The sequence below is a fragment of the Anomaloglossus baeobatrachus genome, chromosome 5 (genome assembly GCF_048569485.1).
Source record: "Anomaloglossus baeobatrachus isolate aAnoBae1 chromosome 5, aAnoBae1.hap1, whole genome shotgun sequence".
Taxonomy (NCBI): domain Eukaryota; kingdom Metazoa; phylum Chordata; class Amphibia; order Anura; family Aromobatidae; genus Anomaloglossus; species Anomaloglossus baeobatrachus.
In genome coordinates, this window is record NC_134357.1 from 324,057,377 (window position 1) to 324,189,097 (window position 131,721).

The 131,721-nt window shown below is 44.9% G+C and overlaps 2 protein-coding genes across 2 annotated transcripts in view; both read right to left on the reverse strand.

The window, feature by feature from the left end:
* LOC142311396 (protein 4.2-like) overlaps positions 1-16,224 on the reverse strand; it is a 45,322-nt gene extending 29,098 nt beyond the window's left edge. Inside the window, exons 1-8 of the mRNA XM_075349779.1 lie at positions 16,085-16,224; positions 15,440-15,622; positions 15,113-15,346; positions 12,120-12,238; positions 11,277-11,405; positions 11,038-11,200; positions 4,829-4,967; positions 2,286-2,389 (exon numbers count right to left, since the gene is read on the reverse strand). Coding sequence (XP_075205894.1) covers positions 2,286-2,389; positions 4,829-4,967; positions 11,038-11,200; positions 11,277-11,405; positions 12,120-12,238; positions 15,113-15,346; positions 15,440-15,622; positions 16,085-16,094 — 1,081 coding nt within the window. The 5' untranslated portion in view covers positions 16,095-16,224. The remainder of the gene's footprint in view (positions 1-2,285; positions 2,390-4,828; positions 4,968-11,037; positions 11,201-11,276; positions 11,406-12,119; positions 12,239-15,112; positions 15,347-15,439; positions 15,623-16,084) is intronic.
* A 41,635-nt stretch (positions 16,225-57,859) lies between these two features.
* LOC142311397 (protein-glutamine gamma-glutamyltransferase 5-like) lies at positions 57,860-116,847 on the reverse strand. The gene is made up of 13 exons (XM_075349780.1): positions 116,704-116,847; positions 103,757-103,936; positions 103,336-103,578; positions 102,914-103,032; positions 97,456-97,584; positions 91,446-91,623; positions 85,175-85,313; positions 83,275-83,378; positions 82,960-83,199; positions 78,317-78,694; positions 68,288-68,448; positions 66,226-66,359; positions 57,860-59,105 (listed from the first exon to the last, which is right to left on the reverse strand). Exons 1-13 carry the CDS (start codon positions 116,711-116,713, stop codon positions 58,958-58,960), a joined length of 2,163 nt encoding a protein of 720 aa, XP_075205895.1. The 5' UTR covers positions 116,714-116,847; the 3' UTR covers positions 57,860-58,957.
* Between the last annotated feature and the right edge of the window lie 14,874 nt (positions 116,848-131,721).

Genomic DNA, 131,721 nt, shown 5'->3' on the forward strand with positions numbered 1-131,721 from the left:
TCACTGGTTTGATTATTTTAGGGTGCCATTATATATACCCTTCTTTTCTCTTCTTACATGCTATAATGATTTTTTGGGTGTAAGGCACATATCCCATATTATTGATGGTGTCGATCCATCTTTTTCATTCTAGGCTATTCTAAATATTGTTGAACAACATTTAAACACGCTTGAACATTCTTTTTGTTATGCAATGGAGTCTTGCATTGTGAGCGGTTGGGTGCCTTACTTATTGTTTTCTTTTAAACAATTATATCTGCTGATTCCAGGTCTTTCTGTAGTTCTCCACAGGTGGTCCTTGGGTCTTTGACAACTCTTCTGAAAAATTCTTTTCACTCCTCTGTTTGAAAGCCTGTGGGTAGCATCTGGTCGTGGCTTGTTTATAGTGAAATTCTGTTTTTTCCACTTTAGAAATATGGCCCCAACAGTCCTCACTGGAACCTTTAGTAGTTTAGAATTTCTTCTGTAACTAATGCCATCAGTATGTCTTAAAGCTGCAAAGGTCTTGAGACAACTCACTGCTTTTACCTATCCTGAGATGTTTCTTGTGTGGCAAATTGAGAATGAAACTCCTTTTTACACGCCATCAGTTGAACCAACTGATATTTTTCACTAACTGACTTTCTAATTATTGATAGTTTTCAGCTGGTGTCATGTCTTTCCATGGATTTTTTCACCTCTCTTTCTTAATGCGTTCAATAGTTTTTCCCTGTGTCATTTATCATTATTACGCATCACTAAATTCATGGTTTAATTTCTTTGTCGGTGTGGATTGGATGGGTTGTTACCAACATCCGTTGAGAAATTTATGTCAATAGCACCTTGACAAATATATTTACTTACTTATTTAAATTTGTGATGTGTACACTACTTATTGCACCCTCTCTACCTCTCTATATACTGTATATACATATATATATATATATATATTAAAAAAAGATATATATATATGTATATAAATATAATGCGTGTGTGTATAAACAGTATAAATATATATATATATATATATATATATATATATATATATTGCTTTATTGCAGGGGAACAAATATCATCCAAAAATTAAGTATTACTTAAAGTAAAGATGGGCTGCAGTGTGTACATCGCCCAGACCAAAAAGTAATACTATACTAGGATACAGCTAAACCCCCACTAAGTGGAGGCATCACAGGTGCAGGAGGAGCAAATCACACATACACTTCCATGGAGTTGTAGGTTTCCATTTTATGGCCATAAATACTAACTAAAACCTCATATTTTTTTGTACAGGATACAGCCAGCCCCCTTTCTGTTAGGCCTTGCATATTAGAGTTCCTGTCCCTGTATCATGCATAGATGGAGTACGGCTTGGCAGCCCGCCTGATCTAATAGTATGGGCGTCGCCTAATAGGCTGTGGGTTTGTGACTGCGCATCCAATGGTGTGAACAGTGCTCTATGCAAGCCATCAGTGTGCAGTTTTACCATCCAGCAATCGCCCTCTCCATTTTTTGGAAGTGTGTGTGTGATTTGCTCCTCCTGCACCTGTGACACCTCCACTTAGTGGGGGTTTAGCTGTATCCTGCTAAAGTATTAGTTTTTGGCCTGGGCGATGTACACACTGCAGCCCATCTTTGCTGTAAGTAATTGTGGGAACATGGACAATTTGTCCAACAAACTGGAGCCAATATGATGTCTCATGAGAATTAACCCACAGTATTAGTGAGGTCGGACTGTCCTTACAACTTAACAATACTACACTAAAAGGAAGGTGTTAATTTTGTCAACACTCATATTATGCTGTAATGATGCTTAAGCTCAATACCGTACAATATAATCAAAATTCTGAAAAACATTAGATATAACAGAATTTCTGCAGGTGAAATGCTTGTATGGTTACCTATCCATCAAGAATCACATGTCAGCACAAGGCAGTTTCATACTAATGTTAGATTATTTTGAGTTTCCATTAACAGAATGGGGTACCTGGCAGTGCTGTCCTATGAAAACGAAATGTGATGGGTCTATTATAAGTCAATGGGATTCAGATCCTTTACTCAGTGGTGTTGTTTTATCTGTCATGGCTCCTTGGATAAGGCCATGACTGATAGAAATGTAATCTGTATTTCTAAACAAGCAGTCGGCTTTGGCCATTACCAAGTAGAGCACTCGCACTTTATACCAAAACCTAGCTCCTACAAATACCATGCAAATTTTTGGATTTTTTTTTTTAAAAAGATCTGCGTGGAGGTAATACGTATACATTTAGGAATTCATTACATTAAGTTAAGGCTAATTATATTGTTACCACTATATTTCAGCTGTGCAGTTGCATCAAGAACTTGCCATCCACTGTATTCTTTATGGAGATCTCTTCTTTCCATCCAACATTCATTCCAAACATGGAAATGCCTAGAAGATTACACGACATTACATAGTCACCTAATACAAGTAATCTCACCATCTACCATACTTTAAAAAGGGATTTCACTCATTTGCAAAAAGAGCACAAGTTTATAGGATGTTTCTCTACAAACTTTAATAGCAAAGTCCAAACTCCAAGGTTTCTACTATCTAGGCACTAGTGAAAAGTAAGAGCCATAGGGGTACTTTGCACGCTGCGACATCGCTAGCCAATGATAGCGATGCCGATCGCGATAGTCCCTGCCCCTGTCGCAGATGCGATATCTTGTGATAGCTGCCGTAGCGAACATTATCGCTACGGCAGCTTCACACGCACTTACCTGAACTGCGACGTCGCTCTGGCTGGCGAGCCGCCTCCTTCCTAAGGGGCGGGTTGTGCGGCATCACAGCGATGTCACATGGCAGGCGGCCAATAGAAGTGGAGGGACGGAGATGAGCGGAACGTAAACATCCCGCCCACCTCCTTCCTTCCGCATAGCCGCTGGAGGCAGGTAAGGAGATGTTCCTCGCTCCTGTAGCTTCATACACAGCGATGTGTGCTGCCGCAGGAACGAGGAACGACATCATACCTGTCACTGCAGCGAAATTATGGAAATGACCGACACTACATAGATCACCGATTTACGACGCTTTTGCAATCGTTTATCGGTGCATCTAGGCTTTACACGTTGCGACGTCGTTACTGGCGCTGGATGTGCGTCACTTTCGATTAGACCCCGACGATATCGCAGTAGCAATGTCGCAACATGCAAAGCCCCCCTTAGTCTCTGGTGCAATCAGGAGTTTGTTCTATAGCTTTTTAGATTGTATGTACCTAGGATGCTGGATTTTACAGATCCTGATATTAGTTGAGATTGGATTTTTATACATTTCTTCTGTTATCTGTCAATCATATTCAAAAAAGCCGATACTGGATTTTTCAATTTTTTAAAATTTCTGTTGACAATCATTACTATGGTTGTGATTTAGGCTAACTGTGTTTTTATTTCATCATAAAATATAATTGTTTTTAGGAAATCCAATTTATACAAATTTAATTCCTGCATCATCCACTTCCATATTAACAGATGACAGAAAAGTTAAGGGGAACCTGTCAGGTGCAATATGCACCCAGAACCACAAGCAGTTCTGGGTGCATATTGCTAATCCATGACTAACTGTCCCAGTATCTAGTATCATACATAAAGCGAGCTTTAGAAAAAGTATTTGAAAGGATCCCATATGATATGCTAATAAGCGCGGGGACTAGTTACAAGGGAGTTACTGCCCTTGGCTAGTCAGCCCCCTTAGCCTGTTAGTATGCCCCTGTGGGCAAACTAACATGCTAATGAATGCGCAGGCTCACCTCTCTACTGCCATCGCGTCCGAGTCCTGGATTTCGGCTCAGTGTGCATGATGCCGGACTTTCGGTCATGCGCAATATGAAGCTGGGTGTACGAGTCCTGGCTTCAAACCCATGTAGTGCGCATGACCGAAAGTTCAGGGTCATGCACACTGAGTCGAAATCGAGGAATCGGACACAATGGCAGCAAAGAGGTGAGCACGACCATCCTCTGATGCTGCACATTGATTGCATGTTAGAACGCCCACAGGGGTGTGCTTACATGCTAAGGGGGCCGACTAGCCAGGGGAAATAACGCCCGCATGACTAGTCCCTGGTCTCATTAGCATATGATAAAAGATCTTTAGAAATACTTTTTATAAAGATCCATTTATCTCTGTTACTAGATAAAGGGACAGTTAAGGCCCCGTTACACGCAACGACATTGCTAACGAGATGTCGTTGCGGTCACGAAATTCGTGATGCACATCCAGCTTCGTTAGCGACATCGATGTGTGTGACACGTACGAGCGACCGCTAACGATGCAAAATACTCACCAAATCGTTGATTGTTGACACGTCATCCATTTTCCAAATATCATTGCTGGTGCTGGACGCAGGTTGTTCGTCGTTCCTGAGGTAGCACACATCGCTACATGTGACACCCCAGGAACAATGAACAACACCGTACCTGCGTCCTCCGGCAACGAGGTGGGCGTGACTTTCATGCGGCTGCTCTCCGCCCCTCCGCTTCTAATGGACGCCTGCTGTGTGACGTCACTATGACGCCGCATGAACCACCCCCTTAGAAAAGAGGCAGTTTGCCGCCCACAGCGACGTCGCTAGGAAGGTAAGTATGTGTGACGGGTACTAGCGATTTTGTCCGCCACAGGCAGCGATTTGCCCGTGATGCACAAACGACGGGGGTGGGTGCTTTCACGAGCAACATCGCTAGCGATGTCGCTGTGTGTAAAGCCCCCATTAGGCAGGGATTAGTAATATCCACCCAGAACTGCTCGTGGTTCTGGGTGCATATTTCACCTGACAGGTTCCCTTTACCTTTTGCATCAAAGAAGGAGTATGTAAATCCTACTTAAAATCATTACCAGATGCTATCATTCCTGGATCTGTGAGTTCGGGCTCCGTTTGTATCATAATATATATCTTTCTGCAGAGTACAGTCAGTATCATAGGCTGAATTGTAGTTTGTAACAAGTCGAGTTGGAATTCCCAGACAGCGTAACACTGGAAAAAATCAGAATAATATGTTACTTAACATATCTTAATAAGCTAAATAACTAATGCATATTGCTTGTGACATTGTAACATGGTTTTGATAAGTATTGACTTAATTCATAAGATAGGTCAATTTATGATCAATAGGGTTATCATACCCCGGGACCACTATGAGCAGTGGAGCAAAGAGGCAGTGCCGCTTCCTATGGTGGTGTGGCCAAATTTTTACGTGTCTGATATGCAGGCCTCCATACATGTAGGGTAAGTATTGTACTGCAACTCACCTGATTAGTAGAGATGAGCGGACCTGTGGAAGTTCAGCTCGGTGGGTGCAGCCAGACTTTTGGAAAAGTTCGGTTTGGGACCCAGACTTGACCTGAACCTCAATGGAAGTCCCTAATTGGGCAATTTGGGTTTCTGCCCACATACAGGCAGTCAACAAAGCACCCAGGGCGGGTGGGTGGGGTTTTCCCATTTTTTTTTTGGTGCACACTACATCGGATTAGGCCGTTGTTACCTCCAGTGAGAGCCGATCAAACACTGCAAGTGGCTTGCACTGGGCTGAGCACTGAGCATACCTGAGCACAGTGATGCTCACACAAGTGGTTTGGACACGTAAAGCACCCAATCTACAAACTCAACCTCTGTTTTTTTGTTTCTTTCTTTTGTAAAGTCTGTGTTCGGTACAAACACCAAACCTAGGGTTCGCTCATCTCTATTTAGTAGTAGCTGTATCAAGTGAAACTGGCCATAATGTACCGCCCCACTCTCAGAAGCCGATCTGCTCAGATCCGGACATTCTGTGGGTGGCTCGAGGGTCTCCGGACCCGGGAGTCTCGCGGTCACTCCGATCAAAAAGGGGGTTATAGTGGTGGATGTAGGACGTATATGTACGGGCTGAGCCGTATTAAGTTCGTGATCCCACCCACGGTATGTGGTGAGGTTGGACACCACCGCTGCAGTTCTGGGGCACCCGGGGGAGATGTTATGCAGCAAGTTGTTAACCCCTCCGTGGGCAGGGATGGTAGCCCCGGGACCCGTTGGGGTTTTGGTGCAGGGAGATGGGCGACTGCAGGGTGCTGGTGTACTCACTATTGAAGGAAACACACGAGTCTCTTGATGGTGGTCGGTGCCCGCAGCCGGCTGCGTTCTGGTCCCCCACCCGGCTGGTGGTCTCTGTCTTTCTCCTGCACCTTTGTAAGATGGTGGATTGCCTGTGCTTGCAACTTCAGGAGTCCGCTCCCGGCTGGATGTGGCCTAAGGAGCCCTTGCCCGCAGACGCTGGCCTGTGGGATGTCTGAGCCCTGGCGCTGGCCTTCTATCCCCCTCGGTGGGCTGTTGTCTTTAATAGGGACTTTGGGTGGGACAGGAACTCTAGTCCTGGCCTCAATTGGTAAATTAACCGGTTGCAGTCGCTTCTGGTCCCGGCTTCAGGGTCCGAGTACCCCCCTGTGTGCTCCGGTTTCCGAGTCGGTTCACCGGGTCGGTACCGGCGGGCCACTACCCTGTCCCGGTCCACCTCGGTTCCACCGAGCCGTCTTCCCGGCTCCTGCAGACGGAGACCGCCATCTGCCTCCTAGCCACTGGCACCAGGGCTCCTACCCTGGCGCCGTTCAATTTGGGGTATTCGCCTCTGCTGGAGCTGCACCCAGCTCCAGCCCACACTCCTCTCCAACTTGAACTCCGAACTGAACTGAACTGTACTGAACGTTTACTTTCCCCGTCCTGGGCTGTCAAGACTCCTTGGTTGGCGACTTCCAACCGCCTGGTTCCGCCCCCTGGTGTGTCCATCTAGCCCTGAGGGGGTGACTAGAGTTTTAAAGGTTGGCTGATGTCACCTGTGAGGGAAAGGTGTAGTGCAGGGGCCTATCTGTGACTACCTGGCCCAGCCAGGGCGTCATAATATTACCTCTCCTTCTACTGCAACTCAGCCTATATGTAGCTATATTAAATGGTTGTCCAGTGAAAACAAGTTATCTCCTAGCCACTGAATAGGCGATATTTTATTGATCGATGGAGGACAGACTGCTGAGACCCACACCAATCATGAGAATGAGGAGTTTTCATCCTGGTTATAAAATGGAGTGGCAGGTTGGAACGACCGATTGCCACTTTATTCATTCTTTATGCTGCTTGGAAAAGCTGAGAGGAGCGCTCAACAGCCCCGTGGGGAATGAATGGAGTGGTGGTCTAGTATGTACTACTATCCATTCTATAACAAACTTACACATTTTCTGTTCTACTTATTTTCAAACCCCCACAATCAATAAGTTATTATGTGGATTCCTGATAAGTGGCTGTCTGGAGAGAATAGGTTTTATTGTGACTTCATTCAAATAGTAGTATGGGCAGAGAAAAATAACTGATGCGTTTCAAGCCTGGATTATTGCACTGGATAGGGAATACCTCATTGAATAGTGAGTGTCTGACTGCTGGGACCCGAACTGATTGGGAGAACAGGAAACTTTTATCCCCGTTATAGAATATAGCAGTGTGTGTGTGCTTGACTGTTGCTCCATTCACTCCCTATGGTGCTGTTGAGTGCTGCGCTCGTTTTTGTCTGACAACCCCATATAGAATGAATGCAGCAACATTCGGGCATTCGATCTGCCGATCCACTTTGTAATGGGATAAAAGTTGCTTATCCTGCTGATCAGTGCGAGTCCCAGTTGTCGGACCACCACTGTTAAAGTGCTACAGTAAAGCGGCTATAGTGCCCCTTATTGTTCTGCAGATCAGGCGCAGTCATGGGGGTGGCACCCAATCTGATCATAGATTGAAAGCCTATTCTAGACTTAAGGACCGCTTTACACGCTGCGACATCGCTAGCATTTGCCAATAGAAGCGGAGGGGCGTAGATGAGTGGGACGTAACATCCCGACCACCTTCTTCCTTCCTCATTGCCGGCGGACGCAGGTAAGGAGATGTTTGTCATTCCTGCGGTGTCACACATAGCGATGTGTGCTGCTGCAGGAACGACGAACGACATCGTACCTGCAGCTGCAACTATGGCGCCCTGGACAAGCCAGGGGCCACAGAGAACAACACCTACACACCCCACACTCCCGGTCAGGCACACCAAAGTCAGACACAAACCCTTGTTGCCTTCCTCCAGGGGCTGATGTTCACACCAGGGGGTGGGCCAGGCGGTTGGCCCCGCCCACCGAGGAGTTCACAGTCCTGGAGGCGGGAAAAGTAAGGCAGATTAGTGTTGGAAGTGAAAGTGGAAGGAGGGAAGTGGCAGTAGAGAAGCCTGAAGTTGGTCCGGGTGTGTGGCCCGGACCGATCAGCAAGGTTGGCAGACGGTGGTGACCGTCTGCAGGAGTGGCCTATTGGAGCTAACTGTAAGGACCGTAGATGCCGGACCGGTACGCAAAGAGAAGCCAGCACCATCCGGCAGGGGCTTACGGACCCCGGCAAGGCTAGGAGTCACCGTGAATTTGCCAAATCTGTTAGCGAAGGGAACCTCCTGGGTTTCCCAGCAGCCAAGTCCCGACAGAAGGCAACCGTCCAACCAAGAGAGGGAAACACAGTCACCGCCAAGGCTAAAGTTCCCAGGGCCAGAGCCTGCGGGCAAAAGGGGCTCCTTCAGCACCCATCCAAGCTGGGGTGCGGGTTACCGGTGGGAACCCTTTGGAACCGTTACACTACATAGGTGCAGGGAAAGGCAGTCACCATCAACCTGCCGGGAGAAACAACACCGCAGCCGTCTGTGGGACCCGTCCATCCAGCCGTGTGTTTTACCGAGAACTGTGTCCTCATCATTGGCTGAGTGAGTACCACCGTGCCGTGCGGCACAGTACTGCCCCCGCGACCCTGCACCTCACCAGGCCCCGTAACCCGCCTGCCATCCATCCCTACCCCATCACCGGGCCCCGGGACAACCAACCCCCTACCCACGGAGGGGAGAACTAACATCAAAGCTGCTCCCTGTCATCGCTCCTGGGATCCCCGTCCAGAGCAGCGGTGGTGTCACCAACTTCACCACAACCGTGGGTGGCGTCACGGACAATAACCAAATCCCCACAATCCAATCCCCACCCTTTTCACTCACGGGCGAGGAGCGCCGCTCGAGTCCCCGGGATCCGGCCCACCGCTCGAGCCACCACCGAGCAGCAGCAGCCGCAGCAGCAGCGGCTGGACCCGAGCAGTGGGAGAGTGCAGCGTTCCCTCCTCCGCCCGCGACACAACGATAATTAGGAATGCACTCCCATGTCACCGATTAGCGATTTTGATCGTTTTTGCAACGATTCAAAATCGCTCATAGGTGTCACACGCAACGACATCAATAACGCGGCCGGATGTGTGTCACAAATTCCGTGACCCAAACGGGCTTGGGGACTTAGGGCGTGTAAAGCGGCCCTAAGGATACATAATAGTGAATGCTTTTTGTTTCTAAATGTTATCCTATATTAATGTTAGAAAAAACCCACATTGGTAAAGGGACCTAACATAATGTACCACTCCAGCTTCTGATTTATTGCACTGCTGGAGTGATTCTTTATATCTAAGTCGCATACCCCTACTCTTAAGGGGGCTTTACACGCAACGACATTGCTAACGAGATGTTGTCAGGGTCACGGAATTCGTGACACGCATCCAGCCTCGTTAGCGACGTTGTTGCGTGTGACACGTATGAGCGACCGCTAATGATGCAAAATACTCACCAAATCGTTGATTGTTGACACGTCGTCCATTTCGCAAATATCGTTACTGTTGCAGGACACAGGTTGTTCGTCGTTCCTGAGGCAGAACACATCGCTACGTGTGACACCCCGGGAACGACGAACAACAACGTACCTGCGTCCTCCGTCAATGAGGTCAGCGTGACTTTCATGCGGCTGCTCTCCGCCCCTCCGCTTCTTTTGGACGCCTGCTATGTGACATCGCTGTGACGTCGCACGAACCGCCCCCCTTATAAAAGAGGCAGTTTGCCGACCACAGCGATGTCGCTAGGAAGGTAAGTATGTGTGACGGGTACTAGCGATTTTGTACGCCACGGGCAGCGATTTGCTCATGACGCACAAACGACGGGGGCGGGCACTTTCACGAGCGACATCGCTAGCGATGTCACTGCGTGTAAAGCAGCCTTTATACTCACCCTCCAGTGTCTTCATCTGTTATCAGCATCGCACCCAGCAGTCTTCAGGCCTTTATGACCTGCCGGCTGCTCCAGTGTATAAGGCATCGCGGCGGAGGTCGCAACTCAATACAAGTCTATGAGAGCATTGTTCAGGCCTTGTTCTGGCTCTCATAGACATGTAGTGAGAGCTTGTGATGTCATTTCTAACTTCCAACTAGTCAGAAGTTATGATCACAAGATAGCGTCATGGGAGTGGCACCGAAAAAAAATGTGAAAACACCGGAAGGTATGAGATTGGGGGCAGGGACCTTAGATTTAAAGTACCACTCCAGTGCTGGAAAAAAACAAACAAACAGCTAGAGTAGTTATTTGAAGAGGACCTTTCATATGTTTGAGCATGTTTGAATGGACACATCATAGAATAATGGCTGCAGAGCTGAGTAGTATATAAAATATATAGAATTTTCTTCTCTTTATTCTAGAGATAGTAACTTGTAAAGTTTAGCTTATATCTTCTGTTAAGTTCAATTAGGCACTACCAGAAATTTGTCTCTGAAGGCGTGTACTTCTTTCCCTGCATAGGGTTGACCAATCATAGGCAGGAAACAACACACAGAAAAAAATAACAGCCCTCCTCTTCTCATTGATCTCTGCATCAGCTGACATCTGTATCATTACAAACACTTCAAGATCTCATCTCACAGCAGTTGGGTAGGGGGGAGGGTAAGAGCTGACAGCAATGGGAGATGAGATCTGGAATTGATTTGTAATGATATAGCAGTAAGCATTACAAGCTAATATCACCGCAATGAAAAGGGGAAATAAAAAAAAAATATGTTTTTCTCAGGTCTACAGTTGTTATTCCATGATATGTCCAGTTTATCATGGACAAACTGAAGAAAGGTCGTCTTCAAAAATAGCTTTGAGACTTTTCATTATCTTAAATGTTCATTGCTAGTTATGGTGAAATGGTTTGTGAAGGTTTTTAAACCTTACCTGTGCAGAATACAGCTGCAAAAACCCAGTGATGTCCACAAGCGGGCAGAGTTTCGCCTCGAAACCAAAGACGTAGAATGGGGACACTGCTCACCAGTGCATAAGATGATCTTCTGTTCTCACACATGAACTCTACTCTGTCTTTCTCATCCCACCTGCCAATCTGTACACAATATAGGGCATGTATAAATTTAGGTACGCTGGGTAAAAGGGAAAAATGTGAACATGTTTATTCCTACCATATCGCCAATCTCTCGGGTGATATAAATGGGATTATTTCTCTTCAGGTAGTGATTTTCTGGGTCCTGTTGATAACGTGGGCTCATACTAAGAAACTTCAGGCACATTTCGGGAATACCTTCCTCAAACTGTGGAATATAGTAATCATGTCCATTTAAGCATCCATAAAATATTACATTTCCAAAAGTTTTAGCTCTAATAACTTAAAACACACATGGCTTACAGAGGGATATAATTATATGCAAGGGGTAATTGCAGATAACAGTCTCCAGGCAAAACCGAAAATTCTGTTTAAGATGAAAATTAGACATCATTACTTTCCTCTGATGTCAGAACCAACTTCAAAGGTTTTTTTTTGTTCTCCACAGTTTTAAAGGAAAGATCATTCATAACTTGTACAAGTAAATTAATGGCCACAGCATTAGTGAGGTCTATGCTACTTTTTATGCACCCATAAGGGCAAATTGACGGCATCCCACTCATAAACGTAAACTGGGATTATTGCTAGTTAAAATTTACATTAGTACTTGATAATAAAGATTAATTTGGGAAATAGTTCGGGAATTGAGGTCAAATTCAATCCAAAAATTAGTTGATATTTTTTGTTTTTATATTATTAGTATGACGATGTGAATTTTTTTTTCACTGTTATATTTGGACTCCCTTGACTGATGATGCCATCGTTTGACTGACCACTTTTTTCGAAGAGAGACATTTTTGGATACTATTTTCATACAGCTTGTCTATTGGCCTACATCAATTTATTTTACTTATAAGGATGCCCCAGAATAATGATTAGGCAACGTGCAGAACTTAGTGTGTAAACTAAGTGGGGAACTTACTTGCCCAAAGTGCCAGGGATGGGGTTGAGCAGAACTCTCTGTGCCCAGGTAGATTATACCATCCTCACTGAGAACAAACTCTTGTCTTTCAGCTTCATTATAGAGGTATACCTGATCATCTGTATAAAAGAAGCCAAACAAGACTATGAAAAACTATAAAAGATCTAAATCAATCAATTGATCATAAATCAAAATTATGTGGATTCTAAAACAATTGTCTTTTCAAAAGGGTCTACTGAAAATAAGATGATCACAGGTTGATCTTCTGATGGAACCCCAGAGTTCAGCTATAATAGGCGGAGGAGCAACAAATGTGCAGTTCCCTTAGGCCTCTGTCTCACGTTTGTGCCTCCTGTACGTGTTTGGCAGTTTTTTCACGTACCGGAGACACGAACACACGTTGACCAATGTTTTCCTAATGTATTGGACACACGTAAGTATTTTTGAACGGAACGTGTGTCCGTTCCGTACTTACGTGTGTCCGTGTGTTTCTCACGCTGGCATGTCCGTTTTGCTCCGTCATCACGGGTGTCACACGGCCCGCACCCGTACCACAGGGATGTAGTGTGGATGCGGTCCCGTGTGACACGCGCTGGAGAAAACTCACGTGTCAGAGAAAAAAATAATAAATCTTTACTCACCTTCTCCAACCCTGCAGTCTCTGCCGCTGCTGTCACTTGCTGCCGACCGCCGCTCATTATGCTAATTTAATATTCACTTCACTGCGGCCAGAAGCAGCAGCAGCGGGGAGTCTGCAGGACCGGAGACCGAAGATCAGCACCACGGACAGCAGCAAGGACCACATGAGTATGCAAATTACCGGTTCTCCGTGTGTTATCGCGGATAGCACACGGAGAACACACGTGGCCCGCACGTACCGGAAACACATACTTACCTCACGCAACACGCAAGGAAAATATGTGTCTCGCGGCACGTGCGTGATTTTCACGTGTGTGAAAAGGCCTTACACTGCAACCGGCGGGGTAACAAAGCATTATATTGTATCTATTCATATAATATACCACAAAAGTGAGTACAGCTCTCACATTTTTGTAAATATTTTATTATACACAACACAGAGAGATAAAAAAGTGTTACCCAGGGTAATACAAGGATTTTCACCTTAACAAATTAAGACTACAGAAAGAATGATAAAAGATCACAGGAGTATAATAAAACAATTGAATTTTATTGTTTAATAAATATGTTAATTAAAACAATTCTATATTAAAAGTAAAGGGAACAAATTTAGATTAGGGCATAATAGTAGTAATTAAATCATACATGTAAGTAAAAGTGCCATAACATTTTAATATCACAAAAATAGTATAGGGTATACAACCAAGATACAATAATATATAAAGTTAGATTATAATAACCTGTCTCATACTATATAATGTTAAACTTCCACCAAATGAAGGCCCACAGATCCCAACATACGTTTCTCACAGGGCTTTTTTTAAAGGAGTCAATATAAATATTTAATTATATCTTTTCATGGGACAACACTGAAGATGTGACACTTTCATACAATGTAATGTAGTCAGTGCGCAGCTGGTATAATAACGTAAATTTGGTGTGCCTTGTAAATAACTCAACACACAGCCAGTAATAACTACACCGCTGGTCACAAAAGTGGGTACAAATTGTGCCCAATTAGTCATTTTTCCTCCCCAGTGTCATGTGACTTATTAGTGTTACAAGGTCTCAGGTGTGAATGGGGAACAGATGTGTTACATTTGCTGTTATCACTCAGAGAGTCTCTCATACTGGTCACTGGAATGTCAACATGTCAACTCATGGCAAAGAATCTGAAAAATAGAACTGTTGCTCTACATAAAGATAGGGAACCATAAATGTAAAGATGTACTGTGATATACTGAAGCAGAGCATGATCCCCACCCTTTGGAAACTGGGCCACAAGGCAGTATTCAACCATGAAAACCACCCTAAACACACATCCAAGTTGACTACTGCTTTGCTAAAGAAACTGAGGGTAAAGAAGCTAGACAGGTCAAGCATATCTCCAGACCTAAACCCTATTGAGCATCTGTGCGACATCCTCAAATGGAAGGTTGAGGAATGCAAGGTGTCTATTAACCATTAGCTCCATTATGTTCTCTTGTAGGAGAGGAAGAGGATTCCAGTGACTCCTGTCAAGCTCTAGTGAACTCCATGCCCAATAGTTAAGATAGTGCTTGAAAATAATGGTGACCACACAAAATATTGACAATTTGGGGAAGGAAAATGGCTATTTGGGCACAATTTGGCCATTCTCAGTTAGGAGGGTACGCACTTTTGTTGCCAGCGGTTTAGGCATTAATGGTTGTGTGTTAAAGGGAGTCTGTCACCAGGTTTTTGCCACATAATCTCAGAGCAGCATAACATAGGGGCAGAGACCCTAATTACAGCGATGTGTCACTTACTGGGTTGCTTAGTGTAGTTTTGATAAAATCCCTGTTTAATCAGCAGTAGATTATCATTAGAGGACTACTTGGCATGCTGCAAGTAGTCCAGCATATTCATGAACTCTGTATAACTGCCAGATCTGCAGCAGAGAAAACATTGATTTTAGAAAAATGACAGCAAACAGCTCACTAAGTTACACATTGCTGGAAACAAGGTCTCTGTCTCTACATAATGCTGCTTTCAGATGGGCTAGCAAAAACTTAGTAACAGATTCCCTTTAAGTTATTTAGTAGGCATACCAAATTTACACTGTTATACAAGCTGTACACTGACAACTTTACATTGTATCAAAGTTACATATCTTCAGTGTTGTCCCATGAAAATATGTAATAAAATATTTATAAAAATGTGAAGGGTGTATTTACTTTTGTGATATACTGTATGTGGGTTACCCAACAGATATGCTTTATGAAAACGTGGTGGGACCTCATGCTTTGTAAGCATTCTCTAGGTTGTTCTCAGGAAGGGAGCATTGTATCATTGACCTTTATATTTAAATCCTCTATCTAAGACAGCAACATTACCTTCACACCAAGGATTAAAGAGCATCATGAATTCTCCGAGATCTTCAACTATCCCATTGTTGAGTTTGATAAAAATTGAGTAATATCCAATGATGGCATCAGCCGGTGAAGTGATTGATACTTTCCATTTGCCCTGGACACAGTCAACAACTCTAGCACTCCATGTTCTTCTGTCACCAAGACTGGTAATTTTAAAATAGTTCTTAGTCCCATTAAGTTTAGAAGGGTTTGGACCTATAAATATAAGCATGCAGAGGAGTATTAGAATTATAGCTTGGTCAAAGGATTACATAGAACATAAGTGACTTTGGATTCCCTGCCATATACCTGTTGTCGTAATGAGAGTAAATTTGCCCAGATCCTCCTGGTTTAGGGTTTGGTCTTGAAAATGCAAACTGATGGTGAATGTCTGCCCTCTTCTGAGGAAAAGGCATGTCTCCTTACTTAGGGCAATGGTTCGATGATCACTATTGTTTTTGAAGACTTGAAGGTCACATCTTACAGGGGGATCTAATAAAAATAATACAATATCACAAATACTTAATACTGTTGGTCAGAAATGAAGATCAGTTATGTGTAGACAGGAGTCAAGTGGGTATAATAAAGATATATTGTATACAGTATGTTTGATAAAGTCCCAGGCCATCTCTAAGGATCTCTTAGAATCTCACTACCTCTACCTGAAGGACTACATATGTGATGTGGACTCAGAATGTTCCTCTCTAAGATTTATGCTCAACATATAGTGATATTCTGATTGTTCATCAGTCTTATTACACCAATAACATCATTTGAAAACACTCCCAAAAAGCATAGGATCATTAAAAAGTATGACAAATACAGTACAGAGCCATATAAACCCAACTAGTTGATTTTGATAGCTTTCAAAAGTATGTTTTTTGTTATATCCTACTCATTAGTATATAGACAGGTCATTATCTCTTCCCTCATTAGTAGCTGCTGCCCACTTACCGTCCTTCATTTTTCCTTTGGAGCCCACGTCCCAGTAGCACCCACAGCTCAGTAGATGGTTGCTGGCGCTCTGTTAGTTCCTACTAATTGGAGTTAATTCTTATCTGCTGTTCACACCTTCTTGCCTTGTGTAGTAAAAGCTGTAAAGATGTCGGGTGGAGTTGTGCTCATAGCTGCGTCACAAGGGAATCTCTTGAAAACATGACACGTTAAAAAGCGGGAATGACATATATATTTCATCTTCCATGCATTGATATTTTGACCAGTTCTTACTAACGTGTGATAGACTTACACCGTTGCATAGAGATAAAACGTGTTGAAAGATTGAGTATGGATAATATAAAATAATCTGCATACGTTGTAAGCACTATCATTAACTATTTTATATATATATATATATATATATATATAGTATTTTCAACATTTGGTCCTTAATAAAGTAGCACTTCAATGCAATATCAACACCAACTTTGAACATGTCTCCATGTTCAAAAAAGAAGTGACAATGTAGATAAATTAAAAACAATATTTTTATTATAATATAGATTAAAATCATACAAAATATACAATAAAAACAGCAAGAAAAAGTGCAAATTGATACAAACAGTACTAAGGGTCATGGACTAGATATCATAATTCATTACACCATGAAACCTCCGTATATAACCATTACAAAGAGGTTTCTTTAATTGTAAATTTGTTTACCACCCATACTAGATGTATGTAGCTAAATATTAGTCAGAAAAAAGTGTCTCAGAAAAAATTTTGCTCACAGCTGATGCATTTAAAGTGCCTGTGCCTGTATCAAGGAGCTCCTTGATAAAGCAACAGGGCGAAACACGTGTCGGAGTGAGGGGCCGTGGACTATCTAACATACCACCTATACACTTGGGTAAATATATTGTCTTTAATGCTGCCATTTTTTGTGTCTATATTATTCATGGATGGGAGCAGCACATGCTGTAGGCTAGCCACTTAAATTACTGGTAGAATTGTTATACGAACATTCTGGTATTTATCTGCCTATTTATTCTATGTACTGTGGTGGCCGCCCCCCCTTTTTCCTCCCCCTAATACATGGCACACAGGCACTTTAAATGCATCAGCTGTGAGCAAAATTTTTTCTGAGACACTTTTTTCTGACTAATATTTAGCTACATACATCTAGTATGGGTGGTAAACAAATTTACAATTAAAGAAACCTCTTTGTAATGGTTATATACGGAGGTTTCATGGTGTAATGAATTATGATATCTAGTCCATGACCCTTAGTACTGTTTGTATCAATTTGCACTTTTTCTTGCTGTTTTTATTGTATATTTTGTATGATTTTAATCTATATTATAATAAAAATATTGTTTTTAATTTATCTACATTGTCACTTCTTCTTTTTTGAACATGGAGACATGTTCAAAGTTGGTGTTGATATATATATATATATATATACAGTGCTTTTTTAATTTATTTTTTTTAATATATACAGTGCTGGCCAAAAGTATTGGCACCCCTGCAATTCTGTCAGATAATACTCAGTTTCTTCTTGAAAATGATTGCAATCACAAATTCTTTGGTATTATTATCTTCATTAATTTGTCTTCAATGTAAAAAAAGAAAAAAATTGTCATAAAGCCAAATTGGATATAATTCCACACCAGACATATAAAAGGGGGTGGACAAAAGTATTGGCACTGTTTGCAAAATCATGTTATGCTTCTCTAATTTGTGTAACTAACAGCACCTGTAACTTACCTGTGGCACCTAACAGGTGTTGGCAATAACTAAATCACACTTGCAGCCAGTTGACATGGATTAAAGTTGACTCAACCTCTGTCCTGTGTCCTTGTGTGTACCACATTGAGCATGGAGAAAAGAAAGAAGACCAAAGAACTGTCTGAGGACTTGAGACTCCAAATTGTGAGGAAGCATGAGCAATCTCAAGGCTACAAGTCCATCTCCAAAGACCTGAAAGTTCCTGTGTCTACGGTGTCATCAAGAAGTTTAAAGCCCATGGCACTGTGGCTAACCTCCCTAGATGTGGAAGGAAAAGAAAAATTGACGAGAGATTTCAACGCAAGATTGTGCATCCGCACCTCGACAAACATCTAAACAAGTTCAAGCTGCCCTGCAGTCCGAGGGTACAACAGTGTCAACCCGTACTATCCGTCGGCGTCTGAATGAAAAGGGACTGTATGGTAGGATACCCACTTCTTACCCCGAGACATAAAAAAGCCAGGCTGGAGTTTGCCAAAACTTACCTGAGAAAGCCTAAAATGTTTTGGAAGAATGTTCTCTGGTCAGATGAGTCAAAAGTAGAGCTTTTTGGGAAAAGCCAACAACATAGAGTTTACAGGAAAATAAAGAGGCATTCAAAGAAAAGAACACGGTCCCTACAGTCAAACATGGCAGAGGTTCCCTGATGTTTTGGGGTTGCTTTGCTGCCTCTGGCACTGGACTGCTTGACCATGTGCATGGCATTATGAAGTCTGAAGACTACCAACAAATTTTGCAGCATAATGTAGGGCCCAGTGTGACAAAGCTAGATCTCCCTCAGAGGTCATGGGTCTTCCAGCAGGACAATGACCCAAAACACACTTCAAAAAGCACTAGAAAATGGTTTGAAAGAAAGCACTGCAGACTACTAAAGTGGCCAGCAATGGGTCCAGACCTGAATCCCATAGAACACCTATGGAGAGATCTCAAAATGGCAGTTTGGAGAAGGCACCCTTCAAAACTCAGGGACCTGGAGCAGTTTGCCAAAGAAGAATGGTCTAAAATTCCAGCAGAGCATTGTAAGAAACTCATTGATGGTTACCGGAAGTGGTTGTTCGCAGTTATTTTGGCTAAAGGTTGTGCAACCAAGTATTAGGCAAAGGGTGCCAATACTTTTGTCTGGCCCATTTTTGGAGTTTTGTGTGAAATGATCAATGATTTGATTTTTGTTTCATTCTCTTCTGTGTTTTTTCATTGCAAGCAAAATAAATGAAGATAATAATACCAAAGAATTTGTGATTGCAATCATTTTCAAGAAGAAACTGAGTATTATCTGACAGAATTGCAGGGGTGCCAATACTTTTGGCCAGCACTGTATATATTAAAAAAAATAAAATAAAAAAATAAATATATATATTGTGACAATGTGGGCCCCAAGTGTATGTGGGCCACACATCAGGTAGCGGGATTAAAGCACGCCAGAGTAATTGGTCTCTTTAACAGACCATCTGGTTTATTAACAGGTCCATAAACCATATCAGGTCACATAACATAAAGATGCCGTTCGTTGGCTTTCTCCTCAAAGACCAACACATAATATAAAGTCCACACACTTTTGGACTGCCACCCATGTGTCACTGACCCTTGGCAGTATCCAGACCCCAGGTCCAATCCCAGTTACCTTCCTCTTAAGGTGGCTAGTGTCCTTTCCAGGTTCCCCCTGGCTCCAGTCACATGGCTTTACACATGGACCTAAAAGCCCCTTCCTTCAGAAGAAGGTCTCCGGAGGAGTGCAAAACACCCTGCTTCTGCTCTCTCCATCTCCAGCACACACACTGGACATCTAGAGCCAGTCTCTCCCTAGACTGCCCTCGACACTCTCCACCCAGGTTCAGAGACAGGATTGCTTTAACCCCTGGAGCCACACCCACAGGTGGTAAGGAGTGTGTAATCAGCATCACACACCCTTCCATGGCTCTGCATGAATGCAATCCTGTGGAACCACAGGTCCCAGCCAGTTTCACATTGCAGAGCACCCACGCTTCTGCAAAACATACCGGCCTTTTGTAATACAGCCGGTTGATACCTCACATACCCTCCCCCTCTGTTCAAACCCGTAGGGGAGAACACTTGCCAATGACCTGGGGCCGCGAGACAGGGCATCCCCGCTGCCATGCCCCACCAGTTGAGAGGGCCGTCCAAGAGCAGTAGTCCCTGAGGCATCGCCCGACACTGTCACCAAACCCTGTCTGGTCAACCTAGGGTTAAAGGACGTCCCATTTCCAGACCGTTCTCTCCCTGACCCCCTCCCAGGGTCACCGTAGTAGAGAGACATGTCCCCAGTCAAACCTACAGTCTTGTCCGAACCTAGGCTTTCTCGAGTACCCCCAAGGCTACTGTCAAGAACTCTAAGCTCATAGCGGCCACTATCTACAGTACATCGTATGTTACCACTCTGTCGGCGATTCCTTTTATCGCGCGTCTGAACTACTGGACCGACACGCCATCTTCCACTTCTTTCCCCTGAACAACGGGTGGAAGACGGCTGCTGTCCCCCACACAGTTGGCGAAGCTGCTCCTTAATTTTCAGGTTTTCTTGCCACAACCGCTCCATGTCCCGTACATGGTGTACCCGATATTCAATAAGGCTTCGAATGTTTCCAAGACTCTCTACAGTCCCGACACAAACAAACGGAACCATACCAGCTTCCCTGGGTATCTTGCTCTCATTAGCAGCAGGGATTCTTAATCTCACCAATCCTGATTTATTCACCATGTCTTGCATGACTCGTCCGGTTTTTCCAATGACTCTCCCCACCAGAGCCCGGGGTACTTGGACAATATCTTCCGCCAGACTCTGCGCTTTCCTTTTATACTCTAGCTGTCTAGTGGCTTCTTCCTTTTGCAGTTGGACCTGCCACTTCATACGAACACATCTGAAGTGCATGTCCTTTAGAATAGCCACCCGCTGCCCAGTAATTTCACTGGTGGACAATATCACTAACTGTTCAGCCCCTGGGGTACAGTAGACCTCACACGCTTCCACAGCTCTCTTAAATTCGTCATGCATGCACTCGGTGGCACACGCTTCTCTTAAGTCCTTAGGTATATCCACCATGCACTTGACTACAGAAGTCTCATTCATCCCTGCCACATGCTTGTCAAGTTTAGCTTCCAGAGTCAGCTCTCTTTTGGCCTCCTCTGCTTCAACATGTTTGGTCAGGATTGACACTCGCTGCTCCATCTGCTCCAAGGCTCCCTGGGACTTGGACTGGTACTCTGCCAAGCGACTTCGGAGCTCAGCCACTTCTTTCTCCAGCTCCCTTACTCGACTCTCAGTAGCCTGCCTAAGAAGTATCTCTTGTTGCAGATGGTCTTTGCTCATCCTCTTGAATGAGTCTTCACTTGCGGACCTCTCTGGTCTACGACACACTATTTCTGAGGCTTCTTCCATCTCAGCTTCAGAACGTTTGGGTTTCAGGCTCTTAGCTGAGCCAATCTTCTTGTCTGCGACCTGGGTCTTACCCACTGAGTCAGTCAGGCTCTCAGCTTCTGATGAGACCTCATGTCCAGACTTCACCTCTTCCTCAGAGGCTCTTTCCGCTTTTACAGCACCTGCTGTGTCTTGGGACTTCACTGCATTCCCTCCAACTTCCACTTGGGTCTCTGCAGTGTCACCCTCTGCCTTCTCTTGGGCATTTACAGCATCGCCTTCTACCAGGGTGTTATGCCCTTCAGCACGGTACTCTGTTCTTCTTAGAACCTTGGCACCATTTTCCACATTCATCACTTCACCACTGGGTAGCTTACCAGTCTGCTCACCATGACCTTTGTGGATTTGTACTCCACCAACACTGCCCTGGATTCCTTCTCCTATATTGTTCTGTAGGATGTCATCTCGTACAGCGCTATCATCCAACAGACCTCCAGCTTCATGCATGGAAATTATAGGAGACACCGCCATTACGTCTTTGGTCGGTTCCTCCCCTGCAATTTCACCCTGCTGGTTTCTGTCGTGACAATGTGTCAGTTCAGTCTTTGATTCCTCTTTCTTTTGCAGGATATCACTGTCTGACTCTTCCGTAGCAGGTGTTACTAGCACCATGTTTTCATTAACCAGGCATATCACTTTCTCTGCACCCTCCAACGGCCTACACTGTGCCCCCTCTCGGCGCTTATTACGTCTTCGGCGTCGGGAGGAAGTTTTGCCCTTCTCGCCCATCTGTACCACACTGTACTCGTTTGTCACCTTACTAGAGTCAGTGTCTTTACTGGAGTCATCATCACTCCCCCTGGCATCCTGGACTATCATGTCCCCACTTAACCAGATATCTGCCTCCCTTTCTGGAGCTACCCCGTTTTTAACGGTCACACTATCGGTTATTCCCTTAGTCCTTATGACACTAAGTTGGGTCCGTCCATCATTTTCTTTGGTCACCCCTAACTTAGGACAGTCAATTTTAGGAGGTGCTATCTCCTCCTTACCACACATAACTGCACAACAAGGACCCCTTTTCACCTCCCAATGTGGTGGGGTTTCCTTTGGGCTGTTCCGGCTCTTACACAAGCAACCGTATACGTCCCCCTGCTTCCACAAGTGCACAAATAATTTAGAGTCCCAACCTATAATAATTGGGTGCAGTAAATCTGAGACTACAGCAACATCATGAGAACCACTGTCCCAGGCTGTCTTAATGACCACTCTGGAGACCGGGTATTCTGTCTCACTACTGTGGGTGCAGCCGACGTGGATCTTCCTTCCAGGAATCAAGTGGACATCAGAGGTGGCCCTCACCAGGGTCACCAAGCTCCTTGAGTCTACGACTCCTATTACAGATTCCCCATCCACTTCCACGGAACACAGACGTGGCTTCTCGTCGGATGGGTGGTCTATATTGCAAACAGGACACTTGTGGCATGAACACTGTTGTCCCTGGCTACAGTCCATCTGCGCCACTTCACCCTTGGATTTGGGATGCTCCGCACCCTTTTGGGGGACCACCGCTTTCTGGGACTCCATCCCCTTATGGGCAACCACCCCTTTATGGGCAACCACCCCCTTATGGGCAACCACCCCTTTATGGGACTCCACCCCCTTATGGGCAACTATTCCCTTCTGGGACTCCGCCCCCTTTTGCGGTTTCCATGCAATGTCCTTAGCCCCCAGTTCACACCGTTTGCCCTTGTCTCCCGGGGCACCCAGTGTCCATACTGGCCCCCGAAGGGTACGCTCAAACTGGTCCATGGCTGCGACATCGCTACACACTGACAGCTCCTGCTGTCCCTGGACCAGGTACAGCTCCTCCACAACGTCCGCAGGGACCATTCCCTCTTTTTGGCTTTTAGCCCCCACTGCTGTCACTGGACCTCCAGGCACATGCTGTTGGTGCTGCTGGCTCTGCAGCAGCTGGTTCAGGAGCTCCTCCATGCTGCAATGAAAAGAGGAACAGGAGGGGCGCTCCAATGGGTAATACCCGGTGGTCAAAGACAGGGGGGGGGTTAGAGAACCACTAACCTTTCCGGGTTGTACTGCCCGTACAACCAGGATCTCCAGCCTGTGGTGTATCACTGCTCACCAAGCAGGGCCTTGCAATTCCGGCTGGCCTGGAACCTCCAGTCGCTGGACTCTCGCCACTGCAGCACGGGTCCCCAACGACCTGCTGATTCACCACCAGGTGCTTGAGAGCGCTGTCCCTGTTCGTGGACCCGCCGATCCACCGCCAGCTGCTTGAGTGCGCAGACAATTTTCGTGGACCCGCCGATCCACCGCAAACCGCTTCAAAAAATTTTTCGTGGACCCGCCGATCCACCGCAAGCAGTCCGTATCCACAGGAATATGTCCTAGGCCGTTGCCCTTAGCAACCAGGCTGCATTGCCCTTAGCAACCAGGCTGCGTTGCCCCTAGCAACCAGGCCATATGCCCGCATTCTCCACCATAATGTGGTAATGTGGGCCCCAAGTGTATGTGGGCCACACATCAGGTAGCGGGATTAAAGCACGCCAGAGTAATTGGTCTCTTTAACAGACCATCTGGTTTATTAACAGGTCCATAAACCATATCAGGTCACATAACATAAAGATGCCGTTCGTTGGCTTTCTCCTCAAAGACCAACACATAATATAAAGTCCACACACTTTTGGACTGCCACCCATGTGTCACTGACCCTTGTCAGTATCCAGACCCCAGGTCCAATCCCAGTTACCTTCCTCTTAAGGTGGCTAGTGTCCTTTCCAGGTTCCCCCTGGCTCCAGCCACATGGCTTTACACATGGACCTAAAAGCCCCTTCCTTCAAAAGAAGGTCTCCGGAGGAGTGCAAAACACCCTGCTTCTGCTCTCTCCATCTCCAGCACACACACTGGAAGTCTAGAGCCAGTCTCTCCCTAGACTGCCCTCGACACTCTCCACCCAGGTTCAGAGACAGGATTGCTTTAACCCCTGGAGCCACACCCACAGGTGGTAAGGAGTGTGTAATCAGCATCACACACCCTTCCATGGCTCTGCATGAATGCAATCCTGTGGAACCACAGGTCCCAGCCAGTTTCACATTGCAGAGCACCCACGCTTCTGCAAAACATACCGGCCTTTTGTAATACAGCCGGTTGATACCTCACAATATATATATATATATATATATATATATATATATATATATATATATACACACACGTTTACTGGGATATATAGATGTGTATGTGGGAAATATATGCAGTAATTTGAAGACAGCGGCCCATAAACCAGAGTATTGGGGTAAACCACTGACCAACTTGAAAGTAACATGTTGCACTGTATAAGATTAGCCACTGGTAAGGTACCACATCAATTAATTAAGGTAGTCAGCCGGGGTACAAGAACTAAAAATTAACTTTTAATAAATTCCTTAAAAGAAGCCGGAGATCCCAACCTCAATAAAATGTTATCTTAAAATAGCCAGAACAACACACAGTTCCCCTCAGCATGTAGAGGGGGTTCAAATGGCCAGAAGATCACTTCTTAATGATAACAATAATCTGGTATGCTGACTGATGCAAATCTGCAGAATAGGACAGCTACCAACAGGATTTGGACCACCTCAGTACCACAGGGTCCCAAAAATCACTGTTCTTATATGTAGAAAAGATGGAATGGTCTCACCCAGATACGATCCATCCACCTTTACTTTAAAGGATCCTCATAATATCCAGGGCGTCCCAATGGTCCTTACATGGACTGAGCATATGGTCCCCTTATTAAGGAATGAGGTCCTGGTGCACTGTTCTCCCAACGCGTTTCCTACATTAGTATTCATCAGGGGAGTTTACATCAGGCACCAGTCCTAAGTTCACAAGGACTGGGCAGGACATGCGGAAAACAAATAAACAACAAAATCAGGTACTTATTGCAAAGGATCTCATTACCCAGCAAACCGCTAGGAAAATTGCTGAAAAGGACTCACCAAGCGGCAGCAGCGGGCCTTTCAAAACACTGTGCACCGCTATGCTGCGCCCGCCATATTCAAATCCTTGAACAGCTGCCCGCGTGTGACGTTGCATCCATGCCGCCCCTCTCTTCCTGGACGCACAGTGGAACGCACACTTGAAGCGCACACGTCACAGAACGTGACATTGCTAATGCATGCGCAGATACTCACTAACACAAAAGGTAATGAGAGATGCAAATCGTCACGCCTCCTCACACAGTGCAGGAGGGCTTTAACTCATCACCAGCCCATCGCAGCGCTTAATACAGTACATAATCTGCACATAGAGCTGCAAATCGGCTCCAATGACTTAGAGCCGAGAACGTAAGAAGGCAGAATAACCTGCCACTTACATAATATACCAGATATACGGCGAATTACCAAGGCCCAGAGACTCACTGGGATTCATAATTGACAAAAGAGGGGGGAGAGAAAGGGGAAAAAAGGAGACGAAAGTCCAAAAACATTCGGTAGCACTGGGAGGACCATTCCTAAGGGAGAGGGGTTTTTTTGAGGAGAAGGAGAGCACTGGAGAAACAAGGCCCTAACACAGGGGCCTGACACTGGGGGTAGAAAAGCTTTGCGATAGTGGAAGAGGAGCCCTATTAATACCACCACCACTACGTCTGACTAGATAAATACTGACCCCTACTTAACAGCAGAGGTTGGCACCCTGGACAGACGGTGTGTGGCGCCCCCGCTCATACGACGGCTGGCCCTTCTAACTACTGCTAACCTCAACTTACAAAAAGGGTGCAAAAGAAAGGGTTTCATTTAGACCTTGGGGACTGACAGTTTTCAACCTAAAAATCCATTCAGCCTCACGCTGAAGGATCCTCTTGTTCCAGTCCCCACCTCGTCTAAGTGGAGGGATCACGTCAATGCCCCGAAAGGAAATACAATCCGACTCACCACAGTGTGTGGTATTAACGTGCCGTGCCAGCGGGGTGTCATTTTTTAGCCTAAAGTCCCTTAGGTGCTCACCAATCCTTCTCCTTAATTCCCTTTTGGTCTTCCCTATGTACTCAAGGCCACACCGACATGTCGCTTTATAAATGATACCCTTGGTACGACAATTGATGAACCAACGGATGTCATATTCTTTCCCTGTCACATTACTTAGGAATTTTCTACCAGTTTTTAATGCCTTACAGTCGACACAACCACTACAGCGGAAGCATCCTTTGATGTTACTCTTAAGCCACCCGTTGTCGATCTTTCTGTTATCCACGAAGTGACTGTGTACAAGCCGATCTTGTAAAGATCAAGCTTTCCTAAAAGTGATGCTAGGTCTCGCTGAAATAAAATTTCCTATATCTCCATCCATATGGAGAATTGGCAAGTACTTCTCCAGTATCCTCCTCACTGCCCCAGCTCCATTATTAAAAGTGGTGATGAACCGAATTGTCTCACTTGCCTCATCAGTCTCCTTAGGTGGGGGGTACAATAAAGTAGACCTCTCGACCTGGTCCGTCAACCTGTGAGCCTCACTGATAATCCTACGTGGATAGCCTCTCTCATGAAAACGATTTTCCAGATCATTGGACTGTGCGGTACATTTCTCTTCACTTGAGCAGTTCCTTCTAATCCAAGAAAATTGACCCTGCGGGATGCCCTTTTTCAAAGCTAGGGGGTGTCCACTCTCCCATCTCAGCAGTGAATTTGTTGCTGTTGGTTTCCGATAGGTACTAGTGGCCAAACAACCCTCTGCAGTTTTTTCCACCAGGACATCCAAAAAGGGCAGACTAGAAGGATTAACCTCAAAAGTAAAGTGTACACCAAGATCATTTTTGTTGAGCCCCGCTACACAGACAGATAGTTCAGATTCCGAGCCTCTCCACAGTAAGAACACGTCGTCAATGTATCTGCACCACATTAAGATCTTATCAATGGGCAGAACAGACTCATCCCCAAAAATCACAGTCTCCTCCCACCAGCCCAAAAGCAAATTAGCATACGATGGCGCACAAGGGCTGCCCGTCGCGGTGCCCCTGAGCTGGTGGTAGAGCTCTTCTCCAAATAGGAAGATTTTACGTGTAAGACAGAACTCAAGAATCTTCATTAAGAATGAATTATGCTCACCATATTGTCTACCTCTACCATTGAGAAAGTGCTGCACAGCCCTCAGACCAACTTCATGCCTAATAGAGGAATACAGAGACTCCACGTCGATGCTCGCAAGTATGACATCATCCTCAACCGAAACGCCCTCAAGTTTCTTAAGAAGATCGGTGGTGTCTCTTAAGTAGGAATTCAACGAGACCACAAACGGTCTGAGGAGTTTATCAACATAAATCCCCAGGTTCTGAGTCAAACTCCCAACACCTGACACAATCGGTCTCTCTTTTAACGGTTTTGTGCCTTTATGTACCATCGGTAAACAATAGAAGGTGGGAGTGACCTGGGGAGAAGAAAATCAAACTCCTTCTTGTCAATCAGGCCATTGGCCTTAGCAGTCAATAGAATACCTTTAAGTTCCTGGATAAAAGACTCCATGGGGTTATGTACAAGTTTGCCATAACTTCCTCCATCGTTTAGAATATCAAGACACATTTTTTTGTAATCCTCAATGTCCATAACGACCACATTCCCGCCTTTATCTGATTTTTTTATAATCAGATCAACAATGCTATTGTTTTAATGGATTCTCTTTAGATAGTTCTTACTAGTCATGTTAGTAAGACTCAGCAATCCGCTATAATCTGCTGCATAAAAAATCTGCTGCTCCCCTAAAAAAAAAAAAAAGGGACCCACATATTGTCACATGGAGTTTTACTAAAAACTCAATGATTGTCATGATGGCATTAGAAGCTATTCACACTGCAGATTAATTCTGATGCTATCCTCTATGGTTTCTCTGGTGTTTCTGAGATAAACAGGCAGGCTGACTAGCTGTGTACTCATTCATGGTCAGGCTAGCTAGATTTAATCTCTGCTAGCTTGCTGGTTACCTCTAGAATCACATGTTGTTGGAAACCTATTACATTTGCTCCCCACCTAGTTAAGATAGAGTCTGTCTTCTCTTGCCGACTATAGTTTATTGCTGAGTTGGTCTGTGTGCTGTCCTGTGTGTGTCCCAGTCCTGCTGGTGATTATATTGCGTGGAGCTTGGAGTTGTTGTGGCGTTCTCCCATCTTCTTGTTTCCTCCCTGCTCTTATTCTCCTCCTTTCCTCCTATTGTCTTACACCTCTGTGTGAGCGTGCTGTGAGATAGAGTTTTGGTTTGCCCTGTTTGTCTATCTCTGTTGGTTTTATTACACTCCTGTCCTGGCCCTCACCTGGGGTAGGGGGGTATAAGACCAGGGCTGGTCAGGAGCAGGGACAGGAAGGTGACTCAGACATCCTTACTTTCAGAGATAACTGAGATAAGGGATAGCTAGGGTCCCCCTAGCCTGAGGGACAGTCTAGGAGCCCCTATCCTCAGCTTTCTCCATTACTGCCATGACACATTTAATGTAAAATTTCTTAGTAAGGCACTGTGAATGGATTTCCTAAACCAAACAACCCTCATATGAAAAGACATGGTTCTATACTGCTTTTCAAGTAACATGTTATCAAAGAGGTTTAGTCTCTTAAAGGAATTGTTCACTGTCTGGACAACCGCTCTAAAATTAATACTCCCCCAGATAAAGTAAAAAAAAGAAGATATCCACCTCTTTCACTCCATCACTGGCATTTTTCCATCAATGTTGGTGCTGGAACTATGGGCGCTTGAGTGACATTGTTATGGCATGCAAATGTGGCGCCCCTGACCTGGTCAGGCACCACTGAGTACTGCACCCATGCTGGGGACAGTACAATACAGGTAATCCAGAAGGCTGACCGAGGTGTGACTACACAGGCGCATAGTGATCAGGTCTCACACATGTACCTATGAGAGGACCCCTGGGGATCCCAGGAGGGGGAAAAGCCTTCACCTTCACTGGAATAGTGGAGGGGGCCAAAAGCCTCCATCTCCTCTCAAGGGGTGTGGTAGAGAGCCTGGTTGCTAGGTGGCGTAGGCAGGCACAAGGGGAAAAGAGAAGGAGGAGTAAACAGTCTGAAGCAGAGTGTGGAGGAGTGAGGAGCATGGAAGTGGAGCTCAGACAGGAGCAGCAGTGCAGGTCCCACGAGTGAGCCAGTTTAGTGTGCAGCTCAGGAAGAGCAGGAGCAGACCCTGGAGCTGTTGCAGTCTAACAGCGTCCGCGCAGTGACTACCGACGGGGGAGAACGGTCACCTGATAGTGCTGCCCGAACTCCACACACAGCTAGAGAGAGAGCAGTGTAGTGGAAAGTACGGAGACTGTCAGGGAGTACCAGGCCCAAACGGGCGGCAGATCCCGGTGCGGGGATAGATCCACCTTTCCTTGCTAAACCTGCCGGTGTGGGGCCCTCAAAGCCCACGCCACAACACCCCAAAAGCCGCAGCCACGTAGCCACAGTTAGGGCCCATAGTTCACAGGAGGCAAGCAGCTGGAGTGATCTGGTCCAGGCGACAAGCAAACGGCAAACAAACGAGGGGAGCAGTTACTTCCCTGGGTGACCCCCATAGGGACTAAAAGTCGGGGTTACCACAAACCACAGAAGGGCTAAGGAAGGCGAGTCGGTAGCCACCCTCATCAGTCAGCCTGAAGGACACCTGGTTCCAGCCTGGTTCATCCCAGCTACGCCCGGGTACTCACTCTGCCACCTTCTGTGAGTAAAACCCCTGAAAGACATTCTGCTTGTGTGGAGTTATTTTGCGCCTTGTGGTTCTACACACCTACACAGGGCCCTGGGGCTTGCCTCACTCTCAGGAGGCTATTACAACTGACTGCACCCACCATCAGCCCCAGGCATCCCTTAACCTGCAGTGGCGGTCCCCACTGACCGCAATACTGAGAGTGGCGTCACGACAAATAGAAGATTCCCTACCTGTAACAAGATCCAGCTGAGTGGAGTCCCTGAAGGTAATGCACCGACACAACACCTGTGGGGCTTCACATCTGGCGTCACGAACAGGATAAGGACTAGACCTGTTCAGACAGGTGACCATGTGCCTGGGCGGTCCGCTTGAAAAATTGGAAGCGCCGCCATATTGCCACCATGAAAAGCGCGCTGAAAAACAACAGCAGCCCGCGCTGGGAGAAGTTACCGCCCATGAAGAGGTGTGGCTACCCAGAGATCCCCTGCAGAGTTCTGACCTCGCTTGTGGAGAGAGCGGAAGCGTCCAGAGACGGCGGAACGGAAAAGAAGCCAGCAGCTTGTTGTTAGAGAAAATGGCGTCTGAATGCAGAGACCCAGAGCCAGGCTCCGCTGCCTGGTGGTGTCGGGAGCTCGCCGAGTTCTGCGATCAACTGGAGGCCAGGGTCGGAAGGCTGATCAGAGAGGGACGTGCGGAGTTCCTGGGAATGACCGCGGCGGTTCAGGCCTATGAAGAGAGAGCCGCGCGCCGAGTGCCAGACCGGGCGGTGACGACTCAGACCCCGATGCTGCCACCGATGGGTGAGTCCAGTGATGCCCCTGCCAGCGCGAGTGCCCCGACCCCTGCTGTCACGTCCGCGGTGCCTGAAGAGGCGTCCGGCGCGGTGACGCTGAAGCAGGCCGCAGCCACGCCAGGTGCAGCCCGCCAAGCTCAGGCCGCCGCAGCGATGCCCTGCTCGGCCCACCAAGACCCGGTCCCTGCAGCAACGCCCAGTCCGGCCCGCAGAGAACCGGCTGCCACCGCGACCCTCATCCATGCCGCGGGTGTGATGCTGACCCAGGCCGCCGCCATGCTAGGCCCGGCCCGCCGAGACCCCACCGCAGCAACGCTCGTCCGCGCCGCAAGTGAGGTGCTGAACCAGGCCGCAGCCACGCCAGGTGCGGCCCGCCAAGCTCCGATCGCTGCAGCGACGCCCAGCCCAGTCTGCACCGATCCCATCGCGACAGCGACGCCGATCCAGGCCGCCGCCATGTCAGGCGCGGCCCGCCAAGATAAGATTGCATCACCATTTCCCCCGGCCTGCAAGGCCAGAGCAGCCACCGCTCCCCAGCCCAAGGAGGTCCCTGCAAGGAAATCCCTGATAGGTGAAGACTCCGCATACTGGCAGCTGAAGGCTGACCTGGAGGCCAAGTTCCCACAGGAGATGGTGGACCGGTATCTACTCCCTCCGCACACCCCCAAGAGGATTCCGGCAACCCCTGCAGCAACTACGCCAAAGAGTCCCCCGCCTGGGCCTGCTGAAGAAAGTCCATCCCCAGCACTGCCACCAAAGGAGTGCTCAGAAGAACTAAGGGGGAGGGGAGGCCAGGAAGCTGAGGAGCTGACTCAGGAGCCACCAGCAGTGGATCCATGCCCAGAGCCAGAGATGTTGCCATATTCCCGCTGGGACGAGGAAGACCTGACACCGTCTGCGGAAGAAGATCTACCCAAAAGCCTCACCTGGGAGCTTGTAAGCTGTACCTCGCAGAATCCAGTCCGCAAGATACGGCGCCGTAGCAGAACCCAGTCTTTCCCTGCACCGCCATCCCCAGAGCAGAGAGAAGTCACGGCCCGAGACTTAGAAGAAAAACGGTTCCTGAGAAGAGCCAAAGCACAGGTCAGAGGACCCCTTTGTAGAGGAATTGTGGAAGACTTTAGCCTGAAGTCAGGATACGGATTCATCGTTGCACCTGGTATAAAGGAAGGTATCTTCGTCAATAGAAGAGACGTCAGAGCCCACTTGCCCAGAGGACATCCTGGAAGAAACTTAAAGATGGGAGACTCCGTACAATTTACCATGCATCAAGGAGAAAGAGGGTGGTATGCGTTAGATGTAGCACCATGTCCTAAAGAAGAAGAAAGGAAAGACAGCGATAAAGAAAGAAAAGACAAAGGACCTACTGACGAGACTACCACAGACGAAGAAAGAGGTCAAGGAAGCAACAGGTGCCGCAGCCCTACAGGCCCAAGCCCTGGTGAAGAGGAGTCTGCATAAGTTCATGTAAAGTAAAGCAAGTTACCAGTTTGAAAAGTTTGTTTTGCAACGTTTTACAAGTTTAAGAATGTGCCCACATAAACTGATGTGAGAAATAAACCTTAAGGCTATGAACTGGCTATAGCCACAAACTCTCGCAGTGTAAATAGTTACACCAGAGGGCACCACCACCACCAGAGTCAGCCTGTTTAGGGGCTTAGCTCGTCTGCAACCAGGGAGCACGTCCGTATATAGGGCCTTGGCTCACCTGCAACCAGAGAGCATGCCTGTTTATGGGGCCTGGCTCTCCACCACAAAGAGGGTACCTGGTCAGCACCAACTGTGGAGGCCGCCTCTACATCCTGCCAGAAGAGGCTGAAGGTGCGGATCCACCAGGCCAGGTATGCCCTGAAAACCACCAGCCCATGGAAGCCGCCTCTACATCCTGCCAGAAGTGGCTGAAGGCGCGGCCAACGTGAGAGGGTTTTGGGTGGGTTAACGGACTTGTGGGTGGAGGGTGGTGATGTATGGTACCTGGTGGTTTTAAATGTTTTACATGTTTTAATGTTTTATGCATTTTAAAATGTTGTCTTGCAGCCCGAGGACGTGCTGGTGATAACTAAGGGGGAATGTGGCGCCCCTGACCTGGTCAGGCACCACTGAGTACTGCACCCATGCTGGGGACAGTACAATACAGGTAATCCAGAAGGCTGACCGAGGTGTGACTACACAGGCGCATAGTGATCAGGTCTCACACATGTACCTATGAGAGGACCCCTGGGGATCCCAGGAGGGGGAAAAGCCTTCACCTTCACTGGAATAGTGGAGGGGGCCAAAAGCCTCCATCTCCTCTCAAGGGGTGTGGTAGAGAGCCTGGTTGCTAGGTGGCGTAGGCAGGCACAAGGGGAAAAGAGAAGGAGGAGTAAACAGTCTGAAGCAGAGTGTGGAGGAGTGAGGAGCATGGAAGTGGAGCTCAGACAGGAGCAGCAGTGCAGGTCCCACGAGTGAGCCAGTTTAGTGTGCAGCTCAGGAAGAGCAGGAGCAGACCCTGGAGCTGTTGCAGTCTAACAGCGTCCGCGCAGTGACTACCGACGGGGGAGAACGGTCACCTGGTAGTGCTGCCCGAACTCCACACACAGCTAGAGAGAGAGCAGTGTAGTGGAAAGTACGGAGACTGTCAGGGAGTACCAGGCCCAAACGGGCGGCAGATCCCGGTGCGGGGATAGATCCACCTTTCCTTGCTAAACCTGCCGGTGTGGGGCCCTCAAAGCCCACGCCACAACACCCCAAAAGCCGCAGCCACGTAGCCACAGTTAGGGCCCATAGTTCACAGGAGGCAAGCAGCTGGAGTGATCTGGTCCAGGCGACAAGCAAACGGCAAACAAACGAGGGGAGCAGTTACTTCCCTGGGTGACCCCCATAGGGACTAAAAGTCGGGGTTACCACAAACCACAGAAGGGCTAAGGAAGGCGAGTCGGTAGCCACCCTCATCAGTCAGCCTGAAGGACACCTGGTTCCAGCCTGGTTCATCCCAGCTACGCCCGGGTACTCACTCTGCCACCTTCTGTGAGTAAAACCCCTGAAAGACATTCTGCTTGTGTGGAGTTATTCTGCGCCTTGTGGTTCTACACACCTACACAGGGCCCTGGGGCTTGCCTCACTCTCAGGAGGCTATTACAACTGACTGCACCCACCATCAGCCCCAGGCATCCCTTAACCTGCAGTGGCGGTCCCCACTGACCGCAATACTGAGAGTGGCGTCACGACAAATAGAAGATTCCCTACCTGTAACAAGATCCAGCTGAGTGGAGTCCCTGAAGGTAATGCACCGACACAACACCTGTGGGGCTTCACACAAACCCTGCAGCCAACCAATGTCTCCCATTGGGCTGTGGCACTCTCACTCCGCTCTGATGGACCTTGGAAAAACTGAAGTAGTGAGAGTGTAGCAGCCCAACAGTAGCCACTGACTAGCTGCAGGCTCGCATGGCATAATAATATCACGCGAGCCCCGGGAGATGATCTCGTGGCAATATCGCTGGAACAATGTGAATGATATAAGGACGTGAGTATCTGTTATTTTTATTTTTTCAAGGAGATGTACTTTATCTAAAAAGGAATTGCTCAGGTATGTAGACACCTGCAGTGTTAAAAGACTGACAATAGGTACATAGTTGCTGATCAACAGTCATTTAAGGGGCTTTTCTGGTGACAACCTACAGATAGCTGATGACTTGTTTTAACCAAATAAAACCCTTAAAGGATTTGTACCTCAAACAAAGTTAATTTTAATCCGTGAATCTTAAGGTACTGTCACACATAACGAGATCGCTAGCGAGATCGCAGATGAGTCACGGTTTCTGTGACGCAGTAGCGATCCCGTTAGTGATCTCGTTATGTGTGACACTTACCAGAGATCAGGCCCCTGCTGTGAGATCTCTAGTCATTGCAGAATGGTCCAGGCCATTTTCTTCAAAGGCGATGTCCTGCTGGGCAGAACGCATCGCTGTGTTTGACACTGTGTGACAGGGTCCCAGTGACTGCTGAGATCGTTATACAGGTGGCTACTGCGACCTGTATCATTCCTGCATCGCTGGTAAGATCTGACTGTGTGACATCTCACCTGCGACCTCCCAGCGACTTACCTGCGATCCCTATCAGGTCGCATCGTTTTCGGGATCGCTGGTAAGTCGTTGTGTGTGACTGGGCCTTTAGAATAATGATATGTTCTACAATTGGATGTGTTTAAATACAATGTTCCTGTGCCGAGATAATCTTATATATTGTTATGGGTTGCATAATGGCTGTGTGACCGTACAGGACATGGTCTGATCATACCACAGCTCCTGGGTTGGGGGAAGTAAAAAATTACACAGACATTCCAAATGATTGTTTCTTTGAGGTGAAATATTTTTTAAAAACAGACAGGGAAATGTTTTACCTTACAAAAAGAATCAGCTGTGAACCAGTGCTGTACTATCTGTATACCTTATTACATCCTCCCCTGGCCAGGAGCTGTGGAATGATCAGACCATGTCCCTGTACGGTCAGACACATCCATTACACAGTACACAGCAGGGATACATATATAAGATTATCTCAGCACAGGAACAGTTTTTTTAACTACATCCAATTCTGAAGCTTACTATTCCAAGATCTATTGATTAAAATTAACTTTTTTCGTAGGAAAACACCTTGTGCATAATCATATGTACATAGTACAATTAGTAATAAATCGTTTTGTGCACATAGGTTCCTATTATACTGTACATGTCCTGTGAAGGATTATGCACTGTCAAGAAAAATAATCTTTTGGGCAAGCGAAAGATAATTTCACCTGATCTTTTTGATCAGCATTTAGTTATTGGAATATATAGATTTAGGACAACCCCAAATGTTCATACCTTCAGTTTGAGACCTAAAGATTCAATGAGAATTGTTCTTACTATATTTACAAAATATTGTCCTATATCTGAACTAGACCATGGAAGAATCGTGATAATAGCCCCGGACTGAGCCTACATGTGCACATAATAGATAAGAGACCGAACAGCTACTTTATGTTAATACTGTCATGGTAACTCCTGCAGGGCGGTTTTAGTATTTTCTAAACTTCTAAGGTGCACTTCATTCATAGCACATGAAGACAAGGCAGTGTGGACTGGATAATGAGGCATGTACCCATGAAGCTATGGCAAGACGAATTTTACATGGATCATTCTCTGTAATCAAATAATTTGTCTGCATCTCAAGAAAAAATAAATACAAATTTTTGTAGGAAAAATGAGGCAAACTTGTTCCACCACTGGCGATTCCTCCAAACTCCCTTGTAAACATGAATATGCACTGAAATGTGCATGTGTTTTCAAAGAGAAATTTTTAAAGGAAACTTGTCACTAGGTTTTCATAATTTAAAATAAAGCCACCACCTTTAACTGCTCTAGTGCCACAGTCCATCGGCCTGTACATGAGCCCCCACCTCTACCTCATATGCCCAAAAATACCTTTTATACTGTTAGCATATGGCATGGTTTGGCCCAATGAGACTCTCATGACTTTAGTGTGGAGTTTCGGTGACCCCCCTTTTCCACCTCTTTAAATAACCCCCCTTTACCCTAAACAACTATGAAGTAACCACAGACACAAAGTTGGATGAAATGGCCACAGCAGCCTTTATTTAACATATAACAAAGGAGAAGCTCTGCGTCACTTATTATTTATAGATAGGTGCTCTAAGGTAAAAACATACGAAGGAAAAAATAACCCCGGCACACTACCACTCCCAAAAAAAGCAATGATGCAAAATAAGTATGCAAATGTCTTTTTATTGATCAGGTTCGTTCAATATTCATTACGTGCATGTATTTGGTCCATAAAACAGTTGACGTTTCGGCCAGAGGCCTTCGTCAGCATGGACTATTTATCTAATAGTGGTAAAAATAACATAAATCAATATCATACATATATTACATATATTACAAGACAATGTACAATAAAATCCAACATCAGTATTTCCAGTTTGACGAGGGTATTAATACAAGGTAGAGATACCATGTATCCAGTTTACAAGAGTATATTCAAAACGGTATCATTTGCAAAAAGGGGGTCATGCAAGTTAGAGTTTTTAGAATTTTTAGAATTTTTTTAGAATTGTTTTTAAAGAAAAAAAGAGGAAAAGATTATTATTGGCAAAGTTACTAGGAGTGAGAACGTGTGAGCGAGTAGATGGAAAAACCGACCATGCAAAGAGTCAAGAGAAGAATAAGGAAATGATGGAAGCAAAGATGACAAGAAATAAAGAGAAAGAGACAAGAGGAAAAGGAATAAAGGTTGAAAACGTAGAAAGAGAAAATGAAGAGCAGGTGGGGAGTAGGAGGAAAAGAAGAGCAGGAGCGTAAAAAGGTAATGTGGGATCAACGTACAGGACACTCACCACGTAATAAAGGGTAGAAGTGTAAACATATGGCTAATAAGCCGCAATAAGATACAGCGGAGAGTCTCTCAAATGATTTGCTCTATAATGGAAAAAATGTATTAGTAGAGCCTGTCATGTATCATTATGATGCGTACATTGGTGAATACACATAGAAAAAGGAAGGACTGAACATGTGGAAAGCTAGATACCTGCAGCTTAATAGGTACCTCAGGGAATCGGGTGTACACTGCTGTAGGAGCAATGTTGCGGGTACAAAGGTTACATACAGTAGTGAAAAGCGGAGGGAGGGGGGTCCCGAGACCTCACTGAAAAGAGACATATATATGTTAGTGGTTATCCTAAATATATGAGGAAAGTATATTCATAACATCATAGAAATATTAAAAGGGAGTACCTATGTGTATGAGATCTTCAATGAGACAATATACATTAGATCATACTATATATGGCATAACCACTTGACTGTGCTGTTGATAGATCCAGAGTCCACATATGGAGAAAGAAAAGGTAATATATGTCCAACCATTAGTTATAAAAATGTGAGAACTGCATTGTAGAGCAATGTATGGTATAAGAATCACACAATACTGCGGCCAATGTCTATTACCTTTTTAGGAGGGCTGAAAAGTCTGTAGACTGTGTCAGCTGTTAGACCCACCAGTATATGCAGGAGGGTTGTGAATAGTTCTACAACAGAGGTTTGAAAATATAAGGTAGGACAAGTGAAAGGAAAAGCAAACAAAAGTTCAGCAAACAGGCACATTACCTATCTTAACAGGTCCAGGAGAGGAGTGAAGCCGGTGTAACCGGTAGGAGAATATAATCTTTCCTTAACAATGAAAGAGAGGAGACACAGAATGATTAGAAAGCTGAGGTTGTAAAAGGTTGCAGAAAAGGGACAGACATGCTGGTCGGTTATCATAACTCACCTAACTACCGCTGGACGTGTGTTCAATGTGAAAGGTCCTGCACAGTGAGCTGCGTTCAGCGTGGAGCGTTTAAAAAGGAAGTGTGGGCGGGTACCTGAGTATCGCTTCCTGTGAGTGGAACGCAGGAAGTCGGGTGTGTGGAACGCACACTGTGCATGCGCACTGTACGTTCCTGGCCCGACCTGCTGGCAGAGCGTCATAGTGGCTAGAATCATGTGATTGTGAGAGACCAGCGTTAGGGATGGTACACAAAAGCTCCGTTTGCGTGAGTGGCAGTGACTAGGAGTCAGGGTGATCTATCCAAGGTGCCATGTGGATTACAGGGAGCGGTGCAATTATCCAGGAAGATATTGATAGTGCTCACTATCCATTATAACTAGCGTTTCTGCAAGGAAGAGAGAGACATATCAGTATGTAAATAAAGTACATGGGTAGATAATACATGTTTGCATTCATGGCTTCAGAGATATATATCACCAAACTGTTATAGTACAAAAAAACAATTGTTTAGTACACAATCCTGTGAAGTTCAATAATACCTAGGAATAAGAGGATACATGTATATACATATATATACAAATATATATATATATATATATTTATACACATACATATGCAGACATATATATAAAGGAGTAGTACCATCGTTCCACAGTATATAGGCCAACATCAGACATCAGAGTATAATGGGGGCCATTAGGCAGCTGTCTCATACTTGCGGTTCATACCGTGAGGTTCGAGTGTACCGAGAATGTGTATCCACATAGCCTCCCTATCACGCAGGCGTTTGACCCTATTACCTCCCCTACGTATAGTGTCAACATGATCGATGACTTGGAATTTAAGTTGGGAGATTTGGTGTCCTGCTGTTAGGAAATGATGAGGTATGGGCAACAAAGAGTTACCACATCTAATATCAGATTTGTGCCGACTTATGCGGTCTCGGATATGCTGGGTAGTCTCTCCAACATATCCGAGACCGCACGGACACTTGATGTAATAGACCACATAAGTGCTATCACATGTGTGAAAGCCTTTGATATGAAATATTTTTCCGGTTCTGGCATGTGTGAAAGTATTGCCTTTTGTGACATTGGCACATTGTGCACAACTCAGACACGGGAAGGTGCCCCTTTGTTGTGTGTCTAGAAACACTTGTCGTAAGACTGTCTTGGTAGAACCGATGTCAGCACGTACAAGGTGATTTCTCATATTGGGAGATCTCTTGTGGCAGAAGAGGGATAAATCATGAAAGGCCCCAATCTTAGGGTATGCTGATTTTAGGAGGGGCCAGTGTTGACAAACGATTTTCCTGAGTAGAGGTTGGAAAGGGTGATAGGTGGTAATGCAAGCTACCTGATCTTGTGAATCCTTCTTACGATTGGATGTGGAACATGTAGCATCAGCTACTCCCCGTGGGTACCCCCTCTGCATAAACTTTTGGCTCATCTCATTATGTCGGATGACTTTGGTTTCCGGTTTACTCACTAGTCTGTCAACCCGTGTGTGCTGTGAGATTGGTAGGGCTTTCTTGACATGCCTGGGGTGATTGCTGGTATAGAAAAGGAGACTATTCCGGTCGGTGGGCTTAGTGTAAATGTCGGTAGCCAAGAGCCCATCATCTTCCACGATGACCATGCAATCCAGATAATTAATCTGGTGCTTATCATAGTGAATGGAGAAAGTGAGCCCAGGTACGAACCCATTGAGGTCAGCAAAAAAACCAAGAAGAGTGCTCAGCTCCCCATCCCAAATCATGAAGATATCATCAATATATCTCCGCCATACCAAGGCATGTTTGATGATAAATGAGTTGGGATGGATGAAGCGATCCTCAAAAGAGGCCATAAAGATATTTGCGTAAGTGGGCGCCATGTTACTACCCATTGCGGTCCCCTTGCGCTGCATATAGAATTGGTCCTGGAACATAAAATAATTTTTCTTTAGTACAAGATCAAGGAGGTCAAGGCAAAATTGCTTGTTGTTATCAGGTAGGGTTGTAAATTCATCAAGAAACCAGTGTACCGCGTTAATGCCATCATCATGTGTGATACTGGTATATAACCTGGTGACATCTAATGTTACAAGGTACGCATTAGTGGGGATGTGATGTAGATCCTTGATAATGTCCAAGAAATGTGAGGTGTCTTTTACGTATGACGTGATGGACGGTACAAATGGTGATAGTATTTTCTCTATGGTCTTGGCCAGAGGGGAAAGTATGGAATCCATGGACGCCACAATGGGCCTACCGGGTGGATGAGTTAAATTCTTATGAACTTTCGGTAATGTGTAAAACACAGGTATCGTAGGGTGAGAGTTCAGTAGAAAGCTAGCCAACTTCGGATCAATGGTACCTAATCGTAGGTAATGTGTAGAGATGTCTTGAATTAGAAAGGAAATCTGTGATGTGGGGTCCCTAGCTATAGGCTCATACGTGCTACTATCGGACAATTGGCCTAAAATTTCATTGACATAATAGTCACGATCTAGAATAACCATTGCCCCACCCTTAAGTCACCACTATGTATCCTGGCATTCAACTCATCAACATCCTTAGAGACCAATGAAATGAAGGTCTCAACGGGATGGTAATGTCTAGGTGGCATGTACGTACTGGTGATAGTCAGACCGAGGTCTTTTGGACTAAAACAGACATTACCCCCCATTGGAGGCCCAGATCCCATACCGCTAGCATTGAAATGTACCTTCAATCTCAGCGTCCTGAAAAAATGATTTAACTCTTGTTCCACCTGAAAGGTATCATACCTCGAGGTGGGACTGAATGATAACCCTTTCTGCAAAACTAAGTGTTCCGCAGGCGATAAGTTATAGGACGAGATGTTGAAGACGAGGTTGGTATTACCTGAGATCGAGTCCATATCCGACCGTCCTGATTGTTGGGTTGTCGGTCTCTTCCCCCGCCTGGTCTTCTTGTGGGTGGTCTGCGTTCTAAAAAACCGGCCTGCTGGCGGGAAGCTCCATATTCTCCATCCGAGTCGCTTGTGGACGTATAACCTCCAAATCTGTAGGGGCGCTGAAATCTGAAACTTTCCCCAGATCGCCATCTATATACTGTGCCTTTGGCGTAATCTTCTTGATCTCGAAGAAATTTATGTCGTTTTTTTGTTTCCAGGTTAGTGCGAAAATTTGCGATGAGTTCGTTGGTTTTCGTCTTCAGTTGGTCCAGTTCTGAGGCCGATAGAGATTGTTTCAGTTGTTCCTCGGTAGATGCGATGTTCTCAGAGACCTGTTGAATCTCCTTCTGTAGATATTCGATCGTCAATGTGATAACGTCCATTGAGCATTTATTCAGAATTTCTTCAAATTTGTCACAAAAAAGTGGATTGTTAGAGAAAAGAGTTGGTCTGAGGGATACTCTTAAGCCTCTGGGTATCCTCTTGGTACGGTGATATTCGGCTAAAGTCACCAAATGGAGATCAAGTGCTGCTCGTCTTTGTAATTCCTTCTCATAGTCTCTACCTCGTAGTTCTGCCGAAGGTATCACAAGGAATTGGTTAGAAGTAGTTACCTTGGAGACTATAGTAGAGGTTTCCTCGTCATTGTAGGAGAAAGTGGAAAAATTTGACTGTGACATTAGTCAGAATGGATGTTGGACTGGGAGATCAGGAGCTAGAGCCAAAATAGCAACAACAAAGGAGAAGCTCTGCGTCACTGATTATTTATAGATAGGTGCTCTAAGGTAAAAACATACGAAGGAAAAAATAACCCCGGCACACTACCACTCCCAAAAAAAGCAATGATGCAAAATAAGTATGCAAATGTCTTTTTATTGATCAGGCTCGTTCAATATTCATTACGTGCATGTATTTGGTCCATAAAACAGTTGACGTTTCGGCCGGAGGCCTTTGTCAGCATGGACTATTTATCTAATAGTGGTAAAAATAACATAAATCAATATCATACAGTTAGGTCCAGAAATATTTGGACAGTGACACAATTTTCGCGAGTTGGGCTTTGCATGCCACCACATTGGATTTGAAATGAAACCTCTACAACAGAATTCAAGTGCAGATTGCAACGTTTAATTTGAAGGTTTGAACAAAAATATCTGATAGAAATTGTAGGAATTGTACACATTTCTTTACAAACACTCCACATTTTAGGAGGTCAAAAGTAATTGGACAAATAAACCAAACCCAAAAAAAAATTTTTAGTTTCAATATTTTGTTGCGAATCCTTTGGAGGCAATCACTGCCTTAAGTCTGGAACCCATAGACATCACCAAACGCTGGGTTTCCTCCTTCTTAATACTTTGCCAGGCCTTTACAGCCGCAGCCTTCAGGTCTTGCTTGTTTGTGGGTCTTTCCGTCTTAAGTCTGGATTTGAGCAAGTGAAATGCATGGTCAATTGGGTTAAGATCTGGTGATTGACTTGGCCATTGCAGAATGTTCCACTTTTTTGCACTCATGAACTCCTGGGTAGCTTTGGCTGTATGCTTGGGGTCATTGTCCATCTGTACTATGAAGCGCCGTCCGATCAACTTTGCGGGATTTGGCTGAATCTGGGCTGAAAGTATATCCCGGTACACTTCAGAATTCATCCGGCTACTCTTGTCTGCTGTTATGTCATCAATAAACACAAGTGACCCAGTGCCATTGAAAGCCATGCATGCCCATGCCATCACGTTGCCTCCACCATGTTTTACAGAGGATGTGGTGTGCCTTGGATCATGTGCCGTTCCCTTTCTTCTCCAAACTTTTTTCTTCCCATCATTCTGGTACAGGTTGATCTTGGTTTCATCTGTCCATAGAATACTTTTCCAGAACTGAGCTGGCTTCATGAGGTGTTTTTCAGCAAATGTAACTCTGGCCTGTCTATTTTTGGAATTGATGAATGGTTTGCATCTAGATGTGAACCCTTTGTATTTACTTTCATGGAGTCTTCTCTTTACTGTTGACTTAGAGACAGATACACCTACTTCACTGAGAGTGTTCTGGACTTCAGTTGATGTTGTGAACGGGTTCTTCTTCACCAAAGAAAGTATGCGGCGATCATCCACCACTGTTGTCATCCGTGGACGTCCAGGCCTTTTTGAGTTCCCAAGCTCACCAGTCAATTCCTTTTTTCTCATAATGTACCCGACTGTTGATTTTGCTACTCCAAGCATGTCTGCTATCTCTCTGATGGATTTTTTCTTTTTTTCAGCCTCAGAATGTTCTGCTTCACCTCAATTGAGAGTTCCTTAGACCGCATGTTGTCTGGTCACAGCAACAGCTTCCAAATGCAAAACCACACACCTGTAATCAACCCCAGACCTTTTAACTACTTCATTGATTACAGGTTAACGAGGGAGACGCCTTCAGAGTTAATTGCAGCCCTTAGAGTCCCTTGTCCAATTACTTTTGGTCCCTTGAAAAAGAGGAGGCTATGCATTACAGAGCTATGATTCCTAAACCCTTTCTCCGATTTGGATGTGAAAACTCTCATATTGCAGCTGGGAATGTGCACTTTCAGCCCATATTATATATATAATTGTATTTCTGAACATGTTTTTGTAAACAGCTAAAATAACAAAACTTGTGTCACTGTCCAAATATTTCTGGACCTAACTGTACATATATTACAAGACAATGTACAATAAAATCCAACATCAGTATTTCCAGTTTGACGAGGGTATTAATACAAGGTAGAGATACAATGTATCCAGTTTACAAGAGTATATTCAAAACGGTATCATTTGCAAAAAGGGGGTCATGCAAGGTAGAGTTTTTAGAATTTTTAGAATTTTTTTAGAATTGTTTTTAAAGAAAAAAAGAGGAAAAGATTATTATTGGCAAAGTTACTAGGAGTGAGAACGTGTGAGCGAGTAGATGGAAAAACCGACCATGCAAAGAGTCAAGAGAAGAATAAGGAAATGATGGAAGCAGAGATGACAAGAAATAAAGAGAAAGAGACAAGAGGAAAAGGAATAAAGGTTGAAAACGTAAAAAGAGAAAATGAAGAGCAGGTGGGGAGTAGGAGGAAAACAAGAGCAGGAGCAAGAGCTTTTTTTTGGGAGTGGTAGTGTGCCGGGGTTATTTTTTCCTTTTATTTAACATATATACCTAGAATAAACATTAATAGGGGTGGCGTCCTCGAAGCCCATAAATCTGGTGATTGATATGTAACCCTATCAACATTACCTTCTCCCTAAACCACACTTAAGGGTACTTTACACACTGCGACATCGCTAGCGATCTCGTTAGCGATGTGAAATTCTAGATCGCAAGTGCAATCTTTTGAGATCGTACATCCGTAAAAGGACCTATGTGCAATCTCTAAAGATCGCACTTGCGATCTAGAATTTCACATCGCTAACGAGATCGCTAGCGATGTCGCAGTGTGTAAAGTACCCTTTACTCCCAGCTGCAACCACCAACTCGGGAGCACCAATTGAACAAGGGGAGGGGGAAGGGTTAAAATATCAACCACGGGACCTGACAATCAATTGCCGGTGTTCCCCAAAAATCACCAGACCACCAACCCAAACCATGAAATTAGAGGAATCCACATCTCCCTTGACTGCCAATATAATTTACACCAACTTCGAGGACCCACTCCAACTGCGAACTGCCACTATGATCCTGCTAACCCTCAACAAGGGAGGCCAGGTAGGACAATCCCCAGGGAACTGCAGGCCAAAGAGGTCCTCCCCCTCCAAACTACCCTAACTACCCTATATATAGCACAACGGTCCCCCTGGTACCACCCCTCCACGTCTGGTCAGCTCCCCCCAACCAAAGTCCGGGGGTGGGGTTCCGGCCGTATACTTTACCTTTCTCGTCGCCTTCCCAGTCCTTGCAGCTGCCGTCCTCCTGGCTTGATTGATGTGGATGGCCCTAAATACCGTGTTTCCCCGAAAGTAGGACCCCCCGAAAGTAAGGCAGGGTGGGGGTTTCGGGGGGGTCCGCCAATGTAGGGCACCCCCCGATTGTAAGGCAGGGTAGCGGGGGGCCCGGGGAATGTAAGGCCGCCTATGGGTGGTGGTCGCGGCGTAATGTAAGGCCGCATATGGGTGGGGTCACTGGGGACAGTACAGGAACTTGCCGCTGTTCCCTCGCTCCATCCAGGCCTTCTCCAGTCTCGTGCCACCCGTGGTCCGCCTCCGGTGAATGGCCCCCGCAAGGCTCCCTGCTGGCCATCAGCTCGAGCTGTGATTGGCCAGTCAGCCGGCTCGCAGCTGATTGGCCCTCAGCTCGAGCTGCGATTGGCCAGTCAGCTGGCTCGCAGCTGATTGGCCCTCAGCTCGAGCTGCGATTGGCCAGTCAGCCAGCTCGCAGCTGATTGGCCCTCAGCTCGAGCTGCGATTGGCCAGTCAGCCGGCTCGCAGCTGATTGGCCGAAATCAGCCGCGACGTCACCGCCTGCAGGCTCGCTCCGATTGGTCCAGCGTCCCTTGCATCTGAATCGTCAGCCCGGCACCGCAGAGGAGATCGAAACAGAAGGAAAGTAATGGTAAGTTCCGAAACTCTGTGTGTGTGTGTGTGTGTGTGTGTGTGTGTACGGTATGTGTACGGTATGTGTATGGTATGTGTATGGGTGCCGTATGGGGCTGTATGTGTCAGTGTGTGTGTGTGTGTACGGTACCGGTACGATATGTGTGTGGGTGCCGTGTGGGGCTGTGTCAGTGTGTGTGGTGGCAGAGTGGGGGGCAGAACCACTGTATGGGGAGGCTGCAGGGGGGAGGATGGGGTGGATGCCAGACTCTCAAACAATGGGGAGGCTGCAGGGGGGAGGATGGGGTGGATGCCAGACTCTCAAACAATGGGGAGGCTGCAGGGGGGAGGATGGGGTGGATGCCAGACTCTCAAACAATGGGGAGGCTGCAGGGGGGAGGATGGGGTGGATGCCAGACTCTCAAACAATGGGGAGGCTGCAGGGGGGAGGATGGGGTGGATGCCAGACTCTCAAACAATGGGGAGGCTGCAGGGGGGAGGATGGGGTGGATGCCAGACTCTCAAACAATGGGGAGGCTGCAGGGGGGAGGATGGGGTGGATGCCAGACTCTCAAACAATGGGGAGGCTGCAGGGGGGAGGATGGGGTGGATGCCAGACTCTCAAACAATGGGGAGGCTGCAGGGGGGAGGATGGGGTGGATGCCAGACTCTCAAACAATGGGGAGGCTGCAGGGGGGAGGATGGGGTGGATGCCAGACTCTCAAACAATGGGGAGGCTGCAGGGGGGAGGATTGTCATTTTTTTTCCAATGTAAGGCCTCCCCCGAAAGTAAGGCAGGGTGGGACTTTTGGGGGTAAAATTAATGTAAGACAGGGCCTTACTTTCGGGGAAACACGGTATATCACCTGTCTTGATTGATGTGGATGGTGCCACCTACATCACCCACAGATTGCTGTGGATTTTGTACCTGCGCAGTTGAAGCGCATGCTTGCACAGGCAATTTACACTCAACTCTATTAATGTCAGAGCAATGTCCTATAATGAGCCATTGCCTAGTAACCCGGATGTTAAGTTGGTGCCAGCACCTGCACAAATACAGGACTTTGTTCTTAGTAGGGTGGGGTAACCCCATATCTAAAGGTTAATAGCATATTTTTCACATGACAGATTCGCTGTAAGTGCAGAATCAAAGTTTCATGATCCAGGACCGGTATTCTCCGCTCCAGAGTTTACTTCACCTGCCTTTCTTTTACAGTGTTACTTTGTCTTTCCTTCACTACTCTGCTGCCACCTAGTGAGGAATACGCTGTACTACGTTCTACCAACCCTTTGTACAGCATGAAATACAGCTTCTCTATGTTAAAATATGTACTAAACAAATCTGCTTCAAGTCTGCATCAAAAACTCATCCCATACAGTGGAAAAACTGAGGACAAATAGGCAGCAAAAATGGAATAATCAGAGTAGAATATTATTGCATAATCTAGTTCTAACACCTGCAGAAAACATGAGAATAAATATCTGCAGAAAAAAATGCAGCATTTACTCTATATGTAAACATGCCTAATTAGCTGGATCAGACGTTAACCAAGAAAGACTAACTTAAAATATAACTTTTAATATATATGCGGATAAAAGTGAGCAGAAGCTCACAGGTTAGAAACATAGGTGGCTCGTATCCACCCAAAATACATAAAAATAGGGCTATTAACAAGGGCCCAAAGCAGTATGCCTCAGTCAGGTAACCCAGTGAAACAGATTCCACGAAATGGTATAATAGTCCTATCTGAAGCAAAGACACACAGGAATACTACAATCAAAACCCCATCCAGGGGAGGATATATATCTGTGTGTCTCAGAGAAAACCTCCTAAACCATTATAAACCGTACATTTCATGAATCCCACACCACGTGGGAACGGTCTTACCAGGTCCGGAGATTACACGGGCATTAAAGAAAGGTTATTGGTTCATGCAGGGGGCTGTTTAAACAGCGTATCCAGATCCCTCAGAGACCTAAACCAAATCAGGCATGTAGTCGCAGTGCCCACTCCCAACGTTTCAAAGAGCAGATCATCAGGGGAGTTCCAATGGGAAACAAGACGCTGTCAAACGGTATCTTCACCAGATGACAATCAAAAGATGCCCAGATCACGCATCATGGCGTACAAACAGGACCCAAATTCAAAAAAGCGCGGCATTTATGAATTTGGGTCCTGTTTGTACGCCATGATGCGTGACCTGGGCATCTTTTGATTGATGGATACGCTGTTTAAACAGCCCCCTACATGAACCAATAACCTTTCTTTAATGCCCGTGTAATCTCCGGACCTGGTAAGACCGTTCCCACGTGGTGTGGGATTCATGAAATGTACGGTAGTATTCCTGTGTGTCTTTGCTTCAGATAGGACTATTATACCATTTCGTGGAATCTGTTTCACTGGGTTACCTGACTGAGGCATACTGCTTTGGGCCCTTGTTAATAGCCCTATTTTTATGTATTTTGGGTGGATACGAGCCACCTATGTTTCTAACCTGTGAGCTTCTGCTCACTTTTATCCGCATATATATTAAAAGTTATATTTTAAGTTAGTCTTTCTTGGTTAACGTCTGATCCAGCTAATTAGGTCAATTACTGTGGATCCACTTATTCTGGTATACTGCTACTTACCCTATATGTAAACATGGCCTAAATGTGCGATTTTCATAGCGTCAATATCTTCTACAAGACTTTGGGACCGATTCATTAAGACTGGCCATTAAAAGTAAAAGAAACAGTGCAAGGTGCTGCCAGACAGCTCTGATAAGGATTATCTCTCAAAGAACAAAAGGATCAGCTGTAAAATGTATCCTGTATGACTAGTGGCGTAACTAGAATCCGATGGGCCTCAGTGCAAGATTTGGACCTGTGTCCTCGTCCCCCGCATATTGGTCAAATGTATGGGCCCTTGTAGCATTTTAAATCCTATGAAGACATATGTGTTGCCCCCTCTCTCTATTTAATAAGTAGTAATGTCCCCCATCCTGATCCAATGACCCCCATCTGGGGCCCAATCCAGGTATACATTATATGTCCTCCATCTTGGGCCCCAGCCTGGTATATATGTCCCCTATTCTGGTATATAAAGTTCCCGATACTAGGCGCATACTGGTATTTATGTTCCCCAGCCTGGGCCTCATCCTGGTATATATGTCCCCATCCTGGTATGCGTCTCCCTCCCAACCTTGTATATATGTCTGCCTCTCTGGGCACCTTCCTGGTATATATGTCCCTTATTCTGATATATATCCCCCATCCTAGTATTTTTGTCCCCCATCCTGGGCCCCATCCTGGCATGATGGTGGACATACTGTATATATATGTCCCCCTTATTGCTATACATACAGTGCCTACAAGTAGTATTCAACCCCCTGCAGATTTAGCAGGTTTACACATTCGGAATTAACTTGGCATTGTGACATTTGGACTGTAGATCAGCCTGGAAGTGTGAAATGCACTGCAGCAAAAAAGAATGTTATTTCTTTTTTATTTTTTTTTTTTAAATTGTGAAAAGTTTATTCAGAGTGTCATTTATTATTCAACCCCTCAATCCACCAGAATTCTGTTTGGTTCCCCTAAAGTATTAAGAAGTATTTCAGGCACAAAGAACAATGAGCTTCACATGTTTGGATTAATTATCTCTTTTTCCAGCCTTTTCTGACTAATTAAGACCCTCCCCAAACTTGTGAACAGCACTCATACTTGGTCAACATGGGAAAGACAAAGGAGCATTCCAAGGCCATCAGAGACAAGATCGTGGAGGGTCACAAGGCTGGCAAGGGGTACAAAACCCTTTCCAAGGAGTTGGACCTACCTGTCTCCACTGTTGGGAGCATCATCCGGAAGTGGAAGGCTTATGGAACTACTGTTAGCCTTCCACGGCCTGGACAGCCTTTGAAAGTTTCCACCCGTGCCGAGGCCAGGCTTGTCCGAAGAGTCAAGGCTAACCCAAGGACAACAAGGAAGGAGCTCCGGGAAGATCTCATGGCAGTGGGGACATTGGTTTCAGTCAATACCATAAGTAACGTACTCCACCGCAATGGTCTCCGTTCCAGACGAGCCCGTAAGGTACCTTTACTTTCAAAGCGTCATGTCAAGGCTCGTCTACAGTTTGCTCATGATCACTTGGAGGACTCTGAGACAGACTGGTTCAAGGTTCTCTGGTCTGATGAGACCAAGATCGAGATCTTTGGTGCCAACCACTCACGTGACGTTTGGAGACTGGATGGCACTGCATACGACCCCAAGAATACCATCCCTTCAGTCAAGCATGGTGGTGGCAGCATCATGCTGTGGGGCTGTTTCTCAGCCAAGGGGCCTGGCCATCTGGTCCGCATCCATGGGAAGATGGATAGCACGGCCTACCTGGAGATTTTGGCCAAGAACCTCCGCTCCTCCATCAAGGATCTTAAGATGGGTCGTCATTTCATCTTCCAACAAGACAACGACTCAAAGCACACAGCCAAGAAAACCAAGGCCTGGTTCAAGAGGGAAAAAATCAAGGTGTTGCAGTGGCTTAGTCAGTCTCCTGACCTTAACCCAATTGAAAACTTGTGGAAGGAGCTCAAGATTAAAGTCCACATGAGACACCCAAAGAACCTAGATAACTTGGAGAAGATCTGCATGGAGGAGTGGGCCAAGATAACTCCAGAGACCTGTGCCGGCCTGATCAGGTCTTAAAAAAAAAGACGATTATTAGCTGTAATTGCAAACAAGGGTTATTCCACAAAATATTAAACCTAGGGGTTGAATAATAATTGACCCACACTTTTATGTTGAAAATGTATTAAAATTTAACTGAGCAACATAACTTGTTGGTTTGTAAGATTTATGCATCTGTTAATAAATCCTGCTCTTGTTTGAAGTTTGCAGGCTCTAACTTATTTGCATCTTATCAAGCCTGCTAAATCTGCAGGGGGTTGAATACTACTTGTAGGCACTGTATCTTCATTCTGGTGTATATGTGTAACCCAGTGATAGGGACCACTTCTGTGGGTATCACGGTGGCGTGACCCCGTCTGTGATCCCAGGCTCTACAGTAAGAAGGGGATTAGGTAAGGGAGATTGTCCGTGACGCCACCCGTGGTGTGCGGTGAGGTAATGGAGCACCACCGCTGCCGGTTAATGGATCCCGGGGATGGTGGTGGGCAGCAAGGTGGTGATTTCCCTCCACGGGTAGGGTGTTGGTGTCCCGGGACCCTGGTGAGGTGGTGCAGGGAGGAGATGGAGACCGTCTGAGAGCTGTGCGCCCGGTTGGACCTGGGGATGTTGTTACTCACAGTTCGCGTGCAAGAAAATTCACACAGAGTCAGGAATTAACCAGAAATTGCCGGTTTCCGCAGCTGTCGGTACGGAGGGTGTTTAAGTCCCACACACGGTGCAGCAGACCCCTGTTCTTTCCCTGCAGCCAGGTGCCTCTTTCTCCACTCTTTCTCTTTCTTTCCTCCTCAGCCGGGAACGAGGATATCACTCCCCTGCAGTGATCCGGGATCTCTTTCGATACCGGCGGGCCACTACCCTGCCCCAGTCACCTCAAGTCCCTTCCTCACTAACAGCCTGTCCCGGCTCTTTTGGAGCACGCTTCTGTAGCAGCCCGGGAGCTACAACTCCGGACTCCTCTCCTCTCCCTCTCCCCACACACTCTGCTCCAGCCCCTCCCCTGCTGCTCTGTTTTGCTCTTACACTGGGGGGGGGGGGTCTGTCCTGCTGCACTGGTGTGGGATCAGGTTACCAAGGAGGAGAATGGCCTGCACTTTGCTGGATGTCTGCAGGCTCTGTGACACCCTGGTTTTGCCAGGGCGTCACATATATATCCTCCATCCTGGTATATATCTCCTCCATCCTGGTATATATGTCCCTCATCTTTAGCCCATCCTTTTATATATGTCCCACATCCTGAGCTCATCCTGGTATATATGTCTCCCATCCTGGACCCTAACCTGGTACAGAATATCACAAAAGCTAGTCCCCCCTCACATTTTTGTAAATATTTTATTATATCTTTTCATAGGACAACACTGAAAATATGACAATTTGATACAATGTAAATTAGTCAGTGTACAGCTTGTATAACAGTGAACATTTGGTGTGCCCTCAAAATAACTCAACACACAGTCATTAGTGTCTAAATTACTGGCAACAAAAGTGAGCACACTCCTAAGTGAAAATGGCCAAATTGTGCCAAATTGTCAATATTTTTTCTGGCCACCATTATTTTCAAGCACTGCCCTAACTCTCTTGGGCATAGATTTCACTAGAGCTTCACAGATTGCAACTGGAATCATCTTCTAATCCTCCATGACAACATCACAGAGCTGGTGGATGTTAGAGACCTTGCGCTCATCTACCTTACCTTTTCCATTTGAGGATGCTCCACAGATGCTTAATAGGGTTTAGAGCTTGACACATGGTTGGCCAGTCCAGCACCTTTACCCTCAGTTTCTTTAGCAATGCAGTGGTTGTCTTGGAGGTGTATTTGAGTGAGTATCATTTTGGAATGCAAAGCAAGGGAATAATGTTCTTCTTCAGTATGCGAAGGTACATGTTGGCATTTATTGTTCCCTGAATGAACTGTAGTGCTCCATCATTATGTTTGACTGTACAGTCCCTGACAAAAGTTCTGTCGCTTATCCATGTTATGTAAATAAAAACTTATAACCAGACTTTAAATTCATCCATTGGTTTTATAAATTACTCTTTTGAACGCTGAAACCCTCCCAAATTTGGTTTAGGTTATGAAAATAAAGTTGCTGCAAAGCTGAAACATTGATCATTTAATGAACACAGAAAGGTCAGATTTTGGCAAGACAAAAGTTTTGTCACCCACAGAAAGTAATGTGAAATTCAAACAAATAATTAACTTCTAATACAAAGATATGTTGCATAACATTGGTGAATGAAGTTGTGGTGCTATTAGAGCCATATTTAATATTTTGTGTGACTTCCATGAGCTTGAAGGACTGCATCCATGCGGTTCAACAATGATTCATACAATTTATTGATGAAGTCATCAGGAATAGCAAAAAATGCAGTCTTACATGCCTCCCAGAGGTCATCTAGATTCTTTGGTTTTGTGTTCCAAGCTTCCTCTTTTATCCTACCCCAAACATGCTCAATCATGTTCATGTCTGGTGTCTGGGCTGGCCAGTCCTTGAGCACCTTGATCTTCTTTGCCAGGACAAAGTTTGTTATAGAGATGGATGTATGAGATGGAGCACCATCCTGCTGCAGAATTTGACGCCTTTTAAGATTGGGAATGTAAGAGGTAGCTAATATTTCTTGATATTTTAGGCTATTGAAATTGCCTTCCACCTTGCAAATGTTTCGCACACCCCCATACTGAATGTAACCCTGACCATGATCTTTCCACCACCAAACTTAACTGTCTTCTGGGTGTATTTTGGATCCATACGGGCTCCAGTAGGTCTCCTGCAGTATTTGCGGCGGCTGTGGTGTAATTCAACTGAAGATTCATCAGAGAAATCCACCTTCTGCCACTTTTTCAGCGTCCATCTGGTTACCAGGCTGTGGGACTTGGCAAATGCCACACAGTTTTTTAATTGCCTTTTCTTTAGTGCTGGCTTCTGGGCACTGATTCGACCATGGAGCCTATTTCGAGACAGAATCCTACAAACTGTTCTAGTTGACACAGGGTTTTGGAGTGACCAGGCCTTTTGGAGTGGAAGAGGGGCTTGCTTTGGATTTTCCAACCAACAAATCTTCCTCCTGGGCAGTTGTCTTGTGGGGTCTGCCGGACCTGGGCTTGTCAAAAACATCTCCAGTCTTTGTACTTGATCCTGAGGCACATTAAAAGTGCCAGCCACCTCTGCAGTGGATTGGTCTTCAGTCTCTTGATAATCAAGGCTTTGGTTGCAGGGTGGATTTTTGGCATGCTGTCAGAGATCAAGTTGCAGTTCAAGTGAAGGTCTGGGGTGCTGTGTTTCTTTTTATACACACCCAGTAATTAAGTGATCATTTAGTGAGCACAGGTGAGGATGTCAACTAGGATTGGGTGCATTATATGACAAGGCGACAAAACTTTTGTCTTGCCAAAATCTGACCTTTCTGTGTTCATTAAATGATCAATATTTCAGCTTTGCAGCAACTTTATTTTCATAACCTAAACCAAATTTGGGAGGATTTCAGCTTTCAAAAGAGTAATTTATAAAACCAATGGATAAATTTAAAGTCAGGTTATAAGCTTTTATTTACATTAAATGGATAAGCGACAGAACTTTTGTCAGGGACTGTAGGCAAGACAGCCTTGTCTTTGTACTCCTCACTGGGTTGCCGCCACACACGCTTGACACCATCTGAACCAAATATGTTTGTTTTAGTGTTGCGGACGGGGGCCGGGCTGCTGCAGGGGCTGCTCGGATCTGGGTTCGTTACAGTGGCTCGAGTGATGGCTGGACCCGGGCTCGCACGGCCGTCCATCCTCACAACCGTAGGAAGGGAGTATTTACAGGGGATGGTTTTGTCTGTGACGCCACTTGTGGGTTGCGGTGAGCACCGCCGCTGCCTGGTGATGGGGCGCCCGGGGCTGATGGAGCTGGGCAGCAGGATGGAATCCCCTCCACGGGAAGGGGAGGTGTAGTCCCGGGGCTGCTGGAGGTGATCTGCCGGGTTGGACCGGGGGGGGTAAATGGTGTACTCACAGTTCAAAGAATCACACACAAGTCCAGTGGTAAACCAAATTGCCAGTGACCGGTCGCCTCCGGCGGGTGAATTCGGGTCCCACGCCCGGGTTTAGCAAACAGGGCTCCCTTCCTCCTGCACTCAGTGTTTGTGACTTCACTGGGAAAACTCCGCTTGGAACGGGGAAGTCCACTCCCGGTGCTGTGTATGTTGGGAGCTGTGGCCTGAGAAATCTGACCCTTGGGATTTCTGTGGGTTCTGACGGACTCTCTATTCCCCACATTGGGCTTCCGTTTCACTCTCTGGGCTTCTGTGGAACAAGGCCTGAAACCTTGTCCCCGGCTGGTCAATTAACAAGGGGGCTTGCAAATGTCCTCGTCCTAGGGTCCAGGTACCCCGTCTGTGCACGGCCTCCAGAGCGGATTCCCGCTGTCGGTGGGCTACAACCCTGCCTTGGTCCACTTTAGGTCTCCTGCAACCGGATCTCTGTCGCCTGTGGTCCTGCTTGCCGTCTGCCACCTAGTCCGGTAGTCTAGGGTGGCCCAACCCCTGACTCACTGCACTTTCACACTCCTCCTCTATCAACTGTCAGCACTGTTCTGTTGTGTTCCCTCCCCTGACACCTAAAGACCCCTAGGTGGGCGCTCCCATCCGCCTGGTACCGCCCACTAGTGTGTCCCTATTGTCATGAGGGGGTGACTAGGCTTTACTGGCTGTGTGGTGTACCTGGGTGTGGGTTTTGTATTGGTATGCCAAGGAGGATGGAGTATTGTACTTAAGAGATTTGTACAACCTCTGTGACCACCTGGTTTTACCAGGGCGTCACATTAGCCTTATCAGACCACAGGATATGGTTCCAGCAATCCATGTCCTTGGTCTGCTTGTTTTCAGTAAACTGTAGGCTTTTTGTGCATCATCTTTAGATGAGGCATCCTTCTGGGATGACAGCTATGCAGACCAATTTGAGGCAGTGTGCGGCGTATGGTCTGAGGACTGACAGGCAGATCCCCTCCCCCTTGAACCTCTGCAGCAATTCTTACAGCACTCTTACGTCTGTCGGCAATCTTTTTATAGCCTAAAGGGTACTTTACACGCTGCGATATCGGTACCGATATCGCTAGCGAGCGTACCTGCCCCTGTTGGTTGTGCGTCACGGGCAAATTGCTGTTCGTGGCGCACAACATCGCTAACACCCGTCATATGGACTTACCTTCCCTGCGACGTGGCTCTGGCCGGCTATCCGCCTCCTTTCTAAGGGGGCGGTTCGTGCGGTGTCACAGCGACGTCACACGGCAGCCGTCCAATAGCAGAGGAGGGGCGGAGATGAGCGGTCGGAACATGCTGCCCACCTCCTTCCTTCCTCATTGCTGGTGGACGCAAGTAAGGAGATGTTCATCGTTCCTGCGGTGTCACACACAGCGATGTGTGCTGCAGCAGGAACAACGAACAACATCGTACCTGCAGCAGCAACGATATTTGGGAAAGGAGCGACGTGTCAACGAGCAACAATTTTCACGTTTTTGCGCTCGTTGATCGTCGCTCCTTGGAGTCACACGCTGCGATGTCGCTAACGGCGCCGGATGTGCGTCACTAATGATGTGACCCCGACGATATATCGTTAGCGATGTTGCAGCGTGTACAGCACCCTTAAGTTATCTTTATGTAGAGCAACAATTCTTTTTCTCAGATCCTCAGTTTTCTTTGCGATGTGGTACCAAGTTGAACTTCCAGTGACCAGTATGAGAAAGTGTGTGTGAGCGATGATACAAAATTTAACACACCTGCTCCTCATTCACAACCGAGACCTAGTAACACTAAGTCACATGATAGCGGGGGAAGAAAATGCTTAATTGGGAACAATTTGGCCATTTTCACTTAGGGATGTACTCAGTTTTGTTGCCATCGATTTAGACATTAATGGCTGTGTAAATAATCCCCTAGTGACTCCCCTCAAGAAACCACTGAGATGTCAATATGTCTTAAAACCTCATTTTATTAAACATTTAAAATCAATGGCAAAATATGTTCGACAAAAATAGGGCAGTGAAAGTCACAAGTGCAAATCCCTCCTAACAGAGAAGGGGTGAGTGCAGGCATACCAAAACATCATTACAGGTCAATAAATGACATGCAGATACTCACTTTTTTATGCTGTCATACAGACTGTTCTAGTCAAGTAAATTGGAAGAAAGAGTATTTAAATATTTTTTACAGGCTATAAATTGCCAGCACGACGATATCAAGCACAAATGGTCAGCATCTGCACCACTAGGAATCAAATTTTATCATAGGTGAATGAAAGGGCACAACCCATAAATCTATAACAAAGTGTTTGGAGTCAGGTTGAGCCCGAGGGAAAGGTTCTGACCCTATATTAATCCATAGTATGATGTTTTGGTATGCCTGCACTCACCCCTTCTCTGTTAGGAGGGATTTGCACTTGAGACTTTCACTGCCCTATTTTTGTCGAACATATTTTGCCATTGATTTTAAATGTTTAATAAAATGAGGTTTTAAGACATATTGACATCTCAGTGGTTTCTTGAGGGGAGTCACTAGGGGATTATCTATATATGATGTCGTCTGGTAAATGATATGATGTGGTACTTGTGGTATGATTAATGGCTGTGTGTTGAGATATTTAGGGGGCACACCAAATTTACACTGTTATACAAGTTGTACACTGACTACTTTACATTGTATCAAAGTGTTATATCTTCAGTGTTGTCTCATGAAAAGATTTCATAAAATATTTATAAAAATGTGAGGGGGTACTCAGTTTTGTGATATACTGGATATATGTTCCCCATCCCTGACCCTATCCTGATACATATGTCCCCCATCCTGGTTATTGGAATACAGTACTGTATGTCTACTATCCCAAACCACTTCCTGGGCAAAAATATGTCACCCATCCTGGAATATACTGTATGTCCCCCTTCCTGGGCGCCATCCTGGTATATACTGTATGTCCCCCATTCTGTATTTCATCCTTTCATCCTGGTATATATATATGTTCCTCATCCTGGTTTATATGTCCCGTATATACAGTATGTCCTCCATCCTTGTATATATGTCCTTCATCTTGAGCCCATCCTGGTATTTTTCCTTCATCCTGCTATATATGTCCCCCATCCTGGTAGATATGTCCTCCATATTGGTATATATGTCCTCCCCCGAGGGTTCCATCCTGGTATATATCTTTTCCATCCTAAGCCGATCTTTGTATATATGTCGCCCATCATTGGTTCCTTACTGTTATATATGCCCTTCATCCTAGGTGCTTTCCTGGTATATATGTTTTCCGCTGCTCTCTAATGCATTTAAAAAACAAACAAAATAATAAAATATTGTACCTACCTTAGTCAACTCCCACAATGCGCAGTGTTTTCTCTAGCTGGAGCTGGGGCAAGCAGCTCACATTGGCAAGATTGTCATTGCGACGCATGAAGTCACTGCCATTCAACGCCCATGTTTGGCACACTAATATCAACTGCTGGCCTCTGATTGTACGGCGACGTGTATTGCGGTGCCTTGACCCAACGAGTCTCTGTGCTGCAAAACCACTTCAGCTGAATGCATGAACGTTATGCTCCTGTGTCAGAACCATTTTCAAAACCCGACATTATTTTTTGCGAGCGAGCCCAATACACATTTAATTGTTGACCTATACTGCCGATTTTGACCAACTTATTACAATTTTTATGGGGGTATTAAAAATGTGTAAATGTATTAAGTTTGAAAAAAAGGTACAAACACATCTGAAGCTTGTATAATATTTTTTTACTGTTATGATTTTAGATTTTGTTTTTCTTTGTGTAGAAATTGATTTAAGAATATCCTAAAAGATGCAAAAAAATGTTTGTCCCTGATTCATCAGGATGCCGGGCTTGATGAAGGGGCAGGGTGGATTACGCGCCTCTTCATGCATCAGACAAGGCATGAAGTAGTGTGCACCAAAGTGTGCGTCTCACCACAAATCTTACTCCCTGATTATTATTATTATTTATTGCAGCAAGATTTGATGGAGCAAGATTTATTGTGTAGCGAACACCAACGCTTATCACGCCCTTGTCCTGTCCCAGCTCTGCTCACTTTGCTGTACCTGGATGAAAATGACGTGAGAATGACAAAAGTCGCAAAATTGACTGAGAACGGTAGGTGCACTGATACATTGCAGGGATGGCTGTCAGTCAATGTACCAGGCCATGCTTACAGCTGCAGCTCATTTAGTGCTGACAGAAGCTGCACCTGCCGTTTCTCTGTGACTGAAAGCCAGAGACTGTGGGGAGGAATAAAATTAAATTCCATTAGCAGGGCTTTCAGTGCGGTGGCTGCGCAGCTTTAAATTGCTATAAACCTGCATATTAAATCCCATATATGTACGCTAATACTGTTTGGGGACATGACAGGCTCTTTTTAAGATGTGCAGTCATTACATATTTCAGTTACACAATGTTACCCCACTTATTTTTATTTATCTAATTTAAATTTCATTATTACAATTATTATAGTCATGCAGTAAAAACATGACCACTAAGCCCTAAACAAGTCTATTCTATATTAAGATAGAAAAATCCAAACATTTGTTCTAGAATGATCCGATCCAAATGGATTCAGATAAAAAAGTAGCAGATGACATTTCATTCATTCATTCATTCATTCATTCATTAGTGCTTCACTAGGGAATTGGTGCAAATTTTGTCTCATTTGTCTATTAAACGTCCACATCAGAGCTTCGAGGGACGATCAATATGGCCTCTCCACCAGTCTTCATCGCCACTTTCACTATCCACGTTGATTGGTCAAACCTCCATGTCAATAATATCAGCAAAGTCCAATCCTCCCGCCAGCTTACGAGGAGGGATATCAGTTGTTAACTACAATGGTCCTATAGCCTTTGATAACCTGGAACTTGTTGCTGCTAAAGTTCACTTGAAGCTGTTTCAGGCCGACTTTGTATGGAGCCAGGTCAAACTCCAGGATCGATCTTTCACTCGCCTTCATGGCGCCCACACTAAAGAGGTAGGAAAGTAAAGCCTTGTTATTATCAAGCGCTTACAATTTGGAAAGTAATATAGCTTACAAATACGGAATAACATGGACATCAACTCCAATCATTTCAGATTTCTTATGTTCATTTAGCTTCAACATGGTGTTTTCTACAAACCCCGAAATCATAATTGTACAGATCAATGTTGTATGAATATATAATCTGGTGATCACAAGCAGTTATGATCCAATAAAGTAATTTCTTGGCTGTCTAAGGGGTACTTTGCATGTTGCGATATCGCTAGCATCTGCTAGCGTGCCGAGCGCGATAGCACCCGCCCCCGTCGCACATGCGATATCTTGTGATAGCTGCAGTAGTGAACATCATCGCTACGGCAGCTTCACATGCACTTACCTGCCCTGCGACGTTGCTCTGGCCGGCGACCTGCCTCCTTCCTAAGGGGGCGGGTCGTGCGGCATCACAGCGACGTCACACGGCAGGCGGCCAATAGAAGCGGAGGAGCGGAGATGAGCGGGACGTAAACATCCCGCCCACCTCCTTCCTTCCGCATAGCCGGTGGAGGCAGGTAAGGAGATGTGCCTTGCTCCTGCGGTGTCACACACAGCGATATGTGCTGTCGCAGGAACGAGGAACAACATCTTATCTCCTATTGGTGCGACATTATGAAAATGACCAACGCTACACAGAACACCGATTTTCGACGCTTTTGTGATCGTTTATCGGCGCATCCAGGCTTTACACGTTGCGACGTCATTACTGGCGCCGAATGTGCGTCACTTTCGATTTGACCCCGACGATATCGCAGTAGCGATGTCGCAACATGCAAAGTACCCCTAACTCTGTAGATGACGTTGGATATTTTCACAAATGCCATGTTTATGTCATACAGTAGCACATGCAATTCCTACATGTGCAATTATACAGACACTATGTGTGTTGACATGCAGGCTTTCAGCACATGATATTGCTATGTGTATGGGAAGACACTCCACATTAAAAAGAATTTAGAATTTAGCTTGGTATCCCTGGATCATAGGATTCTTTGCATAGAATTGTCACAAATGGCCTGGTTATCAGCATAAAGTATTACAACTCCTGTGAACGGTCCAGAGTCAGACAAAGCATGACGCTAGGAAAAATGAAAAGTGGATGCTCAAACACATATCAATCACGCCGAAACATTTAGGCTGGAATCACACTTGCGAGTGTAAAATCGGACCGAGTCTCATGCCAGAAAGTAGCATGAGCTCTGTTCGAGTGTTGATCAGTGTGCAATGCAACAGCAATGCGATTCTGTGATTTTTCTCATTATTGAAGTCCATGTGCAATCCGTGTGTGATCCGTATGGGATCCGTTTTTATTCTCAGCAGCTATGTCATCTGCCATTCCGCTCTGCTACATGGCCGCTGACAGCAGACACAGACAGAGCCATGTAGCAGAGCTGAATGGCCGCTGACAGAAGACACAGACAGAGCCGCGGGATCAGAATGAACTCGGATGAACTTCACTCGACTTCATTGTCATCCCGCGGCTCTGTCTGTGTGTCATGGCCTGATTTTCGGTCTCACCGGTGACCGCAAATCCCCTGAGTGACAGTGATCTGCGCGATCAGCTGTGCCATCACTGAGGTTACCCGCGGCCACAGCAGAAGTCCTCCCGCTGAGATCTGTGGTCGCGTGTAACCTGAGTGACGTCATCGCTGATAGCGCGACTCACTTCGGTCGCTGCGAGGAGCTCACAGAGAGCGGTCATGATCTGTGACCGCTCTCTGTCAGCTTCTGATGTAGCAGAGCTGAAAGCGTCGTGGGACCTGTGTGGATTACGTTGGACCTGGAGGGGTATTTGGGGGTTTAATAAAGTGGTGAAAGAGGGTGTTTTTTTGTCATTTATTTAAAATAAAGGATTTTTTGGTGTATGTCTTTAATTTCTTTATCTTACAGGTTAATCATGGAAGGTATCTCGGGGAGACGCCTGCCATGATTAACCTAGGACTTTGTGGCAGCTATGGGCTACTGCCATTAACTCCTTATTACCTCGATTGCCACCACACCAGGGCAATTCGGGATGAGCCGGGTACAGTCCCGGGATTGTCTCATCTAATGGATGCGGCAATTCCGGGCGGCTGCTGGCTGATATTGTTAGGGTGGGGGGCTCCCCATAACGTGGCGCTCCCCATTCTGACAATACCAGCCTCCTGCCGTATGGCTTTACCCTGGCTAATATGAAATTTGGGGGGAACCGCATGCCGTATTTTTTATATTATTTAATTAATTTAATGCACGATATAGACCCGCCCACTGGCAGCTGTGATTGGTTGCAGTGCGACAGCTGTCACTCAACGTGGGGGCGTGTCTGACTGCAACCAATCATAGGCGCCAGTGGGCGGGGAAAGCAGTGAATACGTGATGGAATAATGAGCGGCCGGCTTTTTCAAAAGAGGAGAAGCCACCAGAGCAGTGTGAACGTTGTGCAGCGCAGCGCTGGTGATCGTGGATCGGTGAGTATGAGAGGGGGGGAGGAGGGATAGACTGACAGAGAGAGAGACCGATAGAGAGAGACCGACAGACAGAGAGAGAGACAGACAGAGAGAGAGAGACAGACTGACAGAGATAGAGATTGACCGACATCGACAGACCTCACTCATTTCCAGTGTTTTCTGCAACATGCGATAAATATATTTAGAAAAACGGATGTCACTAGGATGGTCTATGTGCCATCTGTGTGACATCCGTTTTTTTTCACGCACCCATAGACTTTCATTGGAGTGACTCGCACGTGAAACTCACCAAATCGCAGCATGCTGCGATTTTTTTCTCAGTCCGATTTGGACTGAGAAAAAAATAGCAGATGGGAGCTGCCTCATTGATTAGCATTGGTCCGAGTGCAATGCGAGATTTTCTCGCATTGCACTCGTGCGATTTAATCGCAAGTGTGATGTGAAGCCCCGGGGACGCTGTGTCGGTGCATTACCTTCAGGGACTCCACTGGCTCAGTCTGGATCTTGTCACCGGTAGGAGATCTTCTATTTGTCGTGACGCCACTCTCAGTATTGCGGTCAGTGGGGACCGCCACTGCAGGTTGAGGGACGCCTGGGGCTGATGGTGAGTGCAGTTAGTTGGAATAGCCTCCTGAGAGTGAGGCAAGCCCCAGGGCCCTGTGTAGGTGCGTAGTACCACAAGGCGCAGAATAACTCCACACACGCAGAATGTCTTTCAGGGGTTTTACTCACTTCAGATGGCAGGGTGAGTAACCCGGGCGTAGCTGGGATGAACCAGGCTGGAACCAGGTATCCTTCAGGCTGACTTCTGATGGTGACTACCAACTCGCCTTCCTTAGCCCTTGGTGGTTTGGGGTAACCCCGACTTTTAGTCCCTATGGGGGTCACCCAGGGAAGTTGCTGAAGCCTCTCTCCCCTTCGATTGCCGTTTGCTTGTTGCCTGGGCCAGATCACTCCAGCTGCTTGCCTCCTGTGAACTATGGGCCCTAACTGTGGCTACGTGGCTGCGGCTTTTCGGTGTTGTGGTGTGGGCTTTGAGGGCCCCACACCGGCAGGTTTAGCAGGGAAAGGTGGATCTATCCCCGCTCCGGGATCTGCCGCCCGTTTGGGCCTGGTTCTCCCTAGCAGTCTCCTTACTTCCCACTCTGTGCTCTCTCTCTAGCTGGAGATGGGTTTCGGGTAGCACTCCTAGGTGACCGTTCTCCCCCGTCGGTAGCCACTGCGCGGACGCTGTCAGACTGCAACAGCCCCAGGGGTAGGGGTCTGCTCCTCTCTGAGCTCCCTGGACTCTGCACTGAACCGGCTCACTCCTGGGACCTTCACTGCTGCTCCTGTCTGAGCTCCACTTCCATGCTCCTCACTCCTCCTGTTCTTGCCTACGCCACCTAGCAACCAGGCTCTCTTACCACACCCCTTGAGAGGAGATGGAGGCTTTTGGCCCCCTCCACTATTCCAGTGGAGGTGAAGGCTTTTCCCCCTCCTGGGATCCCCAGGGGTCCTCTCATGGGTACATGTGTGAGACCTGATCACTATGCGCCTGTGTAGTCACACCTCGGTCAGCCTTCTGGATTACCTGTATTGTACTGTCCCCAGCATGGGTGCAGTACTCAGTGGTGCCTGACCAGGTCAGGGGCGCCACAGTGACTCCAGCCTTTGGATACATTTTGATATCAGATCATTAAATGAGTGTTGATTAACTAAACTGATATGGACAAAATGATCATTCTGCTCCCAAACAGTATCATTTTATCAGCAGCTCATCACCTATTTTACACTCATAGAATGCTCTACACACACACACACACACACACACACACACACGCTGTGTGCTAAATATACACGTTCTATAATACACACACACACACACGGTATGTTACATATATACATTCCATGCTACACACACAATGTTACATACACGCATGGTATGTTACATATCTATCTATCTATCTATATATTATATATACAGTGCCTACAAGTAGTATTCAACCCCCTGCAGATTTAGCAGGTTTGATAAGATGCAAATAAGTTAGAGCCTGCAAACTTCAAACAAGAGCAGGATTTATTAACAGATGCATAAATCTTACAAACCAACAAGTTATGTTGCTCAGTTAAATTTTAATAAATTTTCAACATAAAAGTGTGGGTCAATTATTATTCAACCCCTAGGTTTAATATTTTGTGGAATAACCCTGGTTTGCAATTACAGCTAATAATCGTCTTTTATAAGACCTGATCAGGCCAGCACAGGTCTCTGGAGTTATCTTGGCCCACTCCTCCATGCAGATCTTCTCCAAGTTATCTAGGTTCTTGGGGTGTCTCATGTGGACTTTAATCTTGAGCTCCTTCCACAAGTTTTCAATTGGGTTAAGGTCAGGACACTGACTAGGCCACTGCAACACCTTGATTTTTTCCCTCTTGAACCAGGCCTTGGTTTTCTTGGCTGTGTGCTTTGGTCGTTGTCTTGTTGGAAGATGAAATGACGACCCATCTTAAGATCCTTGATGGAGGAGCGGAGGCTCTTGGCCAAAATCTCCAGGTAGGCCGTGCTATCCATCTTCCCATGGATGCGGACCAGATGGCCAGGCCCCTTGGCTGAGAAACAGCCCCACAGCATGATGCTGCCACCACCATGCTTGACTGTAGGGATGGTATTCTTGGGGTCGTATGCAGTGCCATCCAGTCTCCAAACGTCACGTGAGTGGTTGGCACCAAAGATCTCGATCTTGGTCTCATCAGACCAGAGAACCTTGAACCAGTCTGTCTCAGAGTCCTCCAAGTGATCATGAGCAAACTGTAGACGAGCCTTGACATGACGCTTTGAAAGTAAAGGTACCTTACGGGCTTGTCTGGAACGGAGACCATTGCGGTGGAGTACGTTACTTATGGTATTGACTGAAACCAATGTCCCCACTGCCATGAGCTCCTTCCTTGTTGTCCTTGGGTTAGCCTTGACTCTTTGGACAAGCCTGGCCTCGGCACGGGTGGAAACTTTCAAAGGCTGTCCAGGCCGTGGAAGGCTAACAGTAGTTCCATAAGCCTTCCACTTCCGGATGATGCTCCCAACAGTGGAGACAGGTAGGGCCAACTCCTTGGAAAGGGTTTTGTACCCCTTGCCAGCCTTGTGACCCTCCACGATCTTGTCTCTGATGGCCTTGGAATGCTCCTTTGTCTTTCCCATGTTGACCAAGTATGAGTGCTGTTCACAAGTTTGGGGAGGGTCTTAATTAGTCAGAAAAGGCTGGAAAAAGAGATAATTAATCCAAACATGTGAAGCTCATTGTTCTTTGTGCCTGAAATACTTCTTAATACTTTAGGGAAACCAAACAGAATTCTTGTGGTTTGAGGGGTTGAATAATAAATGATCCTCTGAATAAACTTTTCACAATTTAAAAAAAAAAAAATAAAAAAAGAAATAACATTCTTTTTTTCTGCAGTGCATTTCACACTTCCAGGCTGATCTACAGTCCAAATGTCACAATGCCAAGTTAATTCCGAATGTGTAAACCTGCTAAATCTGCAGGGGGTTGAATACTACTTGTAGGCACTGTATATATATATATATATATATATATATATATATATATATATATATATATATATAAAGCATGAAAATAAGATCCAGCATAGACGTCATGACTTCAGGTAGCTGTTTAAAATTCTTCAGGTTTATTTGTAAATTCTTTAAAGTACAGAGGTCCAATAGACTCAGGTACAACAAATTCTTGCAGGAAACTAAACGCAGATGGGACTACGTGTTTCGGCAGTGTTGTCCGCCTTCCTCACAGTCAAAAACCTATATATAGATATACATACACACACGCACACACACACACACACGGTGTTATATACACACACATTCCATGATACACACACACGGTATGTTACATGTACACATTCCATGCCATACACACACACTGTGGTACACACATTCAATGCTACACAAACTGTATGTTACACACATACTGTATATATACACACACACAGACACACTCCATGCTCCACACATACACTGTATATTAAATCCACTCGTTCTCCATGTTTCACACATTTTCTCCAGACTACCAGGATTGGATTTAGACAAAGTGGGGACTTGGTTTAAAGTTGAGTCCTAAATGCTAAGTGCACCATTACACACCAACATTTAGGTTGCATTTACATGAGTTCAGACTGTTAAATGAGCATGTTCGACACTATTGAAGTCATTCTACGCTTGTTTCCCAGCCTCTTTACATAGGTTGATGAAGAATGGGATCAACCTGTCCCCATACTGTATCATGTTATCAGCAGGACGTCTCCTATTTACACTGGGCGCAGTGCAACTGAGAACAATGATTTGTGTTCCCCCATAAACAATCCAATCACCCAATGAATGAGCAGCATATTGCGGTAAGTAAGAGGTATATCATGAATCTGTCTGAAACATCTACATAAGCAAAGTTGTTAAGGAAAAATAAGACTTAAAAAAAAAAACAACAACTCACAAAGTGACACAAGGCGTATAGAGAATAAAGCACAAATACTGAAACTACTGAATAAGAGCTAATTACTCCAAAAAAGTGGAGAAACAGCAATGATGAATCGGGCTCTAAGTATTCAGTTTTCTTTCTTTAGTCTTTGTTCACTCACAGTATTTTTATCTGCTTCTGTAGAAGTCCGCTACCCTCAATAACCAGCAGGCAGTCGCGTACATCTTCGGTAAGAGGATTGGAGAACATGAGTTGCACTTTGCATGGTTGGTTTACTTTTGCAGATCCCATAGGCTACAAAACATAAGAGAAGGAAGGTTAGAGTAATACCTGGCAGCATCCTGCACGGAACACCAAACACAATGCTATCTAATATATAAAATACGCAGAAAAAATTAGCAATATTTGGCTTTTGGGTGAAATTTATGTAGAATCTAAAGAGTTCACGCTACAGTGATATTTTATCATGAAAGTTGGGCATTTATGTAGATGCATGTAATGGAGATTTTCTCATCTCAACCAATTTATTGAAACAAAAACCAACAACAGAAGTGGGTATACCTCCCCTACAATGACAATGTCTCAATAACTTGTCAATTACAGCTTGACAATGACATCTCTTGCTGTTCACAAGTGGAGTTATTGTCTGCTGAGGCATGGCATCCTGATCTTCTTAAAGGGCAGCCCTCAGATCATTGAGGTTCTGGGGTACAGAGTTATGAGCCTCTACACGGCGACTCAGCTAATTCCATAGATTATCTGTGGGATTCAGGTCTGGAGAAAGTGCAGGCCACTCTATTTGAGGTACCCCAGTTTCCAACAGTCGTTCCCTAATAATGCAAACTCAATGAGCTGGAGCATTGTAGTCCATAGGCTCGTCTGGTGACAACAGTGGCTGATGCATAGCGTTCTCCTTGATGTCTCTAACATCGTTGGTGGCCATTAATTTTGCGCAGCTTGAATTTACTTTCAGTAGTGAACAGCACTGAAGCCTACTAGTCCCTTGTCCAGCAAGACGATGATGTCTGTACCTGGTGGTGTGGTCAGGAACCATATCAGGTCTGTTAGCATGCACACCACGCTGATGTAAATGGTGTAGAATAGTTTGACATGACACTTGGGTGCCTCAAACCTCCCTTAAATGTGCCTGTAGTTGTGTGGCATTCATCATCCAGTTCCGAAGAGTATTGTGTGTTATGAAGTGGTCATCAGTGTGGGATGTGGCTAAAGGATCACCACGTCTATGCCTTTGTCTGACTCTTCCAGTCTCTCTGTATCTCTGCTTCAACCTGCTGATGAGACTCTGTGGCACTCTAAAGCTCAGTGGCTACTTCTGTCTGAGAACATCCTTCATGAAGCCTCGCAATGGCAAGCTACTGTCCATCAATTGTTAAGTGTCGTCTTGGTCTCATGATGTCAAAATATGAAGAGGACTGTTTAAATACCAATTCTAATTGAACCTCGATATTTATTGGGCGATTCATGGATAAAACACTTGTTGTGGATTTTGCCATTAAGGTCCTTGTTAGAGAACAGCAAGTTGTGCAAAGAGCACAGAAACATTGAACAGTTGGACATGTGCATTCCAAAGGTTAGAGAAGGTCACATTAAGTTCACCTGAAAAGGATAGACAGCATTTTAGGATCTTCCTGAAATATCACCCGAAAGCCAAATATCCCTAACAAATAAAAAATAGATTTTTTTCAGAATATCTGTACGTTTTATTGTATGCAATTTTTTAAATCAGGTGTACACATGGGTCTGATAAATCAAACTTGTAAATTCTGTACTAGAAATAAAAACTGACTTGTAATTCTGCCAAAGACGTGCTGCTGATTTGAAGAAAAAAAAAAAAAGAAAATACTCACTTCTCCTCGTTCACCACTGCTCCAGTCTCTGCAGCAAGCGTTCTGATGTGCTGCACATCTCAGTGTAACAGACGCCAAATAGTGACATCCCAGCTCAGAAGTGCGGGACAATGATGGAGGAAGGAGCGCGAGAGGACAGTTCCCTCTTTCATCATTGTTTTCAACTACATCACCCCCCCAACTCATGTGCCCCATAAAGGTTGCATGGTTTGCCACCATTGGTAGTACACCGCTGCTATAAGGCTATGTACGGCCCAGATGGTTCTTTCCATATAGGCAATACTATACATATTGTTGTGTACACCTGACACAGGATAACGCACTACAAATTACATCTCAATGTAGATTTCTTACTTTGATTATGATCTGGGGCATTGCTAGGTTGATGTCTTTTGCTACTAGAACTTTCTCCCAGGTTATATTCTGTTCTCCTACAGCAGCCACTCTTATCAAGTTGCCATCTTCAAGGTGCTTTCCATACTGTGAATAAGGAATTTGCAACAGGAGCCATTTCTCTGTGAATGGGATAGACCGAGTCATTAATAGTAGTTCAGACATATTGCAAATCATTATTAATTGTTTTGTGGAATGTGTCTGGTTTTGTGCATATCATTTCACCCTGCTTGTAGAGGGTGGGAATGGCAGGATGGAGCACCAATTGTTATAGGCGTTGTCTAATACCTACAATGCCCCTTATAAATATTTGAAGCAAAACCGGTGAAAGAACAGGCTCTGCTTCACAAAAGAAAGTAATATTAAAAATTGTATTTATTCAGCACAACACATTTTGGGGGCATACCGTCCCTTTCCTTAGGTGCAACATGAATACATACATGCCTTATCCACTTTATAAAGCTCTCACTTAAAATTACAGACATGTGATATATATTATAGGATCAACAACAATCAGCTTATACTTCCATACAAAGCATCATATTCTATACCATGATCAGATTACAAAAAACATAATACCTGCAATAAAAACAGCAGCATCAATTACATTTGGATCAGTTAAAAAATATCGCAAAACACTGATAATTATCAGGCCATATTGCAAAAGCCCCATGCAATATCTAAGAACGTCAGGTATTCTCTATAGTGAAATTAAGGCTCTCAGGAGCAAGGTAAGCTAGCTAAAAATCCAAAAAGATTCCCTATTGATCAACCTTTGTAGCTGATTGGGGATATTTTCAGGAATTTGTTCTATAATATGTACACATCAATTGGATGGATTTTTGGAATGTTGTATAGCAAAATGCTTAGGCTTAAGCCACACGGCATGAAAATCGGAGAGACTGGAATGCGATAAAACATCGCATTCCACTCGGACCAACATTAGCCTGTGTGTCAGCGCACATGAGCGATTATTTTCTCGGCCCCAATCGGACCGAGAAAACAATCGCAGCATGCTACGACTGTAATGCGAGACTCTTTCTCTCGCACCCATTCAAGTCTATGGGGTGAGAGAAAGATCGCACTGCACTCGCAGTACACCGGTATACCGCGAGTGGAGGGCGAGAATCGCAATAGCCGGCTACGGAGGAGAGAGGGAGATAAATCCCTCCCTCTCCTCCTCCGTGCTGGCCCGCCCCTCCTCAGTGCTGGCCCACCCCTCCTCAGAGCCGGCCCGCCCCTCCTCAGAGCTGGCCCGCCCCTCCTTAGAGCCGGCCCGCCTCTCCTCAGCGCTGGCCCGCCCCTCCTTAGAGCCGGCCCACCCCCCCCCGCAGCTGAGGTCCGATCGCATGATCGGACCTCAGTCGTAATAACACTCGCATTACACTCTGCTCCTGCTGTGCTGCCAGTGTGAGCCGAGTGTCATGTGAGGATCTCATTAGTCCCCGTGTGGCCCCAGCCTTAGATAAACTATGCTTCATCACACCATTACGTATATTTTGCCTATGTTTGTTAATTCGATTGTGTAATGGTTGTATAGTGTGGCTTACAATCACATCCTAAAAGATATAAGACATATAACAGAATACAATTAAGAGGATGATCAATAGGGAAAATCTCTTTAGTAATATTTGATCAAAAATCTCTGCAACCAAGAGGGATCATCCAACAGCATAGACACTTACGTCCTCCACAGCGAGATAACTCTTTAGATTCCAAAAAGACTGGGGGACAATATCCAAATTACCCATTGCTTATACTCATAGTCGTCTTCATTTTTCTATTACGCTTAGCAATTCTACTGGGTGCTATACATTTTTTTTAATTTCTATACCATCTGAAAATAATATTTGGACTTTTTAGTAGACAATTAGATAAAATTGGATCATTCTGTAGGATGAATCACTATTTAATAATAATCAAATACTATTATGTGATTTATTGAATGTGGTTATGAAACTCATTTTATTTCCCCCCCTCCAACCATCGGGACTTCTCATTTCTTTGTCCCTGAACCTCTTATTTAGAGTCTGATTCCCTATTAAACACTTCATCTTTTGTGCAGTTTTTACATATTCTCCAATATTGTCCATTGGGAATATTCCTTAACCATTGTGGGAGATGTGCACTACTATATTCAAGGTAACTATTTACGTCAACTTTTTTTTTTTTTAAAAAAAGTCGCCGTAACAATATGGCCTTCAGTAGTTTTCATAATTCTTACATCCAAAAACTCCACTTTGCTTTCCAACCAAGTGAATGTAAAAGATAGACATCAAGAGTTCTTGCTCAATTCATTAATAAACATTTGGGATTACTCCATTGTGCTATCCTAACAAAAAAATAAATCATCGATAAATCAACAGTAGAAAAAGATGTGACCCATCAACAGGAAAGTCTGGCCAATAAACAGGGACTCGAAATGCCCTATGAACACATGACATCTCCATTCAGTGAAACAGCCGATGGGGACAGAAGATGCGGGCTGCAAAGATGAAGTGTGGTGGCAGCCACTGAAGATGTGGATGGCAGGCAGAGAAGTGTGGTGGTGGCCACTGAAGATGAGCACAGAAGATGCAGCAACACCAGCGCTGTTCCTGATGATGATTTGTTTGACTGTGGTGACAGAATCTGTGGTCCAGCGCTGCTGTCACTCATTCTGCTTCTATCACTGTCCTTGTCCCATTTCAAGGAAACAGGTGGCAAGGACAGATGCAGGCAATGTGGTGACAGGGAAAGAATATCTGTGAGGCGGCACAAATGTATGGTCACTTCTCCATCAGCCCCCCAAAATAGAACGTTGTTGGGACAATATTAACAGGAGCTGCGTTAAGGGACTGTATACAGAGAATGGTACGGAAATTTAAGATAAATCAATTGCATGACCCATTTAAATGAGGCTTTTTTTGCATTTATTTATAGCTGTTGTTTTGCATTCAGAGTCAGGTTGCGGAAAAAAAGGAGGGAAATAGCAAATATTAAACAATAAAGGGGTTCTCCACTACTTTGATTTTGATATTATATTTTTGGATAGGTCTTCAATATCAGATTGGTGGAAATTGAGGGGGCAGGTTTGTCAGCACACTGATGTAAACGTGTGATTGAGAAGAACATCACATATCTATCACACTGCACTCTGTCACTCACTACAGAAAAGCTCCATAAATTGGCTGCAGTGCCAGAGAGTGGTCATTAAATAGTGTGATGGTTCAGTGGTGTGTCAATCCATAACACTTTTTACATCCTTGTATTGCTAAACCTGCTAGAAGCTGATGACGGTTTGGGGTGTCTGATATTGAACTTGACCTTATGAGATATTAATTACCTGTTCTATAGCTATCCTAGTGATTGGTCATAAATATTAGTGTACTGAAAAACCCCTTTAAAAGGTAGGGTGTTGTGTTTTTTAATTTCTGTAATAATAGTGATTTTGGAATCAATTATTTTTAATACAAAATTAAATTCATTGTTTATTTAGTTTTTATTTAATTCTATTTTTACTGAAACACTGGGGGGGCTGTCATCTTGGAGTAACGACAGTTACTCACCTCAAATATGGCAGCTCTCTGTGCATTGGGTCTCATGGTCGGACTCCGACCCTATTCTCAAACACTGAGAGCTCCCTGCTGTGAGCTGGACATGCCCCCTGGGCTGTCCAGATCACAGTAGAGGGAGGAGATCGCCACCATCTCTGTGGAGCTCACAGCATATGTTGTGTGCTGCATTTTCCACCTGTAAACCGCTCAGGGTGGGGTGAGTACCGGTGCCGTGATTTTACCCTAACTGATTCTGGGATGCTGCTCCCCCCGCCAACCCCCCCACTCTGCTGCTTACCACCCCACTCTGCCGCCCACCCCCCCCCTCCCCTGCGTGTGCTCACCTCGGACCTCCGCTCCTAGCAGCTCCTCACTGCTCTGTGCTGTGATCACTGATGGGAGGAATGGACACCAGGCTGACAGGACAGGCTGCCGGGAGCGCAGGTTTGAGGTGAGTGCATGTGGCTGGGAGCGGTGATCACGGCGTGACATCTGTAGTACAGTGTTGGTCTCAGACTGCAGATCACCCCCCCTTGCAGCATGTCACCTTGGAGCTCCGATCCTGGCTGGCAGCTACTCTTACCAGCCTGGTGTCTTGGCAGTTCCTCCTCTCAGCGCTTAGAGCACAGTATATGGGGGCAGAGTATAGGGGGAACGGTATACAGTAGGGCAGAGTATATGGGGCATAGAATACATTGAGGCACGGTATATGGAGTTATAGGAATATCGGGGCACAGTAAATGAGGGTCACAGGAATATCTGGGCACAGTATATGGGGTCACAGGAATATCAAGGCACAGTATATGTGGTCACAGAAATATTGGGGCACAGTATATGGGGTCACAGGAATATCGGGGCACAGTATATGGGGATACAGGAATATCTGAGCACAGTATATGGCGTCACAGGAATATCGGGCACAGTATATAAGGTCACAGGAACATCGGGGCACAGTATATGGAGGTCACAGGAATATCAGGGCAGAGTATATGGGGCATATTATGCAGTGGGGCACAGTATGCAGTGGAGCACTATGCCAGCTGTCCTTGGTGACACTTTAGACATATCAGGATCACTTTGTAGGCTCCAACAAAATGGCTCCGCACTGTGATCCTAAACTTCATCTTCCCTTATCCTTTTGGAAACTCCCAGAACGAGAGAGGGGGAGGTGACATCAAACATGAGAGCAGATTCCTCCCACTTTACTACAGTTGTAATGTGAGCTAGTTGTACAGTAGGATTTTAGCAGCTGCTCCCCCTAGTGTTTCTATATTTTGGTCAATTAAAAATAATAATATTTAAACAAAACATTTAAACATTAATAATTTACATTTTTTCAGTTATTGATTTTTTTTTTGTTGACAATACCTTCCCTTTAATAAGGAATTAAAAAATTGCAGCCAAGGCAGCGAGTAGATGAACTATTATCAACTTGACAGCTGTCATTCAGCACTTCAGGAAGCTTTGGTGTGTCACCAGATATCACAATATATAATTAGATCATTAGACCTAATGACTTATGAAGTTAGTTTAACAAGCCATGTCTGTTGTGAATGTTAGTTATGTCTTGACTGCTGGGAGGCTCCCTCTGGTGGCCAGGAAGGGTTTGGACAGAGACCAGGTGTGTTGTGCAGTAAGTCCTTGTTGAAGAAACATGTGGAGCCGGCAGTTCCTGCAGCAGCGCCTCCTGACCCTGTTTTGGTACAAGGGGATCTGGAGTATGAGGTTGAAAAAATTCTGGATTCCCGTCGCAGTAGGTGTCAGCTTCAGTACCTTGTGAAATGGAAGGGTTATGGGCAGGAGGATAACTCTTGGGTTGTGGCTTCTGACATTCATGCGGACAGGTTGGTTCGCGCCTTCCGTCATGCTCATCCCGAGCAACCCGGTGGCGTGGGTGAGGGTTCGGTGACCCCTCCTCAAGGAAGGGGTACTGTTGTGAATGTTAGTTATGTCTTGGCTGCTGGGAGGCTCCCTCTGGTGGCAAGGAAGGGTTTGGACAGAGACCAGGTGTGTTGTGCAGTGGGTGTTTCCTTTCCTAACTCTCCGCTTATTTAAGTCCTGGTCTGATTGCAGGCTGTTGCTGGATGTCAGTTGTTCTTTGTATTTTCAGCCTGCTTAATCCTGCTCTACATCACATCCACTCCAGATAAGTTCTTGCTCTTTATTTATTGCCTGGTTCTTTTGCTTATCTGGGTTTGTCATTTGTTGTGGTTGGTTTCAGTTTATTTCCTTCCAGGGATTTTCCCCCTCAGTGGATTGTTGAGGAACTCCCTGCAGTTCTGTGTGGAGTATAGCTCCTTTGGGTCCATGTGTTTATGGCTTGTTGAATTTGTTATAATTCTTGTTTTCTGTTCATTGGTATGACAAGGGCACCTGGTATAGGATGGAGTTCAGATCGAGCGATCTGAGGGCCTTTTTGTACTATCAGGAAGTTGGTATTTTGCAGGGTTTTACTCTGGCCACCATCAATCCCTTTCCTGTCCTTTCCTATTTTAGTCAGCGGGGGCCTCACCCTTTGCTACTCCTGTCATCTACCTGTGTATTGTGTTTTTCCTATATCACCGCAGTCTTTGAATGTGGGGGGCTTGCTATTCTTGTCTATTTTCTGAGGCAGAGAGTTATTCATCTTTCCTACCTTTAGGATAGTTAGTTCTCCGGCTGGGTTCGCGGTGCACAGGATGTTAGTTCACCCCTCGGCTACTTCTAGTTGTGTTGGTTAGTAAGGGGATGGCGGCCAGATTAGTTGCCAATGCTCTTGTCACCTTTTTGCCAATGATTTGTGGTGATCTTCCATGGTTCCGGATCATAACACATGTCAAAATGCTATATAATCTTTTATAAAAACGCATCTCAGTCTCTGCTAACCCAGCCTGATTGACAGCTCCTCAGTGTCCCTCCTCTCTGCTCAAATCTCACACTGCTAAGTATAAGCTGTCGCTGTCAATCAGACTGTGCGGGAGGGGACTGAATACACTTGGACTCATATGTTCTCTTTTCTTTACCTGGATTAATAAAATGCTCATTTTAATATAGGGATTATACAGCTATCCTGACATGGATTCTAAAGATAAATACACCAGTCTTATCAGGTCTAAACAATTTATATAATAACATATGCACATTCCTATTGCGTAATCTGGCGACAGATCTGCTTTGACCATTGCTTATAGTGTATATTATCATTAATTCACACCTTATGATTTGCACTCTACATTTTCTGTGTGCTATACAGCCCATGGATGGTGTGTACCAATCATATTAGTGCTAATCTAATCTCTGTTAAATCCAGTATGTTTTGCGGATGAGCATAGCTATTTTTACAGCACATCTCAAGCATAATAATAGCAACAATACATGTGTTTATGAATATTATTCCACTACAACCTTTTTTTTTAGGATATAGCTCCAGATTTTCTTCCTGATGACACAACAGTTGAATTCCAAATTAAGGGAGATTTGTTTCACCCCTCTTAGTTTGGAAACATCATAAAACTTCATAGAAACACAGTTGGGAGTAGATGAGATTAGAAGACATTTCTCAATTAAATGCAAGCAAGAAATCAGATAATTTCCCTCAAAATTATAGGGACACAGGTTTTATTTCCAAGTTGGCTATGTGCGCACTTACCGGATTTCGCCGCGGATTTTTTGCAGTTTTGCTGCATGTTTCGCTGCAGAAAATGTTCATAACATCTCTGCAGTGAATCACCAGCAAAACCTATGGGCAAAAAAAATCCTGTGCGCACTAGGCGGAATTTAACAGCTGCATGTTTTGCTACGGGATTCCCGCAGCAAAAACAATTGCATGTCAATTCTTTTCCGCACGTCGCTGCGGGATTTCACTACAATGACTCCAATGTTAATCGTGAAATCCCGCAGGGAATAATGCAGGCAGCAAATTCTGTGCGGTTCACTGCGTTTTCCTGCGTTATTCCCTGCGGTATTTCGCGGTTTACCTCCGGTAATGTACATCGCCTGTCTGGCTTTGCAGGGAGGTGATGTCATTACAGGAAGAGGAAGCAAAGCAGAGAGTAAACAAACACACAGATCACACTCACACAGACATCACAGACATAGAACACAGACACAGACACATAGAACACACATAGAAATCAAACGGAAATATAGAAAACAAAGAACGTGGGCTCCGCTGCATATTTACTGTCCAGCCGACGTAAGCACACAGCGGCGGCCCGGTATTCTCAGGCTGGGGAGGGAGAGGGGCAGGGTTAATGTCCCCCGCCTCACTCCCCCTCCCGCAGCCGAGAATATCAGCCGCAGCTGCCCCGGGACTGTCGCATGCATTATGCGGCAGTACCGGCGTGTCCTCGGCTCTTCCTGCCGCCGTGTAGCAGTGGCGGTCAGGGTAATACAAGGGGTTAATGGTGGTGGATCACCGCCATTAACTCCAGGCTTGATCATGGCAGCGTCTATGAGACAGCAGACATGATCAACCCGTAAGTAAAGTGAATAAACACACACACCGAAAAATCCTTTATTTTAAATAAAACAAACAAGCCTCGTTAACCCTTTTATTAACCCCTCCCGAAACAAAGCTCTGGCGTAATCCACAGCTCCAGCATAATCCACAGCTCCGGCGCTGCTTACATCCAGCCGCGACTGTCACAGCGCTGAATGAATGCAGCAGACAGCAGAGGTAATTACCGGTCATTTCCCACGGCCGGTAATGTGAACGCACTGCCGACCGTGGGAAATGCAGCGATCTGTCCTCTATCTATCTGTCTATCTATCTATCTGTCTGTCTATCTATCTATCCCTCTATCTATTCTTCTGTCTCTTTATCTATCTATCAGAGTGAAATGACTTTTTTTTTTTTCAATGTGCTTTATTGCATTGAATGCAATAAAGCACATCCCAACCCACACGCGGCAAAACCGCGGCAATACCGCGAACAATACCGCGGTGAAACTGCAGAAAACCGCATGCGGTTTTCGGGTGCAGTTTGCCGCGGTTTTTTACCGCGGGTGCGGTAATCTTTGAATAGCTGCGGAATTTTCTTAAGAAAATTCCATTTTCCAGTGCGCACATAGCCTAAGAGAATGAATGTATAATGTGGTCAGATTATCTTCAGTTACAGATACCAACTGATTATATACAGCATGTGAATTTATTGTCAGATCTGGAAGGATTTATGGTATACTTATAAATTTGCCTGTTTCGTGTCTTTGTAGAATTTGTTATCACTATACTCAGAAGCCACAATGAACAGATTAACGTTTAAGGCTCTTACTTCTAGCATCTTCTCCTATTGATTCTTCATATTATACAGGACTCTAACTTACATTGCTTTGTATATCACGACATTCAGCATGCACAGCAGAACATATCTCCGATGTGTTTACAGAGTCTCCATCCACACAGTGGTATCTCCCAACTCAAAAGATGGAAGTCTCACACAGTTGTGAAAATAGTGAGACAGTGGAGAAACCCCACTTCTGTCAACTTTTAAAAGACCAAAGAGTTACCAAATTGGGGAGGAAAATACTTTGACTTTTCCTAATTAGATATGTTTGAGAAATATTTTATAGAGGTTCTAGGTCCTTTTTGGGTCCAATCTGCTGTTTCTCCTTCCTGTATTCCATTTTCTCTGCCAAATTGTTGTCTTGTTTATATCACTCATAAGCGGGCTTTACACGCTACGATATCGTTATTGAATTATCGTCGGGGTCACAGTGTTTGTGACGCACATCCGGCTTCATTAACGAGATCGCAGCGTGTGACACTTATGAGCGACCTTAAACGATCGCAAAAGCAGCCAAAATCGTTTGCCGTGAAGAGATCGTCCTGAAACAAAAAATCGTTTAATGATAATTATTAGCAATGTTGTTCCTCGTTCCTGTGGCAACACACATCACTGTGTGTGACACCGCAGGAGCGACAAACATCTCCTTACCTGCCTCCACCGGAAATGAGGAAGGAAGGAGGTGGGCGGGATGTTACGTCCCGCTCATCTCACCCCTCCGCTTCTATTGGACGCCTGCGTCGCAGAGTAGGTATGTGCGTGTGACGCTGCCGTAGCGATAATGTTCGCTACGGCAGCGATCACCACATATCGGCCGTACGACGGGGGCGGGTGCTATCGCGCTCGACATCGCTAGCCGATGCTAGCGATGTGGCAGCGTGTAAAGCCCGCTATAGTCGTGAGCACTTAGTTTAGTACAGAGAGGCAAAGTACTCCTATACTGTGGTAAGAACTTCTACACGACAGGCCACAGTGAGCTAGCAGTGCAAAAATGATGTATTTGAAAATGAAGTCAATGACATAATTTGAAAAATAGCTTATACACAAGTCTATCAAACTTGTTGAGAACAGCCTTACATTGAATTGCACTTTAATGGGTTTAACATGTAGCATAAACAAGTATAAAAGGCCCTATAAATTAATACCATCCATAATTGTTTTATATGAATAGATAGTATAGATTTTCTTTACCTTCTTTAGGCCCAAGGTTTATGTACTTGGAGTCCTTCCAGAACTGGACACCTGGTTTTCCTCGGTGCTTCAAGGATTGTGCACTAAAGCTCAGCTTTAATGTCTTGGCAACAGGGAGCAAATTAACAGATAATAAAGCCAAATTGATGGTTTGTCCAAGTTGTGGGGACTCTGTTAGCTTAAACTTCAGCAGTAATTTAGCATCACTTAGTGGACGGTTTGGTTGTTCATTATCAGGGACTGGTCCATGTTCAGGTGATACACCATTAGAAGAAAATCCATTGGAGAGGTTACGGTGTGGCACACCATTTGAAGTTATGCTCAGTCTACTTAATCTTTGCAGAGCTTTCTCGAAAGACTTCCTTTCTTCAATCGTTCCTTATTAACATTGTAAAAGAAAAATACGTAAGCAATAAAACTGCATTTTCTTACACACCTGAACTTTTCTGATGTTCTAAAATGATTCTTATATTCCCAACATGATATAATTCCCATTATGCACATTGGGATAACAACCAAACTTGAGAATAACTACTGGGTCCTCACCATTGCTCCGATGTGAATGGAGCAGTGGTTAATCGTGTGCACTCTACTTCATTCATTATTAATGGGTCCTCTGGAGATAGCCAAGCATTCCACTTGGTTGATTTTTCAGTAGAGATAAGCAAACCCGAAGTTCGTTGTTTGGTACGAACTCAGACTTTTCTAAGAAAAAAAAGATTGGATTCGGAGTTCGGGTTCTTTACGAATGCAAACCACTTCATGTAAGCATCGCTGTGCTCGGGTATGAATGGTGCTCGGCCCAGTGTGAGATGCTTGAAGTGTTTGATCGGCTTGCACTATAGGTAACAACAGCATGATCGGATGTAGTGTGCAGCAAACAAAAAAAATGGAAAAAACCCGCCCACCCTTCACCTGGAAGGGTTCTGTTTATGGCTGGCTGCATGTGGGCGGAAACTTGAACTGCCAATCACTGACTTCAAATGAAGTTCAAGTCCTGGTCCAAAACCGAACTATAAAAAAGTTCAGCTGGACAAGCAGAACTTTAACTTCAATGGGTCAGCTCATCTCTAATCTTCAGCACTCTCTTTAAGGCCCCCTTCACACGTCCGTGATACACGTGCGTGTTTGGTCCGTTTCCGTATATACCGGAGACACGGCCAAACGTGCACCAATGTTAATCTATGATTGTGGTCACACGTCCGTTATTTCATTATGTCCGTGTGTGCGTGTCCGTGATCCGTATGTGTTTGCGTTTGGCACGGATGCATGTCCGTTATCTGCACGGAGCACGCACACGTGGACACAATGAAAGTCTATGGGTATGTGCACACACGTTAGTAAACACGTATGCATATACCTATAGTCCGTGTCCGTTTGGTGTTTTTATTTCTAGTGATGTCGGCTATTCTTTCTATTTCTGTGTATGTCCGTCAATCTCCCTGAGTCCGTCGGTCAGTCTCTCTGTCGGTCTCTCTGTCTGTCTGTCCCTCTCTCACAGTCTGTCGGTCAGTTTCCCCCCTCTCTCATACTTACCGTTCCCCGATCTCCGGCGCAGCGCTGCACGGCATTCACACTGCTGCGGCGGCTTTTACTATTTTGAAAAAGCCGGCCGCCCATTAAACAATCTCGTATTCCCTGCTTTCCCCGCCCACCGGCGCCTATGATTGGTTACAGTGAGACACGCCCCCACGCTGAGTGACAGGTGTCACACTGCACCCAATCACAGCAGCCGGTGGGCGTGTCTATACTGTGCAGTAAAATAAATAAATAAATAATTAAAAAAAAACGGCGTGCGGTCCCCCCCAATTTTAATGCCAGCCAGATAAAGCCATACGGCTGAAGGCTGGTATTCTCAGGATGGGGAGCTCCACGTTATGGGGAGCCCCCCACCCTAACAATATCAGTCAGCAGCCGCCCAGAATTGCCGCATACATTATATGCGACAGTTCTGGGACAGTACCCGGCTCTTCCCGATTTGCCCTGGTGCCGTTGGCAAATCGGGGTAATAAGGAGTTATTGGCAGCCCATAGCTGCCAATAAGTCCTAGATTAATCATGTCAGGTGTCTATGAGACACCCTCCATGATTAATCTGTAAGTTACAGTAAATAAACACACACACACCAGAAAAAATCCTTTATTAGAAATAAAAACACACACACATTCCCTGGTTCACCACTTTAATCAGCCCCGAAAAAGCCCTCCATGTCCGGCGTCCTCCAGGATGCTCCAGCGTCGCATCCAGCGCTGCTGCATGGAGGTGACAGGAGCTGCAGAAGACACCACCGCTCCGGTCACCTCCACGCAGCTAATGAAGACAGCCGCGCGATCAGCTGAGCTGTCACAGAGGTTACCCGCTGTCACTGGATCCAGTGACAGCGGGTAACCTCAGTGACAGCTCAGCTGATCGCGCGGCTGTCTTCATTAGCTGCGTGGAGGTGACCGGAGCGGTGGTGTCTTCTGCAGCTCCTGTCACCTCCATGCAGCAGCGCTGGATGCGACGCTGGAGCATCCTGGAGGACGCCGGACATGGAGGGCTTTTTCGGGGCTGATTAAAATGGTGAACCAGGGTATATGTTTGTGTGTTTTTATTTCTAATAAAGGATTTTTTCTGGTGTGTGTGTTTATTTACTGTAACTTACAGATTAATCATGGAGGGTGTCTCATAGACACCTGACATGATTAATCTAGGACTTATTGGCAGCTATGGGCTGCCAATAACTCCTTATTACCCCGATTTGCCAACGGCACCAGGGCAAATCGGGAAGAGCCGGGTACAGCCCCAGAACTGTCGCATATAATGTATGCGGCAATTCTGGGCGGCTGCTGACTGATATTGTTAGGGTGGGGGGCTCCCCATAACGTGGAGCTCCCCATCCTGAGAATACCAGCCTTCAGCCGTATGGCTTTATCTGGCTGGCATTAAAATTGGGGGGGACCGCACGCCGTTTTTTTTTAATTATTTATTTATTTATTTTACTGCACAGTATAGACACGCCCACCGGCTGCTGTGATTGGGTGCAGTGTGACACCTGTCACTCAGCGTGGGGGCGTGTCTCACTGTAACCAATCATAGGCGCCGGTGGGCGGGGAAAGCAGGGAATAGGAGATTGTTTAATGAGCGGCCGGCTTTTTCAAAATAGTAAAAGCCGCCGCAGCAGTGTGAATGCCGTGCAGAGCCGGTGATCGGGGATCGGTGAGTATGAGAGAGGGGGGGACACTTCAGTCACTCGGGGGATTAGCGGTCACCGGTGAATCCTTCACAGGTGACCGCTAATCAGTACTCGACACAGACAGAGCCGCGGTATGAGGATGAAGTCGGGTGAAGTTCACCCGAGTTCATTCTCATCGCGCAACTCTGTCTGCTGTCAGCCGACATTTATAAACGACATTGTGCATCACACACACGGACATTACACACGGACATTACACGTACACATACACGTTAATTCCACACGCACACACGGACGTTCTGCACACAAACACGGCTAGCATACGCAATTCACACAGGTGCCACACGGACCATAAAAACGGACACAAAAACGGGACACGGACCCGAAAAACGGCCCGTAACACACGTGCGTGTTTTTCACGGACGTGTGAAGGGGGCCTAAGAGTGAATGGATCAGCAGTGCGCATGATCAACCATTGCTCCATTAACACAGGGAACTTTAGAGCAGACGTTCTTGAAATCAGCATGAGTCCCAGCAGTTAGACCCTTAAACGATTGGAAGGCTATCCCCGATCCCTTGGATAGGGGATAACTACCAGACTTGAAAATACTCCTTTAGGACTTAATGGCCTGCAAGTGAAAGGCTGTCCAGCTTGTTGGGCTTACATTCTTTTAATAATTGTATTTGTTTTGTTATTTTGAAACAATTCATATTTGAAGTCTTAATACACTCTTAGGGGTACTTTACACGTTGCGAAATCGCTAGCATTTGCTAGCAATGACCAGCGCGATAGCACCCGCCCCATCGTACATGCGATATCTTGTGATTGCTGCCGTAGCGAACATAATCGCTACGGCAGCTTCACACGCACATACCCTCAAGGGGGAGGTGCGTTCGGCGTCATAGCGACGTCACCGCGATGTCACTAAGCGGCCGACCAATAGAAGCGGAGGGGTGGGGATGAGCGGTACGTAACATCCCACCCACCTCTTTCCTTCTGCATTGCCGGTGGACGCAGGTAAGGAGATGTTTGTCATTCCTGCGGCTTCACACACAGCGATGTGTGATGCCGCAGGAGTAACAAACAACATCGTATCTCCTGATGTAGCGACATTATGGAAATGAACGACGTTACACAGATCAGCGATTTTTTACGCTTCTGTGCTCATTCATCGTCGCACCTAGGATTTACACGTTGCAATGTCGCTACCGGCGCCGGATGTGCGTCACTAACGACGTGATCCCGACGATATATCGGTAGCGATGTCGCAACGTGTAAAGTACCCCTTAGTGTTGTTGTGTTTATTCCCATTGAATGGTTCAAAGCCAACTAATTATCTAACACTATAATGCATAAGGATAGCTAAAGATACATGTAATTAATGGAGAATCATAAATATTGATCAAGTTAAAGGCATATACGGTAATATGTTAATATATGTTAATACCTTTCTTAATGTGCCACATACCTTCATCATACTTATAGGTGTGTGTAATATCATCACGTTCATCTGTGCCCACGCACTTTGTACTGATACGATAGCCAACCAAATGTGGGTCACAGAAAGTTTTTTCTTTCTTTGTGCCATATATTGTATATTTCACACAGTCTGCATTGACCATGGAATAAACAAAGGGTCCATCATAGGTAAGGTACACATCACCTTCTTTTATTGCATTTACAGAGGTAGGGCCACAGCAGAATATTCCTATTCGGAAGCAAACAAAGTAGTTAGCACAAGTGACTTCCTTTGGTAAGGACCTATAATTTGTTGGGCTCCTACCATTGCTGGTTTCCTGGGGGGTTGGATCTAGGACTTGCCACCCTCCATAACCTGGTGGTAAGTCTTTTCTTGCCATCCAGCATTCACACCATACATGAAAATTCCTAGAAGAGAACATAATGTTTGCATAACTGATATTTTCAAATAATGGATCAGTAAAGTAACGCATACACATATATTAGTGATCTGTATATAGACAATGTGTTATAAGATTCCAGTGCGGATGGGAATTGGCCAGTCTCCTTGAAGGAATATTTGTTCCCATCCCATGGAGGAAAACAGTTTGTTTAGTTCTGATAACTTTGAGACTTTTACAGTTCAGGTTCACTCATCCTTACTCTTCCTGAATATAGTATGTGCAGTTTTACAGCAGTTTTAGCCCCTTAACGACCACGGGCAGTAAAATTACGTCATAGAGGTCATAGTGTTAATCTCCCCTGGCTGCTGCCAGCAGCAGTGGGAGATCGGCGCACATCTCAGCTGATTTATATAGTTGACATGCTAGGCACGAGTGGAATCCCTATCCGCCCATGCCATTTAAGCCCTTAAATGGTACTGTCAATATGTGACAGCGTCATTATAATTGTGATCATGCTAAAACTTTACTCACAGGCCTCCACCGGAAATCACGTGACGTGATCATGTGGATCCGGTGGTTGTCATGGTAGCACAGGGCTATGTGATGACAGGACTAAGGTCCTGTAAAAAAACAGCCGAGTACTGGCTGTTACAAGAGATGATCATTTCTGCCAATCTGAGCGGTGCTGCTCTGATCAGGAAACATGAATGAGCAATCAGACAGCTAGATGGACAACTAGCCCCCTAGGGGGACTAGTAAAATAAAAAAAAAAAGTTTAAAAGAAAGTTTTGAAAGATTAAAAAATAATAGCAAAACCTAAAAGTTCAAATCACTTTAGGTATAGAAAAATAGCAGGCACGCACCGGTTTGTTGGGAGTTTTTCAGAATTTATTCTTCAGACATACAGTGGTGGGATAAGAGTGCTGTTCAATTCACCCCCCCATTCGCTACATTGAAAATTGAAGGGTTAAAAAAATAAAAAATATACACACATTTGGTATCGCCGCGTTCAGAAACGGCCAATCTATCAAAATATAAAATCAATTAATCTGATTGGTAAACGGCGTAGCGGCAATAACATTTCAAAGGCCAAAATTACGTTTCTTGGTTGATGCAAATTTTGCGCAAAATGGAATACCAGGCGATCAAAACGTAGCATCTGCGCAAATATGGTACAATTAAAAATGTCAGTTCGAGACGCAAAAAAAAAGCCATCACTGAACCCCAGAACCCGAAAAATGAGAATGCTATAGGTCACGAAAAATGGCGCAAAACATACGCCACTTTTTTCTGACAAACGTCTGATTTTGTTTAACCCTTTAGATAAAAGTAACCTATTCCTGTTTGGTGTCTATGAATTCACACCGATCTGAGGCATCACAACTACACATCAGTTTTACCATATAGGGAACACTGTGAATAAAATATCTCAAAAACAATAGTGCAATCGCACTTTTTTTTGCAATCTTTCCGATTTTTTATTTTTTTTGCCATTTTCTAGTGCACTATATGGTAAAACTATTGGTTTCATTTAAAAGTCCTGCTCGTTCCACAAAAAACAAGCTCGCACAAGACCATATTGACTGAAAAATAAAAGTTACGTTTCTCGGAAGAAGAATGGCAAAAAAATCCAAAACGGGAAGCGCCGTTTGGGAAGGGTTTAAGTAGTTCCATGACGTCCCATAATTGCCTTGAATAAATCATTTATAGGAAGGCTTTTTATAAAATGAGATGGTAGGCATACACTTATAGATGTTCCCAATGATCTTTTAAGTCACAGACAATATTTGATGGTTACGGTATGTTGACTATTTGCCTTACCAGATACTGTCGTTACTTTCTTTAGGAAGTTTCTTTCCAGTTGTGTCATAATACTCATCAATTATCAGATTGTTACTTGTATCGTGAGCAGAATTAAAGTTTGTGACCACACGTGTCGGGATTCCTAAGCTTCTCATCACTGGAGAAAAGGAGGCAAAAAGGAGCTATTCAATCTACTTATATAGGTCTGTATTCATCTACAGAAAATAAATTTAAAAATAACACATGTTTAGGCCCTGTGCACACTGGAAAACGGAATTTTCTTAAGAAAATTCCGCAGGGTCTGAAAGATTACCGCACCCGCGTTAAAAATCCATGGCAAACCGCATTTGCGGCGGTTTTACCGCGGTATTGTTCGCGGTATTGCTGCGGTTTTGCTGCGTGCAGGTTGGTACATGTGTTTTAATGCATTCAATGCAATAAAGCACATTGAAAAAAAAAGAAAAAAAAAAAGTCATTTCCTTTTGAGATAGATAGTAGATAGATAAATAGACAGATAGAAGAATAGATAGAGGGATAGATAGATAGAGTCCCTGTGAGCACACGCTGCATTTCTCCCGACGGTAGTGAGTTCACATTACCGGCCGTGGGAAATGACCTGTGGTTACCTCTGCTGTCTCGTTGCGAGGCTGCATTCAGCACTGTGTGTCAGTCGCGGCTGGATGCAAGCATCGCAGGGCGTGGATTACGTCGGAGCTATGTGTTTTGGAGGGGTTAATAAACGGGTGAAACAGGGGCTTTTTTGTGTTTTAATTAAAAAAAAGGATTTCTCGGTGTGTGTGTTTTTTTCACTTCACTTACGGGTTGATCATGTCAGCTGTCACATAGACGCTGCCATAATCAAGCCTCTACTTAGTGGCGGTGATGTACTGCCATTAACTCATTATTACCCTGATTGCCACCGCATCACGGCAACTGGAAGAGCCGGGGACACTCCGGTACTGCCACATAATGGATGCGAAAAACTGTGGAAATAGAAAGCGCAATAGGGTCTTACCCGGTATATACCAAGAGAAGTGGAAGATTGGCACTCACCTCAAAGAGTTGTGCGAGTCACAACTCCTGTATAAGCATGTGGTATTAAGGTGAATTCTGCTGCAGCCCCCGTGGTAGATAACAGAGAGTAATAATGGAGAAGGGGTTTTATGCCGCGCTATTCACCAGGCACAAGGACGAGAAGATATTCAATGTTCCTTTATTGTAGCTTGAGACTACGCATTTCAGGAGCTCTGCTCCCTTCATCAGGACATAAGGCACACAATTAACATCTTAGATATGTTAATTTTGTGCCTTATGTCCTGATGAAGGGAGCAGAACTCCTGAAACGCGTAGACTCAAGCTACAATAAAGGAACATTAAATATCTTCTCGTCCTTGTGCCTGGTGAATAGCGCGGCATAAAACCCCTTCTCCATTGTTACTCTCTGTTACGTAATGGATGCGACAGTCCCGGGGCAGCTGCGGGCTGATATTCTCGGCTGCGGGAGGGGGGGGGGGGACATTAACCCTGGCCCTCGCCCTCCCCAGCCTGAGAATACCAGGCTGCCACTGTGTGTTTACCTTGGCTGGACGGTAAAAATACGCCAGAGCCCACGTGTTTTTTTTTCTATATGTCCGTTTGATTTGTATGTGTATTCTATATGTCTGTGTCTGTGTGTGAGTGTGATATGTGTGTATTCTATGTCTGTGTCTGATATGTGTGTGTTTACGCTCTGTTCCGCTTCCTCTTCTTGTCATAATGGCATCACTTCCCTGCAAGATGAAGGCAGCGATGAACATTATGTCCCGAAACCGCGAAACACCGCAGGGAATAACGCAGGAAAACACAATGAACCGCACAGAATTTACTGCCTGCGTCATTCCCTGTGGGATTTGACGATTACATTGCAATCAATGGAATGAAATGCCGCAGCGACCTGTGGAAAAGAAGTGACATACAATTGTTTTTGCTGCGGGAATCCCACAGCAAAACATGCAGCTGTCAAAATCCGCATAGTGCGCACAGAATTTTTTTTTCCCATAGGTTTTGCTGGTGAATCACTGCAGAGATGTTATGAACATAACATGCAGCGAAACATGCAGCAAAACCGCAGGAAATCCGCGACAAAAACCGGCAAGTGCGCACAGGGCCTTATAAAGGTAATATTTGCCCTGGCTGCCAAGTAAATCAACTAAAGTTGCATTATACTAAGTGAGCAACAACAAGTGATTACCGTATTTTTCAGTTTATAAGACGCACCAAATTATAAGATGCACCCCAAATTTAGAGGAAAAAAAGGGAACGGGCAGCAGTGGTGGTGGAGTAGGGTCACAGGATGCAGGGGTGGTGGGGAATAAGGCGATGCAGGCGGGCTATGCTGGAGCTGCGGGCGCCATCCTGAATTTGTTGGCGGTACGGACTTTAAATAATGGCACCCGGAGTTGGCGCATGCGCAGATGGAGCTCTCAGCTCAAGATCTCATCTGTGCATGCGCTGCTTCTGGCCCACTAATCTCCCAGCAGCGGACTTAAGGAAAATGGCACCTGGAGGTGGTCATGTGCAGATGAGCTCTTGAGCCAAGAGCTCCATCTGTGCATGTGGCACCTCCAAGTGCCATTATTTTGAAGTGCACTGTGCTGAAGCTGCACTGTGCTGGGGCTTTGGGACGTCGGCGCTTAACTGTGCTGGGGCTGTGGGCACTGTGCTGGCGCTGTGGGCGATGTGCTGGAGCTGTAGGCCGAAGACGCTGTGTTTTGCTGGAGCTGCGCACGCCTTCCTCAAAATGTCGGTGGTACGGACTTCAAAATAATAGCACCCGGTGGTGGCACGTACACAGATGGAGCTCTCGGCTCAATATCTCATGTGCGCACACGCCACCTCCGGGTGCCATTTTCCTTAAGTCTGTTGCTGAGAGATCAATGGGCCAGAAGCGGTGCGTGCACAGATGAGATCTTGAGCTGAGAGCTCCATGTGCGTATGCGCCAATTTTGGGTGCCACTATTTGAAGTCTGCAATGCTGACATATTCAGGATGGCACCCGCAGCCCCAACACAGCACAAAGCAGTTCCAGCACATCATCCACAGCTCCTGCACAGCGCCCGCAGTTCCAGCACAGCTAAGCATCCTTGGCCCGCAGCCCCATCACAGCGCCCACGGCATTGCTCCTGCGACCCCTCTCCACCATCCCTGGTAAGCAACATTTGGATTATAAAACACACCCCTGATTTTCCTCCCAAATGTTTGGGAGGAAAAGTGCATTTTATAATCTGAAAAATACAGTAATTCTCGCCCACTTTGCTGAACTCTTCAACTATTAACTGTGGGTGCATAGCAAATACGTCACTGCTGCCTACCCGTTCTCGTGCCCACCTGGTCTGGATAATGCTATAGAGCAATATGCACTGCTTGACTCTTGCTTAAGCTTGGGAACTGGTGCAAAGCTGCACTAACCTCTATAATATCATACATTGGGTGATTGCTTTAGGGGTCGCCGAATAATAATAAAACCAGGTGATAATATTATGACCACTTTGTATTCTCAGCAGTATGTACATTAACAATGGTTGTTTTCTTTACAACATTATCTAAGATATTCATAAAATTATAAATTGATGTCAGATTAAAAAAAAAAAAATGGCAAGGTATTTTAATTAAAAGCAGTGTGTTCAATGTATGAAATAATAATTGTCGACGAAAGATGGACTTCAAGATTTCCATTTAACAAATCCTTAAAGGAGTGTTCTCAAGTTATTAAATTGGTTTGGTTAGTTAGACAGCAAGAAAATAATCAAGTTTGCAATTGACTTGCTTTTTCTATTTCTGTCATTTTTCTACTTTGAGAGCCTTTATCTTTCATCAGCTGCTACGGCCGGTTTCCATAGGGCTCAGGCACCAGTGCCTGCCGAGACTGGCCGAGTATGCACAGCGCAGTAGCTACATTCTATGGGAGGAGTTAATTCCTAACATTCTAGCTAGTTCTCTCCAGCTCATTGATTTCTATACAGCAGTTAGCTATTCACCTCCCTCCTCCTAACTTTCAGTTCCTGACAAGCTGCTGTTATAAATTTTGCAAACTCACCAGCCCCCAGCATTGACTGCAGTTCTCTTAATCATGGCTCTCACTGTCCAGAGCTGTGCGCTTGTTCAAATACAGTGTTATCTCTGTGTAAAAATAGTTATAGCAGAATAGTCTCCAGAACAAACCACTGAGCGTGGAATGTGTTGTTGCCGGACTTGTGCTGAGTTTTATAGTTCTACTAATTATAGAGTTCTGCTACTCACCAGAACTGTCACTCAAGTAGAAGTGCCCACCCTGCCAGAAACCAGGAAGTGAAAGAGACTGAAAAGCGGTGTGCTGCTCAAGAAATTATTTGAGCTACCGGTTTATGGGCAATTCATGGCAAATTTTTATTACCTAAAGACTTTTTAGCAATAAAAAACCCGGTCAAAGTAGATCAAAACCTTTTGTCTACTGAGTGTTGATAAGCTATGAAAAATTCCAATCTATGTGCTAATTGCTACATTAGCAAAACAGGTTATGAAGAATCTGCACATGGTTCATGGAAAGGGAAGTGAGAGGGCAAACAAGCTCTAGCCTCTTCCATACTAATTGGAACTACCAAGAACCAATTTTTTTTATGTATGACTATAAAATTAGCTAAACTATTGCATAGTGTATCTTCAAACTCTATGTATTAGGTGTAATAATTATATTAGCAAATACCTCCAATTATAAATGGAGTATATTTATCCTGATTAGCTAAATCACTTACCTCATGAGCAAGGTATTACAGTAACTAAGGTATCCATAGTTATGACCACTTATATAGGAACTGCCAGTTAATTAGTTGCTCGTTGTAACCATAGATACCTAAGCTGTGACAATGTCCTGCACATGAGGTAAGCAACATAGCTAATGTAACGTATATAAGGACAGGCTCAGGATTAGCGTTCTCATTTACCATATGAGACCATGCACATTTATACGTTGATTTTTTCCTTTGGGCATTTAAGGGTTAATCCCTTGTGCAGCAGCAGACTTGCTCAGTTGCCATCAGTTGAGCACTTCCGATCTGTATTTAATCTCTCTGCTTCCTGGAGAGGTTGCTGATTATTCTATTCAGTTAGGAACTAGCCAAGGAGCAGAGAGGATGTGTTCTTATTGCTTCTGCTATGGTTGTTTTTGATGATTGTTGTAATTGATTGTTGTAAAGGATTGTTTGATGATTGTTGTTGTCCCTTGTGGTCTAGTGGTTAGGATTCGGCGCTCTCACCGCCGCGGCCCGGGTACCGGCAGGGATTGTGAGGAAAGAGTTATCTTTTACACTGGTTAGAAAAATCATGGACTTTCATTCTCCTTTGCAAAGAGCGCAACCAGACTTGTTTACGTAAAAGACTATGAGACAGTTTCAAGGACTTGGAATGTTTTGACTTAGAAGAGAGAGAAAAACACCTTGTTATGGATAACAGATTGTTTTGGGAATAAAAGTCATCATGTTAATTTCTCTTGCTGGGAACATGTAATCCACGCCTATAATGAATGTAGACTAATGAATATGCATGTTACATAGTTACACCCTAATTGTTTTTTGTATAACCCTCTGTATCAAAACAAATCAATACAGTTCACTTCGGAGCTGCACATCTCCAGCTTTTATGTGTATATCAGCGTCTGCCTGTATATCATTATAGCTGAGGGGAAAGCAGGGGGGGTTACTGGGACTCCCTCTGCATTAGGTCATCACTGGCAAAAGTTGTGACCGTTAGGTCAACCTAACAGTTGTTTATTCTACCTACTTCTGTTTGTGCCCTTACCCGTTTACCTTGTTATTCCCTGGTGCAGGTTTTAAGTGTGTTTGAGTTTTTGTTTACTCTCGTCTGTTGATCTGTGTTGGGTTTTTTTTGGGGTCTCCGTCCCGGTCGGTTCCTGGAGTGGTGAGGACATAGTCTTCAGGGCCAGGACAGGAGACAGGACCATGTTGGAGGCTCGACCCTTACTACTTTTAAGTCTACCATCAGGATAAAAGACATCACAGGGACCTCAGTTTTAGGTTCAGGCAAGGAGCCCCTATACCATCCTTGTCTCCAGGTTACAGCTAATCAGTAGAAATATACTTCACTTCTAGTTGGAGGTATTTGCTAAATGAATTATTATTATACCTACTATATATTAGGATAGGATCTTGGAGATGGGAATAGCTCTTTAATTGTCATCTATAAATATGGTCATTGCAAGTTTTCATATACTCTACCATCAAGATTGATTTAGTGTCTCATGAACAACAATGCTTACCTGTGCACATCACAGCAGCAAACACCCAGCACTGGCCATATTTAACAGGTTCACAATCCTTTTTAAACCACTGTCTTAAAATAGCAGTACTCCCATTCCATGCAGATGGAGACTTTCCATTTGTATAATCTTCACTCCAATTTCCTTCTAGTACCCCACTATCATCATTAGAGTTAATCTATAATATAGATAATTGGGCAGTTATAACAATGTACATTATTTTGGTAAAAGAGGTGATACATATTATACCCTAACATTTATTAACAACAGAGCAATAGAAGCGGACAATAAAATGAGGGGATTGGAGTATGCAAATAATCTGAAAAAAAAGATGGCTAGGGGGTGACTTGCAAGTTCAGACTAGCTTAAAAAAGTAGCAGAAGATTATCTTGTGAATCCAAGCTTTGCTTCTTTAATTAAAGGGAGAGGTAGTGACCACCTATATTGTAAATGGTAGCTATGTATCGCAGTGGGGGAGGTCCTCTGCAATGTAAAACCTGGATTGTTAACTCTGGGACTTGTAGATCCACAAGTCTTCTTAACTATATTAAGGGCCAGGCTATTGACATACCTCCACCCATGGGTGTGTCTGGTCTGATATATGAGACTATTTGTTTGGTAACATGGTCTCTCTGTGCTTGGAAGCAGTTTACTTCCTGGCTTCCTGGAGGCACCCTGTGAGGAGACCATGTTTGTTTAGAGCTAGCTGCAGACTTCCCTGAAGACACACTGGTTGGGCAGCCAGGTGTGTATGGAGCCTGCGGCCTCTCTGTGTTTAGGAAGTTGCCAGCCTTCTGAGGATGTGGACTGTCAGGAGTCAGTGTGTAGAGCAAGTCACAGATCCCGGTTGGTGATTCCAGTGAGGCAGCTTTCCTGAACAGCAATGCTGACAGGAGTCAGTGTGTGGAGCCCTGCTCAAGCTTCCCAAATGTAACCTCACAAAAGGGGTTGTATACTGACCAAAGTCAGTGACTGGTCAGTGCGATACCTCCACTGGGATACTGCTGTGAGGGATTGTATCTGAAGCCGTGTGGGCATACCCACAGATGAAACGGACTGTATGTCATATGCGTTTCTGTTAAGCCAAAGGAAGACTAATGTTTTGTTCCTGGAAGATGGTTTATGTGTCTGTTAATAAACCAATTGGACTGTGTAAAGAGAAACAGTTAATGTGTGTGCCTCAATCTAGCAGCCAAGTGAGTGTCCTCCATTCCTTCTTCAAACTATGCACGAGTGTCCTCCATTAGTATCAGAGAGTGCATTCTCACAAGGGGTTATCCAGGACTTTGCTTATTTTTTGCTATAAGGCTAAGATCTTAAAGGGAACCTGTCATCAGAAATGTTGCTTTAAACCTAAACGTTTCCCCCTCTACAGCTCCTGGGCTGCATTCTAGCAAGGTTCCTGTACTTTTTGTGGCCCCTTTTAAACCAAATTAAATACTTTATGTAAATTTTGTAAATCGTCCATGGGGGCGGGCTCTCTGCTGACCGTTGCTGTTCCTCTAGCAGATTTACGCCGCCCCCCAATGCTGAATTTCATATCTCAGGACGCCGCCCCTGGGTGCCCGTGGTCCCGCGCTTGCGCTGTGCAACTGTAGCGGGACTGTGCACTGTGTGCACGTGTGACCGCTGGTGACGTTTTGCGCAGGCACGAGGTTATGGGCGGCGCTGTGAGTGTCATCAGCAAGTGCCGCCCATAACCTCGTGACCACACTTTCCCCTCTTCCTCCAGCGTTCTGCGCAAGCGCTTGCTGGCCAGATGACCCGACGTCACCTCTTTCCCATCTTGCCCTGCTGGAGGGTAAGATGGGAAGGAGGTGATGTCGGGTCATTTGGCTGGCGAGCGCTTGCGCAGAACGCTGGAGGCAGTGGGGGAAAGCGCGTCCACAAGATTATGGGCGGCCACTTGCGATGCAATCACAGCGCCGCCCATAATCTCATGCTTGTGACACACGTCACCAGCGATCCTGGCGTGGGCGGCACCTCGGGCGCAGTGGGCGGCGTCCTGATGGATGAAATGGAGCGTGGGGGGACGGCGTCAATGTGCTGGAGGAACAGCAACGGTCAGCAGAGAGCCCGCCCCCATGGACGATTTACAAAATTTACATAGCAAAAGGTACAAGTTTATAAAGTATTTAATTTGGTTTAAAAGTGGCCACAAAAAGTACAGGAACCTTGCTAGAATGCAGCCCACGAGCTGCAGAGGGGGAAACTTTTAGGTTTATAGCTAAATTTATGATGACAGGTTCCCTTTAAAGGTAGGTAATTGATAACTAGGTGCCTTCTCTGCTCAGTGCCGATCTCTTCTGGCTCCGAGTAGTCACGAACCTCTTTTCCCTGTGATTCTGCTGTTCATTTGTCCTCATGTCAACACAACAGCTCTTCCTGTTCTGCTCTGCTGACAATGTATCACTACTGACGTCATATTGATTGAAAAATGGCTTTCTACAGGCAGTGACTCGTCAGCTGTCTATCAGGAAGATATTGGCAGAGATGCCCCATCAACAGATTAGAGATGAAAAGGAGAAGCTGCTCTGTCGAAGTGAATCACAGGCAGGAGCCGGCAGAAATCTGCGCTGAGAAGAAGAGGCAGGTGCTTATCAAATACCTGCCTGTAAGTTCTTAGACCTATAGATAAAACATAAGCAAAGACCCCTTTAAATCCTAATACTACCCATCCCCAAAGGTCCAGAAGAATACAACTCCATTTGAAGTTAAAATCAGACACTATAGCTTGGTACTAAGATTTATTTTTTAAAGGGAACTTGTCAGCAGAAATTTTGCCCTAAACCTAAAAGATTCCCCTTCTGCAGCTCCTGGGCTGCATTCTAGCAAGGTTCCTATTGTTATTGTGCCCCCTTTCTGACCAAAATAAAGACTTTATAAAGTGGTACCTTTTCCTATGCAAATCTTGTTAATCGTACACGGGGGCGGGCTGCCTGGTGTCCATTATTCTGCCTCCTGCTGCTTTACGCCGTCCCCCATCGCTCAATTTCATACTTCAGGATGCCGCCCAGTGCGCCCGAGGTCTCGCGCATGCACCGTACCACTCTAGCGGGACTGTGCACTATGCACAGTGTGACCGCTGGTGATGTGTTGCGCAGGCATGAGATTATGGGCGGTGCTGTGATTTTCATCAGCAAGTACCCGCCCATAATCTCGTACCCGCGCTTTCCCCTCTGCCTCCACCGTTCTGCGCAAGTGCTGGCCAGATGACCCACGTCACCTATTTCCCATCTTGGTAAGAGGTGACGTGGATTCATCTGGCCAGCGCTTGCGCAGAATGGTGGAGGCATAGGGGAAAGCGCGGGCACGAGATTATGGGCGGGTACTTGCTGATGAAAATCACAGTGCCGCCCATAATCTCACGCCTGCGCAACACGTCACCAGCGGTCACACTGTGCAGTCCCGCTAGAGTGGTACAGGGCATGCGCGAGACCTCGGGCGCACTGGGCAGCATCCTGAAGTATGAAATTTAGCGATGGGGGACGGCGTAAAGCAGCAGGAGGCAGAATAACGGACACCAGGCAGCCCGCCCCTGTGTACGATTAACAAGATTTGCATAGGAAAAGGTACCACTTTATAAAGTATTTATTTTGGTCTAAAAGGGGGCACAATAACAATAGGAACCTTGCTAGAATGCAGCCCAGGAGCTGCAGAAGGGGAATCTTTTAGGTTTAGTGCAAAATTTCTGCTGACAGGTTCCCTTTAAAGGATTTCGACACCTCTGGGGGCCTTTTTTAATTTAAACTAATGTATTTTTGTCAACATAATTTTTGCAATTTCCTTAAAAGTTTTGCCTTCTAGAGCCTCTGTGTTCTATTGCTGGTTGCAGAATGAGTTATCTTATAATTCATCTGTTCTGATAGGAGAGTTTTTAACACTTATCTTAATGATGGAATAACGCATTGGGCTGCAGCCTGTAGCCATCTACTTTATCAGCACTTGGTATCACAATATGGGGGACCCTATGCCTTTTTTTTAAATTTATTTGTTTTTATACCACTATAGGGATGTAGACAGCATGTGTGATTTCAACCAATCACAGGCGCTGTCAAAGAGGGTTGGGGGCGCGGTCTAACTGCAACCAATCATAGGCGTTGGGGCTGACAGTAGGCAAGGGAAGCAATGAAAATGCATGAAAGCTAATGATCGGACCCGGAAGCAGTGTTAGGCTATGTGCGCACATTGCGTTTTTACCCGCGTTTCTGCAGCGCTTTTAGCGGCAGCGTTTTTGCGCTAAAACGCATGCGTTTTTGTTTTCCAGCAAAGTCTATGGGAAAAGATGAAATCCTGTCTGCACTTTGCTTTTTTTTCTGCAGCGTTTAATTTGCATATTTTGGGTCAAAAACCATGCTGAAAAAGAAGCAGCATGTCAGTTGTTTTTGCCATTTCTGCAGCGTTTCCTTAACATTGCAGTCAATGAGAAATGGCAAAATGCAACCAAAATCAACTTTCCTGCGTTTTTCATGCTTTTTACCTGCTTTTCCACTGCGTTTTTGGCTTCAAAAACGCATGCTTTTCGGGCATAAAATTAAAGGGTTATAATGTTCCTTTACACACACACACAATAACCGAAAATTTAAATGCTAAAAAATAATAAACTTTACCTATTTTTCTGTTAAAATGTGCATAACCACTATTATTTCATTAAAATTGATAATTTTCCATATAGTTTTATTAAAAGTTAATTTTATCCTTTTTTTCTCTTTTTTCATTCTTTTTGACTATTCCAACTTTATTTCTCAGTGTTTTGATCTACAAAACGCATCTGCAGAAACGCAGGTGAAAACGCAGGTAAAAAGCGCTGAAAACGCACTAAAAACGCGGTAAATACGCATGCGTTTTTAGCGCTAAAAAATGGTCAAAAGCCATTTGGTCAAAAACCAAGGGAAGGAAAAAGTGCAGAATAAACTGCAGGTACTCCGACGCAACGTGCGCACATACCCTTATACTTCCTGACATTCCCCGCGGTGACTGTAAGGCTATGTGCGCACGTTGCGTCGGAGTACCTGCAGTTTATTCTGCACGTTTTCCTTCCCTTGGTTTTTGACCAAATGGCTTTTGACCATTTTTAGCGCTAAAAACGCCTGCGTATTTAGTGCGTTTTCAGCGCTTTTTACCTGCATTTTCACCTGCGTTTCTGCAGATGCGTTTTGTAGATCAAAACACTGAGAAATAAAGTTGGAATAGTCAAAAAGAATGAAAAAAGAGAAAAAAAGGATAAAATTAACTTTTAATAAAACTATATGGAAAATTATCAATTTTAATGAAATAATAGTGGTTATGCACATTTTAACAGAAAAATAGGTAAAGTTTATTATTTTTTAGCATTTAAATGTTCGGTTATTGTGTGTGTGTAAAGGAACATTATAACCCTTTAATTTTATGCCCGAAAAGCATGCGTTTTTGAAGCCAAAAACGCAGTGGAAAAGCAGGTAAAAAGCATGAAAAACGCAGGAAAGTTGATTTTGGTTGCATTTTGCCATTTCTCATTGACTGCAATGTTAAGGAAAAGCTGCAGAAATGGCAAAAACAACTGACATGCTGCTTCTTTTTCAGCATGGTTTTTGACCCAAAATATGCAAATTAAACGCTGCAGAAAAAAAAGCAAAGTGCAGACAGGATTTCATCTTTTCCCATAGACTTTGCTGGAAAACAAAAATGCATGCGTTTTAGCGCAAAAACGCTGCCGCTAAAAACGCTGCAGAAACGCGGGTAAAAACGCAACGTGCGCACATAGCCTAACTGTCCTGCTTTATTCCTTATTTTCTTCCTTTTGCTACCCCCTTAGCTCTTACGAACAGATTTTATAACACATAAGTTTGGGTCCCTTAGATTTATACAGGGTCCTGAGTCACGTCCGGCTGCCAAACCAGATTTTTATTTTTAGTCCATGCTGGTTCGGCGAACCTGAATATCCACAGGTTCGCTCATCACTAATAGTAAATAATTGTAATATATTTTATTAAAAAATTACTTTTGAAGAAACCTGTATGGAAGTACGTACCATGGCACACACCACTCTGCTTACATACACAGGGTCACTTCTGTAAGATAAATCCTTAAATGCATCTTGTAAATAATTCAGATTCTTGTCGAGAAGTCTTAGGCTGATATCCATGATGTCATCTTCAAACTGCAATTAGTAGTCAATGCGGTATTAATTAATATTTCATCAATTCATGAATGGTATCTAGGTGATGTGATATGGGTGGCACAGTGGCTCAGTGGTAAGAACTGCAGTCTTGCAGCGCTAGGCTCATTCCACCAAGGAAAACATCTCCTTTTGTATGTTCTCCTCGTGTTTGCATGGGTTTCCTCCGGGTTCTCCGGTTTCCTCCCACAATCTAAAGACATACTGATAGGGAATTTAGATTGTGAGCCCCAATGGGGACAGTGTTTCCAATGTATGTAAAGCGCTGTGGAATTAATGGCGCTATATAAGTGAATAAATATTATTATATTATTATTATATGAAATTATATAACATGTTCTCTGCTCAGTGTTGCTAATTGGGGTCCGCATATTGCAGAAGGTTTCCCGAAGCAAAACTAACACAGCATGGACAACTAAAAGTCTTCACTTTAAAAATAACGATACAGCGAGGCAGTCCACGAGGTAACATCCATTTTATGTATATACACGCTTTCTGTAGTCTACTTAGGTCATCACATAAGCAGCCTATATGGACATCAGTACTAAAACAACCATATCCAACTAAACTGTACAGAACTTTTATCCTCTGTATAAAACAGCCCATATCATTCCTATCACTGAGACCTAACAGCCACATGGCATTTGCTCTCAGGAACCATTTCTGACGATATCTGTTTTCTATAATTTTGGCATCTATTCAATGACGCAAAGTGAAGGACCTCTGGGTTACCGTAATGGACCTCTCTTATATGACTTATCAAATATAAGGAGCCTTCATCTGACAAAACTATTTAAAGTGTTCTTCAAAGCATTTATGCATACATCTTATCCATGTCAAAATTATCGCAACTACGCCTATATATACAATAGATCACAAAAGTGAGAACAACCCTTATATTTTTGTAAATATTTCATTACGGTATATCTTTTCATGGGACAACACTGAGGATATGACACTTTGATAGAATGTACCATAGTCAGTGTACAACTTGTATAACAGTGTGAATTTGGTGCCCTCTAAATAACTCACAGCCATTAATGTGTAAACCACAGGCAACAAACGTGACTACACCCCTAAGTGAAAATGAACAAATTATGCCCAATTAGCCCTTTTCCCTCCCTGTGTCATGTGACTCATTGGTGTTACAAGGTCTCAGGTGTGAATGGGGAGCAGATTTGGTAAATTTGGTGTTATCGCTCACACAGTCTCTCATAGTGGTCATTGGAAGTTCAACATGGCACGTCATGGTAAAGAATTCTGAGGATCTGAAATAAAGAATTGTTGTGCTACATAAAAATGGCCTAGGCTATAAGAAGATTACCAGCGCCCTGAAACTAAGGCTAAGGGCACACATCCGGCTTTTCTCCCGTTTGTCGCATCCGGCGCGCTCCCGTACAGTGTATACAGTACAGTGGCTGCGCTGCAACTTCCTGGTCACATACCCCGATCACATGACAGCATGTGACCGAAGCTTGTCGCTCAGCCACTGTACTGTACACAGTGTACGGGAGCACGCCGGATCCGACAAACACGAGAAAAGCCGGATGTGTGTCCTTAGCCTAAGCTGCAGCATGGTGGCCAAGACCAAAGGGCGCTTAAACAAGGCAAATTCCATTCAGAACAGGCCTCTCCATGGTCGACCAAAGAAGTTCAGAGCACAAGCTCAGCGTCATATCCAGAGGTTAGCTTTTCAAAATACACGTATGAGTGCTGTCAGCATTGCTGCAGAGGTTAAAGGACTGGGGATGGGTCAGCCGGTCTGTGCTCAGTCCATACACCGCACACTGCATCATATTGGTCTGCATATCTGTCATCCCAGACGAAAACCTCATCAAAAGATGATGCACAAGAAAGCCGGCAAACGGTTTGCTGAAAACAAGCAGACTAAGGACATGGATTAGGAAAATGTCCTGTGGTCTGATAAGACCAAATAAACTTATTTGGTTCAGATGGTGTCAAGCATGTGTGGCAGTAACCAGGTGGTGAGTACAAAGACAAGTGTGTCTTGCCTACAGTCAAGCATGGTGGACGGAGTGTCAAGGTTTGGGCTGCATGAGTGATGCCAGCTGTGGGGAGCTACAGTTCGAGGAAACTATGAATGCCAAAATATACTGTGACATACTGAAACAGAGCATGATCTTTGTATTCCAACACGATAATGACCCCAAACGCACATACTGGATGACCACTGCCTTGCTAAAGAAACTGAGGGTAAAGGTGCTGGACTGGCCAAACATGTCTCCTGACCTAAACCCTAATGAGTATCTGTGCAGCATCTTCAAAGGGAAGATGGAGGAGCGCAAGGTCTCTAGCATACACCAGCTCCATGATGTCATCATGTAGAAATGGAAAAAGATTACAGTGGCTCCTGTGAAGCTCTAGTGAACTTCATGCCCAAGAGAGTTAAGGCAGTGGTTGAAAATAATGGTGACCACACAAAATATTGACACTGGGCGCAATTTGTCCATTTTCACTTAGAGGTGTACTCACTTTTGTTGCCAGCGCTTAAGACATTAATGTTGTGTGTTGAGTTATTAGAGGGCATACCAAATTTACACTGTCATACAAGCTGCACACTGACTACTTTACATTGTATCAAAATGTCACATCTTCAGTGTTGTCCCATGAAAAGATGTAACAAAAATTTTTCAAAAATGTGTGGGGTGTATTCCCTCTTCTGATATAGCGTATATGCCTTAGTGTGCCCTGTGTTGTTTTAAATACTGCCACAATATGTGGTTGGATGACCACATGACAGGTTAAGGTATTTAAGTATGTAGGCCAATAGAGGTGAACTTGACACCTAGTCGTTTATACTGCAGAGATCGCTGTAAACTTCATTCACCAGTCGAGGGGGGTGCGGATTGAGGGAGAACAATGCTGCACCCCTTTTAACCAGTTTAGCGGACAGTGGCTTTTCCTACACTCACAGTTAGTGCCCAAGTCAGAGCACTGTAAAGGAAAATACAGCATGGTGTGGTTGGTAAGATGCCGTAGGGGAGTAGACCGTTTCATCCAAACTCACCCCACTGTGCCCTGCACTCAGAAGTGTAGTACAGAGTACCTCCCGCTCCACTATCCTACTCGTTTGGCTCGGCTGCTTACAACCATTGTTTCTAATTCCTCTAATTAATTTTCAGGAGCATGTATATATACAGTATATATATATATATATATATATATATATATACACACACATATACAGTATACTATATATATATATATATATATATATATATATATACATATATATATATATATATATATATATATATATGTTGCAATTGTTGTCCTGGGACAAGCCCCTCTGTGACAGTGTCTGTGATTGGTTGCAGTCTTGCTTCCCCTGCCCACCCCCTGTGCAGGTGTCTGTGACTGGTTGCCCTCACATTAGCCATCTGTTGATGCAGATTTGGTGCAGAAATGCATTTCTGCAACCAAATACTGAACGTGTGCACATCGCCTAATCCGGAAATCCGGCATTGACTTCAATGATTTCACCTAAGGTGAGGTCACTGAGTTCAATGAGTAGTTGATCTCAGGTCAGTTCACCTGAAGTCACAGCTGGAGTACTGTGGGAACCTCAGCTGTGACATCAGGTGAACTTCATTAAGGCACCACTCTCACAACTGAGGCTCAGTCAGTGTGTCCCTAATGTCGCAGTGCTCGGTCTCGTTTGCTAAAGTGAATGTGCACTGTGAACTCAGATGTAGCAGAGACAGAATTGTCGTAGGACATCATGTCTGTGGATTAGTTTGGACCTGCAGGGTTTTTTGGAGGGTTAATAAACTAGAGAAAGACAGGGTTTTTTTAAATAAAGGATTTTTCTGTGTGTTTTGTGTTTATTTCTTTTGACTTACAGGGTTCTCATAGACCCCTCCCCATTACTAACCCTAGGCTTGATGACAGCTGTGATTTTTTTGACAATTAACAGCTGTCATTAATACCTTATATTACCCCGATTGCCACCGCTCCAGGGCAATTGGAATGAGCCAGGAAAAGCGCTGGAATTGGCGCATCTAATAGATGCGACAATATTGAGGGGCTGCAGGCTGCTATTTTTAGGCTGGTAAGGGCCCAATAACCATGGGCCTCCCCAGCCTGAGAATACCAGACCGCAGCTGTCCGCTTTATCTTGCCTGGGTATCAAAATTGAGGGAGCCTCATGATGTTTTTTAAAATATTTATTTAAATAATAAAAAAAAGGCATGAGGTCCCTCGTATTTTGACACACAGCCAAGATAACGCACACAGCAGGGGGCTGAAGCATGTAACCGTCTGTTTTATTTGTGTTGGGTATTAAAATATGGGGACCCTATGTCATTTTTTCCAATTATTTATTTATTTTTACACTCAACTTTTTTATACCCAGACAGCTAGTGTGAGGGCATCCAAATACCGGCACAGAGGGTGAGCAGGGGAAGCAAGACTGCAACCAATCACAGACACTGTTACAGAGGGAGAGCGAGGGAAGCAGTGCATATTCATGAAGTTTTATGATCGGACTCGAAAGCAGTGTAGCAGCAGTGGGGAAATTCAGTAAGTATAATTCTCCTGCTTTAATGACCGAACGCCATTTTTTTTCACTGTGCCTCCCAATCACAATAATGCCAGTAGCAAAGTTCGCTACAGCATTACTATAATTGGCAAGCAATCCCAGCATTTTTATTGGCTGAAAATCAGGATCCAAAGGTAGGGAGAGGACTTGAAATTCACGAGGCGGTCATCTAAATTCTCATCGAGTAAGGATATTGTGAATATCTTAATATTTATGCGATTAACAAATAGTGTTGAGTATATTCGCTCAGCTCTAGTCCGTATATATTAACTACCCAAAAGTTAAAACCTTTTTAAGAGTGCTTATGGTAATGACGTTGGTAGGCTCAATAAAAGCTGTTGCCTTGTGAAACCACACACCCCTAGAGAAGACTCTGAAGAAATGCCCATCCAGATGGCAAGTCAGAGATTTTAAATAATGGTCTCCAGAATAAGGAAATGTGAATATCTTTTCAATGAAGTGATGCAACGCAAAATGGAAAAAAACACTATTAGGAGGGGGCAGGTATTTTTACAATATATTTAACTCAAGTGATTCTATAACCCAAATACCAGATGATTTTTTTTCTTCAATTATAAATTGTGTGACACCATTTGCTTCTCAATTAAGACCTTGTATGTTTCCTTGACACCTACCGCTATCTTCCAACAATGTAGTCACTGCTTCAACTACTTATAAATTTCCGAAATCAACGATGGTCTACATACTTTAAGTAAACAATTAAAAAAAATAGCAATTAAATGTAATTACCTGTCCAAAGTTCCATGGGCAGGGAGAAATCCAGTTTTGGTTTCCTTGATACACAAATCCATAGTCATTCATAACATACTCTTGTCGCTTGGGTTGATTATTCAGAAACACATCATCATCTGTCAAGTTCAGGAATAATGTTAACAGACATGTAATGTACTGTATATCACAACTTTTGGTCAAGAAGATGAAACAATGCTAATCACATTCATTGGAGCCTTTCCACCCCATCATTACCCCAGTTTAGGTAATTTCCTTAAAAACCATAATATCTAACTGTAGACTCTTGCCTGTGGGCTGAGCCAAGTATTGCCATTTTACTAAATATGGCCCATTTAGCATAAGGCCTATGAAAAGAAGGGCTTATTTTCTGAAAAATGTTTAGATTTTTTCTTATAACCGTATTACCATATTTACCATACCTGCACACCATGGATTGAATAGTACCACAAATGTTCCTAGCTTATAGGTGGTGGCTTTGCTTCCTTTGCTGATATGAACCTTGAGAGTATATTGCCCTATTATAGCATTTGATGAGGGCATGATGACCACCAACAGGGAATTGGGTGCTTTGCTTTCTACTGCTGCACTCCATGCCTTCCTTATTAAAGCCTTTCCTAATGGGAATTCAGCTTTAGTCCCAGAAGCTGCATCGGGCCATGGTCCTGTTAATACAAAGCAGGTGGATAATACGTGTTAGGGAAGAACAAAGGAACAATCCTCATTAAAGTTCAAAGGTGCCATAATAAGCCTCTATTAGTCATGTGGTAGCTTTGTTTTCATAGTAATATTTATTTTGTAGATCATTGATAACTTCCTACATAAAATGTTTCAGTCACTTGCCAGTTTCCACTGAGAAGACAATATTATCTGTTCCCTCCTGAAAATCTCTTGCTTTGAATTGTAAAGCAATTAAAAATGGCTGTCCTCTTCGAATGATGAGACGATTGTCACTGATTTCTTCCGTATGATGCAATGAATTGTTTCTCTGGCTCTGCAAATCGCAGTAGGCAATTTCAAGTGCTAGATAAAAAAAACAAACAAACACATATTAGATATTAATGCTATATACATGGACTCAAGCACACCACTTTTATACAGAACCAGGTACTCTCAATTTTAGCCAGGTTCTTTTGTCTATCCACTTAAGGCCACGTCTCACTAAGCAACATCGCTAGCAACATCACTGCTGAGGCACGACTTTTGTGACGTAGCAGCGATGTTGCTAGTGATGTTGCTGTGTGTGACATCCAGCAACACCCTGGCCCCTGCTGTGAGGTCACCGGTTGTTGCTGAATGTCCTGGACCATTTTTTAGTTGTTGCTCTCCCGCTGTGAAGCACACATCGCTGTGTGTGACAGCGAGAGAGCAACAACTGAATGTGCAGGGAGCAGGAAGCCGGCTTCTGCGGACGCTGGTAACCACGGTAAACATCGGGTAACCAAAAAGCCCTTTCCTTGATTACCCGATATTTACCTTCGTTACCAGCGTCCGCCGCTCTCACGCTGTCAGTGCTCCCTGCACACATAGCCAGACTACACATCGGGTAATTAACCCGATGTGTACTCTGGCTAGGAGTGCAGGGAGCCAGCACTAAGCGGTGTGCACTGGTAACCAAGGTAAATATCGGGTTGGTTACCCAATATTTACATTAGTTACCAAGCGCAGCATCGCTTCCACGCGTCGCTGCTGGCTGGGGGCTGGACACTGGTTGCTGGTGAGATCTGCCTGTTTGACAGCTCACCAGCAACCCGTGTAGCGACGCTCCAGCGATCCCTGCCAGGTCAGGTTGCTGGTGGGATCACTGGAGCGTCGCTTAGTGTGATGGTACCTTTAGATAACAGAGTTGCTTGCTGTTGATCTTACAGATACAGTATGTCATGCCTTGGATTTGATCTGGCAGTCTCAAATGCTCTAGTCTGTTTCCCTCTCCACTGAGCCACAGTCAGGTTTGGTTGCCTCCTGGTTCTGAACACTTTGCTTGTGTGTTCATTGCCTTTCTGCCAACAAGTGTTTCCAATGCTGTGATTCAATCTGCCCTATCACTCGGCGAGTGTAACTATTTAAAGCTTCCCTGGGCTACCATATCCAGCTGGTGACATTTCTGAAGTGGATCAGGCTTGGAACTACAGCCTGTCTGCCTAGTGTTTCTCCTGGCAGCTTATTACTTTTGGTTTACCTTATTTTTACTCTGCAACTTACCCCTGATTTTTTAGGGAGTATGTGAAACCCTCGATGACCGCTTAGGAAGCAAAGGTCTGAGTGATCATCTGAGTCATTTAATTACAGTTGTTTCAGTCTACGCAGGTGCCTTTAGGGACTGCACAGCTGAGACATCTAATCTGTCCAAGAACTGGGCAGGTCAGGTGTAGTAGTTTTCAGTTAGACCATATTTTACGTTATATTCTATGTGTATACGTCATTTGCATAACACAGTATCAGGATAACACATTTATTTGTACTGCCCCTGAGCCACTCAGGGCACTACTAGGTACTGCATCCCTACAAGGATGTAGGGCCTACCCTCTGGGACCTGGAACACCAGTGCCAGTAACACCTACACACACCTAAAATACTAGTTCCCACACCACACTAGGGGGCACTGCTAGTCAAATAAGGGGAGGGCCACTCAGTGGGCAGAGCCTGACCAGGGAACTGGACAGCCTGGTGGGTGTGGATTGGGAGCAGTCTGCAAGAATGTAGTGAAGAGAGCAGACGTGCCTCTAGCTGGGTCTGTGTAACGGTGACCCAGGGGGCATCAGAGTCAGGTTGCCAGCATCGGGGCACCTAAGGACCTCTGGGCCAGAGTCACCCCAGGGACGGTTCGAGGAAGCACCACTGGAACCTGGGCACGCACGGGGCATAGGGCCCTAGGTCAGGTGAGAGTTTCACACAGCCTGGCAAATCCTGCACAGTGAGGGTCATCCACAGGCCTCACTGACCTATAGATTCGGGGGCATCAGCAGTAAAGCGAGGATCGGGGTTCGGGCACATACCTCCCCACAGGGTCCACACTGCCAGCTGAACAGACAGACCACTGTATCACAGCTGGGGGACCCCCAAAGTTTAAAGTTTTGGGGTCTCAACTACACTGAGAGTGCTGGGGACAGAGCAACCGAGTCATTAAACTGGCACTGGAAATACAGGGATCTGAATCAGCCATCCACAGGTTAAAGTGAGTAGAGACTGTTCATTACAACCCCGGTGTAATCTCCTTCATTATAAAGTGAAAAGCTCCCATCTCACAAATCCCCTGGCTCAGCCCTGCCTGCGGAGGGCCTACCACCATAGCTGCCATCACCATCAGCCCAAAGGGAATTCCACTAAGCAGCGGCGGTTCCATCCTATTAACCGCAACCCGCAGGTGGAGTCACATGAACATTAACTCTTATCTCCCATGTAAATACCCCCTTTATAAAAAGCACCCAGGGCACGGGACTGGGCAAAGGCCACCACAGTGATATCCCCAATTGTATATTCTGCCCGGGACCGAGTACCCCATTCTCTGGGCGACACATATTCATCATGCAGTGCTTTGTGATAGGCTATAGATGTATTCCTATAAAGAACCGTTCATCTCTCTTGATATATCTGTTTTAGTAAAAACTTATATTTTCTGTGAAATAACAATTCTGGACCATCTTTTCTCATAAAACTGGATTGTCCATTTCTTCTGTTATTACTCCTGAATATTTATGAATAAACTAACAACTGAGTATCCCCATCTCCTGTCAAAAGTCAAAAAGTTGTGTTCCTACACAGTCTGCTACTAACACCACTTACTTGATGGTGTCAAACTGTGTAAGGACACAACCCCAACAGTTGGCAACCTTCTATTGAATTTTCTCTAGACAACTGTACCAAAATTCACAGGTGATTCAATTTTTTTACGGACATTCGACACGCCCTTTAGAGACTACATCCTGATCAAGACCACATCCTCGAACATGTTGAGAATAAGTGTAAATTACTAAGCATTAGACCCAGTATACAGTACTGCAGATTAAGAATACTTTCAAAAATAGAAGTGATAAAAAAATAATTATCAATTAGGAAAATGCAAAGTGAGTCAACAAAAGTGATCTCTACTCAATAATTGGTCTGATCCCCGCTTTCCTTCAAAACAGCGTCAAAGCATAAATTCGGCTAGGTACACATGCACACAGGTTTTGAAGGAACTCTGTAAGGAGGTTGTGCTAAACATCTTGGAAAACTAACCAAAGATCTTCTGTATATGTAGACTTTCACAAATCCTTATGCCTTTTCCTGATGATATTGAGATTAGCGCTCTGTGAGGGACATATCATTACTTCCAGGACTCTCTGCTCTTCATTACGCTGAAGGTGGCTCTTAATGATATTGGCTGTATGCTTGCTCCAAATGTATTCTGTAGCAACACAGCGACCCCAATCAGATGTCTCCCTAGTGGTATGGCATGATAAGTATCTGCCTGTGTTTCTCACAATTGAGGACACCATTAATCTTGACTAAGTTTCCAAATCTATTTGCTGAAACTCAGCTCCAAAGTTGCAAGGAATCTCAACAATGCTTCCCTGTTATTTGCAAATATAGATTTTTGTACTCCTGTCCAGTCCTTCAGCGAACAAACTGATGTCTGTTACAGCTAAACCTTTAATATTTTGCCTCATCAGTCTAGAACACCTGATGTAATTTTACTACACCCCAGTTCCTTTGCTTTTGAATAACTTTGCTTTTCTTCCATGTTTCAGATATGGTTTCTGATTGCAATTGTTCCATAAAGGCCACTTCTGGACAGACTTCTCTGAACAGTAGATGGGTTTAGCTGGGTCCCTCTGGATGCTGCCAGTTTTGAGCTGATGGTACTGCTGGACATCTTCCAATTTTGGAAGGGAAGTAAGCATGATGGGACTTTCATCTTCTGCACTAAGTTTTCCTGGGTCCAAGATGGGGGACATTATGCCAAAAAGGTGTCACACTCGCTGCCGGGGATGAGACGGCGAGCTTAGGAATGGTGCATCCCAAGAGTGAAGTGCACCCACTGGACTACAGTGGGGACCCGGACCCAACTAGTCAAGGGAAGGTCGGCGTCCAGGCACTGTGGCAGCTGAGCTGGGGCTAGGTGACCACAGAACAGGGGGACAGGCAAGGTCAGACAAGACTGGCAAAGGAACACAGTACAGTTCAGGAATGGGTCAGGATCAGGCTGGTCCCAGGACCCAGGAACGGACTAGGAACTCAGGCAGGAGAGATCAGGAATTCAGGCTGGTCACATGAACACATACAGAGCAGAGCAGGGATACTGGCTGGTCCTGGCCTCGGAGACAGTCAGGAACACAGGACAACCAACTCAGGAACAGGACAGACACAGGAAGTTATCAGGCAAGGCTCCAGGCATCAGGCAGAGGTCATCATCAGACACCAGAAGTCAGGTAAGGCTCCAGGCATTGGGCAGAGGTCATCAGACACCGGTAAGGCTACAGACATCGGGCAAAGGTCATCAGGCACTGGACATCATGCACAGCAGGCATAGACCACAGCAGGGTGGCACAGGACAATAAGCACAGACCGTAACAGGATGGTGCAGGCACAACAGGCCTGAACCACAACAGGGTGTTGCAGGCACAGCAAGCTTGGACTGCAACAGGGTGGTGCAGACACAGCAGGAACTCTGGATTTCAGGCTTAAAACCGAACAAGGACTTTATATACAGAAACATAACACAGCAATATTTGAGGTACAGAAACAGCAGGAATTCAGGAACAGGACACAGACTAGTACCAGGGGAACAAATGGACAGGACAGGTCCAAGGCAGACATAAGCAGGCCAGAGCTAATTACAAGCCGGTTAGGTGCTGAATACGGAGAGACCAGAGCAACATGGCAGGACTAACACAAGGCTAGCTTAGGGAACCTAAAGCAGTTGCTCAGCCCTGCCCATCAAGGAAGAGGAACTTTTATACCAGATGCCTCCCAACCATAGGGCGGGGGCACCAATTGAAGGTGCGCACACAGCCCCAATTTAAGTGGGGAAGGTGAGCGCATGTGCAACTTAGGCTTTAACTAGGAACCCAGCAGGACAAGCTCAGGGCCTGGGACTGAACACATGTGGATGGCCGTACGGAACAGCAGAGAACCACACAACACGTGAGTGGCAGTGAAGCAGAGCAGGGAACTGAGCAAGCAACCAAAAGAAAACAGCAACGGTATCCCAGTTGGATAGGGGGGAGGAGACTGCAGGGACATCGGCACTAGGATGCATCGGGATGCCAGCGTAAGTATGAAACCAGAACGCCAACATTACAAAAGGGGCCCAGAATGGGGCACAGTGTACCAGGAAGAGGCCAAGGATGGGAGAATGGGGGGGGAGGGTGATATAAACAATGGAGAAACATTTATTGACAGAAGTGTATATAGCTTAAGATGTGCCACATTTATAACACATCATAAAATACTTTGATAAATCTGGCAAAAAATAACTGCAACATAGCTACCAGGAAAAGTGACTTTAAAAAGATCCCTCATAATAATCTTCTCTTACAGATGGAATAGAACTTATAACAGGTAGTGAAATAGCTCATATACACACATACTTGCGTAACATGTTGAAAAGTTGAAATTTTGCTAATTATATGGAGCAGAACAATAGCATAATATATTAAAGAATTCTGAACTGAGGACATAAGAAATCCCAGCTGCTTGTAAACTTTTATACAATACATATAATTATAAAGTAATTGCTGCACTTAGAACATGTTCAGTCTGTAACTGTCCTGTATTCATCATAAGCATTTACTGTATATGGGTGGAAATTCTTATAGAAGACTCCTATTCTGTGGGACTTAAGGAATTCAGCTTGTATAGACATTAACATTTATTAGGCCAAAATACTGTACATCTAAAGGCGGCGTTACACGCTACGATATATCTAACGTTATGTCGTCGGGGGTCACAGAATTCATGACGCACATCCAGCATCGTTAGAAATGTTGTAGCATGTGACAAGTCCGAACGACTGTTAACGAGCAAGAATACTCACCTTATCGTTGCTCATTGACACGTCGTTCATTTTCATAATGTCGTTCCTCCTTCTGCGCGGCGGTTGTTCTTTGTTCCCAATGCATAACACATCGCTACGTGTGACACCACGGGAACGACGAACACTATTTTCCCGAAGGGCAACAAGAGGTACCCTAACTAAAGACCTAATCAAATAAACTTTATTAAATTATATAATTGGACAGAGATTAAAATTGGCAGGTGAGAGGCCAATTCCGTATTAGATGAGTGCGGCTGCGGACCGACACTACTCTGGATAATTCCTAACGTAATATGGCTGGCTATCACCTACACTGCCGGTTAAAAGCTACCTAACAGCTAATAGCCTCCCCGACATGTTTCGCCATGACTGGCTTCATCAGGGGGGCTGAGGCTATAGAACGCTGAAAACCGGTTACATCCCCTTTTAAAACCTCTGATGGTGACCTCACCATAGGGCTACCAATAGTGATGGACTCCAGTTGCCAAATCAAATTCAGGATAACTTACATTCACACTTCAATTGGATGTGATCGAACACTGTTATGTGTTCTACATTATGATTTGCCAATATATCAGTCACTCATAAGTAAGCACCTATCAAGGTGACCGATATAACTCCAGGCATTTCCACGGTTTAGTGTGACTTTATGTCCCCCTTTGTAATAGGGTTGTTAATCAGTCAATCAATAGAGTCCACCAATGAATAGCTTCCTAACGATATGTCGTCGGGGTCATGGAATTCGTGACGCACATCCAACATCGTTAGAGATGTCGTAGTGTGTGACACGTCCGAACGACTGTTAACGAGCAAAAATACTCACCTTATCGTTGCTCGTTGACACGTCGTTCATTTTCATAATGTCGTTCCTCCTGCGCGGCGGTTGTTCGTTGTTCCTGAGGCAGCACACATCGCTACGTGTGACACCCTGGGAACGACGAACACAGCTTACCTACGTCCCGCCGGCAATGAGGAAGGAAGGAGGTGGGCGGGATGTTACGTCCCGCTCATCTCCGCCCCTCCACTTCTATTAAGCGGCCACTTAGTGACGTCGCTGTGACGCCGAACGTCCCTCCTCCTTCAGGAAGAGGATGTTCGCCGCCCACAGCGACGTCGCTAGGGAGGTAAGTCCGTGTGACGGGGGTTTACCGACTTTGTGCGCCACGGGCAACTAATTGCCTGTGACGCACAAACGACGGGGGCGGGTGCGATCGCTCATGCATGTAATGCCGCCTTAAAGGAATGCAATTGATAGTGATACTTCTAAATGCACATATTCAGTGTACTAATAAATGGTTATTCTCATCTGGAACATATATGACATATTTACAGGTTATGCAACAAATCTCTGATATATGCAGGTCCCATAATGTCCCAGCATTTATTTTGACAAATTGGCCTACCTTTCTACAGTCATTTGTATGGAAGCTCAAAAATTGCAGCACAATTGTTTTTAAATGACTTGGATACACTCATGGCCAAAAGTGTTGGCACACCAAAAAATTATTGCAATTACACTTGTTTTGTTACACACATGTTTATTTCCTTTGTGTGTATTGGAACAACACAAAGCAAAACAGAAAGAAAAAGGCAAATTGAACATAACTTCACACTAAACTCCAAAATTGGGCTGGATAAAATTGTTGGCACCCTCCTGGACTTCATGGATACACCTGGCTTCATAGAGCGCATGATCGAAACTCCGGGGTAATGCACACTGAGCCGAAATCCAGCGGCGGGCGGCAATAGCAGCGGAGAGGTGAGGGAGATCATCTTGTGAGGATGTGTATTCATTAGCATGATAGCATATCTACAGGGGCGTACTAACATGCTAATGTGGCCGACTAGCAAGGAAAGCAACACCCTTGCGACTAGGCCCCTCGCTCATTAGCATATGATAAAATATCTTTAGAAATACTTTTTCTAAACATCCCTTTATCTATGCTACTAGATACAGGGACAGGTAGGCAGGGATTAGCAATATGAACCCAGAACTGCTCGTGGTTCTGGGTGCATATTGGACCTGACAGGTTCCATTTAAGATTTCTCCCAGGTGTTCAATGGGATTTAGATCTGGACTCATTGCTGCCACTTCAGAACTCTCCAGCACTTTGTTTCCATCCATCACTGGGTGCTTTTTGTAGTATGTTTGGGGTCATTGTCCTGCTGGAAGACCCATGACTCTAGAATGCAATCCCAGCTTCCTGACACAGGACACTACATTGTGACCCCTAATCCTTTCGTAATATTTTAGATTTCATGATACTTTGCACACAGTCAAGGCACCCAGTGCCAGAGGCAGCAAAACCCCAAAACATTTTTTGAACCTCTCCCACATCTGTAGGTACCGTGTTTTTTTATTTGTAGGCCTCATTCTGTTTTTGGCAAACAGTAAAATGATGTGCTTTACTAAAAAGCTCTGCCTTATTCTTATCTGTTCATAAGACACTTTCCCAGAACAATTTTGTCTTATGTACATTTTGGCAAACTGCAGTCTAGTTTTATTTATGTTTCTGTGTCAGCAATGGGGCCCTCCTGGGACTCCCGCAATAGTGTTTCATTTTATTCAAATGTTGATACATAGTTCGTGCCGAGACTGATGCATCCTGAGCCTGACAGACACTTAGAATTTCTTTGGAACTTGATTGGGGCTGCTTATCCACCTATCGGACTATACTGTACTGCAATCTTTAATCAATTTTTTTCTGCCGTCTGAGTCCAGGGAGATTAGCTACAGTGCCATGGGTTGTAAACTTCTTTATTATGTTGGGCATTGTGGACAAAGAAATATCAAGATCTCTGGTGGTGGACTTGTAACCTGGAGATTGTTGATATTTTTCAAAAATGTTGGTTCTCAAGTCCTCATAGTTTTCTTCTCCTCTTTCTGCACTCCATGATTAGTGTGACAGACACAGATACACAATGCAAAGATTGAGTTAACTTTTCCATTTTTTATCTGGTTTCAGTTGTGATTTCCATATTGCACACAAACGTTACTTACCAGGTGAGTTTGAATGAGAATCACATGTTTGAAACAAGGTTGTGTAACCACAATTTTCAGAAAGGTGCCAAGAATCTTCTCAAACCCATTTTGGAGTTTTATTTCAAATTATGTCCAATTTGCCTTTTTTTATCTGTTTGTTTTGTATTGTTCCAATACACAAAGGAAATAAACGTGTCTATAATGAAACATGGATAATTGTAATAATTTTCAGGGAGAACTATTTTCTTTTCTGGAATAATTTCAAGGGTGCCAGCACTTTCGGCAGTGACTGTTTATCATCAGGATATGCCATAAAAATCTGATAGATGTGAGTGCCACCAAGTTGTTGTTTCAAAAGATATTTATGGCAGATCTACGCGATATTCCATAAATGTCTGCTGGAAACAGGGTCCCAACCACTGGTGAGTGGAGAGGTGGTGGCGCATATGCCGTTGCGCTCTACTGTATTCTTGATGCTTTCTAGCTGAGCGCATTTGTTCAGTTGTATTGAGAATACCTATAGCAATGAATGGAGAGAGCCAGCACATGCACGCCATGTATTGCTTATCGTGTATCGATTTTTACTTTCAGCCCATAATTTAGCCCCATTCTGTATTCACAACAATTCAGAGCTCTAGTCATCAATCATTACTTGCTTGTTCATTATCCAAACAGAGCTTGTTCTGATGATGTGTAATATTTACACCAGTCAGTTTATAGCAATCTCATGTATGAGAATCTAATCATCTCATGATATTATGGGAGTTCCGCTAAACTTGTAGGACTGTGTTTATCGACAATGTTGTTAGCTATTGCTTGTATCAACCTGTAGAACATCAGCTCTGGACTATAAAATATTTAGTAAAGCAGTATCAATGCAGGTTAGTAATCCAATGTACTTGAAAAGTAACTTAATTTTCTATAGATTAAGACTTGATACATCAAGATTATTGTTTTGCTCATCAATCCTAATGAAGAGCGCGCTGGTGTAAAATGCACCAAATTCTTTCGTCTTAGGTGGCTGTGCACAACCAAAAGAACTATCCTCTAGTCCAAGATCGGCATACATTTATGTTGTAATTAGCAACACTTTTGTGGCCGTACTTGGTCTCACCATCTTACTGGCTAAGCTTCACTCACTTTAATAAAACAAAAAGCTGGTGGAACACCAAAATATGCTATTTTGTTTGCTCAACTACAAGTGTTGCAAAGCAAATGAGATGTTGCAAATGGTATTTATACCAAAATCAGGGCCATGAACTATGAAATGGGTTGATCACAATAAGACACAAGTCATAAGATACATGAGCAGTTGTGCACAGAAGTCATTCATCTAGTCCCTTATGTGCAGTATGGAGCAGTACTATTTCTTCTTCATTGACATTGGTTCCCCCAAAGCTTCACAGGGTGCAGATAATTTATTAGAAAATGTGAACAATGGCTAATGTTTTTCCAAACAGCTCCGATATTCTGTTGACCAAGGATGATATATTTCGACACTGCACAGTACGCAGTGAAACCATTTCTAAAGCTTAGAAATAATTGCTGGATGAGATCATCACTGAAACCCATCATCACAGCCTCCTGTCTGCCAGAAGAGAGACGTGAAATCTGTGCAGAATTCTAAACATTAATTACACTTTAAGATTTATTTGATATTTATATACTAACCATAGAATTTTTTATGCTAACCACAGCATTCGTGGCCTCACTATGTATTATTTGCTTGTCCATTCACAGAGATTAATTAATCCTAGACGCAATCCATTTAGGTTGTACTGTTCTGGTTTGTCAGTCTATTAGGCCAGCACTTACTAGGCCCGATAATATGAGGCCTACTCGGTAGGCCTGAGGTGATGTCATGATTTGCGCTGCACAACGTGTCATGCTGCCACGTGAGACTTAGTGAGAGACAGAGGAACCCAGGAGGTTGTACTGAAAATGAAGAACATGGAACATAAGACTAGCTGCCACAGAGGACTGGACTGGACATCGGATAAGGACAACATGAACTGAACTGTTCATTTCTATCAAGGTTAACCAATCGATGGGGATGGGAGAGGATAAAAGTAATGGGGTATAAAACTATATATACCGTACCCCATAAATATAGATCTATACCTCATTAGGTCTATAGTGGGGTATACATATATAATGTATAAATCAGCCTGCCCAAAAAGCAGGTTTTTCCTTCTGGATCCCAAAAATTGATCAACTGGAACAACGCTCAGAACAAGATTTTTATTTAACTAATTAAGTATTTAGCTTATTTTTGTCTAAAAAAGCATTTAAGCCTTTATTGAAACCATCTATGGTTCCCACTATGAGCAGCCGAGGTAGACCATTCCACAGAATAATAGCTCTCATGGTAAAGAAGGCTTGTCTACTCTGGAGAGTCAACCTTTTTTTCTCCAAATGGAAATAATGCCTAATTGTCTTTTGATGGGGTTTTACAAAAAACAGTTTTTGATCATACTTTTGTATAGGCTATTTCTGTACTTGTACAATTTTATCATGCCCTCCTTGGAAGTGTCTTCTCTACACTAAATAATTGTGATTCTTTTAATCCTGTTATCCGTTGTAGCTCGTCTTTTATAACTTCAAAGCATCTTCTCTGTCTTTACATTACAATTATTAATAAATATTATTTTTCCTAGTAAAAGCTGCATTGGTAAATCAGTCTGTTCATAACGATTTTACAGCAGAGCCAGCTTGATACCCACTATGTCTCCATTGATGCCCATTGCATTAGTACCAATGAACAGAAATACATTTTGTATATGAGAGAGAAGTAATTACATAAGCTGCCATTGTTTTGTTTTTCCAGCATTTAATAGTAAAATGCATAGAGAATAACAGAGGATCCTCCGGTGGATCCAGGATCTGTCACAACAGTAGATCGGTAAACTAGTCCCAAATTTCTATAAAAAAAAAAAATAACCAAATTTGGAGTGAATCATGACTTTCAATATAGCTAGCACATAGGTATATACCTCGAGAATGTATCTGCAAGCTATCTTTTGTTCAGCAGAATTACTCCATTTTAATTCTTTGGTGCTGGTACATTAAATACCATAGTGTGAAGATGGCATATTTGCCAAATCTCTGCCTGGTAAGTTAATATGAGTCTTACCTCACTCCATAGACAAAGCACTCCTAGCTCTGTAATGTAAATATCATTTCTGGGAATCCAATGAATAGAAAAGGGACATAAACAATTGATAAATCATATAACTGCTTTGAGAGCAACTTTCATGAGCTGGTGTTTTTATCTGGTAGTATGCACGTAACCTCTTCAGAGATAAAGAGGACAGGAACACTAGTGCCATCTATTGGCAGTTGCAATCCTAAAAGTCAATATTGACCTTTTAGGGGGCCTTGCCACATGACTTAGGATAAGAATCCAATCAAGAAAACCAATTTGCAGACACGTGTTTTGGAGTGTTTGCTCCTCATCAGGACAAATCTGGAAAACTGAAATTGCCTGTATGTCTCCCTACGTAAACTTGGCCCTCGACACAAGCACAAACTTTAATTTCTAAACATTATGTAGCAGAAGACCCTTCAGACAACTGGACCACATTGTGACTGGTATCTCTACTCTGCACTGTTGGATTAATTAAATAAAACCTTCATGGACAGCCCTCATTTGCTTTACTATAGGTATACGTAAAGCTTCACAAACCTTACAGTCTTTATAAGTTACCTTCCACTTTATTCATACGTCAATAGAATTCCTAATATATTCCTGCATCACAACAACCTGAATTTGTGCTCGATGTGACCCACCTTGTGTCATTCTCTTGTCTTTTTCCTCCGGTGCTCAGCTTGAAGCACATCCGCCAGGTGAACTAGGAGGTGACACTGTTGGCTTTGTTCTCGGCTGAATGTAATATAAATCAGAGGAGACGAGGTGGGGCGGCAGGAATCATTGCTGGTTTTCTGACTTGGTAAATCCCAACTGGTTTGCTCACTTGAAACTTTTTTTTTCTTGCCAACTTTGCTTGAAAGTAGGTGTGGTAACAGACTGCTGGGTCTTGTCATGATTTCATCACTTTCACAGAGTAGCACTTTCTTTTGTATTGTCTGAGTGCTATGCTTTTAAAAAAATAAATATATACATAAAATAAAGATGATATTGAGATATGTTGTAACTTTTCTGTACTTTTTTGGCTTAAATATATTACAATTTACATATTTTATTATTCATTTTAACTAGTTCTTTTTATTGTAAAGGCTGCCTTTGATGATCCTTGGCCATTGATTGACTGATTCAATCTTGACATACCCCTCCGAATGATCTTGCCTGTCAGGGTGGTAAGTATAGCTTTTTTATTATTCCTTAGACTGCCATGGGCTCATTTTTAGGACAACCCTTTATTTCCAGTGCACAATATATACAGTAGACGTCTCAATATTAAAATTTCAACACTGAGAAATAAAAGTCATAGCATTATGGAAATCACAGGATCGATAGACATTTAATGATATGCAAATGATGAAAACATGGAAACAAGATTTTCAAAACACCTTGATTTATTCAGCATTGAGTATGAGCACCACAAGCAGAAATACAAGCACTTACACGCCATGTCTACCGTACTATTAGTAAGGGATTCATTGTTTGTTTGAGCATTGTTCTGCATGCTGAATGCACTTGGGCATGCAAATCATCAAAATCCACTGCTGGCAGTTCCATTTTTAAATGTTGACCTTTAACGTCTTAGATAGAAGACGCCCCGAAATGCTGCAAGTCATGGTAGCACATTTAGACCATACAGACTGCTCACAGTAGCATGAACACAAGCATTGTCCTGTTGAAAAATGGCTGCAGAGGCAGTTTGGAAAAAGCTTGGTGGTAAATGTATTTGTTTGCAGAACCAGTAGTAAGGTCATTTCTCAAAAGTGTCCCATTAACCATTTTTTAAACAAAGCAATGACAGGTTCACACAGAGGTATTTACAAACATCGCTGACTGTCATGGTGGCATCTGGATCTGTTTAGATTTCAGATTCTGACACTCCGCCTAATAACTTCTCTTATGTCTGTGATGAGTGCAGGCAGACTTGGGCATCGACCAACAGATTGGAAGTTCATAGGCAAGCTAGCAAGAGTTAATCCCTGCTGGTCTGCTTGTGAGTCTCCTTTGATCACATGTTGTGGGGGAGCCAATAACATCTGCTCCCCTCCTATATATGCTGGCTAAATCCTTCCTTGTATGCCAGCTATAGTTTATCTAAGCTGGTCTGGTGAGGTGTTGGGATCCTCATGTTGTAGTGGGATTCAATAACATCTGTTCGACTCCTATATATGCTGGCTAGATCCTTCCTTCTGTGCCCGCTATAGTTTATCTAAGCTGGTTTGGTGAGGTGTTGGGATCCACATGTTGTAGGGGGATTCAATAACATCTGCTCTCCTCCTATATAAGCTGGCCAGATCCTTCCTTGTATGCTAGCTATAGTTTATCTAAGCTGTTCTGGTGAGGTGTTGGGATCCAGACTAACTGGTGGTTATATTATTTGCTGCTGTGTGTGGTTGTAGAGTTAGCCATGGTTGTTTTTTTGCTACCTTCCTGATCTTGCTTTTCTCTTGAGTCTCTCATTGTTTGTTCCTGTGAATTTGCAGTGTTTCAGAGTTTTGGTTTTCCCCTGTCCGTCTTTATCTGTGTTTCCATCTTACTTCTGCCCCTTCCTTCCTTGGTGGGAGGGGGAATCAGATTAGTTGTGGTCAGGAGCATAGCCACGCACATGACTCAGGCATCTCCACCATTAGGGGTAACCCTTAGGTTAGGGATAGCCTAGGCACCCCTCTCACGTGGGACAGCCTAGGAACCCCAGTCCCTTGGTCTCCTACAGTCACATCGTGACAGCCTGGCTGGGTGTTATCATGAGCAGGAGACTCATACTTACCAGACCCCGGACAGCTGAGTGACTCCGAAGTCCTCCCTGTGATCTCTGGCAGCCACTGCCAGCAAGCATGCTGCATGCTGCCTCCTGCTGCTGGAGGACACACACATACTCATAACACAGACACTCATACACACACATCAGATATCACACACACACACACACACACTCCATCCATCCAGCGGTACAGAGTGCGTCCATTAAGTTATACCTGTCAGGAGCCCATACATTCTAGCATCTACCCCGGCCGCAGGGATGGGAGGAAGTCACGTGTCCCAGGTCCTTGCGCTCCACCGCACGGCTTCTGAGGATCGGTATCGCTGGATGTGGTGAATGTGTGTGAGCAATTTGTAGGGTAATTGTGTGTGTGATGTGATGTGTGATTGTGTGTGTGATGTGTGTGGGTGTGCGATCGCTACAGGTCCTGCCGCTCAGCGTCGGGTGAGTGTGATTACAGGGTGTCCGCTTTCTATAATGAAGTGTCCTGCAGTATCTTTAACTTTTTTAGCTGCATGGACACTTCATTATTGAACTGCGACTAGGGCTTATTTTCGGGGGAAAGCTTATATTTAAGCCATGCTCCGAAAATGCTTAAAATCCCTGCTAGGGCTTATTTTTGGGGGAGGTCTTATTTTAGGAAACCGCGGCTGGGTACTGCACATGTGCCTCGCATTTTAATCTATAGGAGGAAGATGTGCAGTACCTGGCAGTGGCCACTATTATAAAATGGAGCAGCTCTGAAACTGAGCATTTCCGGCTATTTGCTGCTGCCGCAGGGAGCGAGAACAGCTGATCAGCGGGGGAGCGAAGTGTCGGACATTGATGACCTACCCTAAGAATAGACCATCACTGTAAAAGTAGTGGACAGCCTCTTTAACATGTCTATCAATTCGTCTGATAGCTATAATTACACCACTTTTCCTTCTTGGTGTTGCAATTTTAATGTTGAGGAAGATATATATGAAATACTATGTAACATGATAAAAACAAGCAAATTTAATAAAAATTGATGTTTTTAAGGTATAAACTGGCACTTTAGATTATTGTTGCTTTATGAAGTAAAGGATATCTAATAACCAACTGCACCCTAGGTCCTTAACCTATGGCATGTGTTCACCAGAAGATACAAGCCATGTCTTTAGAGTGTGCTCACATGTCCTCATGCTTTGCTTTTGATAGGTGGAGTACAATAAAGGGCACTTCATTCAGAAATCTTATAAACCACTATTTCCACTTATATGATGAATATAGCACTAATCATTCCAAACAAGTAGAATGCTAACTTTTAGTCCCCATAATAAAGCTATATATTTTTTCCAGTGCTGCAGGGATAAATGTTTGTTGAGACTGGGCAATTAGGTTCCTGAAGAGCGGGATATCCTCACTTCCGATCCCAGCACAGAAAGGCCTCTGCTAGATCCACAGGGGTTGCGCAGGTAAGAATGCCTGATATTATGAATGCCTGCAAATTTTGTTTAGAGACTGGACAATATCTTTAACGCTTCATAGCTCAATTGCTCTTTAGTTAAATCATTCTTTTCTACAAGCAGTGATTCTAAGGGAGTATATCTGTACCGCCCCCGTGTCAGCGGCCGAGCCACTCGGGTCCAGAACCGCGGTGGCTCAAGGGGACTCCGAACCCAGGGATTCGTTGGACACTCGCGTTTGAAAAAGGGAGTATGAACAGGGGAGTTAGAAGTTCGTGACACCACCCACGGTGCGTGGTAAGGTGGAGTACCACCGCTACTGTGGGGGGGGGGGCCCGGTGGCGGTGGTATGGCAGCAAGGTGTTTAACCCCTCTGAGGGTAGGGGGTTGTGTGCCCGGGAGCCCGGTGATAGCAGTGAAGGGGTGCCGTTGGGAAGGGAAAGGGTTTCTGCGTACTCACTCAGTCCAAGAATACTGACACCGACAGCTTGTAAACCAGATTTCTGGGCACCGCTGCAGCCAGGAGGGAGCACGCTTGGATCTGTGCCCTTGGTGTTGCTTGTTAGCCTGTGACCTTTTCCGTGGCACCTTCTCACTGTTGGACCCTATAGTATGGAACTAATCGGGTCCCGCTCACTCATATGGCGAACGGAGACGGAGTGAGCTTTCTCTCAGGGTTCACGGTTGGGATTTGATGGACTGTGTTTTTGGCAAAAGTCCTATCCCATCGGTGCACTAGTACCCTGACTTTGGAGCGGGTGAGGGATGAATCTCGAAGACTTCACCCTCGTCGGCTAAATTACCAGGATGCTTGAAGCTACTTCCCGGCCTAGGGTCTGCGTACCCCATCGTGCCCTGGACCCTGCCCGGAGATGGCTCAAGGCCGCCAGCTGCCCTCCTCGGCAATCCGTGCCCCTTGACACGATCCCCTGTGACCGGGGTTCCAGCTCCTACCAGGCCAGACCATCGTCTGCCACCTAGGAGTCTTCAGGAGCCCTGCTCCTCACCTGTGACCTCTCCCTCTCAGAGAGTCACGCTCTACCTCCTACTTCTTCCACTCCTTTTCACTTCTCTTTACTTTTCCTTTCACTTTTTCACTTCCCCTACCAACCCCCCAAGTGGGCGGCCCTATTCCCTTCAGGCCCCCCAATGCTGTGTCTGGTGGGTGTGGTGTAAAGTGTTCCTAGGGTTTTGACTGGCTCTGATCTTAGCAATACCAAAGAAAATCCGTAACCAAGGAGGATTGGATACTGTGCTGAAGGGCAGATTGCACAATACCCTGTGACGACCTGATAGGCCAGGGCATCACATATCCATACATATGACATCTAACAGAACATTCACAGCAACAAGTATGTTCTAAAAAATAAAGGTCTCATGCACATAGCCAGCTTGTAACACCTACCAAAAGAAGCATGAACTTGACCAGAAAATAAAGATATGAAATCAGTACTTAATCTTTATGAAATAATTTAGAATAGAAAAATACTTCTAAACAAAATATGTCAAGTATTTTAAAACAAAATGAATCCACGCAAAGGTAGAACATCATAGACATACAGTATGTCGCACTGGTGGACACAGACAGAAAATGGTGTCACATTATGTACAGGAAGTACCAAGTGAGCGGTAAAAGGAAAGTAAACCTGTGTCTAGGAAAGCGGAAGATGGTGACACTGAGCCGCATACCTGACCCTAGTTATCACTGGTGCAGGGCCCTATATAGGGAGCGGATGGGATGTGATCTTCATCAACCCAACTAAACACTATAGAAGACACAAGGAGGACACACAGGGGGGGAAATGCATGAACTACTTATCCACAGATGGACTCAGGTAGAAGTTTGGAAAGTTATCAGCAGCGATACCACAGTGGCGTACAAGCCACCTACTTGCACCCAGGGCTTGAATGAACTGAAGAATATCACCAGCATAAGTCCAAGGAAAGAAGGGGTATTTAAACACCAAGAGAATGCTGAAGATGAGCAGCAGGGTGGAAGGCGAGCTCCTGCATGGTCCAGAGAGATGAATTCAACAGGAAAGCTACCTATACCAATTAATACTGACAGCAGAAACAATGGAAAGTCAGGGAGCATTTTGTGCAGCCAAACACTGTGACTTTCTATGGTCAGAAACCACATTACCCAATACACCTCCATGACAAAGGGCCCTTATGCAAGAACAATATATGGGCCCTTTGCAGCCCAACAGTTCATCATAATTCACAATTCCATCTGCATTGGAGGTGTAGTGGTCCCCCTTACTTCTTGGGCCCCTGAAAAGCTGCATAGGTTGCACCAATAATATATCTATGCCTGGTATGTTGATTAGTTATAGGACATTTTTATATGTAGGATAATAAACTTTAAATAAGATGGTTACACCTAATACCACCATACAAAGGGAAATATTATTACCATACTGTAAGGCTATGTGCGCACGTTGCGTACAAGCCCTGCAGAAATTTCTGCAGCGATCTGAAGAGCACATGTGCGCTTTAGATCGCTGCAGAAATGTCCGTAGTGAGCGCCGATTCCATGCGCTCTGCCTGCAGCTCCTGCCATAGACAGAGCAGGAGCTGCCGGCAAAGCGCAGGAAAGAAGTGACATGTCACTTCTTTTTGCGCAGCGCTTCGGCAGTAGCCGAAGCGCTGCGCTCTTAAACGCCACGTGCGCACGGCCCCTGCACAGTCTCCATAGACTGTGCAGGGGACGCAGGACGCATGCAGTTACGCTGCGCTACAAAGCGCAGCGTAACTGCATGTTTTTACGCAACGTGCGCACATAGCCTAACTGAAGAAATCCCAAGAAATCCCAAGATCACTATCGCCAATAATACCACAATACAAAGGACTATTAATTCCACCACACTGTTACCACATACCGTAATCACTGAATATTACCACCGTACTATTACTAAATAAAAACCACTATACTGAGACCAAAATTTTTGCCATCAGTGAGCACGTAGTGGTAGATATCAGTTCTACACAGACACTGCTGGCCATATTAGTGAATGCAGAGCAGTGAAATCCAGTGACTCAGGTGACATCTCGTCTCTCCTTTCTTTCCATCTGGCCTAGACTTGTCTTTCCTGAATTTGCTGCACAGACATTTTTTGCTCCCAGCTTTTCAGCACCCTTCCCATTGCTCTCAACATGTACAATAGTGTCCCAGATGGTAAAAATATACGTAATTGTGTCCTACACAAATAATAGTGCTTGTTATGTGCCCCTACACACTAATAATGAATCTTTTTGTGCTACCTAATCAGTAATGCCTCATTTCGTGTCCCTATACAGTATTAATGTAGTCTTTTGAGCCCTCATCCAATAATAATGTCCCTCATTTTGCCTCCACATAGAAATACACGCTAATCACTGCTCCCATATGACACTTAGGTCTTTTGTATACCAATATTCCACACTATTAATTGTGCCCTGGCTGTGGGCCAAAGGAAATAAACAGACTTGCCTATCTCCACATAGGTAGCGTCCTTTTCCTGTCTCTGCTGCCTGGATCTGGCACTAGTTGCAGTAATATAATTGCAAGGCCAATGCTGATGTTCTCAGAATGCTCCCTACTTCTGCTGGCCATCCTCCTGCCCTTGAGAGAAAAGTGGCTGGGTAGGGAGACAATGGCTCTCTTCTCTGCTGTATTTCATCTGGATCTATATCTTGAGGACAAAGTTAAAATATTTGTTAAAGGGAACCGGTCACCAGTTTTTTGCCCTATAAGCTGCGGCCACCACCACTGGGCTCTTATATACAGCATTCTAACATGCTGTATATAAGAGCGCATAAAAATAGATAACCCCGGCACACAATGATGAAAGTGTAACGGGGTGCCAGGGGTGCCTCGGGGCTTGTAGTCGTGGCTCCCTTTTCTATCAGGCCAACCCCCGGCTCCGCCGTCACTACTGGGACAGGGGATTGTTCTGTGGGGTAGAGTGTGGTGTAAAAGAGCATACTTTCAGCCGCAGGAAGACTCTTCAGGCAGGGATCAGATAAACCAGACAACATCTTTATTGCACAGAGTTTCACAGACAGCTCAATGCACGGATTTTGTAGCGCACGGTCACAATTCCTGTCTGGGGAAATCTTTCCTTGTTGTCTCCTCTAGTGGGGATGTGCCCGGCTACTCCACTTCACCTAGGCTCCCACTCCGGCTAACACAGACTGGACCCACACCAATTCTGCTTCACCCTTGAGGACACTTCTTCTCTTCTTCCCTTCTTTCTGCCCACTCACCTCCACACTCTGCCCCTGGCTGTTCCTTCTCCCCTGTCCCGGAATCAACTGACTTCAACACACACACACTTCTCTCTCTAAGCTGCCGGCTCCTCCTCTCTCCTGCCCTGTTTCTATGGGGACAGCCGTCCCACCCGGGCTCTAGGGGAAAACCCACTGCACAGTAAAAACATGTTTATTAATAACATCAACAGTAACTACCCCAGAGTGAGGTATCTTCAGGGGGAAACTGCACCTCCTTGTAAGGGGTCTGCCCACCCCTTACATTCCTCCCCTCTTTAAGCCTAAGCCTCCCGGCAAGGCTCGAACCTGTAAAACACAATTTAGCAGCAAGGCAAACTTTGGATAAAACTTTAAAACCTTCATAAACAAAGTCAACCACTGAGCGCCCAAGTTCTGCGCCCGGAGTCCCTCCTGGGAGCTCCCGGTCTTTGTAGGCAGTGTGCCCGGAGGCCTTCAGCAGGCACTCCCGGTCTTTGCTGGTCTTCTGCCCGGAGGCTTTTACAGCACTCCCGGTCTTAGTAGATAGGAGGACAAACAATAAAGTCTTCCTTAACATCACGGAGGGAGCCCCTGGCTCAGTCCAGCATCAGGCTCCTTCCGGGCTCGGTAACTTAAACATGGTTGCAAACTGTGGAACTTTTCCGGCTCTTTAACAACACCGGTCTTCAACACGAACATGTCCATCACCTCCGGTCGTTACAGGTCACTTGGGATGGTAAGCGCGCTGCCATTCGGCCTGCTGAGCCCTCACATAATCGGAAAGGGACTGACCTGGCAAGCGGCGCAGCCTCCGGAACGGTTCGTAGTTGACTGGTGGTTCTGGCGCCTGTCTCCGGTTTTGCCTCTTCAACCCCCGACGGGGGTGACGGGGTCGCTGAACGGGACGGACGGGGACTACCCACGACGATCACCGGGTGTGTGACCATACTCTGGTGGATTGCTAACACCGCCGGTGTCCCCTTGTCTGGGTCAGCACTCAGTCCTGTCATGACTTCTGGCGACACCGCCAGCGTGTTTCTCGGCCGGGAAATCTCAGGCAGCACCGGTCTCTGCTGTGTATGTCTCCGGTACTGACACTCTTCCCATCCGATCTCTTGCAGACCTTCCTGTAATGGCGCCGGGAACGGTGGAGATGCTGGGGAAGGTGGAGGCGGGCCTTCTTTTCCCGCTCTTGTATACGCTCCACCCCCAGTCTCACACATTAAATCGACCCAGCATAGGCGACTCTTCTTTTTCTCTGTACTGCCACCCTCTCCACATGTTTTCAGTAACATCTTAGGGCCAGCACCTCCCCTCTTTGGACGGCATACTCTGTACTTCTTTTTCTTCGCCGGCCAACTCAGGGTCTTTCGTTTGGCGCCAATTCTTCGTGCGCTCGCTGTACTCGTGAAGACGGTGGCCATCTTACCGCCGTCTTGTGCCTGGTCCAACGCCTTAGGCACCACTTGGTCTCCATCTTCTTGGATCGGGACCCCTTGCATATAATCCGGATCCTGCCGACTACGCCACATGTAACGGGGTGCCAGGGGTGCCTCGGGGCTTGTAGTCGTGGCTCCCTTTTCTATCAGGCCAACCCCCGGCTCCGCCGTCACTACTGGGACAGGGGATTGTTCTGTGGGGTAGAGTGTGGTGGAAAAGAGCATACTTTCAGCCGCAGGAAGACTCTTCAGGCAGGGATCAGATAAACCAGACAACATCTTTATTGCACAGAGTTTCACAGACAGCTCAATGCACGGATTTTGTAGCGCACGGTCACAATTCCTGTCTGGGGAAATCTTTCCTTGTTGTCTCCTCTAGTGGGGATGTGCCCGGCTACTCCACTTCACCTAGGCTCCCACTCCGGCTAACACAGACTGGACCCACACCAATTCTACTTCACCCTAGAGGACACTTCTTCTCTTCTTCCCTTCTTTCTTTCTTTCTTTCTGCCCACTCAGCTCCACACTCTGCCCCTGGCTGTTCCTTCTCCCCTGTCCCGGAATCAACTGACTTCAACACACACACACTTCTCTCTCTAAGCTGCCGGCTCCTCCTCCCTCCTGCCCTGTTTCTATGGGGACAGCCGTCCCACCCGGGCTCTAGGGGAAAACCCACTGCACAGTAAAAACATGTTTATTAATAACATCAACAGTAACTACCCCAGAGTGAGGTATCTTCAGGGGGAAACTGCACCTCCTTGTAAGGGGTCTGCCCACCCCTTACAAAAGAATCTTTTGTAGTTGAGATTTTTATTTTATTTAATTTTTATTGACGTTTCGGCGAATGCCTTTTTCAAAACTAAATAAAGAGAAAGTAAAGACATACACAATTGTCAGTACCATAAATACATGAGATATTACAAGTCATATCCATATAGTTATCATGGTAACATCATATATACCTAATTCAGCCTGAAAATTTGTTTTATCTTGTGAAGTATATCATTGGACTTCATAAAGAGTAATCTAGAAAAAAGGCCCATATATTAGATACAAGAAAAGGAAAGATTACATAAATCCGCCAAAACGGAACATACACTTGAAACATACCTAATCAAAGTCTCCCCAAGAAAATTTTGTATAACGGGGTATAATGTGATTTATCTATGGGACAGAGATATAACTTATAAGTCATATATATATAAAAATTATAACAAAAGAATGCATCTGCATGTAACAATAAACTTATTATATTACCTCAAATGGCAAAAAGTGAGAAATCCTAGTGAGGATATGTGGTACAATTATCGCTAATAAGATAGCTAGAGGGAAAAATAAAACGGCAATCAGAAGTGAATATAAGGAAAAAAGTCCCATAGAGAAACATAACAATAGCCTTTAAGAGCGCCACAACATTACCTGTGCCTTAGGAGATCAGTGGTGGAGTGGAATGAAACAGAGCCGCGGTGAGGTTTAAATACCTAATAGGGGCGGGCCAACTAATTGGATTTCCTGTAAGGAGGAACGCATGGTGGAACGCAAACGTGCGCGTGCGCAGTGAAACACGGAAGTGCGCGCATGCGCAGTGGCAAAAAGAAGCGGTGAAACAGTGTAACCCGGATACGGAGCTCCATGGAAACTGAAGTAACCTTCGCGTGTCTATGAGAAGAAAAGAAAACAAGGAGGTATGAGTAAACATAGCAAGATTAAGCTATGGCCATGTATAATGGATAGTATACACCATCCATATATGTACATCCATATATGTACATCTATATATATATATATATATATATATATATATATATATATATATAAACGGAGTAAATATCAGCCAGCAGGATTACAATAACGTTTTCAAGGCATTATATATAAAAAAAAGAATATGTCAGAAACATATATATGCACATATATGCACACAATATATACGTATGTGGATATATATATATCCATACCCAAAAAAAAAATCACAAAATAGGAATATGGTACTGACAATTGTGTATGTCTTTACTTTCTCTTTATTTAGTTTTGAAAAAGGCATTCGCCGAAACGTCAATAAAAATTAAATAAAATAAAAATCTCAACTACAAAAGATTCTTTCATCATTGTGTGCCGGGGTTATCTATTTTTATGCAATTGTTGTTCCCCTGAGCACCTTACTCAGTGAGCCGGGCTTTCACTCAGTTTTTTGTATATAAGAGCGCAGGCCACGCTGTATAACATAAAAAAACACTTTATAATACTTACCTAGAAGGTCGCTCCGGTGCACAATGGTCGGAGGGGTGACGCTGTTCTCCGGGACCGGCGCCTCCCCTTTCGGCCATCTTGGTCTTCCTTGTTCTGAAGCCGCGGTGCATGGCGCGTCTACGTCATCCACACGTGCCGGCATTGAGGTCCTGTACAGGCGCACTTTGATCTGCCTGAGCTGGGCAGATCAAAGTATTGTAGTGCGCCTGTGCATCACCTCAATGCCGGTGCATGTGCATTACGTAGATGCGTCATGCACCGCGGCTTCAGAACAAGGAAGACCAAGATGGCTGAATGGGAAGGCGCCGGTCCCGGAGAACAGCGCCACCCCTCCGACCGTTGTGCACCAGAGCGACCTTCTAGGTGAGTATTCTAAAGTGTTTTTTATGTTATACAGCGCGGCCTGGGCTCTTATATACAGCATATTAGAATGCTGTATATAAGAGCCCAGTGGTGGTGGCCGCAGCTTATAGGGAAAAAAAATGGTGACAGGTTCCCTTTAACAGATGCCCTACAGTGGCACAATGGCTAAGGGGGCCACTTCTACATCTCCAAATCAGGTGGAATTGTGCATTATGATGAGCTATTGGACTGCAAAGGGGCCCTATATTGTTCTTATGAGTTGCCCACCTGCAGCGGTCGCCTCAGGGACACCGCTCCACCTCCAGGGATGCCGCAGGGACTTCTCTTTGGGATCTTCTGGCGACAGGTATGTCAGGTTGATTACATCTGAGTCGTGACGCCACTCACGGTTTGCGGTAAGGATATGGGTGACCACCACTGCAGTTTTAACGAGCGTCTTGGGCTGATGGAGTCTGCAGTTAGATGGTGTGGCCTCCCGTGAGTGAGGCTGGCCCCAGGGGCTCGGGTGCGTAGAACAACAGATCGCAGAATAACTCAGTCTCAGTCCAAAGTGTCTTGCAACTGGTTTTTACTCACTTTCAGGTGTTGTTGTAAGGTACCCGGGCGATGCTGAGATAAACCAGGAGAGAACCAGGTATCCTTCAGGCTGGTCTAAGGGTAATCGTTAGCTCGCCTTCCTAGCACTTCTTGTTTCGGATAACCCCCGACTTGACGTATTGTAGGATTCATCCAAGGAAGTCGCAACTGCCTTTTCTCCCTTTTCTGGCCCGTTTGCCGGTAGCGTGGACCAAGTAAGATGGCTCCAGGCTCTATCCCACTTATGGGCCCCCTCTTTGCTGCTGAGGCTCGGACTCTGTATGGTTGGTGAGGCACCTCTAGTACCCTCACTGGCAGGTTTTAGCAGACCACTAAATGGATGTCTGGCTCTAGGGACTTGTTCCCCGTGCGTACCTAATTACCAGGAGTCCCCATACTCGACTGACTGACTTCTCTTCAGGTGTCTTTCAGGCTGTGTGGCCACCGTTCTCCCCCGCTAACGGCTACTCTACTCCTGCGTCTCCACTATCAGACTGGCTCTCCTCCTACTTTGCTAACTGCCACTGCAACCTAGCTTCCAGGGCCTCACCTACACCCCTTGATTGGATGTGGAGGCACGCCCCCTCCTGGGTCTGCCCAGGGGTCCCCTCAAAGGTGTGGGAGACCTGGTCACTATGTGTCTGTGCGTACACACCCTATTCCAGCCTTCAGGATCACCTGTTTGCACTCACCCAGCGTGGGTGCAGTACTCAGTGGTGCCTGACCAGGTCAGGGGCACCACACTTACACAAGGGTACCCTTCTGTCTATGTCACCATTGAGATACCCTGTATCAGAAATGACACTGCCACGATGAAGATGAAAATTTCCAATTACTTTATTTTAATTATCAGTATTTGGTTTGTATATGTTCATTAAATATGAATTGCTATATTGTCTGTCTATAAGTCTGTATGCTCAATACCCCCGAGCCCATTTTTCGTCTTAATGACTGGACATTTTTTGCAATTCTGACCAATGTCACATTGACAGGTTATAACTCTGGAACGCTTCAACGAATCCCTGTGGTTTTGACCTTGTTTTTTCATGACATATTGTATTTCATGATAGTGGTAAAATTAGAACAATAAGTTCTCCCCACTTCTAAATACAACGGTAAATATGTTAGTGGCATTTGGATTTTCCTAGCCAGTGTATTTCTGACATTTGACTGATTCCAACCTCTTTTGTGCAATTTTTGCCCAGTGCCCTCCCCTGACATGTTTAAATCTGGTTGGACTTTTTGTGGTATAATTCCCTTCAAATAGGGCTTATATTGACCTCCTACTACCATTTTTATATGATAACAGGAGACATTCTGCTCTGGGTTAAGACCTTGCACATGTTAGGGTACTTTCACACCTCCGGTTTTTCTTCTGCGGCACAATCCGGCACTTTGCAGGAAAATCGCAACCGTTTTTTTTTGCTGCCGGTTGCGATTTTCCTGCATAGACTTTAATTAGTGCCGCATTGTGCCGCATGGCCTTGCGTTCCATCCGGTTTTTGCTGCATGCGGCAGATTTAGCCGATGCGGCGGCCGGATGGAACGTTGCCTGCCACGTTTTTTCATGCGGCAAAAAAAACCGCATCGCGCCGCATTCGGCCGATGCGGCGCATCTCTCAATGCATGCCTATGGCGGCCGGATGCAGCGCGATGCGGCAAATACCGCATCCGGCCGCCGCATGCGGTTTTGCCACTGCGCATGCTCAGTAGCATGCCGCAAGCGGCAAAAACCGGGCGGGCCGCATGGGAAAAACTTATGCAAAGGATGCGGTGTTTTCACCGCATCCGTTGCATAGCTTGCACAGCCGGATTGAGCCGCAGGGCTCAAGCCGGATGTGTGAAAGTAGCCTTAACGCTTTTATCTTTGTAGCTGCCTTGCACTTTATTTGTAGGTTTTGTCTAGTTGCCTGATCCCCTTGTCCTCTTTTTATATCATATGTACTGTTTTCTAAATACCTCATGCACTGTGCACTTTGATGATATTTTTATTTATTACAATAGTCATTGTTCAGCAATCTTTTTGTTTTCAATTGTCATTATGAGCTGCTGTTGACCTGGTGGGCTCCTCCCACCTTGGTCTTCAATTTTTGTTAGATCCTTATGGAATCGATGTTACCCATCCTAGTATATGTTCGCATCCTGGCCAAATCTTGGTATATAGCCACATCCACCGCACACCCGGTCACTGCCATCTACAGGTTCATTCCATAGAATCCCAACACCTGAACAGCATTTGATAAAGGCTGAAGACAAGCCAAAACGTTGATGTATTAAATTGCTGTCTCCTAACTTTTCATATGAAAAATTCCTTTAAGGTACATAGTTTGGTTGCTTGAATTGGAAATATATTTTTTTCTTGTGAACTACTTCAGACTGCATACTTCTACTATTCACTAAGTTTGTGGACTCTATTTGCATTAGTGTGCTCAGGAATTACTCCCTTATATGATTTACTAATTTTCCTTTGAGCACCAATAGCAATAGCAGTTGAGCTAGCATATCTATTTACAATGACTGCCTTCTGGTCATCTGTCAAGTCAGCAGTCTTCCTCATGATTATGTAGCCTACTGAACTACTGAACTAGAATAAATGCCGCTTTACATGCTACGACATCG

What these genes read in the sequence shown, in the direction of transcription:
- LOC142311397 (XM_075349780.1), bottom strand. An exon ending in ATTCAATCCATGGTGTGCAG is followed by an intron (nt 103,033 to 103,335) that starts GTATGGTAAATA and finishes TGAACTTGACAG; the next exon opens with ATGATGATGTGTTTCTGAAT. An exon ending in GCAGAGTGGTGTGTGCCATG is followed by an intron (nt 91,624 to 97,455) that starts GTACGTACTTCC and finishes TCTATATTATAG; the next exon opens with ATTAACTCTAATGATGATAG.